Source organism: Manacus vitellinus, unplaced genomic scaffold, assembly GCF_001715985.3.
Source record: "Manacus vitellinus isolate BGI_N305 unplaced genomic scaffold, ASM171598v3 scaffold_7_pilon, whole genome shotgun sequence".
Taxonomy (NCBI): Eukaryota; Metazoa; Chordata; class Aves; order Passeriformes; family Pipridae; genus Manacus; species Manacus vitellinus.
Window position 1 is genome coordinate 21616103 of NW_021940813.1, and position 127449 is coordinate 21743551.

Sequence of the window (127449 nt, forward strand, 5' to 3'; positions counted from 1 at the left end):
GGTGGTTTTCGGCCCTGCCTTTGTGCCCGGGGCTTGACAAGAATGAGTGGCGGCCGCCCTCCCCTGGCTGCGGGCCCGGGGGCGGCGGGGAAGCCGCTGCATGCCCGGACCCGGGGCTGCCTCTGCGGCCTCGTCGCTGTCCGCTGCGCTGCGGTGGCGGCTGCGCCCCGGCCGAGCCTCGCTCCATCGCCGCGGGATGGCTCGGCTTGGGGGAGCGAGAGGACGGAGCGCGCTAGTACCGCGTGGAAGGGCCGCGCTGCTCCTCGGAGAGCGCTGGGCGGGCAGGGCGCACCCCGACCCTCTGTCACTGCAGAGAGCCGGGGGTGGGGTTCACCGGGCCCCGGGGCGGCTGAAACCATTGCTGTTCTGTCCGAGAGAATTCTTGGTGCCTATCAGTTGTGTCCGATAAATTCGTGAGATTGCTTCGGAAGCGCTGCGGTTGGCTTACAAGAAATTAAGTTGATAACAGCCGAACGAAATGCTAATTGAAGAAAATGGCAGGTGCTGTTCCTTCTATTTAAATTTGCGTTACATAAAAGCCTAGCAAACTGCCATCTTTTCCGAACGTGTGTTCGCAGGGTTTCAAATTAGGTACTTGTATATTACCAGTATATTTAGCTGTAGCAAGTACATAGTGTTGTCGAGTTTACTTGATGTTTGTGTGTGGGAGGGAACTGATGCGACTAAAAACAGGTTTCAGCGTCTCTGCGTTGGGAAGTGAGAGGTATTGTATTTTCAGTTATCAGAGACATTTTTTGGGGTGGAAAAAATAGTTTCTGGTGCTTCTGAACTTAAATTAGTGAAATGTTGCCTTAATTAATTCTCAGGGTCTTATGGTATCTCTGGTCCTGCCTGTGATTTTTTCCAGGCAGTAACCAAATATCATTAAAAAAGACTTTGATTGCTTTCCTGCGGCCTCTAAGTATCATTAGTGAAATTAGTCATACTTAGCAGGACTTGCATTTAATCTTAGGTTTCTTCATGGGTAAGGATGGAAATTAAGACAGCTTTTAGCACTGTTCTTGTAGAATATGTCCTTACATTTTTACCTGCCTTCTCTTCTCCCCTCCAAATACATAGAGAATCTCATAGAATTTGATGGGAGAAAAACCAAATTAAGTTCTAAAATACTCACAAACCAGGTCCTGGGGTGAACTGTCCCTGATGCCAAGGGGTTTTTCTTGGTGGTTTGGTTTTTTTTTTCTTTTTCTTTTACTTTGGAGCATCTGTCCCTCCATTTGTCTTTTCTAGAGCCGCGCTGAGTTTTTCACGCTTTGAATGTTCATGTGTGAGAGCTGATCCATATTTCAAGTAGCAGATATGCATGAATTTGAGAGAACTGGGGAGGAAGACACTTCAAATCTCAATGCAGAAATAAATTGAGTATTGCAAATATTAAAGGGGGGAAAATAGCACTAATATCTTCCCTTCCCCTTTACTAATTTCCTGCATCATGTCTTTCACAAAGCTTGGAAGTAATTGCAATTGTGACAAGCTGGGGATGGTTACAGCGTTGCAGTTTGGTCTCTCTTTTGTAGTTGCAGAAAGTTTTTCTCAGCTCTTTTCCTTGGGGTGACGAGAAAATGAAGAAAAATGATTAAAGAAAAGATAATTTTTGTCTTGCTCTCAGAACCTGAATATTTTTGGGCATAGTCAAATTGTTAACCTGGCCTCAGGGTCTTCTCAGCAAGACTGCCGGAAACATCTTTCTTATGTGGAGGTAACTGGCAGCAGTAGCTTCCAGCTCAGCGTGTTGGAACAGGAATTACTCCCAAGCTACCAGAGGAGTTCAGAGGCTTGCAGGAAGGGGCACAAATGCTTGGGCTTATGGAGCCTCCTGTGTGTGTATTTATGGCTTGTATGTTGGCCATTCCCTGTTGTTTTCTCATTAGTCTTTCTAACCCCCTAGCTGTGGCCAAAGATGAGAGGAATGGTAACCTGGATTCAACCAGTGAGTAGCTGGCAGGGGCCTCTTGGCCATCGGCTGCTCCTGGGCTCTTTCTCCTCCCTCCTTTAACAGGGTGTGAGTCAGCCCTCATGGATCTCTGCCTTTTTCGCTGTGTGAACTGGGAAGATGCCATAGCTCCCCTGTGCAGCATCCATGTAATGCTTCCTTAATTGTGATCAGGTTTAGAGATTGCATTGAACGAAGAGTGCGAGGAGCATCTCTGGAAGTGGGATATTTTCAGAGAGAGCAGATTAGCTAGCAAGGAGTTAGTGGTAAGTATAAATATTTGACAGAGAGGTGGATGTGTATGTACTAGCTTGAACAGTAGAAACACTTGGACAATATGGTTGTCAGAGGAAGCTCTGGAATGGTTTAAGATGTGACCTTGTTCTGGGCACTCATGTGGTGCCTTTCTTAACAAGTATTCCACAATGTGGAGTTTTGCATGACCTCTAAGGGTTGCACTTGAGCCTTACGTTGAATCTGAGTTATCTGTAACTGGATCAGGTGATTTCTCAGTGTGTAATTTTGTGAGCATGGTAGAAGCAAGGTGATTAGCCTAAGTTCAGCATTGCACAAGCACTTCTTGCTCCCAGATCTGAATTCCTCTTGGAAGTAATGGTATTGTATTTTTACGAGACCGTGTCAGAGCTCCTTGCCTTGCTGGAGCTCTGTATGGCTCCAGTTTTGGAGACTTTGTCACAACATGCTTAAGAACTTGATAAACTACTGTGGTTAATGGAAAGTTGCACAGTAGTAGGTGACTTCTTAGAGATGCTTTTCTCTGTGGCATCCTCTTATTAGAGGACATGATGACTGTTGTTTTCTTATCTGAAAAGTAAGGGGCAGAGATGAGAAATTGTTGGTTTGGAAGTGTTCTGGTGTCCGAAAGTTGTTCTTATTTTCTTCTTACTTCCCAGTGAGTTTTGGCTGTTAGAAAGATAATAGGATATTCAGAATGGATATTTCAAATTCTAATGAGAAGGATTGCTGTTCCTCAAAGGAAACCAGTGGATCCCTTCCCACATGCCCTAGTATTTTTTGATATTTAAATGTTCCAGAGAAAAGAGAGTACTTTATCTGGAGCTTGCAGCAGTCTTCTGTGAGATGAAATCTGTGTTGGTAAAGCAGAGTAAAATAATCAGAAGAATGTTCTGCAAGTGTTAGGTTTTTTAAAAAATTATTCTTTAACATAGTTCTTTTTTGTTTGTGGATACAAGGAGCTGAGACATTAATGAAAAAATTTTCCTGAGACCTCAACCAGGGACTGAATTTGCAGCTCCATGTTGTTTTTCCTGTCTGAAAACTGTTAGTGTTTGCTTAGAATAATTATAGTGTTGAGTAGTAGTTTATTCTACTTTGAAGCTTCACTGCCAATGGTGAATGCCTGTATAGATGGAAGGGACTGTAGAATAGCTGCTTATGTTGTCAATTCACAACTTATTTTGCAGCTTTTCCTTAGGCATAGGATATTTGCCGTGTGCTATTCTTGGCATTTTTACTTTAAAGGCAGTTTTCCCCTACAGTTTTCATTTTGGGTGGGAAGACATTTAACTGTACTTTCTTCTGAGGAGCATGACATGCTTTTCAAAACAGGGTCCTAGATACTTGTTGTACCTGATGGATTCTGTTCTGGAAGAATATGAGTCAATATGTATGGTTAAGATGGAACTGACTGCAGATGTATCTTCCACAGAAGTTTGACAAAAGAGACAAAAATGAAAAAGTGATGGTCACAGAACATTTGTTTCTACCTGAGCCCTAAGAAGTTTTGCCATCACAATCATCTTGTACCTGTATCATGTTACTCTGGTTTTGTTCTCTTTCAAAGGAGTTTCAGCTTCCTGAATATAATGCAGTCTTTTCTTAGTCTTTGACTAGAGCTGTCTGACAGCTTGCAGGGCCAAAAAGAGGCCATGGAGAAATCACTGTATAGTTCAACAGCAGTGAAATTTGTTTGGGGAGCACTTAAATATAGAATAATAAACAAAAATAATTTAATGGAAAGCCATATTAGTGTCTACGGTTTAAAGGGCAGATTGCTTGATATAACCTGTGAACAATACCAAACTCTACATGATCAAATTCCATAAGTAGTGTCTTGGAGCATTTTTTTTCTGGCTTTCATCAAATAAAAGATTAATGGTTACTTATCTGCAAGTATCTAATGTTAACAGATTTCTTGAGCTCAAAAATATTTTATGTTTTTGACTTTAGTACTGATGGGCAAGATGGCTAATGGAAATGAAAGACAGTCTAAGAACCTTTTCTCTACCTGCCAAGAAACCTGCTTGCCTCTGGGGTTCAGGATGGTCATTTTAATACATTGGCAGCAATGCCGAAACCAGCATTTTATTTCTACAGTAAACTAACCAAAGAAGAAATAAAGCAAACCTGGCAGCCTTATGCAGTCTAAGGAGATCCTGTGTTTGCTTATTATAAAATGCCTTGTACAAGAGGGATTTGCCCTTAAGGTTCAGAACACTGCATGCAAATTTGGGAAATATAATTCATGGCTCTCAAGATTTAATCAAGATATACAAATGCCCATAAATGCCCATAATAGAGCGCTAGTCTTGAGGAAAATTTTGTAAGGGGTGCCAGTGTCATTCTGTTAGACCAGCTAATCTTTTGGGAGCAAGTGTACCTGTCTGTCTTCTTCTCTCACACCCACCCCTACCATAGCAGTTCATCTGTTAGGTAATGCTTCTTTCCTCTGAGCCTTACATACTTCTTTGGATCATTATGGCTACGATCCTACTACCACTGTGGATTTGGAAAGGTATTTTACCAGATGGCTTGCAAAGATGTATTTGCATAAGGAATATATAGGCTCTGCTGCTGGTGTGGATGGATTTGGCTGGCAACTGTTAATGAATTAGGAATAAATAGTTTTCTAGTACTGAAGAGCTTTATACCAGTCGTATGATGATGTTACAGAAATTAAATCATCCACCTATTCCTTTCAGCCCTTGTTCAAACTGTCATCTTTATTTTATCAAGAACAATATTCTTTGAATTTGCTCTTGACTTTATTCCAACAGAATGTCTTTCTAACCTAGAAGGTATGCTGCCAAACACCTTCAGGATTCTTTGTCATAAACATTTGCCAGAATGTTGGTGTTTTAAAGTTACCATTCTTTGCTTACAGACCACACATTGGAAAGTTTTATTTGGAAGCTGAAATCTCACTGGTGTATTTTTCAAAAGGGAAAAGTTGTACCAGAAATTTGTAGCTTTTAATTGAGATATATATTCCTTCCCCCCACTCTCACTCCATTTTCTCCTTGTTCATGAAACTACTCTGAATATATAGTAGATAATACTTACAGTTAAGTGCAGTGTGTCACTGCAACTTATCTTGTACGTACTGACCTCCAAGACATGACTGTTCCCCGCCACCAGTTTCTGTCCTTTTTCTCATGTGTAAATATGATGATTTTGAAAATCAGAAATCAGTGTTTCTTGCAGTTTGTTTTCAGGTCTTTTATTTTTTTTTTTGCAGGGGGGGATGGGGGGTGAAGGGCTGTCTGTTTTGCGCAGCATATACAATAGAGAAGTACAGCCTGAGCTCCATGATTGGAAGTCCATGTTACCATGTCTTGGAACCTAAGGTAGAAAGAGGCTGTTACTTGACTGTTTACATTACTTTAATAAGAATGGCTTTTTGTGATATGAAGGTTTCTTATGATTCACAATCCTTTGTATTCCCATTGAAGAGAAGCCTTTGAATACTACTTTAAGGGTGTCTTACAAATAGAATGGTGGAAAAGTAGTCTTTTTTTCCTGAGGTCAAGCCACTTCCTCATCTTGTATACCATTCATGTGTGGTGTCATGGTAGGTGAGAAGGTGATGCAGAGAGGCAGGAACATACAGCATTGGACAGGGAGGAACGGCAGTACCAGAAGCTGTTAGTTTTGTTCAGTAAAATATAGTCTCAAACACAAATGTACATGATAGCTTTTGAGATCCTCACATGGTTCCCTGTTCACTTAAACCTTAAACCTTCTTTATCTTTCCATGAGAGTTTATTTCTTGTGATTCTGCCAAGCTTGTTGCATCACCAGTAGTGTAGTATTCTGCTATCACCTTTTGACTAAAGTGACTCCAGTGGCTTTCATTAAATAGGAAGAATGTATCTCCTTATTGGGGTTCATGTTCAAAAGCACCTAATATGGAATAGTTTTAAAAAGACTTAAAAAAAAAAAAAGAAAAAGGTAGCAAGTAACAAAAGTGGATTACAAGTGTATGTCTTTGTCACAAATACTGTAACAAGTAGCTGAGGAATGTGCTAGTATTTCTTTGGCTGCTTCAGGTTTATATTCAGTACTTCTCAAGTAAAAAAAAAATTTGAAATTTTGAATTGGACCATGAATATTTTAATTCCTACTAGTTCTTTTGTATTGCATGCTGGTGTGATACTTTGAACACAGAAATATAGGAGAGTGGGCATGTAGACTCTGGCACAATGGCTCTATCATGAGTGCAGATCCCTTTCTTTGCTGCATGGACCATACATGACGATGTATGGTGTCAGCATACATTCGAATTGTTTCAGTCATGTCTTGGTGATTAGCATATACAAAGCAAGTTACAGTGACATTGTAAATATTAACTAGTTCTTCTGGCTTGGGCTGAGATAGAGTTGATTTTCTTCCTAGAAGCTGGTATAGTGCTGGATTTTGTATTTAGGATGAGAATAATGTTGATAACTCGATGGCTTAGTTGTTGCTGAGCAGTGTCTACACTAAGTCAAGGATTTTTTTAGTTTTTTATGCTACCCTACCAAGGAGAAGATGGTGGGGACAGGGAGTTGGGCACCCTGGACAGCTGACCCCAGCTGACCAAAGGGATATTCTATACCATGTGACATTGTGCTCAGCAATAAAACTGGGGGAGTTGGCTAGGGGCTGTCTGCCTGCTCCTTGGGGACTGACTGGGCAATGGTAAACATTGGCTGATGTGCAGTTGCATTGTGCATCACTTCTTTTGTATATTCTTTTATCGTTGTTATTTTCTCTTCCTTTTCTGTCCTATTGAATTGCCTTTACCTCAACCCATGAGTTTAACCCCCCCTTTTTTTTTTTTTTATTCCTTTCACTGTCTCACTTTGGGGAGGAGTGAGTGAATGGCTGTGTGGTGTTTAGCTGCCTGCTGGGTTAAACCACAACACTGGTATGGATCTGTTCAGAGCAGTTTTGTGAATGAGTTGCTCTGTGGTTTGGGAGAGGCTTCTGTGTAACTGCTTTATTTGTGGTGTTCATCTGGATCTTGAGAATGAAATGAACCTTCATCTGACAATTAAAATGTATTGCACTATTAATTGAGAATGCACAGAAGATTTCAGCATTGCACTCATGCTCAAATACACCAAACTGTTTTCACAAGAGGGTTTCAGTGCTTTTTTGATGGGAGTTAATCATGTGAGGGAAAGTGTGGAAACTAGGAAAACCAGGAGAAAAGGGTGGGTAGAGAGGGCTGAAGGGTTTTGAGCAGAGCTTCAGAGTCCTTGAGGCGTAAAATTCTTATTTGTCAGAGGAGTTCTTACCCTCTGATTTCTTTGGTACTCTCCTGCCCTCCAGCTCTTTATTGTGAAGTACAGTGAGGAAGGGCTTATCTGCTGGTTTTCTGAAGGCTGAGAGCTGTGGGAAGGGGGGCACTTCAGATTAGCCCTGAGCAAGGAGCAAGCTGTGCAGGGTTGGTGGGGATGCCAGGTGTGAAGACAACTCTTAGGAGAACAGGTGAGCTGCTCCATCCTCCTCAGCGAGAGAGCAACAACAGGTACAGTAGAGAGAGGAATGGAGATGGCATCAGGACAGTGTTGCACTTGCTGTGAGGCAAGTGCTGAGCAGTGAAGTGCGTTTCAGAAATCAGGTCTGTGTACATGACAGGACCTGCCTGCCATTTTCCTTCCCGGAGGATGGCTACGGTCTTGTTAGTTGCTGTTGCGGTTTTTAGGAATGCCTTGTGAAGTTGGACTTCAGAGGTCTCAGACTCCTTCTCTACACACACACTTCTCTTTAATAGTTTTGAAGACTTGTAAGAGATTTTTTAAGCTGGCAAACACTGAAAATAGAAATGTAGTTAAAACTTGCACTCTACAACTACACTTGTGTATACTGAACACAGTTACCTTGTTATTAGCTCTCAGCTGATTTCCCAAGTCTGTCTGTGTGACAGAGGGAGAACAAAAGATTACCTCTATACAGAATGGCTTATAGATGGTAGTATACTGTGTGAAGAAAACTTGAGTACCTGGAGACCTAATGATGTAGCATTGTGGTTTTTTTAACATATGCATTTGGACTAAGGTCCTTGGAGCTGAAGCACATCCTGCCATAGGGGAAATGGCAGTGCTCAGTCTCTGCAGAAGCTTGGAAAACTTTCTCCTTTTGTGACAATGACTATGTTGCATCATTTTGACAAAGGATGAATTCTGGCAGAATGTTTGCTTTGAAGATTACCTCAGGACTACACAGAAGAGAGTCCAGCCTCACAAAACAGGCTGCTGTTTTTGTTTACTGTCATCCTGCCAGAATGTTTTGATTTTACTTTGAACTTAAGAGTAAGCGTAATCACTCCAGTTATCTGTAAATGATGCAATATCAAATCTAGGTCTTTTGTGACTTGCTCTGATTTGTTAAGTGCTTCCAGGTTTGCAACTGTTTGCAACTTCTGCTTACACGTAAGTATCTTGGCGTGTGTGGGAAAGGTGATGTGCATTCTGCTGTGGAGAGTAGGTTTCACAGGCTTGATTTTGCAAGATGGTGTTGATGAGAGGAGAAAAGTGCCTTGCTCTAATTGAAAGGAAAAGGAATATTAGAATATGGTGATTTTTCCTTTTCCTTAAGGGGAGTTATCTTAGTGTGCTCAGCTGAATACACAAACAGCTCTAGTACTTGCATGTTTCTGCTTGAGCCCTCTATTTTGCTATAGTTAACTGTGTTTAGATGTTTCATCAGATGCTGGGCTGGTCCTGTCACTATTACTGAGTTTGCCTGTGTGGGAAGCACTATGATTTTTTGACACTACTAGCTTTTTCCAGGTCTTTATGTTTTTCAGGAAATACTGAAAAATTCTAGATAATGGAGAAAATTGTAGTGCTGAAAACGTCAGACTCTTGTTACTGAAAATTTTAGGTGCCTTGAGCTCTGTGCCTCAGTACGCCACCTGTCTGATGAAGCCAGCAGGGTTTAGCTGGTTGGCTAACTTGGGGGCAGGTGAGGAGGGAAACTCAGCTATGTGGGAAGATGATGTGATGTTTCAGTAGGTGGCAGTCCTTCTCTGAATCAGTCCAGGGCCAGTGATGAGCCTGGTGTCAGAGGGAGACAGGGAGAGAGGAAAAAAGAGGGAGCAAAGTCTTTCTGTCAGTGCCATCTTGTGGGCCAAGTGCAAATACCCGAGCCTGAGCACTGGTGTTTGGGAAAGAAGAGGAATATTCCTTCTGTTGCAGGGCCATCTGCGTGTGTGGTGTCCTGAGGTGGCTCTGCCCTGCTGGCAGTCTTTGCTGGGGGAGTGAGAAGAGCCTGTCTGGGCAGCCCAGCAGCAGCTGCCCTCTTTGCCTTTGGGGCCAGCAGGGAGAGGGTGAGACATTCTTCAGGTACCCTTCACTTTCTGAAGGGCTGGGGCTAGAAACTTGTGTTTAGTGGATGAAATCCTGCTTGATTCTTCTCCCCCCAAACTTCAGCTGAAGCCATAGAGTTCTAGTTTTTTGACTGTTGTGTGTTTTGTGCCATGGTGGAGTGTTACCCAATTGGCTGTGCTTCTTTGAATGAGGTAGAGTATTTAGAAATTGTTAAGTAGCAGTTGCTTTTGAGTACAGTTTAGAAAAAAAACCCATTAAACACTGAGCCAAGTCCCTGCTCTGATAAAAAATCCTTGATGCTACTTACTTTACCAGCCCTACAAAAGGTAGCATGCAGTAGTGCAGCTGCCTTAGATGGTGAAATAATAAAGGAAAAAATAAAGGTGCCATGTACTTCCTAGTCATGAAGGGTATCTTCACAGATCCTCTCCTGCTAGTGCTGAGTGATTTTTAATATATAGGGGTATTTTTAATCTGTTCCCGTGCTGTCCACTGTCTTGTTTTCTACCCCCTACCTGTGACTTGTTTTCCTTAAGCAGGAGGGCATAAGAGTGGTTATCAGAGAGAGGACTAGTGGTGGTTAGTGAGAACATGGTGATGACATGCTTAATAGTTTTTTCCAGACATATACTTGTTAAATATCTTGCAAAATTCCTGCCCGATCAAGTCTTTTCCATGTGATGTCCGCTCTTGTTTCACAAGAATCCCTAGGCTGTTTTGCATGATGACTTTAGGAGAGTATTAGCTGGAAGTGCCAGCAAAAGGAGTCCTCCTAGGCTAGTTCTGCTGAAAAACAAACAACGGCCATTACTTTAGTTAAATTATCCCTCTCTTTTTTTTTCCCTCTCGTCTCTCATCTCTCCAAGAAGGGGCCTTAGCTGGTTTGATTCTTTCATGCAGCTCACTCAGTAGGTGAATGGAAGGAGTATGTGAGAGGGGCATTTTTCTTCTAATGGCATTTCCAGTATTGGAACAAATTAAATAGTCGTCAGTTTTGAGAGTGACTTAAGTGTGCTGAGATTTGTCTGAATAGGACTTTGGTCTCTAGGCTGAAAGCACTAACGTGCCTTTTTTTTTTGTTTTGTTTTTTTTTTTTTTTAAATTTTAGGGGCCTGTACTCTGGATGTCCCAGGGCAGGGTTTGAGTGCTGGTTAAAATGTTTGCAAATTGCACACCTGCCTGGCAGTGACTGAACATGGTGGAGCAGGACTTCTGTACACTAGGCAACTTCCTCTGCAGCCAGGAAAATGAAGTTCAAGTGAAACAGCAAAAAGATAATTGATGGTGGGATTATTGGTGGTTCAGTGTAGCATTAACTGGTGGTGAATTTGTGTAATGAAGGCTGCCAATTTAACTTGTTGCTGATGCCAAAGGAGGAAGTCTGCTCCCACCTTTGCTTTGCCCTCCCTTCCATAGCCATTTCATTTTGTGCTGGTTCTCATGTGTGCCAGATGGCTGACTAAATCTTTGCAACTCCAGCCTCTTCCCTCACAGCCCTCCCAAAAGAAGCAAAAGGGAAGGGAAAAAAACCACTCCACCATGGGCAACAGAAAATTGTGCTTCCACTAGTCCACTGCTGATGGCATGGTGAGCCGTGTTGCCTCAGGGCATGGTCTCAGTGCCAGAGCTGATGCTAGGAAGGAGTTAGGAACACCTGTTAGCTGCTGAAATATGCATTCCTGCTCTTCTCTGGATGGAATTGGAGTCCTGCTCCAGTCTTTCAAGCAGAAATTATCTTTGAGAGTCCCATCGATGGACAGTTGGTCAAGCATCTGTCTGTGTAAGGGAGGGAGGAGATGGTTTGGTTGGTGGGGGAGTGGGAGGGGATGTTAGGCTGTGGCAGCTCACTGGTTTAGATTAGTGCTATCTGCAGTGGAAACACCCATAGCCAGGCATCTGCTGATTCTGTGTTTGGCTCTCCTTACAACTCTGGCACCAAGCATGTACTGCCTGAGTATTATTTTTATGTCACCTATGTGAGTTTACACCGTGTTTCATGATTATTTCTGAGAAATACAAGCAGAAAGACCTCTTGCATTATTTTTAGATGATCTGCCAGACTCCCAGTTAACTGCTCGTTACTTCCCTGCCATTCTCTGGGTTAGATTTTTGTTCCAGTATAACTGCCCCCCAGAACTGAATCAGGGTGGATCAGTTGAGTGACTGTGGCACATAGGACATAGTGGAGAAGGGAGCAGTCCGGGACCTCCTCTTTTGATAGCAGCAACTCAACCTAAAATAAATAATCCTTTACTTACTTTTTAACTGGATCAGTCTATTCTTCAAATGTTTTGAGTTCATTCAGTCAGTACAAAGCAAGGGGGAAAGAGTGGGTGGAATTTATCACCCTCCCTCCCACGCAGACTTGTTCACTTAATTAATGAATAAAAATGAGGTAAGAAAAATACAGTTCCTGGTTCTGAAGTCTGTTACCAGAAGGTACCTAGAAGCACTTGGTTTTAAGTCAGCAGAGCAGGCACTCCTACTTGTTAAATTAACAGGTTTTCCATTCAAAACATCTTGAAATGCTTTTTTTTGTGTGTGTGTTCTGTATGTTTATTAGATTCATAGAGTGCCTTCAAAATGTACACTTTAAGTGATGACCATGTTTTGTCTAAAAGCAAGCCTCTGCAGAAATGACAGTCCATCATATTTTGTCAGTTGATCAAATTCTTTGTTCTCGTGTCTGTTAAAGCATTTAAGTATGTTGAGATAGGGTAATTACTTTTTTTACCAGAGATTGATACCAAATGTTTAGGAAAGTGTTTGAACTACAAATATGGAACAGGATGTTAATCTATACTAATCTAATCATTATTTGAATAGGCCATTTAAATCCATCCACCCTGTGGGCTTGTGAGCAGCATAAAGTAAATTACAAGAAAATGCATTTTCACACCCTTTGCTTTAGGCTAGTTCTTCACCCTGGTGTCACATGAACATTTTGCAAAAGATAAATTTCATGGATAAATGCAGCTAAAGTATTTTCTGTACTTGGCAATAAAACTGACAGAACAATTCTTCATTGTTAAAATACAAAGTTGTTGTAATTACCTGACTTTGATATTGTAAACTGCTGATAGTTAAATTGACCACATCTAGGTATTATTTATGGCCTAAGTTAATTAGTTGGCTTGAAGGGCTCAGCAGTTTTGAAGATGCCAGTCAGCTAGTTGGTTTCTTTCCTGCCTGTACTTGCTTACTAAGATGGCTTATCTCCTAATTTTTTTTTTATATTTCTTGCTAGGAGTATCTAATTTTCAGATGTCAATATAGCATTCAAAATTAAGTGAATGAATGTAATTTTATTTATAGCTGTTGTCAGGAAATGCAGAGGAAAATGTAGATGTGCCTTTAGAGCACTCCAAAAAATCTCAAGTCTTGGGAAAGAAGTCTTTGAGATAGAAATGGGAGACTATTGTAACTTAAAATGCTGCAGTCTGTTTTTCTTAGTTGACGCACTCAAGAGCATGTAAGTTGGGGTTGTTTGGCATATGTGTAAATAAATCAGGTTTTGTATTAGTTTAGCTTAAAAGTAGATAAGTGGGATACTTATCTTTGTATTGTAAAAACATTTCAAGACCAGAACAGCCATAGACTACCTTTTGCACACCATGTTTTCTTCAAATCCATTTTTGTTGTGGATGCTACTAAGGCTTTGACCAAGAAAATTGTTATACCAAAACCAAAAAGTATTATTGGACCATTCTGTGTGTGCACTGTAGTAATAGGTAATTGCTCATTTTTTATTTTTTTTTTTTTCCCCCGGAACCTTGCCTAGTACTGGCTGGAAGCCTGTCAGTGCTCTTCCTTTGTTCATTGGATGGTCTCAGACTTTTCTTGGATATGATTTAAGTCTTAGTTTGGAGGCAGAATTAATAGCTGCTGTATGGATGTTCTATGGTGCCTTCCACAATACTTTTTTTGGTTTGGTTTATGAAGGAGCGATATTACCCCTGTTTTACAGTGCTTGAGCTGCAGGCTCAAGTGTCCGTGGTTTGACACAACTCCTCTGGGCCTCAGTTAGAGCTGTGAGTGCAAAACATGATGCAGAGCAGACTGAAGCCAGGCTGTGGTCCTGGGGTAGATTAAACCCATTGCAGCAGTGCAGCGGCACAGGCATCACATATTTGTTGCCTGTCCCTCTTCTGGCATGGATGCTTGGCAGAAGCCAAGGTGAGATGGTGCAGGAAGGTGGACCGGTAGAAGTAACCCTACTGATCTTTCTTTCCTACCAAATCGACTTGCTGTGGGGATCAGGAGGGAGCTGGGACTGGCACAAAGTGGGAGGATAGATTATTGTACAGTGACTATGCAGATCATCTTTAGGTGATCCTAGACTTAAAAAAAGGTGGGTGGAAAAAAAAGCACCCTGTGTCAGCTTGATGATGTGTGGGAAGAGATCTGCCTCTCTCTAACTCAGCCTCTGGACCTGAACTGTCATTTTATCTGCCAGTAGTGGTAGGCTCATGTTTCTTCTTTGTGCTGAGCTGGGAAGAGATGGATGTGTTCTCAACTGTTGTGTTTTCTAAGTGTTGATAGCAGAGGGATAACATTACTTGGCTTCTACACCAAGCTCTTGACAACTGTTTGTTTCTCCTCTCCTATTCTGCCTTTCTTGCTGGCTCCATTTTCCCACTTGGGTTTTGAGTTCTGATCTTCTTTTCTTCATGTTTTCCCTGGTGACTTGCCTCTCTGTTTCCTCTTTTCTGTCATTCCTAGCCTAGCATCAGCTGATTTCTGAGGTCTTGGAGGTCAGTGCTGTCTCTGGTCGAAGAGACAAGTGTTTTTCAGTCTGTTCCAGCTGCTCTGGTGCTGGTCAGACCTTGAAACACAGAGAACCACCCCAGGAAAAAGCTGAATTGACTTAGTCTTCAGCCAGTTCAGGTTGTTACAGCAAGGGGAGTGATCGGCTCAAAAACTAGTGGGAAAATGAGAGTGCAACTTTGTAGCTGACAGTATAGTTAAAGTAACTGGGTTTTCCAAGTGTTTGGTCTGCAGGTCTCTGTAATAGTATGCTTCCTTTCACTTGCTTTTAGCACTGTCTCATGAATCCCAGCTAAAGTTAATTATGGAGGCTTCATTTTATAGTCAACAATAGAAACCTCTCCATAGGATGACCTGTGGTGGGTGGGATGGATGTCTCTCTAGGGATACAAAAGGAGACAGCATGGACCCAGACATCTGAAAAACTATTTCCTAAATTTAGGTGAAGCTTAGTATTGGCAGTGTAATTCTTCCTGTCCCCCTCCCCCCCGAGTTCTATGTCAAGACCTCCAGGAAATGTTCTGCTCTGTGCTTTGCAAGTGGACTTCTCTGTGAATCTCTGACGTGCTCAACCAGTCCTAAGCATGTGTACAGACTAGTTTAAAGAAGAAATAAAACAAAGCTGAATAGTTTTAAGATGGTCAAAATTGTTTGTGTTTCTTTTTTCTTGGGAACAATTTCTGGTACAATTTGAAAAGAAATTTTGATAGAGAGAGTATAAAGCCTTTAAAAATTCTACAAAGGGAGTTAAATTGTTTTGAGGTTTTCTTGGTGTCATTTCTGGTAATGACAAGATAGGGAAGTTCTGATTATGATAAAGTGAAGCATGAGATGTGCACTACATGAAAAGTACTAGTCCAAATGTTTGAAGTTTAGGAAAGCTTAGGAGAAAATAAAGATCTGATAATGGAAAATGTTAACACTGACAGAGCTACTTGGTCCTGCACACTGCTGATCTGCAGTAAAGCTTGTCAGACATCTACTAGTGTCTCTTAAGAGATTTGAAGTGTTGGGGTGATGTTGTACTGCAGTGCTCAGCTGGTCAAGTAGGGTCTTAATGGTTTTACTTCGCTACTGAAAGTCCTGAAAGTGGAATTCTACCTAATTGCTGCCTGTAATTTCTCTCAAGTTTGAGTCTGTTCTTGGTAGTAGTTAGGGCAGATCTCATTAAGGAGTCCTTACTACCTACTGAATACTAATGGTTTCACTAGATATGCTACCCAAGGGAAATAATTATATCTTCATGGCAGTGTCTGCCCTCAGGTAACTGGTGATGCTTGAAGTGAGATACACTGAGGTTTGTTTGAAATAATCATGATTTTAATATTAAGGCAACTTTTTCATCTTTGTGCACTTTTTTTGCTTCTGTAGAATAAGGAGGCTTTGTAGTCCAAAAGAGGAAGCCTTGAGTGCCCTTCCTGCAACTTAATGAAGGACGTGAAATCCCATCATGAAACTCTCTCCTCCTTTGTTTTCCTGCCTCTTAGAAAAGTCTCTCTGAGGGAATTTATGCAAGCAGGTGCAGCCTGTGCACAGGCAGTAAGCTGTGGCTTGTTTGACCATTGGAGAACAGAGGGCACAGCTGCTCACCTGCTCTCTTGGCTTGAAAGAGATTTGGACAGAATGCATTGGCCTGTAGTTGGGATGGCAGGTGGCACTGGGAAGGAGACTGTTTTATGTGGGAAGTCACAATGGTTTTTAGGATTGTGGAAGTGAAATTGTTTGGAAAGCACTAGGATCATGGAGCTTTAGGTGGAGAGTTGCCATGAAGCAGAACTTGAATTGCTTTGGTATGATCCAGACATTGAATTATGACTTAACTCCATTTTAAAAGATGTCATGAAGTTAGAGATTATGGTCTGAATGTCTGTCTGGAAGGAACTGCTTCCGTAGCTAGCAGAAGGTTTTATGGAAACTATTGCTGCAGGCTTTAAGCACAGTCTTCATGGCTGGATTTATTATCTGAGTACCCTAAAACTAGTTATGTAACTGGGCACAAATATGAGGATTATGTACAGTATACATGTGTTGCTTTATCGGGTGTGTTGTTTAGGGTAACATGCCAGTCTGTGCAAGGCAGAGTAAAACAAAGTAAAACAAATTTTGAGTAAAACAAATTTTGCTTGACAGACCGATACAAAACAAGCATTTTCAGTCTGTAAGCATTTTCAGTTTGTCCTTAAAAACAAAAGAGAAGTGCTTTTTAGGAGTTACTTTGTGTCAAATTTGTTTAAAAACTGTATGTTTTCAGAGCTACTGTAGTTACTCCTTAGGTGAAAAAGTCTGTTCACTTGGAATTGTTCTCTGAGAGTTGTGATTTGTTGGAAAACTTCAATATTGTCCTAACTTTTGCTTTTTTAGCTTTGCATTGTGTCTTGCAATGTGTCTGAAAAGGTTTCTCACCTGTAGAACAACATTTTTTTTTTTTTAACCGTAGTCACCTTCTCAATGACATCTTCCATCAAGATAACATTCTAGCAGTACCAACATTTTGAGAGAACCCTCCTGGATGTTTTTAAGCAATTCCACTTTGTTGGAACCATATCTTTGTATTTCTAAATGCTTTTAGAGCATGCTATTGGAAATATTTGCTTAACTTTTTAACCTACTTTTAGAATGGCACATTTTACTCCATTATCCATACAGGATATGATGCCTTTGCCATGTGCAGAGCCACCTTGATGGTGGTTTTGCGTGTACTGAACTCCTTGAGGCCAGATCTTGGTGATCACTGCCCTAGTCACTGCTTTTAATACACGACCTCTTACTTTTCTATTTTGCTGCACTGACATTTTCTATGTTAATAAATCAGTATGCTTTGCAGACTACGTCTTGTAGAAGTTAGGATTCCAGTGCAGCATGACTCTGGAAATAACAGGATATCTACTCTGATCTCAGAGGTAAAGGGTTGAGGTCTTGCGACTGAGGTTACATCAGTGACCTCAGAGGAATTTTACATGGGGTTTTTAGGGAATGTTGTAATGTAAATCATAATCTGAAAAGAGTTTAAATATGCTTTTACTTTGGCTGGTTCTGAGACTTGTGCGAAATGCCAGTGTTACAGCCATTTATGCCTTTATAGGGATGTCCATGATGAATTGTCTTTCTGAGGATGCTGTAACTCCATGGGATTTGATTGGTATCCTTTCATCTTAAAGTGTTATGTAAATGATAGTTTCAGTTTTGAATGCTTCCCTGTAGGGGTTTCAGTTATATTTGAAGCCTCATCCTTAGCTCAGCAAACTTGACTTTGTGGGAGGCTCACAATTTTCTAATACACAGAATATCCATTAGTATCAACTGCTTCAGCTCCATAGTATCAACTGTGAAGAGGGGTCAGTATAATAATCCATAACTTGTTCTTCTAGACTGAGGCTGACTTTTCTGTGATATTTAAATAGCAAAGATTAAGTGGGGAGAAAACTCCCACGTGTTAATATACCATATGCAATTTTAAAAACAAAATGTTACTTCACTTCTGTGCCGTAACTTTAACATATTGGTATAATGGTATTTGGAACTGTTTCTTCTTGCTAATCTCCTTGCTATCATAATTGGTAGCTAATTTTGAAGTAGTGCAAAGTTATGTCGGTGTTTTGGTGGTGCATTTAGTGAGATTAACATTACTGTGTCGGCATCTCTTACGGTGAATAGGGTTTGTTGCACATCTTTTGTTGTAGCTGTAGGTTACCCTTGTCAGGAAATCTCTGTAGTCCACAGTCTTAGACACAGTCCTACCACTTCCCTAGACACATCCCTTGATTCCTTGGTTGCCCTGTGACCAAATCCCACACTTAGAGATGTCTGAGGGGTACACCTGTAGGAGGCGTTGAGTCAGCATTGCACATTGGGGTAACAAGGTGCAGTTAAACTGAACTAGGTAAAATATTTTCTCCATCTTCTCACAGGTAACTTCTGTCATTGTAATATTTTTTGTCTTCCAATGTGACTATTCGATTGCTTAGCTCAGCTTTTAAATCCTGTAATAGTTTTGAGGCAAAGTTTGATGCATGGTTTTGAGAATTTTGGTAATAAACGCTAATTATTGTTACTGAAGCAGTGTTTTACGGAGTGGTTTTTTTTTGGTAGTAGCTAAGTTAGCATAACAATATTTTTTTCCTAACTTGGTTTTGGAGATGAAAAATGTAGAAATAGTTTTACTGTCTTCAGTGATGTAAGGATAGCTATGAAAGTTCAGATCAAAGGTTTGTGTACCTTGTTATCTTGTGAGATACGTGTCTGCAATAGTTACCTGGAAGAAAAGGTAAAAAACCCAAAGCAGTGAAAATACAGTGTGATACCTTTTGTTAAATTTTCTCAGCTTCTGACAGTCCATAGCTGAGGAATTTCGTGAGGAGTCATGGATGTACAGCTGTATATTTAACAGCTCAGTGGACCTCCTTCTATGTCTTTTTTTTTGAATATCTTTCTAAAGATACTTTGAGCTCTCTTTACCTTCACATCCTAGGGCAGTAAGTTCCATGTGTAAATTATGCATTTTATAAAAACTTGCTTTTGTTTGTTCAACTGCTGCAGCTGGTGGTAGTGGGTGACTTTGTTTTTGCGTTATGGATTTTCTCCGTGCATAAGTGACTTTGTACGGCACTAGTGTACTGTGTTATATCCCATCTCTCCATGATGAACAATTTTAGTTTATTTGCTCTTTCCTCATATGAAAATCATTGCGTTAATTTAGTTGGTTTAAACAGCTTACATTTTTGTACCCTTTCTTGTTTTATAGTATTATGGTGGACCACAACTGCTCCAAAATACACAGCTACAAAATACTATGGAAATAATAAAAAACATGTGGGTTTTGCCTCTGTCTCATCTAATTTTCCAACATTATTTTTCTTGGACTTCGTGACTTGGCTGATGCTTGCTCTGAAGTTGTTAGCTGCCTGTTGTCTTTTACTTGTCAGTGTGAATAGCTAATTTAGAACTCATTTTTGTGCAAGTTTAATCATGAAGTTTTGGGGGTTTTTTATTATTTTGTCTTAGGGTAGGTTTTGCATTTGTTGGCACTTAAATGTTTGGTCATCCACATACAATGGTATAGTAGCTGTTTTCCGTGACTTCAAGTTTTGACTACTGTGAATATCTTTGTATCCTCAAAAAATTTCTCTCTTCGTGCCCCTTGTGAAATTGCATATACATTGTGTTGAGTAGTGTGGATCCTAAGTTGGATATGTGTAACTTTTGATACTCCCTTCATAGTGAAAACCATCTTAAATTACCTTTGTTTAAACAAAACCATCCCTTGTTGTGTTGTGTTTTCAAAGGATATTCAGTTATGATGTATTAACTGGACTACCCTATGTTTAGCTAATTGCTTCAAGGAGCATAGAATCATTTTGGAAAAGTTACTTCCTTCCACCAAAGCAATGTTAATTCTTTTGTATTTCCCTATTTATGCAGACCCTACCAGTTCTGTCCTTTGCTGCAGCTTTTATCAATTTACTAGGCTTTGGCATTGGCTTTACTAGTCCTTAGATCTCTGGATCGCTTCCCTTCTTTCCTTCTTTCATCTTTACAGGTTTAGTTCGTGTTTTGCTACCTTCCATTCCTCTACTTCCGAGACTGTGCCAAGTACTGTGTTGCATGCTGTAGTTAAAATTTCAGTTTAGTATCTGCATTTTTGCTGACAGGTGTCATGGAGTCCTGGCAAATCACAAAGATGCTGTGCTTGGTCATTCTGACTGTTCTGAGAATTGTAGCATCAAGATGAATTATATTTATAGCAATGCACAGGAGAAATGCTGTATTTAAAGGAAAAGGAATAGTCTGCCATTTCAAGACTTAACAGAAGTTGTTACAAGAAAAACAAGGCATGGAGTCCATGTGAGGTGCAGGTAAAGGTATTGATTCTTCTGTCAACAGAAGAGATGAGTATCTGAGGTTGACAGGGTCTTGATGATGAGCAGCATGGAGAAAGTGGGAAGGTTGTTTTCTGTGTCTTCTTGTACAGGAGTTAAGGGTTACTCAGAATAAAACAAGCAATTGGCAAGGTTATAACAAATGAAAGGAAGTGATTCTTCACCCGGTAACTGAGCTGTGCAAATAATTTCTGTGGGTTTTTCTAAAAGTTGAAATTGCGTAAGTTACAGAATTGACTAGAGAAGTCTGAAAAATCCATTTAAGACCTTTAGATGCAGACAGTTCCTGAGACAAATTGTTGGAAGAACATCTTGGTTAAGTGTTACTATGTAATATTTGCCTTTTATATCCTTCCTTATTGGCAACTCTGAGATACAGGGTTTGGGGCTGGATAGGCTGTCATCGATTTTTCTTAAGTGCTAGTCCTGATGCCACAGATGGCATCCCTAGATGCTGCTTGGAGGAGTGTATGGCCCTCTGCTAGAAATTCTTCTTGAGGAGCAGCAGTTACATTAGCAAAAGCCCTCCCACTGAAACAATCTTTGCCAGTCACTGAACTGTTATAACTTGTAAAAGGATGAGGTAGCATACCTGTGTCTTCAGAAGGTCCCAAGCTGTGCTGCCTGTGGACAGACACATTCCTGATCATAAAGGGCATCAGTTGCCACCGTCCTGGACTCCTCAGCATTGGCTGGCTGCCTTCAGGTGATAGGAATAGGCTCTGTCTGTATGGTTACCGTTGATCAGATGGTGGCCAAGGCTTGCTCTGTTCATGTCTACTGTGGAAACCCAGGACCTGCCTTCTAGATCAGGATGCCAGATTGGGGCCCAGACATCACTGGTGAGGCAGTGTGTGCTGCCAGTGAGAGACTGGGTTTGGGACTGTTCTGTGGAGATTGGAGCATGAGTGGTTGTATTCTGAGAGAGCATTGAAGTTAGGACATTGCAATGGGGAAGGTGATGGCATGAGGCTGGAGGAACCTTGGACAGTGGAGATGAGACCGTTTAGGAGGAATTAAGATAAACTGTTGGGCCTGACTGCTCATAGTATCACCTCTAGCTGCCCTTGTCAGCTTGGCTGCCCAAGCCTATCATATCAGCCGATGAATCAGAACTATAAAATTCTTGCAGTAGCTAGTTTCTTGAAGGATTTATCTTTATTTCTTTCAGATTGAATCCCCAGGCATTATGATGAATAAGCAGAATTGGTGTGGATTGAATTTTTGTTGTTGATTGTAACCTGCTAGAGGCTATCTCTTATTAATATTTGGGATGTGGAAATTTTTGTAGATATTTCCATACACCTTAAGTTTGTATTTCTTACAAAAATTTATTACGGCATGTGAGCATGATGCTAGATGACTGACTGGGGGTGGATTATAGCTAAGTTGGGGAAGGGGGGGAGTGTTATTGTTTTTTTCCCCTGTTGGAAAATATTTGAACTACTGTGAAATGCCAATGCAATTCCCAGTACTCAAGTGATTTTTTTTTTTTTCCTTTGAAAGATAAGATGTTTCTTTCCCATGCATTGGCTCAAGTGCTGGTCTTGTTTGATACTGAATTGGTTTAGCTCATGAAATTTGCAGCAAACTTTCTACTTCTTGCTAGATTAGTCTTCTGCAAGTTCATCTTCTAGAACTGGGTTGCTTGGGGGAGGGAGTTTAATGACTCTCTGAGTGAAAAGAGCGTAAAGGAGTGTGGGAGATTTCCATCCTGAAAGCTTGCACTTATCTGTGGGCTTGCGAATCCTGAGCAGGAATGTTTTACCTAGACCTGTGTTGCATGTCTTGCTCTGAAGTGGCCTGCCTCACCCTTCATAGAGATTACTTGTCTGCTGGCCTGGCAGCTGCTAGATGCCCTCAACTTACAGGCTGTTGTATTAAATTTGCTTCAGTTTTCTGTCTTCCTTGACCAAAGATGCTGGGTCCTCTGGCTACCCCATGGCTGCTCAGGCAGATTCACCAGCTCTGCCGCAGGAGGAGTGATTGGTCACCACAGCAGGCTGTGGTGAGGTTTGTCCCTGTTCCTGGATAAAGTCTTGTGCCTGCTTTGTCAAAATGAATGTTATAAATGGTGGGAGATGCTGGATCATATTATTGCAGGTACCTGGGAGAGAGATCCAGACTCTTTTTTTTAACAGTATTTGCACTGGCTGAAATCAAAATGGTAAGCTCTGGATTAAAAAGGGTTTGCTTGGAAGGAGTTGTAGCTCAGGGATGTGCATGCAGTTTTGTGCTTTTCAATGGATGTTTGAAAGGGAAGTACTGAAATTAATTTACTCTAATTGAAACCTGAAATGTTGGTTTTGGACACTTGTTCATTTCTGCTAACTACTTGAGAATTATTTTTTTTTCCAGTTGGTGGTTCTAAATTAAGTGAAAGTTTCAACAGGCTACATGAAAATTCAGTAAGCCTTTATTTTTAATTTTTGGCATTTGCCACAACATATTAAGGAAGCAATTGAGATTTCTGATTAATCCCTTCTTACCAGAAGATTGTAGCATTTCTTTTCTTTTTTCTTTCATTCTTGCATTTCTATGTTATCTTTTTCCCCTCTCCCACTTTTTTTCCACGTCTAACCATGCTTAGTCAGATTCTGACTGTTGCCAGAATATCAGTTCCCCTTCAGTCTTTCTCCTGCAACTGCTAATACATATTAAATGCTCCAGTCATTTTCCTTCTTCTATTAATATGTCTATTTAAAAAAGTGTGTGTACACAGAGCAAAACAAGACTCCCAAGCTGATGAGCAGTGGGGGAAATAGTGTGTTCGAGGTCAGTGGGACTGTGCTTCTGGCTCGTGCTCTGGCTGTAGTTTGTTCTCCATTGATGCTGAATCTGTGCATCATCTGATCACTTGGCTGCACACATTTGTTCCAGATGAAATGTGAGCATGTGATAGCATTTAAGTTGTGGCTAGAGCACGTGGTAGTGTAGTAAAACAGCCAGCAGGCTATTTTAAGAGGGCAGATGATAACCTCATGTAGTACAAAATCCTTTGCAGTAAGATGCCTCCTTTTGCCCGCCCCCAGCTCTTGGTCTCTGACATGCTCTGGGCTTGCCAGTGTCCATGAACGCTCCTGTTCTGAAACAAGTCTGTCTCAGCAGTATTACCATGTGTCTGTGGTAATTGGATTTGATGATAATGACTTAGACTGGTAATTATCTGCTCTTTTCCGTTTTGCAAATGGAGGCTTGGATTGCAGGTAACACTACCTATTTTGGACCCAGAGAGACAGATTTTCCTAGTTTGTTTTTTTTTTTAATTCCAAAATTTTCGTTGTATAAATTAAGCTTTTTGCTTCATTATATGGGCCTCTTCCCCTTTCTTCACACAGCATGGCTTTTGAAACTAAGCTAATATTTCAGAAATTAGTTGAGAAATGTTGGCAGAACATGCATCTAGGCAGAAGGCATCTGAAATCAGTTATGGCAAGCCATCCTTCCTGTGTCTTTAGGTAAGAATATGGAGATGCTCACAGTTTAGCTGATGTGTCCTTTTTTTGTTTTAGAAAATAAATCTAAAATTCAAGTATTCCAAAAGGAGACATCTCTCTTCCTAGCTGAAAGTTTCCTGATTGTATCAATTTTCTCTTCATTAGAAATTAGTTTAATCTGAGCCTTAAAATATTTAATGTGCCATTACTGACTTCAGCGGTTGGGAAAGAGCAGTTTGTAAAACCTTGCACGGAGGTGATTTCGTTCGGAATGTTTATGTTCAGTAAGTACTTTCAGACCCTGGCCAGGCCAATTGGGCAGCCTGTTTTGGTAGTCTGAACTGCTGTCATTGTTGCTGTCCTCTCATTTTGATTTCTGCTGTCAAGTTTTCATTTTCAGTGCTTGAGTACTTTTAGTTAGCATGAAATGTTAACTAAGGTGTTTGTGCGGAACCATGATTTCTGATTGTCCTTTCATAAAGGCTTTTCCAAAACTTGTTTCTTTTTAACTTACTGGGGAAAAAAAATTCAGGAATAAATTGTTGATGTAGCCGTAATGTGTGTTTCTACTACAAGATGGGAAACAGTTTGCAGATTCTGTTACAGTAACTTCTGCTGTGATTAAAAAAAAAAAAAAAAAAAGAAAGTGCAGCCCCTGGAGTGACCAGTCACTCACTCCCATGACTCACAATCGGTCTAACCGGGGTTGCAGTCTTTAGAAGGTGAGGTGTTGATAGTGTTACAGACATCACATGAATTCGGAAGACCAAAAATCTGCCCTATCGTTTTCCTTTTTTTTTTTTTTTTTTTTTTTGGTAATTGCAAGTTATTGACAAACTGATTCAAATAATTGTCAGCATCTGTCTCATAGACAGACTTAAAAACTGATTTCACAGGCTTTCTCCTGCTACACTGACCTTTAATGAACTATTCATGAGAGAAGACACTAGCTTCACAAAATATAAGTGTCTGCTTTCAGAATCAGCATCACAATCCCAGAGGATATGTTAACTTTGTTCTTGTGGGGGGTGAAGGGTGACAGGAGGGCAGTGAGACTTAGAAGCTGCTTTCCTTCTCTGCAACCTGTTTTATTTGGGAAAATCCTTCACCTTGCTCTTGTTGTTTTCCCCTAGAAAATGACTATTTAACCATGTTCTTGTTTCTAAGATGCACTGGCAGTCTCTGTCTTCTGCAAAACATTAATTTTTGCCATTTCTATCACTGAGTGCTTACTCTGTTTTATAGCAAAGCTGACTGTATTTGTTTCCAAGTGTATATTTTGCGGGTTTTTTTCTTGGTGCAGTGTGTCTTCTTACTTACACACAGTATTCCCTCTGCATTTTGGCCTGGATTTCCACAGCTGCGTTTCCTGATTTATTTTAGGAGAGTAGCTTACATAGTTCTTGTCTGTGTGTATCAGGAAGAGAAGTGGGTTTTACTGGGCTGACTCTTTCTCGGGGTATGTTTCTGGCCGAGTTTGCCTGTTGATGGTGCCTCTCTTTATTGGCACTTGAAGGTGCTTATGCAGTTGCTGTGTTTCAGCCCAGAGAGTAGGTGTAACCTGTTGTGTTGGCGAGCACTGAGGCATTTCAACTTCAGCATCCCGATAAAATTTGATCTTTGGTAATCTAATTCCAACAACTTTTATTTTTACCTGTAGTTCCAGGAGTGTGAGCTTCCTTAAGCCTTAGTACTCAGTCATGTATTAATCCTATATGCCACCGAATGTTTCTCTCAGTGGCTGCTGAGATTATCGCTTTGTAGTCATCAATTTGATAATGATATAGGATGAAGGTGGGATAGATGTGGCTTTTGTTTTGCTGTGCGGGTAGGAAATTTGGAACAGGCTTATGTTTTCTTACTTAATCAAGTGTAGGCAGTGCTAACCTTTCTGTTTCTGTTTTTTAAATTACATCTTCGTTTGCTGCTACTAGGAGTTTATGCTCAGAAATACCAGATTCTATGACTTTCTTACAAAGATTTCATTTGAGGATTCTGACTTGCTGTGTCTCATTCTAAAAACAGATTTGGAAAGCTTAAGAAATTGTACAGTTCATCTTCAAAAAGAAATGTAGTATTTCTTTTGTGTTTCTTTTTTTTAATGCTGTTTTTGCTGGGGTTGATGACAAGTTGTAAATGTTTTGTCGATGTTTAGATGTTTACTTTGAAGCAGTGGCTTAGGTAAAATGTTGCTTAGTATTTGAAATAAATACTCTGTGATGTCCTTAGTGCTTTGATGTGACTGTTTTGGACAAAAATTCTTGGAGCCGGAAATCTTTAGGACTCTAAACCAAGTTTTTTAACCTTTGTCCTCTTTGGATGTGTGTCGTAAATGTATATCTGGATGCACACACACACAGATGTGCAACAGCCACTACAAATGCCTGTATACATTTTTTATGACTGGTTGTGCTTGCTTTTGTGGATGTTACATCTTAACATGCAGGAATTAAATAAAGCTTTCTAAGTTGTGTTCTGGTTTTAGTACAGTTAGGTTTTTACTTTTGAGGAACAGGCTTATATAAGCAGCAAAATTTATTCCAGACCTCCTCTTAAGTTTTATTCATTCTTTACCACTGACTTTTCTCTTGTGAACTGTTACAGAATCGTGCAGAAATCTTACACTGCAGGTTTGTTTTCTCAGTTATTTTTCAAATTGTTCCTTTTGTCTTACTCTTAATTTTTGAAACAGAACCTAATTTTTTTCTTTTAGCTCTCCCTTGTACTGTACATTACTACATTTCGGCAACAACATGCTTCATAGAGATTTCCAGAACATTCGTAATCATCTCTTCTTCCCCCTCCCCTTCTTTTCCTTTCTCAGTTGTCATAGTTCCCTGCTTTTCTTATCTCTCCTTTTACTGCTGCAGCTTTCAGATGATAATGCAGAGCTCGAGGAACAGCTGCTGCTTAATAGCTGAAGGAGACTCAGCACCACTTAGAGCTGACCTAATGTGAGAATAAATGAAGAAATCTATGATTTGCATGTAGGCTTACCTACGGCATCTTTTTTCCTGCTTGGACATATTAGGTGTCATCGCAGGAGGTTGAACCTCCGTGGCTTCACCTTGCCAGCTGCCGCAGGGGTTGTGCCACACTGGGGGTGGTGGCACAACAAAGCAAGATGTTGGGATTCTTAGTGTTTTTCAAGATCATCTGTTTCTAACCACGAATTGCTTTTTTCCCCTACTGCTTCTTTATTTGCGCTCCCGTGGCCAAAAATACTGCAGCGTATGCACTAGGAACAGGTGGAGTGACACGTTGTCCATGTCATGCTGTGCTTTACCAAGCCATCCTGCTCATTTCCTTTCATTTCCTCCGGGTGAGTGAGCCAATGTTCTCCTAATCTTTTGTGCTTGGGGCCCAAGGCCTCGAAACTGAGCTGGAAAGTGTCCTGCTGGTTTAGTACACCCAGCCTGGGGGTTACAGCTTATTTTGGGGCTGGCTGGTGAGCTTAACAGCAGCAGCAGCCCTATCTGTGCTGCACAGATGCCTGAGCTCTGAAGTCAGCTCCTCAGCTGCTGCAGTTTGTGATGCAGTACTGTAAAGAGAGCTGTCATCTATTTTTGTCAGATGCTTAAAGTGTTAATACCCACTGAGAATACTGTACTGGGTATATTCAAGGCAGTAGTCAGGGAAGGAAATACTTATTAGGAAAAACCTTTCTATTTTGCTCTTAATCAGTATGTTAACTTTTCTTACTATGACGGTTAGATACAGCCTCACTGATACTTTAATGATTTAAGGATACAAGCAAGTTAAGCTTGGTAGACTTATTGAAGAAGTGCGTGCCTGGAAGCTTGACTGAACTACCCTCGAGATTTTTTCTTTTTCCCCCCCCGTCTCCAGTTATAAACCTTGCCTTATCAGGTGAAGTACCTTATTTGAAAAATACTTCCTCCATAACTGGTTTCTGACTTTAAGGTCTAGAAAGGGGAAATAAAATAGTATAAAGGTTACCTGAGGCCTTAAAACTGAGTGATTTGAAGAAAAGAATCCTGCTGCAGGCTTAGTGTATGCTGTAGTCTGCTCTCAGCAGGTATATTTTCAACTTTTTCTCATTTCCTTTTGCTTTCATGAATTTCTCAGTTAATATTTTTACCTTTCAGTAGATATTGGTTGTTGCAGGGATATGAGGGATGAGCATTGTTATTTTAGTTTTATTTCCTTATTTGTATTAGATCATAAACACTTTGAACAGAAGTCTCCATCTACTGAGGGTTAGTGATTTAGATGACTTTAAAGTTACCTGAATGTATTATCCTGGCCATTTTGAATGTGAAGGAGTTTAAGCAGATCCATGCATTAGTCTTGTTTAAAATGGGAAGGTGGATTTGGTGTTTGAACAGCCAGTCTGTGGATTAAATGAATCTTAAAGGCATTTTGTTTGGTGTTTAAGAGTTGTCAGTGATGGAAAAACGAATATGGCTGTCATGAAGTGAATTTAAACACTGGCTTATTAATAGGCATTAATATAATTGCAAATGTGGAATGACCATCCAATGTATACCTTGCTATAGGGGTTTTGCTGTTGTTGATACTTCACCATGTTATGTAACATGTAACGAATGATCTGGAAAAGGTCATAAAATTGTTATTCATTGAGTTTGTAGGCAGTTGAAATCCTAGGGGCAAAAATGCATGCGTAATTCTAGGAAGCCAGGCCTGTGTATTTGGAATTAGTATGGGGTGTGGAAAAGAAAGCCAGAATCTGTGGGTCAGGGCAGGCAATTGGCAGGTTTTGGCAGTCAGTGTGCTGTGACCAAAAGGGTCAGAATACTCTTGAATGTATGCATGGTGTTATAGGTCACGTAAGACCTCTTGCTGTTGGACTGTTTGATCTGATCTGGTAGAATACAGTGTCCGTCTGGGACATTGTTGTGGTTTGACCCCATCTGGCAGCTCAGCCCCACGAAGCCACTCGCTCACTCTTCCCTGGTGGGATGGGGGAGAGAATCAGAAGGGTAAAAGTGAGACAGCACGTGGGTTGAAATAAAGGTAGTTTAATGGGTACAGCAAAACCTGTGCACACCAGCAAAGCAGAACAAGGAATTAATCCATCACTTCCATGAGCAGGCAGAGGTCCAACCATCTTCAGGAAGGCTGGGCTGCATCACTCCTGGTGGTGACTTGGAAAGACAAACACCATCACTCTGAACACCATCACCTCCTTTCTCCTTCTTTCATCTTAATGCTTATAGAAGGCATATCTGTGTGTGGTCCTTTCTATGGTATTTAAAAACGAAGTTAGTTAAATAGTTTGGTCAAAAGACTTGGCTTGGCTGGGTCCTCGTCTGATGTGATTTCTGAAGGTTTTATTCTTGTATTCTTCCTAATGTTTTATCTGACTGTCTTGGTCAAAGATAAAGATTGCATCAATAAGAGGGTGAACTTCATCACAGGTAGAGTCTCTGCAGAGTTATAAATGTTGTTTGCCTGGAAAGTAAGGGCATATGGGAAATATTTTTTCCAATAAAGCCTTGTTCAATGTCTATATATGCCTGTTGCCTAATGTTTAAAAGACAAATCTCAATATTTCTAAGGTAATATCTTGCTGTTTGCATTTTTAGATTTAAAGAGCTGTAAGCATGTGCAAGTTTGAATTCATGTGCATGTGACATGATTAGAAAAATGGGTTATGTTAGTATTACAGGAGATGATTCAGCATGCAGACCTTATTATTTGGTAATATATTGCAATATAAAAATAACTTTGCTTGATATTTGAATCTCAAAATTCAGCTTTGATTTTTGCAATTGCAGAATTGGGAGTGCTGTGTGGAGGGGATGTTTGTCATCCAGTGTCTCTGAATAGGGAAATTATTCTTTTTCACATCAAGATAAAATTTGACAGTCAATTCTACAGCTGACTTGTCCATAAATATTGGAATAAAGATCACAGGCCACATACAAGTCAGACTTCTCTTGAAAACCTGGAGTAAACTGTTTTCTGTGGCAATCCCATGGAAGCTCCTTGATGCTCTTACTTGTATCGGAGTTTTCAAATATATTGTGAAATGAGCAAACCTCCTCTATTTCATTTGTTTGTTTTTTTTTGCTTGTTTGTTTTATTTTTGTTGTTGTTGTTGTTTTGTTTTGTGGGTTTTTTTGGATGTAAGATTTTTACAATCAAGAAGTTGGGTTCATAATAAATTAGCTTAAAAATGTTAGAGCACCTAAGTTTTTTCCTCACTTTTTATCTCTCTAGGTTAGTTTATTGTTAACCATTAGTAGAAAATCTCTCTGGAGGGTGTCATGGCTCCCTCCTCCTTTATCAATTGCTGCTGCTGAACATACTGACCATGAGCTGCTGAGTGTGGCTTCCTGTCAGAATTGCTTCATGTAAAATCACGAGGAAGCAAATGCTTCTCGTATCCTCCCATTGTGTTGTTTCCTGTGAAGTAGCAGACTGGATGCATGTCCTGGATACAGGCTTTTTTATGGCACTATACATGTTGGGATGGTCCAATGAAATTGTTTTTGGTATCCCTATAGTCTCAGTATAGCAGGAAATGAGGCTTCCTTCCATCCTGTTGTTCTCAAGTTAGCCTGATATTGGAGAGCTCTTGGCTCTGTCAAAATCCAGAATGAAGGTGAGCTTAAAATGGTTTTAGGGTTGGGTTGTTTTTAAGTTTTTGTAAGTTTAAGCTGTATTTTGTAACCTTTTCCTTAAACATTCCTTTCCTTAATCATTCTTTCTCTCCCTTGTAGTCCCTTTCTGATTCCGTTCTGGTGTCTGCATGAGCACCTGTCTCATGTATTTCCTTGTTTAGTATCAAGGCCAGTCTTTCATAATTCTGTTCACACTTCAAGTTTCCTTTTGTAAAAACTACCACTATAAGCAATAAAAATTTCACACTCCTGAGACTTTTTTGTTCCATAACAGCTTAATTTGTTCCCCTGATTTGCACAGTGCTTAGGCTGATCTCCAGTCTAGTTTTGCATTTATAAATTATGCTGTTAATAAAACCTATCATGTGTTTATTGGTTTCGTGAAGTCAGATTATTTCTTATTTCCTAATGCCTTTTTTGTGTATTGAGTCTTTTAATACTTCTTGTGTTTCAGAAGAAAACTTACCAGATTCATACCTAGGCAATTCCCTGGTCCCTCTTCTTTCTCCTTACAGCTTCAACTAACTAAGAGTAGTCACTTAAATTATCTGTAGCCCAGTGAAACCTGTTGAAATAATTATTTGACTTATTTTATGTGAGTGATAACTGCTTGGAGTAAACTAGTGTGCACCTCTGCTTAATTCTATGTCCGTTCTGTGGCATTGTTCTTCTGAGCTGTGCACACACTGCTCGAGCTTAAGAGATGTCAGTACCTGTGCAACCCAGGTAGAACTGCTGTGCCTGGGACCTGAGATGATCCTCAGTCTGAGCGGGGGAAAAACGTGTATGATAACTGTTCGAGTACCTCAAATACCGTGGATGCACTGGGAGGAGTTTTTGCTTACTAAGTAATACTGTCATTAAATGTTTCCTAAATCTCTTCTACCTTTCTTGGGATATTACATAACCAGTCACAACTGGTCTGGCAGCCCCTTCTGTGATTATTTAGGTAGATTCTGTTAAAATTTTCCCTTCTCTTGGTTCAACTAGCCTTCCTTTGTTTCTTTCTTGCTCTTCTCTTGGGAACAGGGGTTTTTCCTCTCCTGTCTTGGAAGGCTGCTTTCTGGGGTATGGACTTTCTGATAGTGCCTGGGCAATGGATTTGTTATCAGGAAAATGAACATGTTTTTGTTGACTTTTTAGATAAAAAACTCTATGCTGCGGGAAACTAAATCTCTTTCTGTTTCTCAAATCAGTTGGAAGAACTGTAGTAGCTGTCTTTTATTGTCAGCTTTCTAGTCTTGCACAAATAAGTACTGTGACTCCTTCCAACCCTTGCAGAATCTGTTGTAAGAGCTATTTTCATGAGACTTTGGATGAGTGTTTCCATTACCTCAGGCAAATATTATGGGTCTCTTTTTTCTTTTTTTTTTTTTTAATCTTCTCTTTTCCCCCCAAAATTCAGATGTTTAATGTCGTCACCCAGTGTTTGAAAGTTACTAGAGCGTTTTCTACAAGATAGTTTGAGGTTTGGATCTCTTTCCCACAGTTAAAAAATTAAAAATAAATTAAAGCTCACCTTTCATCCCTCTGCTTCCCAAACCTCATTCTCCATCTAACCTATCCAGAAACTGCATTTGTCTTAAAATTCATTAGTGTTCAGGAATGCCATTTTCCTCTTTCTTGTAGAGTAAAGAGATAGCATGTACATTGTAGGACTTCTTAAAGTATTTGTAGTAATTTTAAAATGACTTTGTGAATAATCAGGTACAACATCTGTGGCACTGCTTCAGAAGAAGAAGAGTATGCCAAGAGTAGTGGTACCCAGTAACTTTTTTGGCCAAAATGTCTGAGGAAAGCTTCTATCTTCTGATAATTGTGTCTTTTTCAACTTTGTTGGAGCTTAAATGAATGTTGATATTTTTACTTCCTATGTTCTTAACTTTTTTTCAAGTTCAGCTGTTGCTATATTATCCTTCTATTTAAAAATAACTTGGTTTGTGTTTTTGTTTGTTTGTTTGTTTTGGGGGGTTTTGTTTGTTTGGTTTGTTTTTTTTTCTTTATGGGAAAAAATCCCTCCACAGTTTTGCTGGTCCATAACAGTCACTAAAAGACTGTTACCTTGATTGTGAAATGGCTTCTGCATTCATGGTTTGCATGATAGTATAGAAATGCTTAGTTTAAAGGCTTATTTCTATGACTTATTGCCTTTTTGTTGTTTGTTTTTAGACTTTTGATGCAAATGACCTGTATCAGGGACAGAATTTCAGCAAAGTTCTCAGCTCTCTTGTGGCTTTAAATAAGGTGACTGCAGGTAAGTAGACTACTCTGTCTTGATGTTGACTTACAATTAATTTCAACTTGCATCAGTGTATAGTTATACCTGTTGCTGTACCCGTGATGAAATGAGCATGTCCAGCATTTTAAAAGAGTTTTTGTTGGAGTTCATGTTTTTAACACTTTGGCAGTGATCTCTTTGGGTTCCCCAGTGGTGTCTTCTGCAGAAGGAAGCTTTGCGGTAGAGCTGAGACTAAGCCTTTAAGCTGGCAAGCAATCTTAGAAAAAGGGCCTGTTTTTTTGGTTGTTTTTTCTATTTTTTCATCCCAGTTTGAAATACTAAAGATAACTTTTGCTCTATTCTGTCATTCTCATGTTTGAACAGTTTTGTCAGAATTTTTTGCCCTCCTCACTCTCTATTCCCCAGCACTACCCTTTCTTGCCAGTAACAAAAGAATAGCCAATGTCTTTGATCCCTTAAGCCACATGTTTCATTGAGGTAGCAGCTAGAAGTCATGAACCATTTGCCTCAAGTTCTTTGGTGGGAGGGGAGAGAGCTGTAGAAATAACACACGGGTGAGAGGTGTCCATCCATCCTTGTAGGGTGAGGCTGTGCTAAATGATGCCAACTGGACCCAAGGACAATCAAGAAATGTTAACGTTCGTGACCCTTTTGGCTTCTTGCTGCTCCACCGTCAGCAGCAAGTTTCAGTAGTGACCATCAGGTCAGAATCAGGTGAGAGAGATTTAAAAATGAACCATACTTGTCAGTTTTTATGTGAGGAAGAAAAGTGATAGAAAAGTCAGTGGTGGATCAGTGTTACTTCATTTAATGCTAGTGTGATAAGTATCTTGCCACTTTTATAATACTTCTCTCATCTATTTCAACATAGATTTTGGTTTTTGGTGGTTTTTTTCTTTCCCTTGCATTAGAAAGCACCCCTTGAGTTTTGCAAGCAGATTCTTAGATTTAATGAATGGGCATGAAGTAACAACCATTGACTTCTTTTAAGCTGCTTAGGTCAGTTGGAGATACTGCCTCTTATCTGCAGTGTAAGTGCAAATGCAAACCAGAGTAGTACATCTTTAAAACTGCTGTACACTGTAGCTGCCTTTACTGTCTTTGAAATGGAGAAAAAGGGCATTTATTTTGTCCAGATGTCAATAGATTAATGCCCACAGGAGAAAGCCAGTTGCAGCTGGCTTAGAAAGGACTCGGGTGATCCCTTTCATGGGGGGATGGGGGGTGGTATGGAAACCAAAAATCGAAACCACATGCAGAATATGGTGGTACCTCATTCCTAGGAGTGAGCATAAGTCTTCCTGTTCAGCTCTTCTTCCAAACCATTTTCATTACCTAGGTGATTGTGTAGAAAGTGTTTTAGACTCTATCTCCCTGCTCTAGTGTTGGAAGATGGCTTTCAGATCCCTGTGCAGGTCTGCAAGAATTTCAGGCATACACAGGTTCTTCTGAGATGGGCCTTCCTGCCATATGTGAGTAATGTGAGTAATGAGCATGATTACCGGTGGAAGGCTGCTGTGGATGTTCACTCCACCAAATTTTTAGTCTCAGGAGGGGTGGAATCGAGGAACCAATTGCTGTTTGTAGACAAGTGAGGGGAGAGGAACTGATATAGGGAAGTTGAGATAATGGTAAGAGGGAGAAAGGGTTTTGCAAACTCTGGAAATCTTTATATGGATGGAAGAGTAAAGCTTTTGAGGAAATTACCAAATCAATATTCGTCACACATGCATTCTGCTGCCATTCCAGATTCCTGGTTGTTTTAGGAACAGAGTTGATTTCTTTCTCTGACAATAATTCCATTGAGAAATTCATTGAATGTGTTTGTTAGGATTTTAAGAGAAACTTCAATGGGTACATGGGGTCTGCAAGCCTTTTAAATCTGTCAGAAGTTCAGATTGATTTGAAAGTATTCAGATATTATTGGTAAAAATACTTTCAATTTCTATGTGGTTTGTCTGTAATAATTTTCTTTGTTTTCACCATACGCAGTTCCTAATTCAAGCCATAAAAGTGCTCTTGTGTTGGTGTATTAGCTCTACTGTTAGGAAATAGAAAATTTCAGGAATCAGACCACTTAAACAAATGCAATATGGTGTGTTTTAGGGCTGCCCAGAAACCAGAACATACTGTCATAAGCCAGCCTATTTTTTGAGGTGAACTGTGTTGAGGTGTAATGCTGGATTTGTCTGTTCTACTTGACTGCGGTTAGGAAACACAGCAAACTGGATGTGGAGAGGTATCAGGTTACTTTTAATCCTTAAGTTCTATTAGGTAGTGGTGGTTATGGCAAGTTTAAAGTTTCTGGGAGCATTAGAATTATCCCTATAGTTATGATTTACAAATTAAACCCATGATCTAGTCCTGTTTCTCTACTGGTGGTCTGTGAAAACAAAGATGTATGTCCTTTCCATAAAGGACTGTAATCATCAGTGTTTATCTTAATACTGTGGCCTTTAAATGCTTTTAGGAAAGCAGGTTCACAAAGTGTGATGTCTTTTGTTACTTCAGTGTGTAAGGATACTATTCATACAAAATAAGCAACTTGATATGTATAGTTCTAACATTGCACTATTTGACTAGGGAATGTATATTTATAGGGGTTTTTTTTGAGGATAGTGATTTCTGAATGGTAACAATGACACATTTAAAAAAATGCACCCGAGAAGGTGTTTTCTGCTCAGTTACTGCAGACTTGGAGCATCCTTTGTCAACACTACTGTGTTTGTTGTCATTCTCAAACCCTTTCCCTCTTCCTGCATCTCAGCTGCTGTTGGATGCTGTGCTGAAGTTTAAAGGCTTTCCCGTTAAGATGAATCAAGTTGTCCCTTCAGATTTGATGTGGAACAGCAGAAATGCCTTATTCACTGGTCTCCTCAAGGATCTGAGCCTTTGTGTTATTTCCCTTGGACAAAAAATAACCTGGATTTGCATAATCATGGTCTACTTTAGTCTGAAAGTAACTATTAGGAGACTGTAGTTGTGTGTCAGAGGTCAAGTGTTGGAAGAAGAATAAACTACTAGGAAAGAGAGTAACAGAGACATAAAAACCAGGAGAGCATTTGGGAGGCTTGTGTAGTCTAGTGAAAACATCCAGGTTCGGGACTGAAAAAACTGCATTGCTTTCAGGACTTCTTGAAGCTCAGATGCTTGCTGAGTAATTTACTTGTATGTGGGAAAATGTGAGGAAAAGGAATGACTTGCCATACTTGTGTGGAGGAGCAGTGTTTGTCTGCTGTCCTGTGCAAGTGCCCTGGGAGTTCAGCTGTGAGAACTGGGAACGGTGGTACAGCCAGGAGCAACCCCTGTCCCTCCAAACCGTGGGGAGAGGCTCCCAGCAGGGCTGTGGGAGGCTGCAGCCAGCACTGGCACTGACCCTGGCCCTTATGAGCTGCTTTTGGTGCAGCCCCTGTCTAGCTGTGGCTTGGTAATCCAAATGAGGACTCCTCACCTGGGGGTGGGCAACAGGGCTGGGGCTGCCCCAGGGCCTCCCATTCCTGGCTGGGATGGTGGGATGAGCCCTGCCCTGCTGCTCCCTTGATGACCCCAGCCCACAAGGGAGCCCAGCAGCCCCTTGATGGCACATAACACTGCCCTTCAGAAGAACATATCATGTGGGTGTGCTTCCCAGAGTAGAGACAAATGAAAGAGGGGAGAGGTTTAAGGAGGGTTTTTGTTTATTTGAGCAAGCAGTTTTTCTCCTCTCTATTCCTATTCCTCCCTCCAAAGAAGAAAAAATAGCTTAGTTGGCAAAAAGAGAGATGAGACAAAGAAATTTAGGGAAAAAAACAGTGGAAGGAATGTTTTAATTGAGATGGAGATGGTGAAGGCGTGGGGTGTGGTGCTGCGGGAAGAGCTAAGAAACAGATGTGGCTGGCTTCACTTCAAGCAAGTTTTATGCATTCAAAGTTCTTGGCCACCAGCTAAAAGGTTAATTACCTTTAAATAGACTGGTAGTGAGTAGGAATAGAGAAATAGAACCCTAACCCTCCTCTTTCTAAACAGCCCAAGTTGTTTTCCTGTCTGTGTGGGGAAGAAATTGACAGTGTCTCAGGATTTTAGATTATTTATTACTATAATTTTTTGAATCTTGAATTACCGAGCAACTGCAGATGTATCAAATCTGGTTTAAGCATGTGAATTTTACAGAGGTAAGCAGAAGTTAAATGCAGATTTTTTTCAAATTCTTATATTTACCTTTTTTTCCATTCTTCTACAGACATAGGACTGGGCAGTGACTCTGTGTGTGCACGTCCCTCATCTCATCGGATAAAATCTTTTGATTCTCTGGGATCCCAGTCTTTACACAGTAGAACTTCAAAACTCTTTCAGGGACAGTATCGGAGTTTGGTAAGTTCTGGAAAAATGAGACATGCTGCAGTGTGATTTTTTTTTTTTTTTTTATTTTCCTTTTGCCAAGTTTTATAAGTAACTGATAGCGTAGCAGATTAACTATTTCCTCTCTTTCACCACTGTATTTCTAGCCTGTGACATCATGTTTTTGCAGCTTTTCTTATGATGTTCCAAAATGCATGCAGCTTTCTGTGAACTTCTAATAATTTTTTTCTTTATTTAGCTCTGCATGTTGTCTGCATACACAGTGTCTTAATGGATTTGTGTCTTTCTTTTTCCAAAGGCAAGAATCTCATTTTCTCTCTCACTGAATTTAGGAGTGATATTGAAGGATATTCAAACCTCAGCAAAGGTGGTACTTTTAATGTTGGCAGTAGTAGTAGTTATTCCTGTTGTCTGTTATGTTTTGAGGTTAATCCTTCAACTGGTCTTCAGGTAACTGGTGTGGACAGTTGTTTTATAGTACAGCTGAAATCAGGGTTGAGTACCTCTTAGAAACTAAACTGTGATAAAAGGTGCTTTTAGTGACTGAAGGTTTGCAAGGAGGGTTCAGATCCCTACTGAAACCTGCTTTTTCTGTGCTTGAAAGAGGTTGTCTTGAATGGTGTGATGATTACTATGTGTAACTTGAAAAGCCATGCTCTGCTTGAGCTTTCTTAGGTGCAGTTTGTTTTCTCTGTGCAAGTTTTTGCCCTTGGCCACCAATTCCAGCTCCTGTTCTGCTGTTCACAGCCCACTCAGTTTTGCTGGTGCAGCTGTTTGTGGGACTAGCTGTTAGCTGGATCACTGAAGTGATCAGAGTTTTAAGTATTTCTATCACTTTGTTGATCTGAGTTGCTTTGCACAAAGTTAGAAAGAGCTGAGAAGTGTAAGAAGGAGGGAAAGAGAGCTAGTAGCCAAACCCAGGAAATTCTTAGTTTGGTTTTGTTGCTGTAGATGATCAGTTTGAAGCTGTTCTCACCAAATTTGTACTCAGTTTCCTTTGCTGGAAAGCCATTCTGACAGAGCAGAGGGACTATAGTTGATCTCACTGTGCAGTGTTGCTGCTTGTTTTGTGGCTTTTTACTGTTTACTAAGCCAAAAGATTTTCTCTTGTTGAGCAGTCAGAGTGGATGAAAGCACGTGATGTACCAGCAGAGGACTAAGGCAGAGGTACCTGTTTGAAAATGTGCCAATTTTATTGTCAAACACTGTGACTTACAGTATCTTGGGGCTTTCTGAATGTTTTTGAAGTTGTTTGCCCTCATTTTCCTAAAGTTTCTCAGCTCCTAAGTCTGATGGTTAAATTGAGTTGTGATACAGTAACAAGATTACTGTGGGTATGAATTAAGCTGCTGTGTTACAAGATTCAAGTGACAACATGCAGTACATCTTTTGATCATCTCAACTATATAGGCAGCATGTAGGTGAAAATCTTCTACCTGGGTAGCTGACTAGGATTGCTTACACAGTCATCTTCTCACTAAGTTACTTTTTTAGTTACACAGGTAATCCTCAGTTATAGACAGACATGATTTGTAGTCCTGTTCTCTTAGTTCCAGTGCAATGTATTTAAAACTGTCCAACTATTTAGCTTTTCTAGTATTAAGGTTTTCCCTGACTCTCACGAAATGCTTGAATGGTGCAGATATTCAAAATTGACATCCATGAACAAAATGCTAAATTTGAATGTCATTAATTTGAAACACTTAGTTGTTATGACAGAGCAATAGTCTGTCTTCACATTTGTGATAGGGAATGAGCATGCATAAATATCATTATATGGACAGCTGCAAGTCTGACATGCTGCAGACTTCCAGCTTTACTAAGCTTGAGAGAAATGATTTGTGAGTACTTGTTTGAGGTAAGTTGCATAATTGTTTTGTAGGTTTTGTGAAAGAACACTGTCCTTCTTCATTGTCAGGCCATGGAGACTTGTACATTCAGCTGTGGAACCTTCCAACTTGATCTGTTACAGGAGAAAAAAAAGAAGGTTTTAAGCTGAAAACTCTATTTATATCCAAAACTAAATTAAATCCAACTCATTTTCTCCTCCCAGCCCAGTTTTTTAGAAAAAGACTCTTCAATGTAAAACTCTTGGTTCTTTGTAGATACCAAAGGCAATTTATGATATTTATAAAAAATATATGTGTTTTCTTTATTATTCTCATTTTATTTTCTTTATTACTCTTATTTTAGCTCTGTTAACCCCTTCTGATTTGAAAGGACTCTAATAAGACAATATACTCCCTGGGCTGATGAGAATTCATAGATTAAAAATTAGAGAAATACTACAAATGCCAAATCAGTCCTTATAAAAGCTTTTCAGTAAAAATGTGTGGTGAGTATTGTGTGTGGAGGAGAGGCTATTTCCATTTTCTGTTTTCTTCATGGAATAATGTTTAAATCTCTAATGTGATCATTTTGTTCTTTGTGTTCTCACTTACTAGGACATGACAGATAACGGCAACCATCAGTTGGTGGTGAGAGCAAAATTTAATTTTCAACAGACAAATGAAGATGAACTTTCTTTTTCAAAAGGAGATATTATTCATGTTACAAGAGTGGAAGAAGGAGGCTGGTGGGAAGGAACTTTAAACGGAAAAACAGGGTGGTTTCCGAGTAACTATGTACGAGAAATAAAATCAAATGGTGAGTTTTGAATGGGAGAGCATATTTGCAGAAATTCTTGCTTTGGATAGAGGTTGATAGTTGGTTGATTCATTAAAAATGATAATGATTTTTGTTTAAGCTTGACAGTATTTACTGAACTTCATTCACAGCGATCATTAATCCTCAGGAACTCATACTTCAGCACCCCAGTTCACTATATAGAGTGCTCTGAGGCTTCTGAGTTATCAGTAAGCATGCAGAAAACTTCCCATTTTGTTTGCCTGTCTATCTCTGTCACAGTTGGGCTGCTCTGAGTTCCTTAGTCTGAATTCCTAGAATACGGGATTTTGACTCAGGTGCTGACATATTTTGAATTGGTACTTTGTGTTTAAATAGTGAGAGATTTCCTACAAATCTCTTTAAAAACAACACAACAAAAAAAGTACCAGAAAGAAACCTCAAACCAACCAAAAAAACTGCAGCAAAAAAATTACTCAACACATCCCATTACTTAGAAGCAAATAATTGCAGGAAGGAAACCCAGTTCTACCAAAATCCACTTTTGAAAGATAATGTATTTGTGATTTTTCTTTTTCTTTCATGTTCATGCGCCTTCAGCTTTTCTTCATAGAGGCTTCACCCTTCCACTGAAGTTTTATTTTAACCTTTATACAGTGAAAGTGCCTTCTGTAAATGTCATCTGAATATCAAAACTAACATTACTGTCTCCTTTATTTCCTTTTTTTTTTTTTCCCATATCTTTCCTGTCTCAGCTTACTTTCAGAGATTAGGGATAAACCTGGTATGATAAAACTACCCAGGGACTCTGGGAGGCTTTATCACTCTTTCCCATGTCACAGCTCCAGTGAAAATGCACATCTTTTGAGGCTGTGCTAAAGTCATTGGCATGGCTTTTATCTTTTTTTTTTTAGGCAGCCATACAGATGCCTGCTTGCAAAGTGAGGTTGTAAGGGTGAAACTCCACATTTTAAACTTACTTTTCTCCTCTGGTTGCATCCTCTTATTTTCTTCCCTGATTTACTGTGTAAGGTCTGTTGTTGCAAAATGCTGGTCTTAGATCTGCAACTTCATTGTCCTTTTCAACTAGATTATCTTAGACAATTCTCCTAGTCACAGTGTAAGACTTAGCTTTAATGTTCTTCAGAGATTAATCAGATCTTGACAAACAATTCATGAAGCTTGTTTTTTGTCTGTAGTGTTGTTGTAGCATCAGTCATGATGACCCTCTTGTCCCATCGTTACTCAATTAAATCAGTGTGGCAGAGGTCTTGTTTGGATTTCATCAGTTTTGATCTCTTCCAACACTTGAAACTGGAATCTGGATAGGCAGTTAGGCTCCAGAATAGAAATAGCTTTTAACAGTGAACATGTAAGAACCAGAAGTTTCCAGTAACTGAAATTAAGGTGGTTCTTGTTTTATTAAGAATACTGCACTTAGGTGAGGTACATCTTGAAGTCAGAAGAGACAACAAGCTGTAGTGCCAAGGTTAGTACCAAGTAGAGTTTGATTTTTGCGAGTCCTTGCAACCCTATCTGATCCCTGGGGCTGAGATGAGTTGCCTCTAGTCTTTAATTTCTAACATTCACTTCTGGCCCTCAGAAAAATTTACTCCCAAGTTGTTTTCTCTCTGCTGTATAGGTGTGTTCTCTGTGCTACAGCAGCTTACCTCTTCGGGCTTCTGCAAGACTTCTCGCATTCTTGGAGCGCTCTCTCATATGTTCAGTTGTTTCTATAGAAGGCAATGTGTGCCTGTGCTTTTTTGTTCTCAGAAAGCTTAGTCCATTGCTTATTACAAATTTAAAGTGACTGACCCGTAGCTCACTATCTTTCTCTGTTCTTCTCCATTGTAAAATTGCTGTTTTGCCATCACTTGTCCTCTCTGGTTTCAGATATGGATGTAGGTAGTTCTCTTACTATCAAATCAGCACAATAGGTACTGTGTAGTTTATCAAAACAGTAATTTTAACCTCCTTTTATGCATTTGTAACTATGTGTTTGAATTGTCTGAAGTTGACTTTTTTAATAAGAAAGACGGGAGGGTGGTAGAAGGAAGCATGGCATACTAAGAGCTTCTTGGTGTTTGTTAATAACTGTTGAGTTGCAGATCAGTTTTACCCCTTGATGTATGTATGCTATGGCATGTTTTGTTGCCACCACCCCTTATGTTCATGTTAGTTGTATTTCAACTGGTGACCTGACTTCTAGTTACTTTTGCTTCTTTTTGTATGTTTGTGGTCAGTATATATATTTATGATATGTGATCCATGTCAGTTTTGCATCTACCTTTCCTGTCCTCTCTTTGAGATGCCTGTAATTTTTAAAGGAGTTGTCATTCTTGTGAACCTTTTCTCCTTAGGTTATCATTAGTGGCAGTTCTTTTTTTTAACCCATATTTTTAATTTTACTGAATTCTTCCTACTTTAAGATTATTGCTGTAATTTTGCTACACTTTTTTTTCTTCATTTTATTGTTGGTTCCATGAAATTTGTTATGATTGTTTTTATTCTCAACTGATTTCTGCTCTATGAGTATTGTTGACAATGCTAGAGAGAGGGCTTTTCTGTAACTCTTCTCCCTTCTGTATCCTAGTGCATTGCCACTGTGTCTCTTGAGGTTGGACTTCCTTTGCTCTGCTGTTCTTGTCAGAAAAAGGATGTAGTGCTGTTTACCCTAAAGCTCTGAAGTTATTTGAACAGTGGATGTTCATGAGAAGTTTCATGTAGGTTATATGTGTGGGTTTACAGTCTCTGTTGCCCTCCTGTGTCCCTGCTCTCTTTAGCTTGTCTTTATTAGGAGGTTACATGGTCCATTTTTCTCGACTTCTTGCAACTACAAAATCCTCAGCTCAGGATTTTCCTAATTCAGAAATATTTTAAGTGCCTTCATGCCTTAAGCACAAGGATGAAATATAAAAGTGCTTTTTTCCCTTATGTATTTTAAAACTAGTTAGGAGAATCTGATGTCTTCTTAGTTCAAATTCAAAATATATTTTCTGTCAGTGTTACGATGAATTGATTTAAAAAAAGATCAGCATAGAATTGTTAAAATACTTACTCTTGACTAAGGTCCTGGATATATAATCTGTTTTCAAAATACTTGTAAAATGTTCTGGCATTGACAGTATTACTCTACCCTTCTTTCTTTTCTGAAATGTGGCTTAAAATATTGCAACTAGTTAGAAATTCTGTACAGGTTACACTGCTTTCATTTTTGATGATGCATTATTTGGAATGCTCCCAGGAGATGGTGAGTTTGACTAAATAAATCCCCTCAGTTTGTTGTAACCTTACTTCTGCAAACTAAGTAACAGAAGAAATGAAAGAAGTTCTTTACTCATGTGTGCTTTTATTTTAATTCTCACAAACTTCATAGGCATTAGATGTTTAGATAAATGGATTTTTGTTCTGTGTTAAAATCCTCTAATCAGAAAACTGTATATTTCTAGTCTTAGCTTGTAGGGTGTCTTTTTGAAGTTAGATATTCAAGGAAAGGATGAAACAGCTGCTTAGTAATGGGAACTTTACCCACACTGATTTCTTAAAACTTTTAGAAGAAAAGTAAACTGCATTACATTTGTTTCACAAGCAGAGCATGTTACATGGTAAGGTATCTTAGAATAGCTAAAACCTTGCAAAGTCATACCCACCTTGTACCTTGCTTGTTTAGCTATGCCAGAATGATCAGTATTAGCACAGAATTCTAATACATGCATGAGATGAGCTGTGAGTGGTTGTAGGACAGATACTGAGATTATGGAGCAAAGCACAACATTTAGTTTCCTTAGGCTGTGAATAGTCAGTGACTATTTTGGGGAAAATATATTTGTTCGAGATGGAAAACTGGTTTTATTTTGCTTTTGAGTGTGTGTTTATTCTCTCTGCCTCCCTGACCCAAGGGGAAAAGGAGAATTTGTCTGAAACTGTGATAGCTGTGATCAAACATAAAAGAGAAAAAAAATTTCTATTCAAGTATGTGCCTTTCAAAACAATGGTCCATTTCTCTCTCCCTTCCCCCTTTGTGCACGTTTTCATTTCCATTTTCAAACCCTGTAACATCTTACCGTTTTTAATGTTCTTTGATCACAAGTCAGGAAGTACTTTGAAACGAGAGGACTTTGTTTGCATCCTGCTGTACTGTTATACATGACAGAGGGTAAAAGGTGTGTAAACTTGTTAGATATTTGACAGTGTGGCCTTACTGAGGTTTTTTTTCTTAAAGTGGAGCAGAAGGGGGTGGAGGTGTAGGTGGAGCCTTGTCTCTTACGTTGCTGTTTCTGTCTTGCACAGTAGAGAGATTTGGAGACCTAGTTTTGAGTGTTCCCTTGCAGAATGGGATGCACTTGCTTAGCTACTGTCAGATGTTAATCAGATTTTTAAAAAAATCACATGGTCACTTGATGAATTTTATCCGAGCATAATCCCTTTAAATGGCATGAGGTTATGCAAAAGGGAATACAGCTTTGTAAAAATTACATTTGATATGTCACCAACTTTATCCTAATTCTTCACAGAAATTAAGGTGTCATTACTATCCTAGCCTCTCTTCTGTTATACTTTCTTGACAGTTATATTAGTATTGGCACTGGTGCAAACTACAATGTCAGTGGTTCTTCTGGTTGGATGTTAAAAACAATAAAAAAATCAGTATTGGGAAAAGGTCAGAATATAGTGGAAGTGTAGAACATCAGCTGTTTCCATCCTGTGGTGTGTAAGGGAAGGACAGATGCACTTTTAGCTTTGAGGAAAAGAAAAAAAGAGAAGGAAAAAACAAATAATCCCCCCAAGGAATATTAGTTTTTCTCTCCCCAGCCATGTACACTTGTAGGGGTATTTTGTTCTCTCGTCAAGTATTATTCTACAGGCATAAATAGAATAGAGGTTGGGACCAGTAAATACTCTTGGGGAAGAACTAGTGTGCAGATTGCAGAGTGGACCACTTTGCAGCGATGCTTGAGCCAGCTTGAGAACTGAGAACAAGTTGAGGTCTGCCCTCCTGGTGTTGGACATGAGCCAATTAGTCTAGAAAGACAGGGTTTGCTTGTAGCACTTCACTAATAGAGACCACATAGCTTTTGGTGTTCCAGTTGGCACATCTTTCTTTCCCTAATGTAGGATGAAATAGCTCAAATCAGATCTTTTTATCTGCATTATGCACCATAGCCTAGTGGTCGCAGAAACACACGGTGCTGTTCTTGCAGTAGTAGCGTTGAAGTGCTTTAGTAAAGTATGTTCTGAAGGCAGTGAATACTTTGTGGAGTAGCATGAAGTAGAGCATTGCATGAAAATGAATATGACATAAGCTGGAGACATGACAGAAGGGAGAGAATGTGAGAATCTCAAGTAAATTGAAGGCAAGTGAAAGAAATACTTGTGTGTAAATTAAAATTGAAACAAATCATTGGGAAGGATTGGGTACATTGTCTCTTTGCAGTCAACTAGTAGATGTTTGTAAAGGATAAGAACTTTTTAGAGAGTACATTGCATCTTATGTACTACATAGGGAAAGGTTATAAAAGCATTCGAGTTGTTATAAAAGCTGCTTCAAGTTGTTTTGGTCCTACTGAAGATAATGAATTGCTGGAAGAATAATGTTAAAAAGCCTGTGCCACCCTCCTTCTCCACTCAAAGATGATCTGTTAAGTGAATTCTATCTGGTTTATCAGTAGCCACTAGACACTTCAAAGCATTATCAAGTGTAGCTGAGGGCAGTTGAATGTAATGCTTTGATCACAAAAGAAAGTGATAGTGGTAACTTACCTCCTGGTTTCAGTCATCAACTGGATATAGTCTCTTCCAGTAATTGAGATGCTTGTTTGCTTTGTATCTGATCATACACTGTGCCTGTTCTCATTATGCTTCCAGTGTCAATGTAATGGATTCACATTGTGACTAGGAGAAAAGTGAGGAGAAGGGAAAAATTTGTATGGGAAAACTTGGTGTCTGGCTCAGGTCACTCTCTTCCAGTGCTTTGAGAAACAGAATCTCTGTGTTGTAGTGGGCAAGGTGCCAGGGTTTTGCTAATGTTTCATAAACCTATGGACTTTATAGACATATGGACCTGTAAGATCTGTATATATTTCCACTCTGCTGAACGGGGGTGACACCTCCTTGAAATGTTTAATGAAATATGCTCTGTTTGCAAAGGTACTCTTAATGTTCTATTACAAGAATAATAAATAACACTTAAGTTAGCATAAACAAAGAAAGTGATTTCTTATGTGCAAGATCAGGATTTTCTTCTGTGTAATTCATTGTGCAATAAACTAATTGCAACAAGACTGTTTCTTATTCCTCCTTATGAAGCAATGTACTGCTTGAAGGCAGAATACTAGACATGATAGACAGCTGGACTAATTTGCTGCATCTAATTCTGTGCTTCTACAATAGAAGTGGCCTTTACATTTTAAAAACTAAATGTTGATTATGGCTGTTCAGGCAAAATTATTTGAATGTGATTTATTTTTTTTTCTGTCCTGTTTTTAAATCTGAATTTGGACATATATATGTCTCTGCTGGATAATTGAATCAGCTAAACAGCTGGTAATATAAATGACTGTACATTTCAGCAAAAAAATCTCCCACTTTGTTCAGCAGCTTAAAAGGAGAAATGTATTTTTATACCCTTTACAAGAACCAAAATTCTATGACCAGCCAACTTTCTCCAGATTAACAATGACTAGACATCTGTATAATGACAAAGTCAGTGACAAGTATTTACCTCTATCCTTAAATAACTCTTGTTTCTCCTTTCCAGACATCTGTATTATTATAAATTCAGTGACAAGTACTTACTTTTATGCCTAAATAACTCTGGTTTCTCCTTTCATGCTTTTTGGCACATGATTAATAAAGCTTTAGGTATTTAGTGAACCTGAAAGTCACTGTAAATTGGAGGATAAGTCAAGAGTTTCCACAAAGCATGAAGGCAAAGAACCAAGTTCGTGTAAAGGACATAATTTTCATCATTCAGTACAAAGAAATGAATTGTAATTGTCCCATAAGGAGTAGCATGATAGATGAATATATAAATGGGTAGCCATATATACAACATGATTTTAGGTTCTTCTTTCACACTGAGTATTTGATGGCAAATCTGCTTGAGTTTACGGGTTTTTTTCTGAGGGGATGGGAGGAGTCCTGTCACTTGGAATTACTTGGCTTTGTAGCAGAGCATGTATGTGCTGCAGGGCTGGTGGCTGAGAGCATCAGTGTTCCCAGCTGCATAACAGCCTGATCTAATAGTTTTTGTGCTGTCTATTGGCTTAGATCTGACTTGGGGTGGGTAGGCGGGGGATATTAACCAAAAGGATTTTTTTGTCATCTCTGAATGTGGTAAGGAAAAATTGGTTTTGCCCTTGTGTGGCAGTTTTTAGACAGTATTTTATTTTTAGATTAGCTTTTTTGAGACTTCCAGTGCAATACAGAGAAAAGCCTCTTAAAGATGATAGCACCTGTGTGCTCATGAGGCGTGAGCTGTGCCTTATGGACCATTAGCTAAAGCCTCAGGTCCTGCTGGCCTGCCAGGCACTCCTGGCATTGGAGTTGAAAGGATGGCCTTCATCTGTAGTTAGCTCACCTCAGATGGCATTGTCCATGGGGTTGCAGCTGGGTGGCCTGAAGAAGCACTAAATTTCTCAGGAGAGGATGGTACCATGTGGACTGTTCTGCTTATGATGGCAGTTCCCTGATCAACTTTACTTTCCATGGGAATTTTCCATAGGCAGCCCTTAGAATGGCTGACTGGGCTTCTGGAAAGGCAGGTCTGTATTTGAGACTTGCATAATTTATTCTTAGCCTGAGGTATTAGGTAAACTAGAGTTAAATTATTAATATATCTTTATCAAAATGTGTTTGAAACATGAGCTTGCCTTTAAAATAAAGGTAAAACAGCCAGTAGGTATGTTTTGATGATGGTTTTTTGGTCTGGGGTGGGGGGTGGGGGAAGGGTTGGTTGAGAATTTGCCATTTTATAGTTTGGCTACAAATTACTCAAATGTATATTTGAAAATAGCATATTAGACAAACCTGATAATTAAAAAAAAAAATGAAAAAAAATCCAAAACCACCAAAGCAAACAAACCAAAGCGCCATAATGTCCTGTTAAATATTCTCTCACAAGTTGGTTGAGTGCAGAGTCAAATGATCATGCAGCATCATGCTTTTGATTTTTCTCTCACCTCTTCTTTACTCCTTTGTGATTGACTTAGAGGAGTGGTAGTGGTGGGAGGGGAGGCTTTAGGGGTTTGTTTTCTGTGCCTCTCTGTTCTGGGAGTCAGCACCTGGGTAACTCTCAGGACTGTTGTTTTGATCTTGTAGACCAATCTTGTCCTTCTAGGAAGAGTTTGCATTAGTGAGGAATACATTCCCTATGGGATTATAGGAAGGATTGATGTTATGAAGATGCTATGAAGAACTCTTTTGTGTTACGAAAAACTTTCTTAAGTGCATAAGCATTTTTATTTTTTACTTCATTAATAGCAAAAGACAGTTTGTTTCAAAAGATGATTTTTTGGGATAGACATCAGGTAAGTCACTTCACTAGTGTAGTATTTTGAATCTCTTGTTTCTACCAGAGTGAATGTAATGTCTCACATCTGGTATGGTTCAGCCTTTGATTGGTCACTTGCTTTCACTGAGTTCATTAAAATGATATTAAAACTTAAAACTACTTTTGTTTGAAAGTACCTATGGAGTTTGGAAATGCCTGGGTTTTTTAATTTTTTTTTTTTAATTGCAATCTGTGACATTTTGTTTTTAAAAAATAATTTTTGAAAAGCTTAACTGACTTTCTGGTTCCAGGAAAAAGAATGGGAGGTTTTCAACTTGCCTTCAGTGAGGCTAAAGTTTCATTCATTGTGAACTTATGAACCATTTTGATTCTTTACCAATAATTTGAAGTGCAATTATGTATGTTTCTCAGTGAAGCACTATTTTCACTGTATTGTATGATTAATATTTTAAAGCAGTTTGTTTGACCTCTAGTGTTGAGCTATGAAATTGCACCCTATTGACCTCAAAATATTTTACATTTCAGAAAAACCGGTTTCCCCCAAATCAGGTACATTGAAGAGTCCACCTAAAGGCTTTGATACTTCTGCAATTAACAAAAGCTATTACAATGTGGTGAGTGATCATTTTTCCTCCATGGGAGCTGTTATATACAGTAGAATGTCATTTAACTAAATGCTCTTATCTGCACAGAAAAAAGGCAGTCTTGTCAGAAAGTGCCAAAACTAGATAGGGGTGTTAGTGGATTCTCATGTAAACAAGTTCATCATTAGTTTAATAGAATATCACACAGATTCTTAAGCATGATGCAAAATTATAGTCTAAAGCAAGTGAATAATAGGCATTTATGTAATATTATGCTAATTTTACTTAGTTTGCTAGTCCTTAATTTCCCTGTTCTCCCCATCTCCCAAATATGCAATTAGTGTTCCCCAGTCTCTGTGAATTACTGAAATTCTACTGTGTTAAAATGCTTAAGAATACTGTTGTCCTTTTTGTTGAGTAAGAGATTGAACATTTTGAAACAATTTGCTTCCTTTGTATTCATGCTTATAAATCAACTCTATTATTGACTTTAGGAACCTCTCCCTTACACTGGTGGATAGATTTCATAGCAAAACGGTACAGTCAGAGTCAGCTTTTAACACATCCCCAGGAATTCATAACCTGGTACTCAGACCTCTTTAGTAGATGCATGTGAGAAACATACCCAACTCTGACTTTAAGTGTGTTGTAACCATTTTGAGAATCATTTATTTATTAAAAGCAGATACATTGGGAAGCAAAAAAGTATCTTATTGATTTTGTTAAGCACTGCTCCCTGCTGGTGCAAAACCAAACCACAACGTTTCTTTCCCTTTTCTTTGAAGCAGCTGCCATTGTTTTCATTTTATTTGTCAGTTTTTAGCAACGATCATAAAGAATCGTTTTATGCTTTCATCTTGTGTGGTTGTGGCGTGAATAACACCAACCACCTGGAAGAACAGAGGTGTTTTGTGTATTGTATCCTCATTGAAAACAGTGAGGCAGCCTCCTGCTCCTCCCTCTGACTTTCCTCCTGCCTCTGCTGGTAGCTGCAACTCCATGGAAAAGGGAGGGCTGCAGTTCTTTGGCTATTGTATCCCACACCTGCTAGTCAGAATGGAAGGTACCTGTGCAAGCAAACCCTTCCTTCTGCAGGAAGTAAAGACCTTACTGTGATATATTCAGTGACAAAGTATTGGATTGTTTTCCTTTTTATTTTTGTTTTCACTATCTCTCTTTTTAGTCCTGTTTTTTCCCCCCCAAAGTTGTTATATTGTGTTTGTCTTTGTTGTTTGATATTGAAACCTATGATTTTCAATGCAAGGAAGATGGTGTGACTGTAGTACAGGAGAAAATTTAGTTCCTTCGCTAGGTAGAAGACTGCTCTTATGTTTAATCTGCATTTATATTAAGTTTTTAATCAAAATAAATTGGGAGCTGCCTTGAACATCAGACATTTAGATTTGGGGGTTTGGTTTAATTTATTTGTTTATTTAAAGTAATTGGTAAATACATGCCTCATTTACAATTTTATATTATTTTTTCTGATAGACATCAGTATGATGAAAAGTAAGAGTTGCAGCTGCTTAATTTAGACTTAACTAAAACTTCAGTTTGACTGTGTCCAAAATAAATTGAATCTTGTGGTTGCATATTTTACTTTGTAAGAGTAATGCAAACCATTTTGGGGGGTGATTGTGTAGTTCAGTGAGAATAATAGAAAGTATGTCTGAATTTGTTCAGGAGGCTAAGTTATAATATGCCATACAATTTTGAAATATCACGTTTGGCTTTTGTGAATTTTTCAGTTATTATTCCCTGGATAACTTACTATCATCGTGGAGGCTCAAACTACTCCATACTTTGAGAAATAGAGCTATGGCTGGCTTTTAAAGTAATTTAATTAAAAAAAAAGGGAACTAGTGACCATCAGACACCTACTCTTGGAATTAGGTTATTTTTCATCTTTTTCAGGTACCGCTCTCTTGATACACTTAACTTGGTGTAGTAAGATTCAAGCTGTTTTCACTGCTAGCTATTTACTGACTGTTGACACATTATGGGGGGGTGGAAATGACCAGTTTGTAATTATATATACAGCTGTACATACATACATGTATACATACATACATACATATATGTTGTAAATTAGAGCACTGCCCCTAGAGTGCTGTTCTCAAATCTGTCTGCTGTGAACTGGGTAATTACCTGTTTTCACATTTTTTCACAGTGACAGATACCCCCACCTTTTTTTTTTTAACTTACCATTTTATTCTTTTTGTTTAGAAAATGAGAGGCCGTGCTATAGCATGCACTGTGTTTCAGAGAAAGCAAGACTCCACTGCTGTGTCTAAAACTTAAATTAGACATGTTGACATTTAGATTTTCTTGAAAAATATGAAGTGCTTCTGATGGTGTAGTGGGTTGACCCTGGCTAGATGCCAAGTACCTACTAAAGCCTCTCTGCATCCTCTCTGCAACTGGACAGAAGAGAGAAAAAAAAACCCGCAAAGGATTCATGAGTTAAGAGCTGGGAGAGATCACTTACTGATCACCATCATGGGCAAAACAGACTCAAAGTGGGGATATTACTTAAATTTATTACTAACAGGATCAGAGCAAAAAAGAATGAGAAGTAAAATAATCTCACCCACCCCTCCATCCTTCCGTGTTCTCCCTCCTCCCCCCCAGCGGTGCAGGGGGATGGGGAATGGGGGTTAAGGTCAGTTGTTGTTTCTGCCGCTGCTGAGGGAGAGGAGTCCTTCCCCTGCTCCCATGGGGTCCCTCCCACGGGAGACAGTCCTTCACAAACCTCTGCAGCGTGAGTCCGTCCCATAGGCAGTTTGTCACAAAACTGGTGCCCTGTGGCTCACTTCTCCGTTGGGTGCAGTCCTTCAGGAATGAGCTGTACCAGCTGCACCCCCCTGTGTGGGTCCCACGCAGGGCCACAAGTCCTACCAGGAAAACCTTCTCCAGCGTGGACTCGTTTCTCCATGGGTTGCAGGTCCCTGGCAGGACCCTGCTCCATCTTGGGGCTCTCACAGGGTCACAGCCTCCTTCAGATATCCACCTGCTCCAGCATGGGCTTCTCCATGGGCTGTAGGTGGGTCTCTGCACCCTGATGTTCCTCCATGGGCTGCAGGGGCACAGCTGCTCCACCATGGTCTGCACCACGGGCTGCAGGGGCCTCAGCTCCAGCTCCTGGAGAACCTCCTTCCTTTCCTTCCCTACTGACCTTGGTGTCTACGTTGCTGTTCCCATGTTCTCACTCTGCTCTTCACTGGATGGAATTTTTCAACTGTGCAATAAATTTCCGTTCTTAAATATATTATCACGGAGGTTTTACTGTCATTCCTAATTGACTCAGCCTTGGCCAGCAGCAGGAAGCCCATCCTGGAGCTGGCTGGCATTGGCTCCACCAGACAGGGGAAGCTTCTAGCAGCTGCTAACAGAAGCCACCCCTGTAGTGCCCACCCCCCACTACCAAAACCTAGCCACAGAAACCCAATACAGATACCGATATACATATAAAATAAAAATTTTTCATAATTATTAAATATGTATGATTTTAAATGTAGTGAAGACAAACAGCAAACACATTCTCTGAATTGAAAGTTGTTTAACTTGTGAGTTGAGTTTTTATTCTATCTTAATACGTAAACTGCAGACATGGGACTTCTCTGTTCTAGAAGTCTTATCAGTCTGTACTGATAACAAAGTTAAAGCAGAACAGCTCCATATAAACCTTTGGTAGCTGAAAGGATGTAGCTTGAGTTAGAGTAAGTGTTAAAATCTGTGTTAAAGGCTCTCTTGACAACCAGGCATGTATTGAGGCTGGTACTCTGGGACTGCTTGCTATTTTTGAGTTGTGGCCATCTCCCACCATAAGGGGATGTACTGAGATTCTGTAAGCCCTCTTGATTGATTATTGCTGTTTTTCTTGGGAAGGTTTTGTGCAGGTGCAAGCAGCACCTGTGGGTACATTTGTTGGACTGAGGACAAAATCAAAGAGCAGATCAGAGGAAGTCCAGAAGGCGGTAGGAGAGGCTCCCTTTCTGGGAGGAGGACTGGGATAGGCTAAGGGAAAAGTGCTTAATGTCAAGAGAGGAACTGCTTTCACTGCTTTCCTTTGTTCTTCACACCCTTGTAAATATGTTCTTTATGGATTCACAGAGCTCTGTCTGAAGTTTGTAATACAAACCACATACTTTCTAGTCTCAGTGTGCTTAATTAGTTGCACCTTGCAGTAAGTGTTGCTGAGAAGACAGACATGTGTTATACATGCACATTTTGCCTGGCTGAGGAATGCAGGTTAGTAGAGAATGCCGAGGTCTTGTCCTCCATAAAATGGTACAAGTCTACAGCAGTGTGCAATATGAACCAGACTCATGATCAAGCATCAAGCATTTTTCATGTAGAAGTAATTTAGTAACTACTGAGTAAGTGGGCATTTCGTTGCATGTTATTCTCTGAAAACAGAGCAGGTGTTACTCTGAGTTTTATTTTTACTTGAGATCCCTCGGGAATTTATAACTTAGTGTCCAAAATAAAGCTAGGTTATCTCCACTCACAGTTGCCTTGAGATTAAGTAGCTTTTCTAAAAGCAGGTAAAGAAATGGGCAAATTTCTCCATAGTTATGAGTATTTGGACAACCTCATTTTTCATTTAAGTGTTTGAAAAGTAATGGAAAATAAACATTTCTTTTGGGACCGTTCTGTTAAAGTTGGATCAAGAGTTTGTGTCTACTGAATTTCATAAGAGTTTTTGAGGACCCTTGAGATATGATATACTTGTGCAGTGCTTTACACTGCCCCTCTCAAGGACCTGTTTTAAGGGATTCCTCTTGCAAATTCTGATTTAGGAAAATTAGGTACTGATTGCCATTTCGCTGAAACATGAGATATTTTGGTTGAGTGCCATACTACTATGAAAAAATGGGAATGTGCTAACGGATCATGCCCAAATGTGTCTGTATTCTGCCTTTTTTCCCTCTGATTTGGAAGGCGATCGGCTTCATGTAGGTCATTTTAAATCCATTTTTGGGTGATAGTTATTGCCTTAGGGAGATGCCTGAGGTTTTGTGTGACAGAATTGTTAACCATGCTTGAATTTTCCATGCTGTGTGATTGAGAGAGCTGGTGCTGTATGAGCTCAGTTGTCTGTGCCTGCCATTCATCAGTGTTACAGACTGCAAAAGCTGCCACTTCAACGCTGCTCTTTTGGTACTCGGTCTTATCTGTGCAAATGTTGTGGTGGAGTTGTGGAAACAAGGTCTTCAAGGTCTCATGGGGTCTTGCAGCAGCCAGAATGCACAGAAAGCACGAAAGGGAAGAAAGGTGATTATTAGATCATGCGGGTGAGATGTGGGTATGAGGAATTGTAAGGGTTCTCTGGTGCCAAAATACTGAATTACAATGCTGACTACTTGTCACTTCAAAGCACAGTCCAAGCGTTTAATCCTCATAGCTTCTCAGAGAGGTAGGTAAATCAAGCTGGAAGAATGTGAGATTTCACAGAAATAATGTTTTAAAACCGTGTAAACAAAGTTATTCTTCAAAAAATGTATGCAGTGAAAATTGTACTTTTTAAAAAAAAACTGCAATAGTTTTAGTGTGTCCTGGGAAGTGTTTAAAGCTATGTATATCTGAAGTAGTGTGTAGTAGTGTGAACTACTAAAATAACATAAAGTTTAAGTGCATCTGGTACTCTGCATAGGTTTTGTAGCATAGTTTTATTTACAGTTGCATTTATTTTCCTTTTTCCACTAATTGTCAAAATGCTAATTCTAGTTTTTAAGCTTTCTCGTTATTGCCTCCCCGCCCCACTTAAGTCTTTTTCCTCCAATCCTGTGTTCTCTGTATTGCAAAGAAAATCCTCAAGTAAAAATCCAAACTAGCACAGGAAAATGAGTGTGTCCAACATAAAACTAGTTTTATTTCAAGCTTTTCAGACAGCTGTTTATAGCAGAGAATGAAAATAGCCTTTGAGAAAATGGACCAGTGGTGCAGCCCTTCAAGATCTCTAGCAAATTTGTTGATTTTTATCTTTGAATGTCTTTTAATACTGTTCAGTGCTTCATTGGGACACTGTGTCCTTGGTTTTCAGTCTGCTTTTCCCTACTAATGGCTGTGTAAGAACTTTGGGCTAGGAGGTTTTTGTAGAAAAAGCCGTATTGAAAAAGGTTGGTCTTACATTTAGTTTTGAACCTCACGGATGCTTTTACATAAAGTACTTTTATATTACCATTTTAACAATTTACTTTCTTTGTTTTATATATGTGTAAGAGAATATGGGGGTTAATTAGTACTATGATCGGTGGAAATATTTTATTTCTGTGGTCTAAATGGTCAAAAAAATCCTTAGCTTTTTTAAAGTTTGTGTGTCCATGTTGTACTGTATGCTGTAATTTCTTAGTAGCTGTAACTTTCTGTGTGACATTCTTCTGCCACAGCATTTAGCAGAGAATGGAGACATTTTAATCTTCAGTTCAGGATTCAGTTTTGCAACAAAAGAATGAACTCAAAAATGGTCTCTCTCTCTCTCCAAATGAATAGAAGCATTCAAGGAATAAGCAGAATCAATGACACCAATGAAAAGAGCAGTGAATTCTTCATTGACATACTGATCTATTTAAAGTTATTTCATCAGGTTTGCATTTAGGAATGAATGGCTTTTTTTACTTCTAAGAAAGAGTATTGACTACAACAGTGAATAATGCAGTCAATTACAGTCGTTCTTATAAATGCTGAAATGAGATATTACTGTAGGCTTGACAAATATGGCATGTAGCAAAATGAGAAGGTTTGTGGTGTGGCTTATGACCAGTGAATAGGAATAAGTTTTCAAAGTTCTGTTCTGTTCACTGAACTACATTTAATTCTGTTGATTGTCTTGCTAAACCATTAACTTTTTGGAGAAAAAAATAATTTACCATCTAGAAGCACAGTAGAACCTGATGTGACTATATTGGAGGATATCCTAAAGCAGACTCCCTGGAGGTGGCCCAGTAAAATGTTTTCCTGTACATATTTGGGGGTATTCCAGTTGATGGTTTATATTCAGCCAAAAACCAAGTGTGTACTGTATTTTATAAATTCTTGGCTTTGCATCAGAATCTGTTGTAGTTTTCTCATGGTAGTGTATTCCCAGTGGAAAGTTAGGCAACCCCATTTAAAAATAATGTGATAACGCTAAACATTTTGCTAAGTAAAGTTGGAAACTACTTGTTATTTGTAAATCCATTAATATTCAGATGTTCTAGGTAGAACAGCACATCTGAATAAGTAAACACTTTGCCAGCAAGATTAGTTGTAATGTGTTGTAATTGAGACTGAGAAAACAACATTATTTGTTCTTTTCTCTTACAACTTCTACTGTGCTTTACCAGCCTCTGATGATCTGTGACTGTTCTGAAGAACATAAGAAGAATAATTGCCCTGGGTTTGGAAGAGCACTCTGTATAACATTCAGATTTTGCACTAAAGTTTTTAAGTAGTGAAATTCCTGTTAGCTTCCCACTGTTTTTGTTTATGGCTGAAGGATGGCTCATCATGTGTATAGTGGATTTTTTTTCCCTATGAATTTCATAGATGTATAGTATTCAATGCTTTCTTGCTGATACTTGCATTTTTAATGTAGGAACACTCATTTAAGTTTTTCTTATGCTAAGTAAATTTTAGTATGCTTTAAAACTGGTCTTAAAAAATACCAATTAGCAATTGTCATTTATTGTAGGTGCTACAAAATATATTAGAAACAGAAAATGAATATGCTAAGGAGCTACAAACAATGCTTTCAAACTACCTGCGACCATTACAAGCCAGTGAAAAGTATGTGAGTTTGTTCTGTGTTTTAAATTAAGTTTGAGATCTCTCATGTATTGGGGAGGGTTAACGTGGTCAAAATTTCAATGTCAATGTGTATTTTCCTCTGTGGACTATGAGGTTCTTGAGGCAGGACTTGCTTTTATTCAGTTTGCTTGCTGACTGAAACAGTCAGGTCCTTGATCTAAGAACCAGTAAGCACTTTCTTTTAGCACTGTAGATTGTATTAATGCATAGTTAGTCAATAACTGCAAACCTAAGCATGTTGTATTTACTTTGGCTCCAGGTTAACCTTGGCAAATACTTCATACTTAATGGGAAACCTGGAAGAAATAAGTTCTTTCCAGCAAATGCTTGTACAGTCTTTAGAAGAATGCACCAAGTAAGTACTATGCATATGAGATACAGTAAAATTCTAACATGCAAATATTTTTTTATTACTTTATTCATTGCTAATGTTGGGCATAATTTTTTTTCTTCTCACTGTAAGAATTGTTGCCACAGCAGTACAGTAATAGGTGTCTGGAGAATGTATTGATTGCTTGTACAGATAGATATTGGCCCTAGGATGCAGTTGCAGAGGTAGAAATTTTGATTTAGTTCAACAGCAATTTACAAATTTCCATGCTGCAATTGCATACTAGTAGGGAAATGGTGGGTTTTGTTTTGGGAGCATGAATTTTAAGAACTTTCTTAAAAGTAAGAGAAAGAATGAACAGACCTTATGTAATGGTGCAACAGTGGAGAAGGAGGTGACTTGGATGAAGTGCATTCTGAGAATGCCTGTGCTTAGTATTCTTCTGGCCTGAACAATGGTAGTCATGAAAAGATGCTGGGAGAGGTGGCCAGGATAGACAGAAAGAACAACCCGAGTTAAATAAAACCCCTCAGTGCTTGTGCTGCTATAGGAAGCATGAAGCACAGAAAGAAGGGGATGAAGACACTTCTCCTCTTTCTGTAGTTGAGGCTGAATTGGTAACTTGGTATTTTTCAGCTTGTTACCTCAGCACTTGGGGATGCTAGAAAGAAGGTGACCATATGACATTTGCATTGTCCTAACAACTTTCTGGTGTTAAAACTCCACTGAAAGTAAAATTTCTGTTTCTAACCTCAGTTCTGTCATTTTCCTTGTCTACATGGTCACATTCCTACTCCAGATTTTCTTGGTTTTTGCCAAGTTAGTAATTTGAATTGCTAGAATTTAAGGGCTTAGACAAGTTTCAGTCTGCTGAATGAATGAATGAATGTCTTGGATGCAGGAGAAAATACCTCTTTTGGCAACAGTGATCTTAGGTCCCCTTTAGTGTGTCCTGTTTTGACCTCTCCTTCCTCACTTCTGAGCTGCTCTGCATGAAGAAGCAGCTTTGTCACGACAAAGTCTAAGCTGCATCTCCACTGGGCAGTACCATATGCCTGGGACTGTTGCTGACTTCCTTCCTACCACCTGTCTTCTGCCCTTCTCTCCTGCCTCTATACAACTTACACCTGAGAGAAGGGAAGGGAGGATGGTGTAGTTCAGATGACTGTTCAGCAGTGTAATGGAAACATTCTTGAAATGGTCTTTCTTTCATTCTGTGTGTGAGAAAGAAGGATATTCATTCCAGACCTCATCAGTAAAGTGCCTAATCCCTGAAAGTGACCATTTGTCAACAAACTCAAATGTTTCCTTTCTTTTCTTGTCACTGTGCTTTGTTTTCTCATTCTTTTGTTACCTTGATTTTGTTTCTGTGAATCAGAAGTTAGGGAAATAAAGTACCTTGCATGGAACAAACTGTCATCTTTTGAAACATTTTGTTAAGGTGGAGTAGGAGATCATATGCCTTAAATATTAATGCATAATGTCCTTTATTTGTTCTTTCTGCTAAGTGAAATGTTGCTGTGTAATAAACTAGGTACATACTGGGTGCTAGTAGGTGGGCACAGGAAGTGATGCCCTGGAGTTACTGAAGGGTTACTGCAAATATTTTGTATTATTGTCATTCCATAAATATGCTTGTTGTGCCAAGTTGTATTTTCAGTTTAATTTTCATCGTAGTGTCCTTGTGTTTGGAATCTAGTCCATCATGATTCCCATCCTGTAGAAGAATGCTTGCTCTACTGCCTTTTTTCTCTTTGTCATTTTGCCATATTTTTTTGGCTGGTGAATCTGTTCTGTAAACCTAGACTAGCTCCAGGGCTGAAAATAGATTTATAATTTTATTTTATTTTTGGCAGAGAAGCTACATCATTGAGGCACTTCACATTGCAACATCCAGTGGGGTGTTTTTTCTAACTTGGCATGTCAGAATGAACAAATGCCAATGTCCTGCCTGTTGTAGAGCTACCGGCCTACTTTGCTCAAAAAAATTTGTGTTCTTGGGCATGAGTTGAATTTTAAATTCCACACCCACCTTGAGACAGTTTTTCACTTGAATTTTCTTTTTAACACATCTTGGCATGTACTTCAGCAGCAGAAACTTTCCCGTACCGTACTTCTTCTTGCTTGCACCGCTTTGGCTTATTTAATCCTCGTGTTGTTAAACATTGGGTTGTGGGGTTTTTTTTGGAACATAATATGCTGTAGTGGGTACTTTGTGTGTTTTAGGGGGAAACAGTTATTTGAATTTTGGGTTGATTTTAGTTGTGTGCCACTCTTCCACCCTGCTCACAGTCTTGAAGCTTTTCTGGTTCGTTGCTAGAGGTTTGTCCTCCTTGAACTTGTCCACATTGTGGGGTTATTTCTGCCTTTGTAATCTCTGGCTGAAATGATCACACTGAAAGTATTGCTCTATGGGTATTTTTGTAGCTGGAGATTGAACCTAATTTGAACCCCTGCTCCAAAAAAAAATTCTTCCCTTTACCTGGGAACAGAAGCTGTCAGTCTATGGCTGTACTTCTCAATAAGGACAGGCACATGACACACAGGTCTGAGTGGTGTGACACCAGCCTGCATGAACTGCTTAGGTATAATCTTCTCTGTAGGAAATTGAAGTCTTTTAGATAGTATCACAGACTTATCCCCTTGCCCTGTAGCAACCATAGCTCGATTTTTGTCCCCTCTTCCTCATGCCCCTTCTGTTGCAGTCACAGTAACTCTGTCATCGTGTTCTGTGTTTAAGTGCAAGCAGATACTTCTATTCCTGAAGTGGAATGGAATTAAAAAAAAAAAAGGAAGGGAGAAGCCAGGGTGTGAGAGGGAGACTATTTAAATGTAATCCAAAACTAATTAGTGTTTCAGGTTTAGTTTTGGAGTGCAGATACAAATTAAGTCTGTTAAAGGTTTATCCAAGTATCATCCTTTACTTTTGGTTATCGTGGGTATCAACAGAAACAAGACTATCACTATTAAGTAAATATGAACACAAACGAGTTTAGATATCCTGAAACAAACATGCATAGTAACTGATGTCTGATAGGTAAGGCAAATAGACAATTAGTGAAAGGTGTGGTTTTGAAGAGAGCATTGAAAATTAGACTGAAGTGTTGTAAATGAGTTGAATACTGCCTTGTTTTGTGCAAACAGTAGCTCAGAAAGTTGAGAAGTGGCCCCTTATTTCAGTAACCTTGTTAACTGTGAAGCATCTGGAGATGACATCCAATCCTGTGTTTCTTCACAAACTGCACCTCTTGGAGTCATTAATTGCAATTATCCTGTAATAATTTTTACAGACCTTCACTTCTCTGCTATCAGCTTTTAACTTCAAGGCATTCTCTGTACTGACCTTCTGCAAGCATGGCAAACTTACTATTGATGCTCCAGCTACTTCAAGAGGCTGGGAGAGTGGAAGTAAATTCTGCTGTTTATCTTTGTGGGAGGAAGTGGAGAAGATCATATATTCTGTATTGTCACCTTTTTTCTGTCAGCTGTCAGGCCAGCTTTAGTTCAGTTCTCATTGCTGGTTTTGATCTGTCTTAAAACTAACCTTGTTGTTCAATCACACTTACTTTTTTATTTCTTTCCTTAAATTACCAGGCAGTGGGAGCCCATTTTAAATCTGGAGAAACAGAAGTGATAGCCATTGGATATAACTCCAACAAGCAGATAATGTCAGGTAGTTTAGATATAGTCATATGATGATTCCTCTAGCATGTCTACAACAGCAGAGCCTTTGTTTTGGTTCTCTTACATCTGTAAATAGAATTAAAAGATACCTTTGGGTTTTTAGAACTGAAGTTGTTATAGTTTATATATATATATGTATAAATATTTATGTGATTCCTTTTTAATTAAAGTACCAAATATGAGAAGAATATTTGGATGACAACTTCAGAATGAACTGTGAAATAACTGTGCTTTTTATTGAACACATTAATTACCAAAGGGTTTGTATGATGTGGTGATACACATTAAATTGTTAGTTTTTCAGCAGTTAAAGGAGGTATAGATAAGTTATCTACTGAAAATTGTAGAACACCTGCAACTAGTGCATGGATTAGAAAAGTTAAAGGGGATAAGTTGCCACCCACTTATAAAGTCTTTTAATTAGCTTAATTCAACAAAGAATGTGCAGTATAAAGTGGCAATGCATATGCAACACATGAAAGAGAATAATGTCAGTCTTTGATTCTGCTAAAAGAAAGCAGACGGAGAAGACACAGATGTCTGCTTGGTGCAAACAGCCATAATTCACCCTCCACCCACATCACTACAGTATGAAATGGGAATTTAACCATTTTTAGCAACTGTATATTGGAGCCTCCTGCTCTTTAATACTGAGTGATATGCCTTGAATATGTCTTCAGAGTTTGCAACTTTGGCTGCATCTATTACTCGAAGAATGTATTATTAGCTCATGCTTAGATTTATTTAAAGGGGACCAGCTGCTAGGCAGGAAATGCTGCTAGGCAGGCTGTAAGAATAGCATTCTCTCAGTATGCTGGGATTTTCCCCTAAAAACCTGCAAAACCAGACAATCAATGCTGCTCAGAATTTAAACTTTTTTTTTTTTCCAAGAGAAATAAAGATGCAGACAGTAAAATATGAGCCATGCTGATAATGTGGTCAGAGTGTATCTGTCATGATGTGTGTGCTGGGGATTCAGCTGTTGTTTTCTGGGTGTGTGTAATGAATATTGCTTTCAAATCAGGAAGCGTGTTTCCCCTGCCTCGCATTTTGAACGTCTCTGCAGTCAATTTTGACTTCATTTGGGGTAGGTCTTCCCACGCTGTGCAGAGGGACTGAACAGCTTAGTAGGAGATAGACTTAGTGTTTTGAAATTTGGGGGAGTATTTCTTGGCATGAACTCTGAATTCTGATTACTATGAGCAGACCTAAGGAGTGGGATAAGATGACTCTGTTCGAGCGGGATGGGAACATCCCCTGCCTGGAGGAGTGGTTGTCCTGGAAAACTGAATGTTTTCTCTTCTGCTGAGGTTCACTGGAGCATCTCTCACTTTTTTCCAGAGGGAATATACTAAATATTGATATCTAGGAACTTTATGTACATGTTCAGGACAACTACAGAAAATCTTGACTTTTAAAATTATTTTTTTTTCAGAAAAACAATATTCTTCAAGAGAGAATTGTTGGAACTGATCTTTGCGTGGAGCCCTTTGACTGTACAAACACTATATCTATTGAGTACTTACTGAGGACTCATTTAGCTTTATAGCAGAGTGAAATACTGGGTTTAAGAGTAGTAAAATAGATAACAAGAACAACAACAACAAAATCCACTGTCTCATCTTGCAAAGAAGCAAAGACTCTGCATACTTTTGTTAGGAAATGCAGTCTTTATGCAAGGAGAGCAAGTGCATGGAGAAATTGAAACATTTTGTTGTGCACATGTTGTACAGTGGGTTTAGGCAAGGTGTCAGAAACAAGTTTGTAGTCTAAGACTGATGAAAGTTTAGTGTCCCATCTTCTGCTTAGCTTCAGTGTGGGTTATACAATTGGCTATTAGCCATACCCGACAGCCTACAGGTGAAGAGGCTTAGTCCTTCAAGTGGGAGTTGCTCTGTCGAAAAGAAGTTTCATCCCTTCTGACACTCTTACAATATTGCTCTTTTGTTTGTCCAATTTATTTGTTCTCACATAGGAAGCAGCCCTGTATAGGTATTCCTGTGTGGTTCTGAGAATGGGGGCATAGTAGCAGTTAGGATGCATGGCTGGTTAGAGTATGTGCTTTTTTCTGTCAGTTGGTGTATAACTTGAAAATTATTTGAGATTATAAAAAAGTATGTGAGTGTGCTTTTTTACATCTCACCTGTATGGCTTAAGGAGTTAATAGGAATAAGACTGGAAGAGCTGCGCTCTTCTTTCACCCCCACCCTGCTTATATTGATGCAGAAATCAGAAGTCAGACTTGTACTCTCTGCTGATTGTACCAGTTCTAAGCTGGAGTTATGCAGCCAATTTCAGATATTTATACTCCAGATATTTTCTTGCTGCAATGTGCAATAACAGTTTCTGCTAAAAACTTTTGAAAATTACATTGTGTATATTCATACTGTCTTCCTTCATATCCTGTCCTTCTTTACTTATATGAATATGTGTATATTTCTTTGGAAAACTTGATCAAAACTGATTAGGTTTACTAAGAGTGTGTGAAAGTAAGCTTTTCTTCTAAGTCATCTTTTTTTGAAGTCACTGAGGCTGCTATTATTTAAGCACCATTTTATGCTAGACAAAATAAACTCTTCTGAACAGACTTGTAAAATTTTCCTTCACTGTTTAGCAAATGTGGTGTATCTGAACATGAAAGATATAGAAAGTGTTTCTGCACTGATGGTGGTAAAGCAGCATTCTTGCCCTGGTTACAATCCAACATAAAAGTGCTTTATGGTCCTTAAAAACTAAGATGAGTGACAATTGTGTAAAAACAGCCTGTTACTGCACTGTAACTGGTTTCTATTTGTGTTATTAGAGCTTAAGAGGGTACTTGGATCTTTTAATGAATATTTAAATCCTATCATCTCTGCTTGTGTAAGGTAAAGGAAGAGAATCCTGTTGCTACGCCATCCAGTTTTTGTCTTAATTGATGAAATAGTGCTTTTAAGATTTGTCATGGCATATATAAGTGGATCATAAACTGTTCTAACAGATGGGTATATTCACTGAAAATTTAATTCCTTAAAGAAGGTGCTAATTACCATTAATTTTTGAAAATATTTTACTGAATGACAGTTCTACAGGTATGTATTATATTCTACCTATACTATGGTGGCGTAAGCAGAAGGAGGAGAAAACTGTTGGATGCTGGTCAGTAACCATAGAAATCTATCTGTTATTTTTATAAAAAAAAACCAAACAAAAATAACAACAAAACAAAAATCACAAAACGAAACCAAACAGACACTGTGTCCTGGTTCTACCCCAGCCAGCTGCCAAGCCTCACGCAGCCACTTGCTCACTCCCCCACAGTGGGAACGGGGTAGAAGCTAGAAAACTCGTGGGTTGAGATAAAGACAGTTTAATAGGAAAAGCAAAAGCTTCTCACACAAGCAGAGCAAAACAAGGAATTAATTCGCCACTTCCCATGGGCAGGCAGGTGTTCAGCCATCTTTGGGAAAGCAAGGCCCCCTCAGGTGCAACAGCTACTTGGGAAGACAAACACCATCAGTCTAAACATCCCCCCTTCTTTCTTCTTCCCCCAGTGTTATACAGAGCAAGATGTCCTATGGTATGGAATATCCCTTTGGTCAGTTGGGGTCAGCTGTACTGGCTGTCTCTCCTCCCAGCTTCCCTTTTTTCCCCTACCTTCTTGCTGGCATGGCAGTACAAAAATCAGAAGAGGCCTTGGCTCTGTGTAAGCCCTGCTCAGCAATAGCAGAAACATCTCAATATTAGCAACCCCGTGTTCAACACATAGCCAAAACACAGCCCCATACCAGCCACTGTGAAGAAAATTAACTCTACCACAGCCAAAACCAGCACACAATATACACTGCTTTTCTAGGCTTTAATTTATTTCTGTCTGGTTGGTATTACAGTATTTTCATATTCATTATTCTGTTTTTAGGTTGCCTGAAGCTCAGCAGAGGGTTGGAGGATGTTTTCTAAATTTGATGCCTCAAATGAAAAGCTTATACCTTACGTACTGTGCCAACCATCCATCAGCAGTAAATGTTCTCACAGAACACAGGTATGTTTACTTTGTGGTCTTTTAAGTCTGATACCAAAAGGTGTGCAACATACTTGCATTGTGAAGCTATGATGTCTCTTTTGACATGTGTTTAGTATGGTAAACCTTGTTTAAGGAAAAAAAATTATTAAAAAAAAAGACAAAAAGCCCCATGACACAAAGCTGTTTCGTATGATCAGGACCAGCTTGTCACTTTTGGCAGTGTTATCGACTATTTGAAAGAATTTTTTCATTGAAAGAGCACATGCTGGACTCTGAATATGTAAAAGAAATGTTACTGGTTGTCATCTTTGTTTTAAAAATGTTGAGATCAAAACAAGTTTGTAAAATCATGGCATAATTGACATGACTACTAGTAGGCTTTCTAGACAGTTGGTGCACTGTAACTTAGCCCTGTAAAATCCTGTGTGTCTGTATGTACTGAACTTCATAATTGTATCCCCTTAGCTTTACTTTTGAGTGATAAGAGTATGAGCTTTTTAAGTTTACAAAATTACTGTTTTCTGTGTGTAAGAAGTAGGATGCCAAGTTAACATGATGTAGGGTTGCTCAGCTTTTGAACAGGCCTTCAATTTGCATAGTGGATGGCCTGTATCACTTTGAGGGAAAAGTATTGAGGCCAGAATTTGATTCAAGAAATCTGCTTTCACAAACTTTTGCTATGTATTTGTATTCTCCTGATGACCCACAAGCTGAATCATGTTATTTTGGGGCTTTTTATGTTTGCTTGTGTGGTGCAGGACAGAACCATGACCTCCTCTTGAAGGTTAGCCATAGGACAAATTCTAGCAAGATATATATTCTTTTTTGATTCATCCCCCCTTCCTTTTCTGTCTTTTTGTGATGGACAGAAATCCATCCTCAAGAATTTTGAGTATTCTTAGCACTTTGTAAATGAAGAGGAGCAGAATTGATTTTTTTACTATATTGTTAGCTTCTTTCAGGAACTCAAATTTCATTTTAACAGCAACATCATGTGGCGTATTTGTGAGCTTTACTCGTAATATTATGAAGATAAACCCCCTAGTTTTAGACAAAAAACTGAAGTATCATTTGTTAGTAATACATGCAACTATGTTTCAACCCTGGTTTACAAAATCAAGATGCAAATTGACATTACACTATAGGCAGAAAGAAGATAAGTTTTTGTTATTAAAATTCAGTAGGACAAAAAAATGTTTAAAACTCCCTGATGAAATCCTTTAGTGTTTGCTTTCTTTCAGATGGCCCTCTTCTAGTACCATTTTTGATAAATGGTTAAAATACTTGGGTGATCTGTGCCTGTGGGGTATTTAATACTCTTGGGCTTAGATTTTTGTTTGTTCGTGCCCTTATGCTCTTTCCATACAGAGGTCTGGGATTTAAACTATAGGTGGAAGATGATGTGTGACAGCGAAGTGATCATCTTCATTTCTTTAGATTTGGAGATTCTTGTAAAGGATTATCTTAACTTTCTGAACTCTGAGAAGTGGTGATAGAAATGTGAGAAGTGGTGATAGAAACCTGTTTATTTTGTAAATGGAGAAGAGAAGCATTTCTTCTCCTTCATGTTTCTTTGTACATAGATTGTCCTAAGAAAAATTCAGCTTCAGGTCTGTGAAGTCAGCTTGATATCAAATCCTGGCAGAGCCAATATAAGTATCATAGAGGAGTTAAATAATTTGGATGTGGAAGCAGGTTCAAAGCAATTGTGTTGTTTGTATGAGATAGCTTAAGAGAGAGAAGTTGTGATAGACAGTTCTCTGTTTAATTCTGTTGTGTTGCCAAACGTGACTCAACAGAATTAAATCCTGTTGTTTTTAATTACCCTTATTTTATTATTCTAATACCTTAATTTTTGTTGTCCAACACTGCTGTAGTTAGCAAGTGGCTTGACTAAGTATTCAGCTTGAGACAGCTGCCATGAAGAAATCAGAAAGTGGCTTTAAGCAGTTCTGAACCTTTTCCTCTTGGAATGCCAGAAAACTTTTAATTACATTGTTTTAAAAGTATGGAGAAAGAGGGGAATAACAGACTGATTGGAAAATAGTCAGAACTGTCTCCTTGTCTGTTTAGCTGAGATGTTTTTAATGTGTAAAAGCATCTGTTATAAAACTTAATGTAAAAATTACCATGAGGTTTGAGGATAGTCATGATTGTAATAATGATGAAACAGCTGCACTGCACTTAATACTGGATAAAAGACCCAGATTTAGGTCTTTTCTTAAAAGATGATGTTTTGTTGGTGTTTTTTAGGAGTACAATTTTAGCAGAGGGTTCAAAACCATTCTATGTGTTTTAATACCAGCAAAAAATAAGAGAGAGAAATGGGTGTTTGTGGAATACTTGGATTTCAATATCATGTTTGTAACAGCTGTGCTATGCAGTGGCATTTTAGAGAGAGGAAAAAGGAGCAATCTGGAGTGGTTTGATATTGAACATATTTGATTTGTAACAATCTTACTGTCTACAGAAAATTATTTCTTACCATGAACTCTGTGCACTTCATAAAATGAACAGGTATGTATTAACTGTGCCTCTGAAAGCCTTTTTACAAAAAACCTAGCAAATAATTTAAAGTCAAATTCTTATATCAGAAAATTAGTATTTTCTGCAGTTTATTAGGCTCACTTGTTTTTGCTGGGAACCATACCAACAAAAAAGAAATCAAAAACATCTCCTAGCTAGGTGCCCTAGACGAAACTTCAGAAACTTTTATTTTGGTTTTGGTTTTCTTTATTCTATAAAATATAATACTGTTGTTTTTTTACTGTCACTGACTAAAAATAAATTGAAGAAAATTGTCTGTCATTAACTGAAGCATTAACGGTGTTTTTTCTTTAACCAGTTGGATCACTGTAACATCAAAATTGTAAGCAGTTGTCTGGTTTGGTGGAATATTACACATATGAGGTTTTTATATGTCATTTGCTGAGATATTAAGCATGCTCTTCAAGCAGTGTTGTAATACCTGTTAAAATGTTGTTGACACCTGGTAGAGTCTGTGTCTATGCATATTTATATATACGTTAAAAAAACCCCAGGATGTTAAGTTACTCAGAATCATTGTGGACTTCTAGACAAAAAATTGAATAGCATTTTTGTGAAGCCAGTTCTAAATAGCAGTACTTTGGGTGGAATTAGAGATTTAAAAGGGGTATTCAGTTGGAATGTGACCATCTTTTTTTTTGCCTTTTTTTCCCTCCTTTTTTTTTAACTGGCATCCAATATGAATGCCTGTCTGTTTCCTCTTTCTCTTCTTTGCCATTGCAGCAGCAACGTGGAGGCTTTTATTCAGTTAATACATAATAAGGGGATGTGTGTGCATATATGTTCACATATGTGCACGTTTATGTAAATATGTAGTGAGGTGTGAAGGCGATTAGTTATATTATTTAAAGAATAAGAGATTTTTGATGTTCAAATCTTCAAAGCCACAAACATATTTCATTTAATAAGTTAAATTATTAATAAACTATTAAAATAAGTATTATTAGGGACCTAAGTGTATATGACCATGAAGAAATGGGAATAAAACCTAATGGAACCCCAAACAGGAATTCAGGTTCCAGAGCTATCTGTTTCTGAGGTTGTATTTTCCTCTGATAATCACTACAACAACAAAAGCTTTCTATTAAATTTGGAGACAGGTTCTCTTGGTTCCAGTTGTGGCTTTATAAGTTTTATCTGTGTGTTAAAGTTGGTACACAACATAATTTCTCAAATTTTAAACTGTCTTGTTTGGTAGGGGCATTTTGTCTCAGAAATTGTTTTGGATCTATTGCATACTTTTTTTCCCCTGAATTTAACTTTTTTCTGTGTAATAAATCATTTTGAAGGATTCAGTAATTTTTCTTCAAATCTGTCATTGTATCTTGTAATTGTGTCTTAAGCCACTGGCTAGAGCTGAAGAGGTGGAGTTTGGCAGGTACAGTTGGGTAGTGGCTCTGGCAGAGCACAGTATTTTGCATATATCCTCCACAGTTCCCTTCTTATAGTGGCTATAGTGCCAGTGTACAGGATCCCTGTTTTGTTTACTTTATTCTGTAACAATCATACCCGTGTGACTCCATTGTGTCAGGTTTGTTTCTAGTATCTCAAAATTTTGCTTTGAAGATCCCAGTTCAAGTGCAAGGGTAGGTGATCCAATATATGGTATTATTTTAGGAGAGAATTTTGCTAGCTGGTGTTACGACCCGCTCCAAAAAAAGGGGAGAGGGGTAACCCAGGTTCTTATCAATAATTCCCTTGGGGTGGATTAGAGTGAAACGACACTGAATAATCGGTGTCTGAAAACATATATTGGTAAGGTTTATTTTAACAATTTTGTATCAACAGGTATGCTAGCATTTTGGGTGTTGTCATATAACAACGTGGCATAGAGATAACCTTTGGGGGGGGGAAATGCATAGAGGAGAAAGACAGGATAAGAGTAAGGGAGAGTAAGGAAAAAGAAAAGAGAACAGTGGAAAAAAACGTATATAGTCACCGCCCACGGGGTCCAGCGATGACACTTGGTAGTTGCCTCTTCCATGTCTGTCAGTTGAAGTGGTGGCCTTGATCTGCTGGGGGTGAAGGAGAGAAGCCCCCACACGCCAAGAAGTTATGAGTTGTTCTATCCATGGTCAGTGTCACGGGCCGTGCCTCGAGCCTCCAAACTCTCCCTGGCCTGCGCAGAGTTTCTGTGTCTGGCCTGGTTCCCACCTTTCAAGATTGGGGGGGGGGGGTATGGGCTTTAATGGGCCATCAGAGTTATAAACTCGGCTCTTTCTGCCTTTTCAGGGCTTGACACCTTCAGCATTGGAGGGAGGGATGGGCCCAACTGTCCATCAGAGGTCAAAAGCCTGCAGAAAAGTCTCCTAGAATGCATAAATCATTAACCGTTTCAGTCTCTGACAGCTGGTGAGAGCAGTACTGCCTTGATAACGTGGTGTTTAGTCAAAGTAGCTCTGGTTCCTCTGTGTGCTTCTGATCATAGACATATGCTTGCCTTCCAGTAAGAGAAGGAACAGAATGAGCAACTGAAGGTGTAAAAGAATGAGTTTCCCTCAGATTAAGAAACCCAGTTGGATACAAAGTACAGAAATGAGTAATTACAACAGAGTAAGGAGTGCCAGGAACATGAAGTGTTACCTACCTGGGGAAGATCACAAGCCATAAAGTTCAGTACAAGGAGAAAGTCCAGTAAAGAAAAAGAGGGGGCAGAAGCTAGGACTGGCACCTTGTGTGGACTGCATCCAAAAATGACAAGAGGAAAGGTATTTAAATATAGAAATTACTGAAGGGTGGATAGCGTAATTAAAAAAAAAAAAAGTTTAACAACTCCCGCTGATCAGTGGACATGACTCTTCTGAAGAAATATGGACAGTGCAGACCCAATGTAACCAGCATTAGGTATGTAATTTTTGGAGGAGTGGAGTGTGGTGTTAAGTTTTCTTTACTTTGTTTAAACAGCACTGTGTTTATTTTAAAACAAACAAAAGAAAAATGTTCCCAAAAGAAAATTAAGTTGATGAAAAAGCAGCCAAAAATTACTGACAAACACCTGCCTCTTTTATTTTGCTAAGTGGCAAGTATTGAGCCAGTTCTCAGCACCAAGAAGGCTATTCACAAATCTTTGCTTGTTCAAATATTAATTTTGCTAGATTCTTGTGTTCTCTTAGATAACATGTCCCAAGCATATTCTACACTTGCATCACAGACGTACCAGTCTGGATAAAATTTGTGGAGCTGAAACATCACAATTACTCTGAGTAACTGGAGCATGGAATACAGATCAGCTTGAGTCAGAAAACTCTTTGTGCCTCCCCCACTTTGGAGGATCCCTGAGCCTGCAAGTGTGCAGGCTGATGTCATACGCCAAGCAGCAGTCCCTGGGAGAGGAGCTTGACTGGGAAGTTTAGCCCTAGGAAATTAAAAGCTGCAGTAGAGGGGTTGCTGAGCCAAGCTGTGTCACAACGCTCTCAAAATGCGGTGCCTGTGTTCAGTCCTCAGACCCCTCAGCAGTGATAGCTCGTGCTCCATCTCTTACAAACAGAGACCTACTTCAGAAGTGTAAGTTGTGGTTTTAAATGATTTTTCTGGATCTGCTTTCCTCAAGTTTAAATGGCCTTTTTTTTCTTTGCCTTCTGTTACTTGTAGGCACATCTGAACTTGTTTTCTTCCCTCCCCCAGTCTGATTTGCAGCTTTTGAGGCAGATATACTATGAAAGATTTGAATATATTAATAAGGCTTAAAGACACTTTTCATGGTGACCTTTAAAATATCTCAAGTTTGAACTAAAACTAGTCTGGAATAGGAAGAACTCTTCAACTTGGGATTTCAGAATAAATGAAGCACAGCACTTGAGTATACTTCTCTGCATTTTATTGTGTAAAATAATGTAAGTAGTGAATTAAGGTCTCATCTACCTCTTTCTGAAAAGCTACTTAGGCAGTTGTGACTGAGTTGATGATTTCACCATTCAAAAGTTTTTCCTGTTCAGCTAAATGATACCTTTTTTTTTTTTTAAATGTACTGCGTAGCTGTGGGCTGGAGTTTCGTTTAGTGCATGCTGCCTAGGAGACTGTGGTGCTTGCAGTCATCAATTGAAATTGTGACATGAAAGAGCCATTGTCTTTGGCAAAGCAGCTGACACTGACTTTTTTTAAGCTGCAATTAATTAAAAGTCAGTTGTGAACTGTTGTCATGTTTGAACAGGATTTTAAGCCACTCATAGGTTATTGAAAGTAAACTCTTCCATTATATCCTGTATTGTATTTATCTTTTGTGACTAAATGAAAGACATTCACTTTGAGCTAAAGTAACATCCACATTTTGATGGATATTTTATGTCAACAAAGCTGCAGAGGTGGCAGATTGGTATAGCATAAGTAGAATGATAACGGGGTCTGCATGATGGAACTGTTCAGACAAAATTTTGGGAACTCTTGTATTAGTGGAGTGTGTGCACGTGTTCAGACTGGAGCTTGAGCAAGCTGGCATGTCAGAACTTGTCAGAGGGAAGTGCAGAATTGTATGAAAGAAAATATTGTCCTCTTGGGAATGTTGGGAGGAAAACTACATCATTCAGTTTTAATTACACCTATTAACACTTCTCAGTATAAAAGGCTTGCTGATGATGCCATTGCTAAGCCTGTTTTTCAGGACTTTGTGTACATTTCCAAGTGAGCTGAGGTTTAAACTTGCTCCATGGGTTCCTATACTGTGATTAAGTAAAAAGATGATGATAAACAAACAAGTATCACTTGAGCAGTGAATGGCATAACCAAAGAGTGTGTTTAGTTTAAGGGGTTGCAGAGCAGATAGCAAAAGCAAGTTAATACCAGGTTTTTATTTCAGGTTTTAACTCAGGCTACAGTGAGTTTTTTTGTACTTTCTCATGTCTGTTTTATAATGCTGTAGTAAAGATGAAATGGAACAACAATAGTGAAAATTAGAGATGTGAATGTGGGTGAAATGGTAACCAATGTTCCTTCTGCTGTAGAAGCGCTAAATTTAAAAAAAAAAAAAGGGAGAAGGAAGTGCCTGCCTTGTGTTAGTGGGTAGCTTAGCAAATATAATTTATATAATGTGTTTGTATACACCTGACAGCATGGAGATGGCCGAAGTAATTAGGAATGGGGGTTTTCACCTTTTTGCAACCTAAGGGCAAAAACTAGCACCGATCAGAACAGTGTTAAATTGAATGGCCTGTGGTATTTGAGATTGGCTGCTGTGTGGGGGTGAAAAGAGAAGCTGCATAATACTTGTATGAATTGTGCTGCCTGAAATGCAGAAGAATAGTAGATAATGTAAAGGGGCAGAGCTGGTAAAATTAAGCAGCAGGGGCTGTGTGTCTGACTGAAGTAATCAAAATGTAGTGAATGAGTATAAATAGCTACTCTCCCTTGGTTCTCATAGCAAATGTCTTTCACTTCAAAAAGATGAAATATGATGAAATACTGTATGTAACCTAACTTTATGATGCTGACATGGATGGGGGTGCTTACAGGTAGAATTAGTGGATAAAACAAAAAAAGCAGTGGTGTGCACTTGATCAGAGTCATACACAGAGTGAATTGAAATTTAAAACCACTGGGTGTCTCCTGACAGAATGACTTTCACAGGTGAACTTTGGTAAAGCTTCCTGTGAAAACTGAGTGTCACGTCTTCATTACTTACTGGAAACGGGTTCTTTCCTTTAATCTGAGTCAGGAGGAGAGGACATGCCACCGCAGCATAGCCATGCAGCTTGGTGTTTCAGCGAATTTCCCGGAATATTTGACCAAGAAGTAGCTGGTAACACTGTAAAACCAAGACATAGTTATCAGACAAAATCTTTAGTCTTGTTTAGAGTGCCACTGGAATCAGTTGTCAGGTTCTGAAGTTTATGTGATTTTCTGCTGAGCAAGGGCTGGGACTAAGAAAGCATTAGGCAAAGTAGGTCTTCAGACTCTAGGTATTCAAAGTTGGCCAGCTTTACCTAATTTTAAATTTAAGTTCAGAAAGTACTCAGGCTTATCTGTGTTCCATTATTATGACTCTTCCTGCAAGGTATTGTAGGAGGTTGTTCAATGAGTTTTAATTTTGGCTAAAACCTGATTATGTCACGAGCTGATTTTAGGAGGCCTGGAATTGCTGATACATCTTGCTTAAAAGGGATGTAGCAGATTCTTTCTTAAGTGTGCCTAGCCCTTCTCTTTGCATCTTTAAAATGCACAGCAGGTGTTGGGAAATCCCCTCACCCTTTTTCTGGACTGAGCAGTTGAATGCAGCAGAAATTGCACAAATACATGCACGAAGGAGTGCCTGGGCCTTGTTAGAATGGGGGTGGTGAGCTCTAAAAAGAGGTGATGTAAAGTGATGTTGGACCTGACAATTCAGAAACAGTGCTGGATATACATAAGCAAGGTAGTGTAAGTAAATACTGATTAACTAATCTGAAGACAAGTAAACTTGGAGTAAACTGTATGGAAAAGTACCTTCTCTTCTGTGAACATCTGAGAGATGAACGATCCATGTGAGATAGTGGGTAAAGCACTTACATTGGGGTGGGAATGTCACGGTTTGTAGAACTATAGAATCATTTAGGTTGGAAAAGACCTTTAAGATCAAATCCAACGGCCAAGTCTGCCACTAAACCATGTCCCTAAGCACCATGTTGATGTCTTGTTCTACTGTCTTCATCTATTTGGACAAATTACATTAATAAGCAGTGTCACTTGTTCTGAAATGAGGGGGAGTATGTGTGTGTGTCTTGGGGGAAGTACAATGGTCTGTTTTGTGTTAATGTACATAATACTTTTAAATACCATGACTCACTGATAATTGAGTGCATGTATTATGTCAGTGTCTTGTCAGTGTTTTTTCCCTATGGAATTCGAGCAGGTCAAGATTTGCTTTCATTTCTGCATGGAAACACTGTGCCCTAGGTTTGGAGATCTTTGCCCTTTCCTTTTGTTAATGTGACCATAATGTAACAAGTGTACATGTCCTTTATTGCTGTTTGATATTTGACACTGTTTTCTTTTTTACACTTTCTGAAAGTACTAAATATGGTATCTGGCTAAGGCTTCCTTTGAAAAATGAGACAATGCCAATGACTAGGGAGGGGGAAAAAATTAAGTAGTAGTTCTGATTTATGAGAGCATAATGCTATCGAGCAGTAGGAAGTAAAGACTTTCAGAATATCTTAGAGTGGAATTTACTCGACTGTCACATGAGAATAGCATTTTTTTCTTGTGTGTTTTTTTTTTGAGAACTAGTTAATTTACTATAACAAGGGCTTAAAACATGAGCAACTTCATCTGCAGATGACTAGAATACTTGAATGTAAGATGCTATCTTTTTAATAAGCAACTTTCTGAATTTCTTTTATTTAGATTTTGTCTTTAGAATCCTGTGTTCTTCTGCAACTTGTATTTTGTGAAGCCTGGCAATCAGCCCAAGTGCTGCTGTATCTTCCTTTCCCAATAGAGAGGGCTCATTTTGTTCCTGGTAACTTAAACTCTTGAAAAGCTAGTTCTCTTCCACCATAGTCCTCTGAAACCTCTGATTTATAAGGAAGCAGAAGATGTAATTATTTTGTCTCCTTGATAGCAAAGTGAGCTGAAATTCTCAGATGCACTGCTTTTTCAACTGAGTTAATGTAAAAAGCTGAGTGGCTGGACCAGTTCTTGTAAAAGATTCAAATATGAAAAAACATCTGGAGAAGGGGAGGTAGCCATCCTTGATACTTGGAGAGCAAGTATTTCTTACAACAACTTTGCTGTCCAAACAAGTTGTGTTGTGTTAAGCACACCCTTAGTGAAACCCTAACTCAATTTAAGAATAGATTACACAGTAATTACTTCTACCATTTGTATGGATGTTCGTTACTTTTTTGCAGTAAAATTTTGGATGTGTGAGATGAGGTCATTAAACATGTAAGTGTGGGAGGGAAGAAAGTCCTGAAACATTCTGTGTCTTCTCATTAGTGCCTGACACCTAAAAAATAGTAATTTTTGTTTAAATATGAAACCATTGACTTGTATATTACCTGTGTAAACCACCTCTAAGGTCAGCTGTTATTTTACTAGAATAAAGAGCTAAGCAATAGAATATAGTGCAAATGGTTTTGTTCTTTAATCATTGCTTGGATGGGGTAGCATTTAGGAATTGCCTTTGAGCAATGGTTGCTTAGAATGATGGATTGGATCCTGTGTCTGTTTTTCCCTGGAAGGACTCCAAATCTACAAATGCCTTTGTTCCTGCAGTTTATTTAATGCATAAACCGATCACGACACTTAAGTTGTATTGAATTACTTTTTTATTTATTTGACCCCTTGTTTTATTGGCATATTTTGTTGTAGATGAGAATCCAATGTAATTTTAGTTGTCTTGATAATTTAATCTTAATTTGCTTAAATATCTTGTGTACACAGTGAGGAGCTAGGAGAATTCATGGAGATGAAAGGTGCCAACAGCCCTGGGATCCTTGTACTGACCACGGGCCTCAGCAAACCTTTTATGCGTCTGGATAAATACCCCACGTTACTCAAAGAACTTGAAAGGCACATGGAGGTATATCTTATCAGCATTTATGTTCCAGCTTAATGATGATTTGACAACAATTATTTTAAAGGTACATGTCAAACATGATGGGACCCAAAACTACATTTGTTTGCTCTTCCGTCAGCCTTCTAAAGTACAGGCTGCAATGGTTTATTTAAGACTCAGTGCAGTGAAACTTCCTGTAAAAACTAAACATTTAAAGTGAAACTGTCCAGAGAAGCTAATCATCGCTCTTAGAACAGTCTTATAGGGGTCTTTAGTTGGCTTAGAATCGAATGTGTCTCCTGCATACTACCTGAGGCCACTTTATCTTGTAGAAGGAGTGCTGTTTCTCACCTCAGCATGTTGAACACATCACCAAAATAGTCCCTTTGACTCCTCCTCACCACTGTTCAAAAGTGATTGTTACAATACGGGAAGATGTTCAAGGAGCTACTGTTTTCACCTTTGCATTTTGTAGGTTAGATGTTTGGAGTGTGAACAAAGGAGAGAAACAGAAGGCATATGGGTCTTGTCACACAACTTGGTTTGTCAGTCAGTGACAACGGAACATGCTAGTTGGTCTGTAAGGAATCATGTTTGTGACAAAGCTAACATGCCAAATAAAACTCTCCTCTTAGGATTTCAAAATCTCTTATCCACTAGGTCTTGTAAAACTTCTGTGGCTCTATTTAAAGTGTAAGTAGGAATGTGACAAATAACTGCAGTTTTACTAGAAGCAACACCCACCAGTCTTTGATATAAAGCGGCCACGAAAAGAGAGCAGATCAGTCTACAAATTCAATTTTGCAGAATTGTTTATTTGTTTGTAGTTCAACCTCTAACATTTTTTTAATTAATTGTACTGGAACTAAACTTTTTATGTATGTTTTCTCCATTGGTTTTAGGATTATCATCCGGATCGTCCAGATATTCAAAAATCCATGACTGCCTTCAAAAATCTTTCTGTAAGAGTCATAAAAGACTAGATTATCTATTTAAAGTAGAATATTTTCTAATTTTATCTCCCTCTATTGCTTAAAAATGTGACCTTTTTTGTAACTGTTTGTATAGTAAATTTTTGAAAGCCTGGAGGTTGATGCTGTTTGTAGCAGAGCTAAGAATGGTAATTTAGGATGGGGAGTTGCAGCAAATAGATTGTTGATGTCAGAGTTGCACAAAGGATTCTGCACCTCTGTCTGCCCTCTCATCATGCTTCATTTCCCTTTCTACCGGTGCTAACATAAGTAGTGTCCTGAAGAAGGGCTCTGTTAAACAAAGGAGTACGTTTTCTGATGTTTTTAAAGTGCATTCCTTCTCAGGTAATGGTGTTGGAGCTGGGGGAGAGAGGATGAAGAGGAAAGTGCTAGTGAAGTTCAGAAGATGCAAGACTTTCAGTAATAATTGGAACATTGGAAGCTTAGTTTGAACAGATGAGCTGTCTGTTACTGCCTTTACAAAAGAAACCAAAACCCACACCTCAACTGCAACAAGTATATAATTAATGCAGTCTGAGTTACAATAAACTTAATGTTTTATGCTTCCTGTTAGGAATGTGTGCCGGTGGTAACCTGGCATTTTTTTTTTTTTATTTTTTTAAATCAGAAATTTAGTGTTGTCAGTGTTCAGAAGAGGTTTGTGGATTCCATCCTGTTGGGTGCTATACAAACAAGAGGAAACAATTCTTGTTGAGAAAAATTCAAATTAATAGAAGCAGGTTGGGGACAATAAAAATAGGAACACCGGGTTATATGTACTCACTATTTGCACAGATGGCATGTGTCTTTTTACTGAAGAAAGAGGCTTTCTTGTATAGACATGTATTTCTGATAGCTGTGTTACTCTTTTCTGCTGAGCACATTTGGACATACGAAAATTTGAAATATAAAGAAAGGAGAAATTTGAGAAACAGCTATGACTGAATTTGGAACGGCAATTGGAGTCAGTGTATTGAAAAGTAAAATATTTAAGTTAGCAAAACTAGTTTATAAAAAATATTAGTCATAGTCATCTAAATGAAAATGCTTCAAGTAAGGTGCTGTCTTCTGTGTACCAGAAGCACAACAATAAATACAACTGTAGTGATATTTCTATCCTTAACCCATTCCAAATTGATGGAGTTAATAGAAGTGGTATTTTTCCCTATGTTTGTTAGGCACAATGTCAAGAAGTACGGAAACGGAAAGAACTTGAACTACAAATACTGACAGAAGCTATCCGTTGTTGGGAGGGAGAGGATATTAAAACACTTGGCAATGTGATTTACATGTCCCAGGTCATGATTCAGTGTGCTGGAAGTGAGGTAACATCCTTCTCATCTTCACTGCTGGTCTTTCCATTTTGAATAAAGTTCATTATAATCATTATGCAACAGAAATAAACAGAATGCTTCAGAGATGCTAATCTAAGTTAAAATCTGTCTCTGTTGATTTAAAGCCTTTTTTCAAAACCTGGAAAAAAAAATTTCCTCAAAGATGGATGCTTTCATCTGTAAAATTTATTGAAAAGTGACCGAATACAGCAGTTATAAATATTGTAAGATTATTTTTGCAGGACTGTTTTGAATGTGCATAATTAAACAGGATTTTTCATGTGTAGTTATGTTACAGGATCATTTTGCATAGTAGTTATCACAGTGTGTTTTAAATAGCAAATGCGTTCAAGTTTTATGTTGTAAAGTGTCTGGGGCATACGTTTCTTCCTGTTTTGGGCACATTGCTCAAGTAGTCAATTTTGAAATGCACGCTTGAGATATTCTGTTATTCTGTGATTCAGAAATGGAATAAGATGATAAATTAGAAAGTTGAAAGTGTCAAAGTCTGGGATCTTTTTTTTTTTTTAACCAAAGAAACAAACAAACCACACAAAGAAAAGCTTGTACTACTATTTTACCTATGTTAAAATAATCTTAAAAGCAAGTGTTAACAGAAAGGAAATGTTATACGAGTTACTGACATATTTTTACTGCTTGTTGTTACCCTGAAAAATTAATGAAGCTTTGAACCTGGTGGGGGCTTTTGAATTGCAACCTCATTCAGTCAGCTTCCTGCCTTGGAACAAAGATGTCCATAAATATAAAGAAAAAGAAAAATGTTTATGCAACTGAATATTTAAAAGTTAGTCACTTGATATTTTTCTCTCAGATATTTAGTCAGGTGCTAAAGTAAATAAGATTCAGTAGAGTTAATAGTGCATCTTCTGCAGTCATGTCTCTTTTTGAAGTCTTCAAAACAAATCATCACCCCCCACTCTCATTATGAGATAAAATGTCAAATGGAAGGGACTTCTAGAAGTTTCTGCATAGCACTACATCTTTTTGACTAGATACAGAACAGTTTCATTTGTGCACCAGCAGTGGGGTTTGGTTTTCTCTTTTTGAAAATGATACAGACCTTTGTAAATGTTTACTGAAGAACAGGAACATTAAAACTTACTAAGGACTTATATTTTTGCAAAGATACTGGAAATTAAGACAGTGGCTTTGTCAATGGATGTATTTGTTTTGTCATAATGTTTTAATTTAGTGCTTCTCTGTTTTGTTGTCTGTAGAAGTAGATTAAGAGTACACTTACTGCTCCTTCCCTAAAAATACCCCAAAACAAGACCACAATGGACAATTCCATACATGAAACCATCAAATTAAAATCAGACCAAAATAATGAGTGCTTTTCTTCTGACTACAGAATTATTGATTTGTTTTTAGTACTTTGGGGCATAATCCAATATTTAAAAATCTGATCTCTCCAATTTGAGAGACCACAGTCTTGATACTATTGTAACAGCATCCATCTAAATTATATTAAGAAATATACCCAATATGTAATTTTGTTTTTGCTGAAATTGGCCAAACAGTGGTTGTCATATATTAGACAAGGTCAGTATTTCACCCAGACTGTAAAATTTTTCTTCTAAAAGCAGAGTAATCATGGAGTTGTAATGTTGATAGTTTTTAATAATGTAAAATGGAAAAAGGGGGGAGGGGACTTGTGATGTTGTATTTACTTTTTCATTTTCTTCTTTTAACAAGGAAAAGAATGAAAGGTATCTTCTTCTCTTCCCTAACATTTTGCTAATGTTGTCTGCCAGCCCAAGAATGAGTGGGTTTATCTATCAGGTAAAGTAATGCATGTACCTATGTGTATAAATGTGCTGGGGGTGTGTGTTTTTTCCAAATCATATTTCATAGAAAACTTGGAAATATTATTAAACTTCTGCATTTATAAAGGTAAAAGGTAAAATTCTGGCCTATGAGGCCAGGTTGTTTTGTTGTTTTTGTTTTTTTTTTTTTCTTTTTTGCAGCTGTGACTATCAGCAAGGAGGGGTTTTTTACCTTGTTAGTAGTTGCTAATGAGAGGAAGTATCGGTAGCTTTTTAGATCTACACAGAAAAAGTGTGTTGTTGCATAGGTTTGTTAGTGCTCTTTGACTGCTGCTTGAGTCTTAAAAAATTACACAGTCCTTTTAAGCTTTCCTTGATAGGCGTTGGGCTTTTACCATCAGTTTGTTTATATGGAGCTACATCAGTGTTTTATCTCTGAATCAGCAGAACGCTTTTAAAATTAATCTTTTAGTTTTTTTATTTAATGATTGCTGAGATACAGTGTAGAAGTCGTTCTGGGGCTCGCAGACTAGGTTCCCTCTGGATGAAGCTGAACTGGAAGACACACTCCAAAAATGCACTTGCTCTGCTCTGACTGTTGGAGAAGATCAAGTACATGGGCTGACATTCAGTCCTTAGCCCCAGCCTAGGGCTACCCCCATGTAACACCACCAGAAATGCATATAATGTGGCCTTTGGGACCTTAGCACTAGGCGTTTCCCTCCACAAATCCTCTGCTCACTGCTGGTAGACACAGTCTTGGAGCTCTTCTACCAAGTTCCTTTTCTGAACACTTGTGGCTGTTACCCCACAGGCCTATTCCAGAGATAGAACAACTCTGCTTTAGTGCAGGAAGATGACTAGTGTTTGGGTTGGCTCCCCTGTGGCTCTAGGGCATGTTTTGCAGAAGCACTTTACATTTTGGATGTGTAGTTCCAAAGACTCCCGACAGGCAAATGCACAGTCCATGCATGACTTTTTGAAATCTGTATAAATGTTCTTCAAGTATTGCCACGCAGGTTTGAGGCATCACAGTAAAGCACCAAAAGCAAGGGAAAAACCACAACAAAGTTCTAAAGAGATTTCACCTGCTAGAAGTGCTTCTGTAAATCAGGCACTTGAGCAGTTTATTCCTTTCTCCTGATTTACCTGCTTTGAAGGAATGCTGAAACTTAGTCATTCGGTGTTCCTGTTTTATCAACCAGAGTCAGTCACAAAATGTGACTTTTTTTTTTTTCTATTAAGAGGTAATAAACTCCAAAATTTATGTTTGGATTCATACCTTACCTGCCACGATAATAGCTGTATTTGTCAGAAATGGTGTTGCCTTAGGTAGTTCAAGTGGACTGTTGAGTTTCTTAGCTTTGTGCTCCTTCTGATTGTTCCAATGTTGATGGAGGTCCTAGAAAAGGCAGGTTCCAAGTGGCACGTTCAGAATTTCTTATATAGGTAGATTCTCGTGTACTGATTAAAAAGGCAACTGACTGGGAGTTTAATGTGTTAAAAAGCAGTATGAAATTAAACAATCTGTGAGGTTTTATTTTGCCTCTCCTACTGTATGTCACATTTCTTCATCCTCCCTCCCACTTCATCCCCTAGGTGCACATCATTGTTCAGGAAATAAGAAAATAAGCAATTTTCTGTGCATTTGTCTTCAGCTTCTACTCAGAATGGCCACAGCCCCTTCTTAGAGTTCACCATCCAACCCTCCATTGAATGCAAATCTCTTAATTTCCTCATAACTTCTTGTATGATTTTCTTATCACTGAGCATGTCTCAAATTTGAATGACTACATATTAACAGCAAGGTAAAATTATTTTCAGCACTGTTTGTGTCTGAGACGGTGGCTCAGAGCCACGTCTGGATTGTGTAATGTGGGCCTCCTGGACATTTTTTTGAGGTTCATGCTTCAGAACTCAGATGGATATGGACAGAAGATGATGCAGTTCCCTCAGTCATTCCCACAGAAATTATGCCACTGGGGGCTGCATCCTTCATTACACCCTCCTTGCATTTCTGAATAGTCCAGTTGTCAACAGGCTTCAAATTATCTGGTTGATAGTGCTGATATCTGCCACATGAGCAAATGAGGAGAACTTTTAGCAGTGGTAAACTGAAGTCACAAGGAGCACAGACCATACTTCACAGGGGGACTACATGATTGTTTGTTGAAGGAAGGGGAATATGAATGTTTTACAAGTTCAGTTCCATTTTTCTCTGTGTTTGCTGGCTGTACCTTTTCCTGCCATGTGGTTCAGGTCATCTTTGTCACCAGTCTTTTGCTTAGTGTACCCCCATATTCCCTTCCCGCCTATGTCAGAAGTTCTTGTACATCTCTCTGTTGTGGTTGTATGCTGTGTTATTCATGAACCAACAAACAGGGAAAAACAGGGAAAAGAGCAAATTTTAGCTGCATTGTAAGTGCACATGTCCACCACATTTCCTTCGGTGGGGAAGCTGCTGCAAGAGAACTCTTCCTTTCTCTTTGGTATCTTGGGCTTGAGCATGTTCTGTGCATACAGAATACCAAGTGATTTTTCATTTCCAAGCTTGTAAGAAACCTTTGTCCATTCTACAGTTGTTAGGAAAGAAGAACAAATAAAGTCGGTTTTTATTCTTTTCTCTCATTGGAGCCAAAATTCCACAGTATATAGTATTTGCTCTTTTGCCAGCGTGTGTTGAATAGTGTTTCTGTGCAGGAGAATACAGGATTTGTCTTAAAGAACTTTTATTAAAGTTGCAGTTTTGGTAAAGCCTTTTATCCTGAAAATATTCGATCTTATTTATTGTTCTGTGTTTTTAAAGGGTCAAAAAGTTATCCTAAACTGACTTTTTTTTCCTGCTTGACTGGGTTTATAATGAGATCTTCTGCAAATTAGTATGTTCTTCTAAACAAAGATTACAAATTTAAAGGCATTTACTGCTTTCCCCTCCACCCCCAATATTTCTGTGAGTGCATTTAGTAATGGCATTATTAGAGAAATAAATATTCAGTAAATAATTGATGCATTTGTTTAGTGGAATCTTTCTTTATAAATATACTTGTTCCACAGACCTTATTTTGAGAGCTAATCAAACAGTTTACAAACAAATATGCTTAAAGAAAGTCACCATTGCCTCTAATCATGTAACATGGATGACCCTGAAGGTCTCAGTTTCAAGAACCTGAGGGTGTGAGGAGTGATCACTATTAAGTTTGTATGGATTTCACAGCCTGCATAGGTACCAACTATTCTTATTGAAGTCACAGATGTCCTTTTCAGAAATTGGACATAGGAAAAACTTCTGAGATGTTTGTGTTGTTTTAAATGTTTTTAAACCCATCAATGTGTGTGCATTTGTCAATTTACTATGAATGTTTTTGTTCAGAGCTTAAAGTTAGTATTTTCTTTACTTTTAATGTTTTTGTGTGGTTTGGATTTAACTTCAGTGTTACTGCCCTTTTCTTTAAGGGAAAACTGCCCATGACTGGAATGACTATTACAAAGCTAGAAGACAGTGAAAACCATAAAAATGCATTTGAAATATCAGGTATTGCCCATTAATATTTTTATTTACTACTTATTCTAGGATATACTATTTCAGAAATCAGATACTCTGTCTGGACAGAGGAAAAAACTTTTTTGCTGTGAGGGTGACCAAGCACTGGCACAGGGTGCCTGGAGAGATCTCCATCCTTGGCGTACTCTGAAGTTCACTGGCCATGATCCCAGGCAACCACCTCTAGGTGTCTGTGCTTGAGCAGAGGGGTGGATGACCTACAGAGGTCCCTTACAGCCCCAGCCATCCTGTGATTATACAGATTTTGTAAGGCTGCTACCCAGAGTCTCACTTGAAGACTGCTTTTTACTGCTTGTCTTAAGCAGTTAGGGAGCTACCTATGCATGGGATTCATCCAGGAATTTCTGTATCTTAATGAATGGAGGCAGTGGCCTTGGAGAAGGTCCTTTATAACAAAGCAGTTTACAGTATGCTGTTCACTGGAAGAACAGGAGTTCTAGAGACTCTAGAAAAGCTTTGAGCAAGAACTTTCTTTTAGAAATGGTCCACCTCTTTTCTGAGAGACCTTTAGCATCTCTGATACTAATGATGATTGCTGTTGTGCTTATTTTGGATAATTTCTGTCTCTTAAGTCATCTGTTTCATCATATATCATATGTCCTTAGGCAATTTAAAGGACAGTGGGAGCAGGGTCCACAGAGTGGAGCTTCATACCTTCATTTATTTCCTGGATTAGTTCTGCTCCAAGCAGGTTGCATTAAAGTAAAATGATTTTGACCCTCTCAAGTGGTTGACAGTATCATATCAATGCCATGAGGCACAGGGGAAAAAAACCTGTTGATGGTGTGTGTTTTTTGAGATGATGCTATGGAGCTGACCTCAAGAAGAATGTGATGGGTTAAATGGAGTTAATTGCAGAAATTAATTTTTGGTTGAGATTGCATTCCCAAATGACTTTTCCTCAACTTTAATACTGGATTCAGACCAGTTTTATGTTGCCTTCTGAGAGACCAGTGAACTCTGTTTTATAACGTTTCCTGTATTGTCGCATACGGACTCAAGAATGATTTTTTGGGATCTTTGCTGGCTTTCCTGTTAAGAGTGTAAGGCTACTAGATGAGCCTGACTCCTACATCTATTTCTTGATATTAAGGTTGTGCCTAATTACTAGATCTATGGAAGAAAATAGGACTTCTGTACTTGGCTAAGAATAACTACATGGAGGCAATGTCTGTGATGCCTGTCTTAAGGCAACATCTGTTACAACCTGGAAAAGTGGGATGCTGTTGTACTGAAAATAGGAGTTAAAATTTTTTGCTTACTACTTAGAGGATATAAAGTTTTAGGAAATGAATGTCTTTCATAATTATGTCGCATTGACTAAGTTGTTCTTCTGTGATTTCCGATATGTTCTGGTATCTTTTCACCTAGGAAATATGATTGAAAGGATACTAGTTTCTTGTAACAACCAACAAGATTTGCATGAATGGGTGGATCACCTGCAGAGGCAAACCAAAGTCACAACTGTTGGGAATCCCACCATTAAACCTCACTCTGTGCCGTCTCACACGGTAAGGAAGAGCTTCTGGATTGAAGTGAATGAGCAGAATTAAGTTGTCTGGCAAATATACCACAAAGGAAAGCATTATTTCTTTTAGCCATTAGTAACAAGAACTGAATGTTGTGACTGTAGTTTAATGGGTCAAAAGACCATTCTGTTTTTAATTGTGGGAACAAAAAATGGTTAGATCTTGGTGTAATAGTTTAACTGGATAAAAGAAAATTAGTTATCATTACTTTTTCTGTTTTGACCAAGTAATACATCACCGTCTTTTAAGTATACTTAGAATAGTAGGTTTTAATTGGTGATGTATTTGACAGGCTGTGGAGAAACAATTTACTAAAGTAATTTCTTTTGAGTTCTGCATTTGAATTGTTGGATATGAATGGATCTAAATTTAGCTCTGTCTCAGTAGAGAGAGAAGTGGGAGCAGGGCTGCTTGTAGCTATTCTTTCTTTAGTGTTTGCTCTGTGGTAGACAATGAAAATTGTTTAAGCTCCATTTTTTCAAAAAATTTAGTGTAAAAAATTTTCAGAGACCAGCTGCAATAAACAGAAGTACTAGATAGCAAGTGAGATTATTTCACCGGTCCTTGATGATACTGTGTCTTCGTTAAGATAATATGCTTTCTTTCCTTTCCCATCATGTTTGACAGCTTCCTTCTCATCCAGTAACACCCTCCAGTAAGCATTCAGACAGCAAGCCAATACCACTGACTCCTGCGTACCACACTCTCCCCCATCCGTCACATCACGGGACTCCACATACCACGATAAACTGGGGACCGCTGGAACCTCCGAAAACCCCCAAGCCTTGGAGTCTGAGCTGCTTGCGGCCCGCGCCGCCACTGCGGCCTTCAGCAGCTCTTTGTTACAAAGAGGTGAGATGCAGCGGCCAAGGGTTCTGTAGCAGGCCTACAACAGGAAGTTTTAACTTTTTTCACACACCACCATTTTACGATTTTGTGCATGTTTTTGTCTAATATAAAGGTGATTTGACAGCCAATGCTGAATCAAAGGTAACGTACCAGTGCTGTTTGTTTCAAAGAGGAATTTAGTCTTACGGTTCAGAAGATACGAAGGCTTATTTTGTTTTGTTAAGTAGCATGTGGTATGAGATAGGAAACCGTTCCAAAAGCTATGAGTGTGTTTAGCCACATGGTAGGTTAATTTGGTCCTTCCGCTACATTTTGCGTAGTTTTGTCAAGAATAAGAAAACTTCAGATTTATGTAAGAAGTTTGCATGTATGTAAGAGTATTGCATGCTCTCTAGCCTGGTGGTATCTCCTCTTTCAGTATTTTTATCATGCATTCTAATTATACTAGTGTAGTGTAGAGCTACAGGGCCCAGAAAGTATCATGCACTTATACCTAAGAACATTTTATTCTGCAAGTATGAGATGCTGACAGCAAAATTTTATTTTGCAGATATCTGAATTTCAGATTCATAGAAACTGTAGCCTAAACACTGTGTCCCAGCAAGGCCTGGCTGTGTTTTTGTTATTGTGGGGTTTGGTTCTTTTGTTTTGTTTGTTTGTGGCTTTTTGTTTTGTTTGTTTGTTTGCTTTTGTTTTGTGATGGCTGTGTGTGACACTTTTCTTTTGTAAATCCCCTAAACAACAAGGAAAAAGTGATAAAGTGCTCTGCATTGCAAGATTAGTATTGTAGTTTGGTTGCTACAAGAGGTTCGTCTGTTTGACTGTATTACTTTGGCTGTACTGTATGCTCTTTTTGTTATTTAACTTAAAATACTTTCATGCTTTCATGTGTAGGCTACTAAATTATCTGATATATTAAAATTTTATCATCTTTACAATATTTAGCATACAATGATGCTCAAAACCTATCCTCATTTTCTTTGATCTGTCCTGATCATTCACCTTTTACTTTCCTGTTCTTTATTTTCATAGAAGATGTCTTGGGTCCTTAGGGTAAGGGGTAGACCAGCATATTTGAGCAGAAATGCTGCTGGGGTTTTTTTGGTTGGTTGGATGGTTTGGGTTTTCATTCTTTTGCTTTTTGGTTTTTTTTTTGCTGTAGGGCTTTGTAAGAACAGACCTAAACTTTTACAAATTTTGGCTTTGAAGAGTATACTACCTGCCAAGCTTCCTTGTTAGGTCAATTTTTACCTGCTTCTAAGTAGACAAGTGAAATGGATCACGTCTCTTCAATAGTTCAGGAAAAAAACCTGTATTAATGTATTCCTACCTCTTCCCTTCACTCTAGCTCCCAAACAGTCTGTGTGCTTTTGCAGCAGCTTTTCTATATATTTCTGTTATTAGAACATATAAAATACCTGACTTCGTGTATAGTTGGAGGAAGGGTAGAGTGGAAATCAACCAATTCAGGCAACTTGAAGGTGGCAAAAAATATTAAAAAACTTAGCTTTGGTGCTGTTAAAAGGTTTTTAGTTAGTAGCTTCGGTATGCATCTTAGAAGTTCAACTTTTGAAATATTGTATAGAAGCTCTACTCTTTTTATTTTCCCCATACAGGATCTCAGTAAAAGCCCTAAAACCATGAAAAAGCTGCTTCCCAAACGCAAGCCAGAACGGAAGCCATCAGATGAAGAGTTTGCTCTGAGAAAAAGTAAGAGAGATTTGAACAAATGTCTGCATAATACAAGTGCTGGAATTAACATAAGTTCAAATTCTGTGAAAGTTAGGTGTACAGTGGAAGCAAATCTAATTTCCTCTCTCATGTCAGGGGAGAGGGGTACGTATCTCCAGAGGATAGTTTGTTTTATTCATTTTAGGTGCTTATGCTACAATGGCATTAGTTATTTTCTAGTGCTTTACTGATTAGGATCCACTGATACAGTGGATGTATGCTTGTGAAGTGCCTATTTCTACCTGTTTATTAGCAGGAAGTGAGGTTGAAGGTAGAGTCATGTAAAGTTCAGTAAGGTAAACCTGACTTTTAATACTGTAAACAACAGTTTGAAGATTCTGTACCACTCTTGCAGAATACTTTGTAGCTATGTTCTTAAATTGATTATGGTAGGAGCTTCTGCTGAGCTTGGTTTTGGAAGGCTGGTTATTGCTGCTGAGTCAGAGATGAGTTACTTCCATGGTCATTTCTGAGATCCAACAGTCTTTTCTAACCTTCTATAAATAAGGTAATTTGCTCATCTGTAGCTAAAGAAATTGCAGAGCTTTAGACTGCTTGAAGTCAGAAGAACAACACTAAACTGAGAGACTCTAGTGAATGTACAGGAAAAGAGAAGGGTCAAGATCTGGATGCTTGGATATTTTGGAGTGGAGAGAACATTGCAGGACTGGAAGAGATACTGAGCAAGTTTGCAGGCAACAGAAAACTCAGAGCTGTTGACTCCCTCAAAGGCGTGGAGGTCCTGCAGAGAGACCTCAACAAATTAGAGGACTCTGCAATCACCAACCAGATGAAGTTCAACAAGGGGAGGTGCCAGATTCTGCACCTGGGGTGGGGCAACCTCAGATGTAGGTACAGACTGGGGAGTGAGATGCTGGAAAGCAGTGCCATGGAAAGGGACCTGGGAGTCCTGGTCAATGACAAGTTGAATATAAGTCAGCAGTGTCCTGGCAGCCAGAAGGGCCAGCCCTGTCTGGGGGGGGCATCAGGCAAAGCATCGCCAGCCAGTCGAGGGAGGGGATTGTCCCACTCTGCTCTGCACTGGGGCAGCCTCACCTTGAACATTGTGTGCACTGTAATACAGGAAAGATGTTAAGCTGTTAGAGAGTGTCCGAAGGAAGGCAACGAAGATGGTGAAGGGCCTTGAGGGGAAGCCGTGTGAGGAGCAGCTGAGGTCACTTGGTCTGTTCAACCTGGAGAAGAGGAGACTGAGGGGAGACCTCATTGCAGTCTGCAATTTCCTCATGAGAGGAAGAGAGGGGCAGGCACTGATCTTTTCTCTCTGGTGACCAGTGACAAGACCTGACAGAATGGCCTGAAGTTGTGTCAGGGCAGGTTTATGTTGGATATTAGAAAAAGATTCTTCACCCAGAGGGTGGTTGGGCACTGGAAGAGGTTCCCCAGGGAAGTGGTCGCAGCACCAAGCCTGACAGAGTTCAAGAAGTGTTTGGATAATGTTCTTACATATGTGGTGACTCTTGGGAATGGTCCTGTGCAGGGCTAGGAGTTGGACTTGATGATCCTGATGGGTTCGTTCCAACTTGGTATATTCTGGGATTAATGTTATCAAGCAAACACGGTGTCCACTTAGTTGTCAGTGACACCACTGTAATTCTTGTGTAGAAATTTGTGTGATTGAATAATCCAATTACTTGCATCAAAGACAGGGTATTTTGTTGGCCAGATCTTTACTGTAGCTTTTGCTTCTTTGTCCTTTGCTCATGTGCTTTTTAAGACAGAGTTGTGCCTTGAGTATGGGGTGCATAAAGTGTCTTATGGTGACAATTGTCTCTTATTGGCTTATGGAGGGTTGGAGAGTGAAAGGTTTTCCTCAGGACACTGTTGGTTTGTCTAAGGTGTTAGTCTTTCTGAATGTGCTTTGAATTTCATATGGTAAAGGTTATGGTACTGAATAGAATGATCCTCTTCATGGATGTGCAAGTGGCTATTTTATTTTGGGATGTTTTATCCTTAAAGGAAAGTATCTGTTGAGGAAAAAATGAAAGTACTATAGTACAGTATCATTTCAGATGTTGGAGAATGGAGATTCAGTAGTTGTAATGATAGTGGTAAAGCTGTCAACTTGCTGACTTAGCAATTATTAAAGAACACAGTGGGAGGAGTTAGGAGTTCTTATTTGGGGGAAGGAGGGAATCTGTGGCTTGCAAATATATTGTTCTACTCCTAATTAAATTAATACAGTATTTTGTATGTAGGAGATAACTTTCAATAAAAGGTATTCTTTGACTTAAAGGTAACTTTAACTCCAAGAGTGTTACTTACAAAAATCCTTACAGATTCCTAGTAATTAGAAGCTTCTGCTAGTGCTCATTCAGCTTTTTCAGCTTTTTTGTGGAGCTGTAAAAGTTTTCCATGGAGGAACTTCCATTGAACTTAAAGCATACTGATAGAGAGGTTTGGGTTTTATTACTTATCTTTTCTGGAATCTGAGGGATTTATGGCCTATGTTTTGAGAACTGCTGTGTCAAATTAGCATTATAACAGACAAAACAAAAGAAGTAAGGTGTTCTAATTGAGTGCCTCACAATACTCATTTCAGAAGTGAAATATTTGTCCTGCTACTGTAATAATCATAATAATGCTGCTGCATTCTAACTACAAAATCCAATTATTCTTCTTGCCTGAAAGAGGAATAGCCTACACTTTGGACTACCTGCAACTCTTAAACTCTAGGAGAATTATATCAGGTCAAGATAATTTCTTCAGAAGTTTGCTTGACAGCTAATCCTGACAAATGTTTGGACAGTTGACTTTGTTCTGGTGATAACAAATCACAAAAACTAACAGGATGCATTGGCTGACAGAGAACGCAACTACACATTTTGATGTTGAAAGTCGTTCAGATTCATGTAGCAGAAAATGTTCAAACCTATTTTTTTTCAAGAAGGTAAACAGGAAAAATGCTTTTGAAACAACAGATTGTCTTGCCTTGCTTGTAGACTTCTGGTTCCATCTAAACTAATGGCAGAGGTACCTCTAGATTCAGATTGATTGGAATTTCACTCTGTTGCAAGTATTTTTACTGACTTGCCCCAGGAGAAGATTTGATGTGGAGCTCTACCTTTAGGAAAATTTTGCCATGTTAAGCTTGAATAGTTAGATATTTTTCAGTAGTGCTGATTCTATGTTGAAGTGTGATAAGTTTAATTACTTTACACAGATATATGATAGTGGCATCTTTCCTACTGCACACTGGACTGAAATTGTACTGAAATTATGCTGTTAATTCTGAGTTTCATTTTCAATAGTGTGAACTGTTGAAAGGGATATATATATATATATATATGTACACACGCAAACACCAGAAGTTTTCAGTGTCTTCTTTGAATTAATACTCTGTTCCTTGATTTCTTTGATTAAATAATAAAGTAATATGCAGATGAAATTGTATGCATAAATAATAACTAGACCATACAGGTTTTTTTCAGTGTAGTGACTGTTTTAGAGGCAGAGTGTTTATACTTCAAAACCCATTCTGTGCAATTTCAGATGCTCAGAAAATTTCCTGAATGTGAGGGTGATTACTCTGACTTTTTTCTAAGCATTTCAAAATAGTATTTATCTTTTAAAACTGTTACTTTAGTTTGTTGAGGTTCAGTTAAAATAGTGTGATTAAGAGAATTTTCAAGGGTTGATTAGGCTGAACTTTGGAAATGTAGTGATTTGCAAAGACTTCTCTGTATTAGGAAATATGACCATGTTTAAAATTCTGCTTTTTCCCATTGATTCTAGGTACAGCTGCTTTAGAAGAAGATGCTCAGATTCTTAAAGTCATTGAAGCATATTGCACAAGTGCCAAAACACGTCAAACACTAAATTCAAGTAAGTTAGAAAGTAGTCAAATGGGTAGAAATGGCTATCTAAAACACAAATTACATAGTTTGCAAAAAGAGTGTTGTGTGTCCTCAGGCCTTTGCAAATATCAAGCTGGACCTGCAAGAAATAATAACCTGTTTCTGGCTTAACATCAGTGCCAAATGTTTATGTATTGGATGCCAAGGAGCATGGTTAGAGACTGTTATTCTGTCAGTATTTAAAAATAATCCAGAACAACAGAAACCCGAACTTGTCATGGTTTAAAATTGTACTAAACCTTCACTAGTGAATGAGAGGTGTGTGAACTGAATATGACAGTTAAACAGTATGCTTTTGATTAAATTTCAAGAAGCTGGTTAAGTAGAGATGAGGAATGAAGAAGTCATAATAATTTTGGAGGACTGTATCTTTGTTGTGTTCTATTTAACAAAGACTTTCTCTATGGAAAAGTAACCTAGACTTATAAAAATTTCTTTAATTTTACTGCCACTAGTTGTTTTTAGTATTAACTACAAATTTTAACCCCGTCTCATAATTTCAGGAGAAGTTGTTCTCAGCTATGCGTGTTGCTTAAAGCCATTTTTAGTTTCTCAGATCAATACCTAGCATATTGAAAACGTGTAACGTGCCTCTGGGGTCCTACTTCATTTAATCCAAATCAAGGTTGCCATGTGGAGTTCCTCTGTATTGTAAGTAAAACGTTGCACAAAGCAGGGGAGTCCACCAGCATGTGTTCCATTTACACGAGGGAGGAGAAAATGCTGTTGGCTTTGTTCCTTTTTGCACTGTTGAATACTGATTTAATTCAGAGATCCTTGGAACACAGTATAATGATCTTGAAGTACTTGGCTGGTTTTGCTGTAGTCAGGAACTAGGACAGTGGACATCATAACTTCCTGTCCACTAAAGCTGTTTCAACTTGCAGTATTAATCACTCTTACTGCTGTCTACAGTACTCTGGGCCCATTTTGCTTCCAAGCAAAAGCACTTTATGCTGACAGTTGAGAAGCCTCAAAATGCAATTGCAAACTTAGTTCATGGATGAACTAAGATGGATGACACTAATATGTGTCCTCTTACTATTATCACCTTGAAAAGAATGCAACTACTTTGTATTCCTATGTAAGTTAAAGTGGGAATATGACTGTTGTCAGTTTGTACATTTCTACAGACTGTAGAAACTTTTGAAGTAACAGCAAAAGCCTTCCTTTTAATTTTTCTGTCTTGATGAACTGTAGATCTCCAAGGTGATAAAATTAACTACTATTACTATTTTTTTATTAATACTAATCTATTTTATAGCCCTGTAGTCATTACAGTAGTGTTTGTACACTTAATTTGTACAGTTAATTTGGATAAAAGGAAATGAACGTAATCAAAGTTCTGAAGATATACTGTTGTTCCAAACAAAATTAAATAGATGATTGCTGTTTAAATGCCTGAACTATAATCTATTTATTATTTCCAAGGATAATGTGACAAGAAATGGTTGGGAAAACATTTGCACTTGCATAGTAGGGGGTGTGTGCAGATATAAAATGGATATGTTTTTTTTTTGCTTGCCTATTTTTTCCTTTCTATGTATATTTAAGAAATATACATATTGCTGTGGGTATCATTGCATACATCAGAAGTTGACAGTTTTTATTTGCTCTTAGTTGCAGCAAGAAACAAGTTTTTTTTATTGATAAGCACACAGCTGCTTTGTTTGAAAAGAATAGTGTTGTTGTCTAAGACTTTAGGTTTCAGAAAACCGGTTTGTAGACTGGAATTGGAAATGGGGAAAGAACCAATCAACCTGGAATTGCTTCTGTAGGAGCAGTAATCAGTGTAGAATAATAGAATGAGAGAGTTGCCTGTCATCCATGAAGTATGCTGTTGTTTTACACACTCCATTTTTACTTCCATGTTAATATTCTGCCTGTCCCTCACAGCACTCCTGGGCAATTCTCCTACCTGCACCTTAATCCAAAGCCCAAGGGGTGCTGCTTTTGGCAGCGTCAGTTCAGCAGAGCTGTGGCACCAGTGCACGCTAGTAAGGTGTGACATTAGAGGTAGCAGAGCAACTTTTTTTCAGTTCTTTGGGTGGGAAAGATGTGGGGTTTAATTTGGGGAGACAGATGGAAGTGAAAGAGCCAAGTTTTACTTTCTCGTGCTTCTTGAATACTGAGTTTGTTTTGCGTTTCTACTTCAAATGAAGACTTAAAATCTTTTGCAATATCATGTGTATTGCAAAAGCACACCCACTTACATGTTTCAGTCCTTGGATATTGCCAGGCCTTTACAAATTAAAAAAGGGTCCTTAGACTACCCCAGAGATCTAAAGTATTTAATTGGGAAGGTAGATTCAGATAGAGGTGTGTTAGGAAGAGGTGTGTGAGGGGTCGGAACGGGCTAGGCAGTACTGCTGTTAGCCTCTTGGCCCTGTTGTTCTGTGAGTAAATTTATCACATGGTTTAACAAACAACAAGGGGTACAGGCACGGAAAACCTATACTTTGGCAGTCCCCTTCAGTGGGTGCAAGATGTTGCTGCTGATGTAGAAGTCAGCAGCCGTGCTCTGCATGAGAACCTTTGCTTTTTTTTCCCCTGCATTTTCCTCTTCACGGTGGTGACACAAGCACTTCTGTGACTGTGTCGTGAGCTGGTGGAAAAAATTACCTGCTTGAAAAAACTAACCCTACAAAAGATTCTTTCATCAGAAGGTGTTTCCTTACCTGGCTCACGAAGCAACTGTACAAAAGATTGTGTCATTACAAGGGAGGGAAAGGATGGAGGTACAGATATCTGATGGGGAAGGGGCTATTGCTTTTCACATCAGCACTGGATCATGCTGGCTTACTGTGTTTATTGTTCTGTGCCCAGTCACCCCCCCCTCAGACCAGAACTGACACTGTATTTCAAAAGAACCTAACTTCCTCTTCAAAAAATTTTGTTATTCGAAATTCTCAACTGAGAGTAGAAGCTTAAAAGTCACTTCAAAATTGTATTGTAATGGTTCAAACATTATTATATGCTGAGTGTAATTTATACCTAAACCCCAAACAAATTTGAAAAAAAAATAAGAAAAAAACAACAACTTTGGTGCCTTTTTAACAATATTTTCTCTTTTCCTTCTCTTCCCATCACCTTTTTGCTTTTATTTCATGTGTTTGGTTGTGGCTATTCCTTACGTTCTCCTCCTCATCCCACCTCTGCCTATCCACATCCACCATTTCATTTCACCTATACATCCTTAGCATGGCAAGGCACTGACCTGATGCATAATCACGTCTTGGCTGATGATGACCAATCAAGTCTAGACTCCTTGGGTCGTCGCAGTAGTCTTTCTCGTTTGGAGCCTTCAGACCTCTCAGAAGACTCTGACTATGACAGTATATGGACAGCCCATAGTTACAGAATGGGGTCTACATCTCGTAAGAGCTGTTGCTCATATATCTCTCACCAGAACTAATGCACTTCTGAGCTTTTTCTTAACAAATGCTTGTTGTATCACAGCCTGCTTTTCTTAGATGTTTTCTTGCTGTTCCTTGTCTCTTTAATGTGATATTTTAACAACTTCTGAGGGAGCTCCTGAAACTTCAGTTATACCTGGTGGATGGCTCTATTGCCAATTCAATACACATACAAATAAGTCTTTCTAAAAAGTGTATATCCTGTTAAGGATGCTATTTCTTGAGGGCTTTTTTAACTGACAGATGTTAATTTGTAGTTCTGAATGGTCTTTTTTTTCTTTTGACTTGGTCAGTGTAGTAACAGGTCCTTTGTTTCCTTTTTTATTTTAGATACAGCACATTTTTATATTTTGTACTGAAACCATACTGGTTTGTGAGCTGAGTGCCAGCTATATGGAAATACCTTAGTGGTAGTGGTTGGATTTTCTACATATTATTAACAAAATACAAAGCTGGTAGAGTAAGAAAAATGCAGCTTAGAAATAAGCGGTACAAGAGCTGTAAAATCATTCAGATATTCACGTATCTGGCCTATTTGTCTGGAAGAGCATTTGCTAATCCATAAAAAATTCTGGTTTTATGGTGCTGTCTTTTCCTCATTGCTTAAAACGTTTATATGAAGGACCTCACTGCTCTCCCCCCACCCCAGTCTGGCAATTGTCATGAAAACCTGGCAGTCCATGCTCATTACATGCAGTGTTTTGATAATCTCATGTTACCTGTGGTCATACTGTCACTTTACTGTATGCAGTAGCGTGGCAGAAAGCAGGGTTTAGATGTTTACTTGCCTGTTAAAATGCACAGCTGCCAACTCTCAATTGACCATTCTTCTTCAAAAGACGAGATGAAAATGTTTCCCCTGATGGAGGCTCCAGTGTTCAGCATCTGAAACTCTAGGTACAACTGTAATCAAATTGGCTTGTTTGAAGTTCTGAATAATAGAATGCTTGGCTTTTGGGTTGTACTGTTTGGAGCATGTCCATGACAGATTTTATTGTGTCTTGTAACTTCTCTCATGAGCAGGTTTGTTTTCACAGCAGCTCTTCACTTACAGTCGTGTTGGCTTTTCAGAGAACTGTGATATGCTGTGCACAGCTGAAGGTCTCAAACCTGCACCAGGGGCACTGCTGGGGTGAAGTGTGTGTGTATGTGTTCTGTCTTGTTGCTAAAGTAATTGGCATCAAAACAAAAATTACTTGTTTTCTAAATCTTTTTTAGCATTAGGGAAAAGTATGATGAACGTGATGAGAGATCAGAAACAGTTCTCAGTTTCACTAGGGTTCCCAAGTGCAACTCCCTTACCCTTTTCACATAAACATGTTATCCAGAGTTCAGATATTACTCTGTGAACAAGTTCAGAATAATCATAATGCAATTAACTGCAGCCTGGCAACTTGATCACACTGTTTAGAAGATAATCGATACCTTTCTGCAGGTTACACGATCAGAAAGTTAGTAATTGCTAGTAGTTGTTAGTAATTGCTAGTAATTGTTAGTAATAGGCATGCATGGTTCCAGAAGGTGGTCAGTGTGGACAAGATATTTCAAAGCAACTCATGTCTTCAGATCTTCATTCAGTCTTGTTTGATGATGTGTTTTATCCTCTCTTACTATTGTTGGCATTCAGTAATGTGACTGACAAAAGCAGTGGTGCTTACTAAGGAGAGTTTTCAGGGCTATGTTTTACTACTGGTCATGTATTTATGTGTTGACCAGGAACTTCTGTATGTTGAATCTTTTTTTAAATGGAGGAGTGTTGCTTAGAGAAACGAGATAAGTATGTGTGCTCCATGCCATTTCACGCGCATTTGTAACACACTTCACTCCCCTCTTCCTTTCAGTCAGTTTTTGTTTTGTTGGTTTGTGTTGGTTTTGCTGTTTGGTTTTTTTTTTTTAATAACATATATGGAAAGTATGGATTTTTGCCCTGTTTCTTATGCTGTGGTGTTCTAGTTAAATAATGTTTTCTGCACTGGATAAATGATAATTCCTTTATGTCTGTTTCATGTTATATAGTGTAAATATGAGTTTGTAATACACTTGTTGCACTTGAAATTTCCTTATCACACAGAAAGGTTTGCTATCCAGATATGAAGATTTTACTGACTTTATATGCACCAAAGCTTTGACAGTTTACCACCATTAATTATTGTAGCATTTAAGTCATTAAGTATTATCATAATTAGGATCTCTCATATTGTCTATCCTCATATTAACATCATAGCACATTTAAAACCATTCTATGTCTTCAGTGTTACAGGCTGTAAGCTATTGTGAACTGATCAGGAGTATTAATGCAAAATGCTTAAAACAAACAAACAAAAAAGGCAAATGTGGAAATGGTGGTATTCAGTCCGAAGGTTCAGTGTTTCTATTTTTGTGGAACTTCAGTCATGGTAATAACAGTACCTTATGTTTATGCAATTCTGTAAATTGTATGTGTACAGTTACAAATACACTGGAAGGATGGAGAATCTGAATTGGAAGGTAGGTTCAAGCCATTGTCAGCCCCTCTTCACATGGCTTATGCAGTGTTTCCATAAATTAGTATTTACCATAAATTGAAACCAACCAATATTAATTGGGTGTTTTGCATAATCTTGCCAAAACACAGTAATGTGTATATAGTGACGTAAAACATAGAAAAAATAATATATATTGTGCACTTCATTTGTGAATGGGAGAAGCCATCTTTAGTAGGTGACTGCCTTTTGAAAATGCAAAATGGATGTATATCTGAATGTTGCATTGTACTGTACAGTATGCATATTGTTTGTGGTTGCATATATCAATTAAGTGTTTTGTTTTCTATAAAAAGAACATCTGTTATGTACAGTTGAAATAAATTTTCCATTTGCTAGACTGTGACTTTAATATTTAATTATTACACAGGGGAAAGGACAGCATAACTTGTAACTTAACACATTCTCTTCTCCCCATACCTCCTTTCTCTTCCTTCCTTCTTCCCAGAGGAATCAAATGCTGAAGTGAAAGACCTTTTTTGACATAACTGTGTAATCTTTGTTTAATGTAGTTGACACCTACAAGAAATTCAATGTAATGTGAAGTATGTATTCTTCTATATCTTCTCTTTTTTAAATAACATCTATAGAATGTTTCTCTGTTGCCCCCCTTTCCCCTTAAATTGATTTTATTTTCTTCTTTTTTTGATTTGGGTTTTTTGGGTTTTTTTGGGGATTTTTTTTGGATTGGTGTATTCTCAGTAAAAACACTGGCTGAATTACTGAAACAATCTCTGCAGGTCTTGTTACCAGACTAAAATTTTATTAATATGCTAATCGTTTAAATAACTTACATGTTTCCAAGATTTAATATTACAGTGTTTCTCTTTTTAAAGTAAGAGTTATCTTTAGTCTTTCTACTTAAAAGATGCTCATATATGAGTGAATTTAAATAAAATTATAAACTAATATACATACTAAAATGTTTACATCAGTATAAATGAAATGATCGCTTCTTTCTACTAGGAGGTCATAACATTATTTTGCTAGGATTGTGGCAATTCTAGTTTTAGTCCTGCAGCCCTCTGGCTGGAAGTTTTTGTGTTGGTTAGTGAAATACAGGAAGTTTAGTGGGATGACTCTTTATAAATGCTGTCTTTAGAAATATCCCACTTCTTCAGGTGGTGTATTTGTGTCTGTTTAAGCTATGCATTCTGTTCTTATGTGACTAACACTTGCATACCAAGTTGTGTTTTGGTCCACTTTAATTATTTCCATTTCACTCATCAAAGCATATTGCTATAAACTGCCCAGATCAGTCATCTGAGTCATGTGGAGTTTTTTCCTGTTTTTGTGTCACTGTTAGTTAAAACAAACAAAAAACAACTTCATGCCCAAACCTTTTTTATTATTCCCAAGAATTTGGAAACAGTGGTGTATTTTATACAGTGAACTAAAGTTTAGTCTGATATTTGGATTCTGATTTCTTTTTTCTGTACAAAGATATTAAAGGGCACCCTTTTGATTTTGGCAGATCTGTAGCATGAAGGATTGTTTTTTCCAGTAATTAAATCTCAACACACACAGACTCTGGGAGCACCATTTTTAGGATCCTTTTTATTAGGACCTCATGAAAAATTCGTAAAAAAAAGAGAGGATTAATTTGGTAGGTCTGCTCATCCACTTTAACATCCTTAATATAACAAATGCAATGTTGTAAGTGACAGGTAATTTTTTTTTTTGTCTGATGTTTGTTTCAGTAGGAAGTGTACATGACTGTACATGCCAGTGGCTAATGGTAGATCTAAACAGTTTTATATGCACACACTTGATTTTTCAGTAGCAAGTCATGCTTCTGTCTTTGAAACTCAAGCAAATTCAATTTCTGAGAGCTTCTTAGCTTGCAAAGAGAGCCTAATAAAGTAGATGAAAACCAGAATTGTATATTTACAAGTACTGTTGCTAATTTTACCTTTATCCCTACCTTGTTCCCCTTCTTACCTGTCCTAATCATGGTAAAGGTATGAAGAGGTGAAGAAAAGAGCAATACTTAAAAAAGCTGTGCAACAGAGAAGTTGCTGCTGACCTCAGATTATGCTGTGCACTTCTTGAAATTAACAACCATCACCACACATCTAACTTCCATAGCTTAAATTAGGACACTCAGTCTTCTATGACTATGAGCCATCTCCTCCAGCTGACCAGCTGGAGGAAGGAAAACTGTTCTTGATTGACTGGAGAGAGCTGGCTTTTAACTGAGGCCTTGAAATTAGCTGCTTTAAGTAGGTGATGTGAATACCCACCTCCATTTTACTGTTGGCTTCACTGGTTCTTGGACAGACGAGGTCTTGGAACATAGGCAGAGACTTAATATCCGGTTAAAGTGAAAAGGTATCTGAATTCCATCCCCCTTTTCTTATCTCCCTCCTGCAAAATTTCTGGACTCTCTTCACATGTGTCTGCTAAATGATTCAGACAAAGGACCAGACTGTTTACCAGTACAGCTCCTTCTGAAACTTGTTTTCTGTCAGCTTGTTAAGGTCCCTTCCAACCCAAACATTCTGTACTTCTGTATCAACCATTCTTTAAAGTGGTCAAGCTCCTTTAGAGGAGAGGGAATGAAAGGCTGGGATTGTGAGTTATGATTGCAAACAGACATCACTGAGAACCTCTGTGGCATTCAATCTCTGTAGTATCTTCCTGTTTTGGTGTTAAGACCATACTCCAGGGCTAGGAGTGACATTCTACCTGTTTCAGACAGGTATAAAGTGAACTTCTGTCATGAAGTCTTTCAGCCATGTAAATATCAGAACAGGTTTCAGCTTTCCTTTTTTTTTCCAGAAATGGTCAGAACTGCTTGCTTGTTTTTGTCTAATTGATTCGGCTGGAAAGGACATCAGACACTGAAAGCAGGGGGCTGTTATCCACAGGCTTATTCTTGTATTTCAGATGTTGCACCACATTATGCAGAGGGTGTTGCTAAGGTCTGTAGCCCTGATCTGAGTGCTGGGTGGGCTGTGTTGTTACTGGTTTTAATCTGGAGGCTAAATTTGCTAACCTATAATTTAGGGCAGAGTATTGTCAAAAAGCATTGTAATTCTTTATTCTCCATTCTAGGACTGAGAGGTATTGATAAATACCTTTATTTTTGTGATGGAATTTAATTGATGGAAACTTAGTTGAATCTTGATTATAGTGGTCAGTTATTTACCTTAATTATTCAACAGATTTCTAAATAGTGCAGTTGTTCTTCCAAGACCCTGGATTTAGGAGTTCCCCATTGACAAGTTATGGCAACTTACTTGGCCTTAATATTTGTTCATTATTCTTGAAGTAATTGTTTGGGTTTGCCAAACATCTTTTCTTCTCCCATCTACCTTACTTCCCCCAATACCCCTCCAGCCCCCCCCCCCCCCCMMAAAAAAAAAAAAGAAAACCAAATGAAACCCTGTTTTGTACAGCTTGGGGTAGGGGATGCCCATCTTTAAAAAAAAAAACCAAAAAACTGAACAAACCCAAAAACGTTCAACTAGTACTTTTGGTTATTTTGTCTTAAGGTGATTTAGGGACAGAATTGTTGGAAGTCAATTTAAATATAATCATTTGGCCTGTTTGAGTGAGACCTAGTAGTGTCTCTCAATAAAATTCAGAAACTTGGATGCTTAGGCTTGAGGGGTGGCATGACAAACTGAAGTAACTTGATTCTTCTGCCCTACTTCATGAAAATGTGGAGTATGTCTCAAAGGTGTTTGGAATTATCTGAGCTGCAGGAACTTCCTAGACAATGCTTTTAGTACAACCCAATGTGAAATACCCACTGTACTGTAACACAACACTCTCTTCATGTCCTAAAGCTGTAGCTTTTGTGGAGAGAAATGGTTACACAGAGAATAGGCATAAAGGTGGAGGCACAAGGTGCAGTTTAGGGAATATTCCTGAGTACCAGTGATGAGGTAACTCTGCTTGAAGTTACTGCTGGATATGTAATTGCCAGAAAATGCATGTTAAAAAAAGAAAAGCTGCTGACATAAATGGTGCATAAAAGCAGGATATTGAAATAGCTTCTTTCTGTCTTTAGAACTTGACATCTCAAGTCTGTTACTGTGCACATACTCATTTGATTACAGGGTCCCTTGTGACAGGCTAGATGCACTGTGTGTTTGTACCTGTGATACTCAGCAAGCACTTGTGGGGTTTAGGAAGAAAAGGTCAACAACAATAAAGAAAAACCCACTGAAGCTCACAAAAGCAAACCAAGATTAAGAAGCAAGTGTGTGGGTTTTTGCATAAGTACAAACTGTGTGAGCAGCAAAGATCTGAGATACAAGTAAGAGTTGTATGACTGAGGGTATTGGAGCAATGCAGCCAAGAGTGAAAGTTTTGATGTCTTGAGTTCCATGGTAGTTAATGTTTTATGGCACAGGAAGGTCAGTGTTCACAGCAGCAGTTTTCCATTGTGTGTATATGTGTAGCATGGGGTTTCCTTGTGTGTATAATATTGGTGAACTACTTTCTATGTCTCAGTAATATTAGATGTTTGCTATGCTCTGCCATACATACATCAGGATATGCTGATGTAGACGTCTCTTTTACGTGCATGTGTGTGTATAACATGTATGGGACATTTTTTTTTCCAAGCTGTCTACTCCACACTATTTCTACTTTGCAAGGACCCTTGTTACTCTGCCCAGGCAGACAGTTGGATGCAGCTCTGTACAGAGAGAATGATAATGCATGCTCCTTTTGGTTGAAGGGAGTCACGGGTGAGAAACACGTGACAGTTCTGTTCCTTTGGTCTGTGTCTCCCTTGGTGTGTGCTGAGCTGAGGTGCTCCACGTTGATACGGAGACCCAGAATGTAGTGATCTGGTAGCAGCTGCTGCCAAACTAATTCCTAATATAAGGTTTAACTCAGTGTTGTATGTTACCTGTTAGGCTAATAAAGCAGAGCAGTAACTAGTTAACTGAAATAAACATGAGAGAGCTTTTTACAATTAGAGATTGACAGCGCAAACAGGGAAGTGGCCTTGAGTTCCTTGCCGAGTTTGGATATGTTTGTTTTATAGGTTGTTTCTTCCTGGCAAATAAGTGGGAGTGGAAGTGTATTAACCCTTAAAAGATTTCTTCACTCCATAAGAACTTACAGCTTTCAAGGACAAGATTCTTTTTCAAATCTTCAGTTACCTTTATTCTATATAATTTTGGCAATCACATACTGATACATTAGATATTTACTGTAAGCTTAAGGAAACTGTTTTCTTCATTAGACATTTGTCATTGTTTGTTAAAATAGTTAAAATAATTTTAACATATAGAGCTAAGGTACAGTCCCTACAAGATCATTGCTCAAAACTGAAGACTACAGCTGTTTGGGAAGTTAGTATTTTGTAATGACTGTGATTTATTCCATTTTTTATTTGTTTAGATTATGTATTTTATCATGAACCATAAAAGAAAAGAACTGTTATCACAAAGCAGCTGTTCAGCAACTGATTTCTCTGGACAGGCCTGTGCTCTGTAATACCAGATTATCAGTTCAAAGTGGATGAGATGTTCCTCGTTAATGAAAGTTCATTAAAATGAATTGGTAGGCAAATGTACCCTGTTTGTTAAAACTGATATCTTATTTAAAATGTGCAAGAACTTTAATGCCTTATCTGCAGTGTTTGAATTCTGAATAAATGATTAGACACCAATTTATTTACAGACCTTCTTAAAAAAAAAAAACACTTGTAACTTGTTGCAGCCTAATTAAGTAAAGTTTCTAGAATACATACTTTATGTATGAATGAATGCACATATCTGAGATTAGATTTTTCCAATCATAACTAATTTTTTCTAATCTGTGTGTTTTACCTTGATGTTATAAATTGTAATGAGTGTGGAAAATGTTTTGAAGATTTTTGAATGTTCTTAGCTTTTATCATCAAACTGAGATGCTTTTAAAAACATTTATTAAATACAAAGAGTGTATTTCATTTAATAGGAATTTATTATAGGACTAAAACACTATCTGTAAGTGTATTTATGTGTTGTTCACACACACAGAAGTGTAGTGCTTATAGTATTTCAGGGAAAGGGGTTTTAACTTTTGTCCCCTCACTGCTGTGTTGTTTGATACCACTATTCTGCTTCTCAGTGACAGAGTAATAGGTTTAGAGCTGAACTGTTTCTTGGATTTGTATCAGTGTGACATCAGAATCTGTCCTTGAGGCTTAAATCATGGTTATTTAAACACAGCTATCTCTTTCTCAGTCTGCCATTGTGAATTTGTATAGCTTTTACTGATGGTTGAATAGTGCACTGTTTGTTGAATGGTGTAGCACCCCTGTCGATGACATGGGAGTTGTCAGCAGTGCAGTAGGAGTGTCAAACAATTTTTTTGTTGTTTTAAGGCTGTGGTTTCAAATGTAAAAAATGTGTCAGTAACTTTTGTTTGTGGAGGCAAGGGGGAAATGGGAAGTGGTATACCTTGTTTCTGCAGGTGTATCATGCAGCAAATGAAAGAATGATCTTTAAAAGGCCCCAACAATGTTTGTGATTTGCTCATTTTGTAATTTATTTTTACAACAGGTTCCCGTAAAGAATCAGCTCCTCAAGTCCTGCTTCCAGAAGAAGAAAAAATTATTGTAGAAGAAACTAAAAGTAATGGTCAGACTGTTATAGAAGAGAAGTAAGAAAATATTTAATGATTGATAGATTAAAGTAGTGAACTTTTCACTCTTCTTCCTCCTGGCTCCCATTATAATAGTGTGTGGTATGTTCGTAGTAGGGAACAGAGCTGAGTATCCTACCAGTCCTTTAGTTGGCCTTCATTTAAATATCTGGTTTCTTTGTATATGCTGTGCAACTTACTCCACTCATGTCAAGAAGTGAAATGCTTCACTTAAAAATAATTTTTCCAGGTGCTGTCAGATTTCAATATTAAACTGCTGTCATCTTTCTAATTAGTGTGTGGCATCGTTCTACTTTTTTGGTAAGGTGTATGTTGGAAATGAAACTACAGTTTTGTTCTAGAAAGCTGGAATACAGAAACTAGTATTGGTCTGTAAGTGCTGGAGAGGAGTTTCCTGTCACAGAAGGTGGTAACATGTCCTTGCCTTACTGAATATAAATTGGGATAAGAGATAGGGGTTGTTTGTTTGTTTGTTTTTAACACAGGTTTGAAATTAGCAACTAGCTGTGGGGTTTTGGTTTATAGGTTGTTTTTTTTAAATTGCATTTCATTTAGCAGTTTTGTCTAATAATAAATTTAGTCATGTATTTCTGGAAACTGTTATAACAGATCATGTTCCTTTTTCGTTTTAGAAGCCTTGTTGACACAGTATATGCATTAAAGGATGAAGTACAGGAGTTAAGACAGGTTGGTAACTTGCTACATTTATAACAACACAGAAAACGAAAAGATGGAAGGCTTATTGTAAAAACAAATACGGATTGTAAGTTTATTCACTTTGACAGGCATGAACTTGAATTTTGGATTATTTTAAAAGTAAAATATCGTTTGAGGAAAGGTACCCTCTATTGTGGTTGTCATCAGTCCTTTGAGAGTAGTGTTAAGTGTTGTTTCTCTGAGGTGAATTACTAAGCTATTCTTGGATATTGCAAACTGTGAAATAGCAGAAGCATTAAGCAAATTCAGTTCTGCTGTATCACCAGCAAAGTAAGCTTATAGAGGCTGAGAAATAGTATTTGCTCTAGAATGTATCATTTTAGTAGTATAAGTGTCTAGATCTATTTAGGCCTTCATTAACAATCCTACAGTAACCTGAACATCTCTTACAAATCAGTTCTTAAAACCTCTCATTTCTAGAGAGGAGTGTTCTTTTCAGTGCCTATCATGTGACCTTTTTAGATGAGGGTTTCAAGTTAGCTCTGGGTGCTGCTTTGTCACTTGTTTTAAGTGTCTAAAATGAGATGTTAAAAATACCATCTTCTTGTCAGGACACAGCTTGTTTAAACTATGTTAATGCTGCCACATATAGTCTTTGCTTAATGTATAGGTGAAAAAAGCACTGAATTTTCCTCGCTCTCCAGTGTATGAATTTGCCAACTGACCTTAACCAGTCTGACTCAGGAACTTGGATAAAATTCCTGTGTTAATTAAAAAGGATTTGTATTAAAATTTCTTTCGGTTTTGGGCTATAAACATGAATCCAAATTCTTTGCCCATCTGTAAGCATGCCCAGTATTTCTAAGGTTGTCATGCATGTTCTTTGCAATAGACAGTTGATGTCTTGCATACTTAAATTCTGCTGGTTCAGCATAATAAGCATGAGTATCCCAGGTTGGATTCAATTTTGACAGTCTTTTTAAAAATACAATTCATGTGACACAAGCAGCAGTAATAGTCCATGAATACTCCCATGGCCTGACTGATTTTGTACAAAGAATAAATGTGCAGCCTCACTGAGGCTCTGCACATCTCTGTGACCCTTAATGAGAAAGTCACCTTCACCTGAGCTTCAAGCAATAGCTCTCTTTTCCTGTGCCTTTCCAAACAGATGGTCTTGAGTATCTAACATCTTCCAAAGCCAAGACATATTAAAACCTTTAAATTCATTTTCTTGGCTTTTGGGACTCTCAGCTTAGAAGCATTTGTTGGTCCACTGCTGTGATGCTGCCAACCAGAGAAGTGGCAGAAATAACCTCTGAGGTGGCAGGGTCCCAAGTGAGCAAAGCCTTTATGGATAAAGGCTCTCTGGGACTACATAGCACCCTGCTTGGTGTAGACACCAGGCTGCCAAGTGGGATCCCTCCCATAGCACCTTCCAGAGGTTATTCATAGCTCTTGCTCCACAGACACTACACTTGAATAGTACAGACCTGAATTGGCAGACTTAATACATTAAATCTGTACCTACAGGAAAACAATGAAATTTCTGAGTTTCTCAACTTGAAGAGGGAATGGAGTTAATGAAGTGACAGACCCTGGTTGTGTGTATAGACTAGAGAAGGAGAAGCTGGAGAGGAGCCTGAGGGAACTGGTCGATGGCAAGCTGATTATGAGTCCCTGGCAGCCAGGAGGGTCAACCGTGTCCTGGGAGGCATCAGACAAAGCATCGCCAGCTGGTCAAAGGAAGTGATTGTTTCACTCTTCCTCTGTGCTGGTGCAGCCTCACCTTGAGTATCGTGTGCAGTTTTGAGCACCACAATTTAAGAAAGACATTAAGCTATTAGAGGGCATCCAAAAGAGGGCCACGAGTATGGTGAAGGGTCTGGAGGGGAAGCCTTATGAGGTGCAACTGAGTTTGTTCAGCCTGGAGGAGACTGAGGAGAGACCTCATTGTGGTCTTCAGCATCCTCACGAGGGGACTTTGAGGTGCAGGTACTGATCACTCTCGTGACCAGTGACAGGACTCAAGGAAATGGTGTGGAGCTGAGTTGAGAGGTTTAGGTCAGGTATCAGGAAAAGGTTTTTCACCGACAGTGTGGTTAAGGACTGGAACAGGGTCTTAAGGGGAATGGTCACAACACCAAGCCTGACAGAGTTCAGGAAACATTTGGACAGTGCTCTCAGGCACATGGTGTTATGCTTGGGGTATCCTGCACAGGGCCAGGAGTTGGACTCTGTGATCCCAATGAGTTCCTTCTAGCTCAGCATATTCTATGATTCTGTGATCACATCCTATTTCTGGAAATGTCTGTAAATAAGAGCTGATGTTGCCTCCTCAGTGGGACCCCTGAATTGCAGGCCTGCATTTGTTAAACACCAGTAGGCTTGTCTTGGAGCCTTATTTCAGCGTTATGTTCTGGTTGCTTCCTTACTGTTGCCAGCATCACCTTGGCCTGTACAGAATTAAATGGTGTAAGCATTCCTGTGGATTGGTCAGTAACATCCTTACAGTCCTGTTGTTCATTTATTTCAATATTGCCTGATGGCACTAAATAGTGAGAACTCTCTTGTTAATGTACAAACAGAGTGATGGTGTTCCTTGAAATTCAGGCTTCTCTTAGACTGCTGGTAGTCATCAATCTGGTTTAAAATTTAGTCACAGAAACACTTTCCAGAGAGTGTAATGGTTTTCAGGATACTCTTTTCAACTATTTATGTTCTTAATGAAGCAAGTCAATTTGCATTAAGTTTTAAGAAGCTTTTCTGAGATTGTGAAACTAGTTAAAATCACAGGAGGCTCTTAAAGGAGATATTTAGTCTGCTTATTGTTCCATTTCCTTTCTCTATTAGCAACAGATATATTCTACTCCTCATTGATTAGATTTGAACAGATTCAAGATTATTGACCATCTGTGACTAGCACTTTTGTTATAAAGGGCCCCTAAGTATGAATAGGAAGTAGCTCAGTTTCCATTTTGTGGGTTTTGTTCCATTGAGTGAAAATATGTGTATGTAACTTGAGAAGTTTTAATACAAGTTTTGCTTTTGAACAGCTAATATCTGTTTTACTGAGAAGAACCTTCAGAGTTTGTAATTGACAATGTATGTGTACTAAGAAAAGATCTGTCAAAAGCCCTCAAAACAAACTAGTAATATTTTTATCTCTGTTAAACAGGATAACAAAAAGATGAAGAAATCATTAGAAGAGGAACAAAGAGCTCGCAAGGACTTGGAGAAGCTTGTTAGAAAAGTCCTAAAGAACATGAATGATCCATCTTGGGATGAAACCAACTTATAACTAATTTTTTTCTTTTTTGTCCCCCCCTTTTTCTTTCTATTGAAAGACCAGTTGTAAAACTGAGCTGGGAAGCCTTCTGACATTAGTCAGTGTTGCATCAAGAACACTACAAAGCAGGATTTAACTGGATCTAGTGATTTCTTCCTCTGAGCATACAGAAACAGTCAACCATTTTCTGAAGCAATCTGTGCTTTAAGTGTGGAGACCATGGATCCTGAACTCTACTAAACTTAATTTGTTTGCATCTAAATTACCTCATTTGCAGAAAGTGCAGCACCTGACTAAAAGTCCATGTTTTTCAGTGGCTTTTTAATTAAATATATATTTTTCATGTAAATAGCTGTAATTTTGAATGCATATGTGATTGATGTATCAGGGCTGATATGTTTGGGGTTTTTTCTCTCTTGTTACTACAATGGTCACAAGTGTTAGAAATGATGGCAGTACTGTCTTACCTAAGAATGGTATGAATTATGAATTAGTTCCAAATTACCCACTCATCACACATGCAAATTTAAACCCCTGTTTTTCCTATTGACCACTATATTTAAATCCTTGACTGTTACTTGTCTGTCCATACATTTTCAAACAGTTTACAATTCCTTAAGAACAGTATTAAAATACAGAAAATTGTTTATTGACAGTAGAAACAATTTTTAACAAAACTAATGTCCACAACTTACATTCACATACACTTGTTTGGCAGACTAATCTGTTGTGCTTTGGCCACCAGAAGACTGATGTACTTGCCTGCTTTTTATGACTGTGATTTTTAGGTGTTTGTGTACTACATTTTCTATTGTTGTGCTTAAACATACAACTGGCTGATAATTTAATGGATCATACTGTTTGTTAAAAAAAAAAAATCAATCTAATCCAGAATTTTGTGAATAAATCATTGCTATTTATATTTTATGGTCACAGCAGTTAAATTTTAGCTAACCTTTGTGCATAAGACACACAGGCTAGACCAAATTTCATTCAGAGCTTTGTTTTTATACCACTATAAGACTCTCTGGAGTTCCCATACTGTGGAAGCACTCATTTCTTTCCTACCCTATTTTCTCAGCATGTTGCTGGTTTCTGTCCTACTAGGATTCAAATGGAAAGAAATATGAAAATAAGATTTTTTTTTCTTTTAAATCATACTGTAATTTTTACTTTGCACTGCTGACAGATTTGAAAATACGTAAAGGAACATTAATTCCCAAGTCTGATAGGTGCAATTACTGCAGTTTCTTGTATTTGAAATAGGAGATGCTACATCACTGCAAATGGTGAGCTTAAAATGGAGCACTTAAAATAATAATCCCATTAAAGCTCATTTTTTTTCATAGACTTCATCAAACTTTGGGTTCAACTCCAGATGGTGCAGTTTTCTGAGGGGTTTTGATTCAGCTGACGGTCAGAAGTACAGGTATAGCACAGACCTGAGTCGCACCTTTTGCAATCCTGATTTTCTAGTACCCTTTAACTCCTGTTAAATGTAATGCTCAGACTTGAGCAAGTGTTTATATGAACTTTAGTAAGTTGGAGCAAGGGTGATTAGGGTTATAAGAACTGTCATGCACATTTTGAATCTTTTGGAAAATCTATTTTTAAAGCTATCCACTTTTTTCAACCAAGAACAGCTTTTTTAAATAGGAAATTATGTCAGTTATTGCATACTTGTGAAACAATTCTGTGGCAATGGATACTTGATAATCTGAATAGACAAGTTGTCTGTTTTAAAAAGCTGAATATATTTGTAGGTATTTTGTGTTCCTGCAATTTAAAAATGTTTTCCTTTAATCCTAAAGGAGGAGAAAATGAAAAATGTCAACATTATCAGAGTTACATATATTCACAGAACTTTAAACTTATTTTAATTCTCTATACCAAAATCTTTTCTTGATGTTTGCAGTTGCACAAAAGTGTGGATTGGCATTTATATTTATCTTCACATTTAGGAAATACTCTTGCTGAAAGCTAAGTGATACTAAACCATGCAAATTCATAGTATCTTGACCATATTTAGATTTGGGAATGCTGATATAATTAGAATTTTGCTAACATTTTTACTTTCTGACATTCAGGCAAATTTGCAGAGCAAACTTTAATTTTCAGCTGAGCATATGCGAAAGGACATTCCAGAGGAAGATGTATAAAAGGAAAACACTAACCTTACCAGTATTTAGCAAATTTACTCAGGAAAAACTTCCATCATGACAATTTGTTTTACCTTGTATTGTGAAGAGTGGTGTTGCTATGTAAATCTGCTGACTCTTAGTGCCTGTGATTATTATAATTTCTGACAGTACCCCTCTACTGACATCTAATGAACATGCCTTAAACACTGGGATTAAGCAGTTGTAAAATACGCCCAGGACTTAGGGACTGACTTTATTCAAGATGGATTGGGATGACTAATTTTCATTTAAAAAAAAACACACAAAAAAAAAAAAAGGGGGGAGGGGAGGTGGGAAGAAAACCAACCTAATATTGCAGATAGCTTTTGCCTCTAGTGCAGACAGCACCTTCAGGCTTTTGGGAACCAAGGAGTATCTGAAGCTTTTTCCATTGACAATTTGTTACACTGTATATAAATTGTAAATGTCACCATGGACCTTCTGAATTGTTGGAAACTTTATATAAGCATGGATAAATGGGGCACTGTTTATTTAACCTATTAAAGGGTTATTTGTTTGCTCTCATCATTTAGGGATGAGGAGATGAAGCCATTTCTTGTCCTATAGATGTGAAGCACTTTCAGTTCTGAACTGTCCAAAATGTAGCATAACATTTCGCTGTACTATACTGATGTATGTGTGTTTGTCTCACCGTGTCATGACGTCTTAAAGATTGAACAACTGACTGCTTTTGTATAAACCTTCTTAATGTCAATCATTTAGGGAATTTAGAGTGTCTGTTTATGATGTCTGTGGAGAACTCAAATTTAGTTTAGATGTCACAATAATATCCTGGTATCGACTACTAAGGCGTTTATGCTACATTGCTGTAATTAAACCATGATTTTTCCCCCTACCCTATGAAGTGTTACATTTCATCTAATATGTGGGCTGTGAGATTAAGAAGGTAAATTGCTTTAATTTTTTGTCTTTCTTATAAATAATAATCTCTGCAATAGTTCTTATACTGTCTTGAAAGAGCTTTTTCATTGGCCTTTTATAGTAGTAAATTCATGCTTGGAGACAAAATGGGAATGTTTATAGGGCTGAGAAGAAGGATCTTAACTGTTGCACTGAGGAATGTTCACTTCTTTGGTAACCTGACCTGCTCAGGTAATGTAAGAAATGGAAGAGATTGAAGACGGAATATGAAGAGAGCAAAGAAAGAAAGAAACACTAGAAACTGTATAAATTAAGTAAAATATTTTCTACATGCATGATTTATCTGAATAGACTTGAAATTTGTGATAAGTGTGCATCATAGGGACTTTTATGTGGTTGATGCTGCCTGAAATAGGGGAGTGGGATGATTTTTATAGTAGGAAAATGATGGGTATTGCTTTATACTGGAAAATGAGATGGGTTAAGGGAAGTGGAGACAGTCATTTGTTTGAAAAGATGGTTTCAGTCTTTGCACAAGGCACTTAAAGGGATTAGTAACTGAGTTTAGGTGTGTGAAATGATATGTTTATTCCAACTTAGTTTAACAAGGAGGTATACTTAGGAGGAACAGAGGACTGTAAGTAGAGTGGTTTATAACTGTTATCAGAAGTCTCATTTTCCTGCTTTTCTCTGTATTCATCACTGTGCAGACAAGTATTTTCCAGAATTTGAAATCATCATTTACTTGTCACCAGAAGTATTTTGGGGATTTTCTTTTTGTGTCTTTGACTATGGCTGGCTGTCAGACCCTTACCCAGCTGCTCTCTCATTCCTTTCCCTCGGAAGGAGACGGAGGAGGGAGTAAGACGGAAAAGCCTGTGCATTGAGATAAAAGATACTAATTTCTTACCATTTAATAAGAGTTGGATGGTAAGGAACAAACAAAAACTAAGCCACCTTTCTCCTACCACAGTCCTTCTTCCGAGGCTGAACTTTACTCCTTCGTTCCTGATCCCCCTATCTTGCCCTCTTCTCCCACCCAGCAGAGCAGGGATATGGCAATGGGGTTTGTGATCTGTCTGTAACAGTTCCTGTTTCCTGCTCCCTGTTCTTCATGCTTTTCCCTGCTCTAGTGTTTATCCTCTCCATGGCTTGCAGTCCTGGAAGGATAAATCTGTTCCAGTGTGGGTTCATTCCTGTCTACAGTTCCTGTCAGGAGCATGCCCCTGTGTGGGCTCACTGTGGACTGCAGGTTACTTGAGTGGATCTGCTGTAGTATGGAGTTGTCCCTGGGCTGTGGGGGAAATCCTACTTTACCATGGTCTTCTCCACGGGATGTAGGGGAGCCTTCTCCAGCACCTGCAGCACCTTGTTCCCCTCCTTCTCTTACCTGGGTGTTCTTGCAATTTTTCCTCACTGCTGCACTCTAAAATAAGTTTTCCTCGAGGCACTACCATTTTGTCGAAGAGGCTTAGTTGTGTCCTGCTTGTCCAAGGGGTATCTAATTTACATCCTGTTGGAGCTGCTACACCTTGCTGGCTCATAAATTTAGATGCAGAACCTGCTGTTACCCACTTGCAATGATCACCTTTGCTTGCTGTGATAGGTCATGAGAAAGGAAGGAGCATGTAATGCTGTCAATTATAGGAATGAGGGTGAAATGTGTATCTGTATCCACTCCTTGAGTCCCACAGTGCTGATGCTGAAGGGTCCCAGAAATGTGGAGTTTGCACTTTTGAGAAATGGTGAGAGGAAGTTTGAGATGAATTTGCTCTGCTAGGCATGCTTCATCATCTGGAAAAGGGATATAGGCTTGCCATATTTCACCTTGCATGCTCTGCACTTGAACTTTCTCTTTAATTCATGTGAGTCAAATGTTATCTTGGATGGAGAACTGAGCCTGGATTCAGAACTAAATTAACCTCCTGAACTGTCTGTTAATTGAAGTGGCTGCCTTTAAAACCACTGTCCAGGTCCAAATCTAACTCTTGGGTCCTTAGGACGAAATAAAAGCTACAGTTCACTGAGTTACTGTGAACAGTTACAACTGTGGTGTCAGTTACTTAATGGAAGGTCTTTGCAGCCCAAAATTTGTGCAGGTGCTCCTATTAGTTCCTCAACATTCTCACTGATCTCATTCCCTTTCTCTGTTGGACATGCACAGGCTCTCCTTTATGCATGGCAGAGCTCACTTCTATGGTTTTTTTTCCCCTCAAGAACTGTCTTGGGTGGTCATGGATCTGTCCCATCCCCCATTTGTCTGGTTGTGCCATGTACACCTGCAGGGATATCTGCTGTCTTTCCAGTTACCATGGCAGTGCTGAACAGCCTTGGCAAGTAAGGCCCTGTGCACATTTTGCTGTATTCTCCTTGTTCTCCTCCGTGTAAGCAGTGAGTCCGATTTTAGGCTGACATTTTAGGCAGTGGACACTGACACAGTGAGAAAGCTTTTACCTGCTGCTATGCACCCATCCCAGAAGTGTGGCATTACCTATGAGACACTTGGGATATCAGACTCATAGAGTATCTCGAGTTGGAAGAGACACATAAGGATTGAGTCAAACTCTCTGCTTCTTGCAGGACTACCTAAAACTAAACCATATGACTAAGAGCATTGTTCAGATGCTCCTTGAACTCTTGACAGGCTTGGTGCTGAGGGGAGCCTGTTCCACCCACCCTCTCAGTGAAGACTGTTGTGTTTTAACCCCAGCTGGCAACTAAGTGCCATGCAGCTGCTCGCTCCCTACCACCCCCACCCCATGCTGGGGAGGAGAACTGGAAAGAAAAGGTAGACCTCATGGGCTAAGATAAGAACAATTTAATAATTGAAACAAAATATTTTGATAATAATTATAGTGATACTAAATATTGTAATAATAGTCATAATAAAAACAACTGTAATTATAAAAGTGATGGACAATACAACTGCTCATCTCCAGATGCCCCAGCCTGTCCCCAAGCAGCGATTGTCCTCTTCCAGGTGACACCTCCAGTTTATATGCTAGGTATGACATTCCGTGGTATGGAATATCCCTTTGACCAGTTTGGGTCACCTGTCCTGGCCATGCTTCCTCACAGCTTGTGCATCTGCTCACTGGCAGAGTGTGAGACAAAAGTTCCTGACAGGGTAAGCACTACTTAGCATCAACCAAAACATCAGTGTGTTATCAGCATTGTTTTCATACTGAATCCAAAACACAGCACTGTACTAGCTACTAAGAGTAAAACTAACAGACTTTTTCCTAATGTCCATTCTGATGTCATACATAGGCCTGGTGAGATTCCCCAAACAATTTATTTTTTCTTAGCCAGTGTATCACTCAGACTTTGCTAGCCATCTCTTGCCAGTCAAGCAGCCTATGATAGCTGTGTGTTTGCTGTAGACATAAAGGGACAAAACAGAAATAGCATGTTTTTACGGTATTTTTCCAGCAGGGGAGTGTGTTAGCTTCTGCTTTGTCAGAAACTACTCAGTTTCCCTGAATTTGTTAGTATTTGTATTTTTGTATGCTTTTAAAACCAACTGGAGTTAGCTTTTTCTGTATTCTGGAGCTGCTTTTCAAGCTCCAGGAAATACAGTCTATTAACCTTTTGTTCTATACAACAAAAGTAGACAGTCACAGTTGAAAGTGTTCATGTAGCATTTGACCCAGCTGTGTGCATAGGATTTGTATGGTTTTTTTAGCATTTCCCCATGGCACGCATGACTTAGCATAGCATTTGTGCATTCAGCATCACAAGGGCTCTTTCAGCACAATGCAATGTGGAGATAACACAGGATCAAGTTTATTGTGAGGCAAAACTAAGCAAGGGATTTGGCTGTGATCACTAGCTCTTTTAATCTCTGGCCTAAATCTACTGCAGACAGAATTTCAGAGGAACTGAGAAAAATCCAGTGCTACAAGACTGGTTTAATAGTTCCCACTTGAATTCTCCATTCTGAGACTGAGTGGAGAAAACACTGGGATGATGTGTGGTCCTCCATCCACTGTACTCTCTCATCACTGCCTAACAAGTAAGATTTCTACTTAGAGTTTTTGTTACAGGACTGTTAACAGTCCTAAGGGGAAGGAGCAATGCATTGAGGGAGCATGGTGACTACCTTGGTCTTGAAGCTAAGTGTTTGAAAATACAGGTTCAAGAAAGTGCCCCTGCCCTAGCCACCAGTTATTCAGCAAGATTTCTGCCTCAGCATCCAGACCTGGTTCCATGTATCCGAGGACTTTTTCACTGACCATCTTTGTCACTTCAGTGCAAGAAATGACTTATAATTTCAATGCATTTCAATGTATTTCCTGCTAGTAGGGAAGCCCTTGATTAAAAGAAAAAGCATTCTATTATCTGGCTCTTCTGAATGGCTTCCTGCTCATTAAGAGCATCAGATTTTATCAACGTCCACCATGAAATACCTAACATGAAGAGTTCTGCCTTCTGCAAGGCTGTAGATCAGGAGCTCAGATGCATCTGTGTGAGAGGCACTGGTGTATGTCAGGAGGAAAAGTTATTTCTACCTAAATCATTGTACATACCTGTAAGGCTGGATTCATCTGCACAGCCCTGCGTGGTGTGTGCCAGGAAGATTCTTCTGGGCAGAGACTTTTAGAGGCTAGTTCAACCATCCTGTAGAAACAAGTCATCCTTTGTGCTGCACTCCAAACTAAAAGGATGGCATCAGCTGGTTTGCATGCAGGTAAATTAGACAGCCTTATGCAAAGGTGCAGGTTAGCAAAGGCATACAGTGCTTTTGGAAAACTCCACAAAAGAGTATGGCATAATAAACACTTGAAGAAAAGTACCAAGATCAGTGTTTACAGAGCCATAGTGCTGTCTACTCTCTTGTATGGATCCGAATCATGGGTCATCTACCGCCACCACCTGCGGCTCCTAGAACGCTTCCATCAACGCTGCCTCTATACAATCCTAAACATCCACTGGTCAGATTATGTGACCAATACATCTGTTCTAGAACAAGCAGCAGTCACAAGTACTGAGGCCATGTTGTTGAGAACACAGCTGTGTTGGGCAGGGCACGTCTCCAGGATGAAGGACCACCACCTCCCTAAGATCTTGCTTTATGGTGAACTTGCCACTGGCTACTGCAAGAGAGGAGCCCCGAAGAAAAGATACAAGGACTCCCCGAAACAACATCTCAGCCTTGGCCATATTGATCACCATAACTGGTCTACTCTGGCCTCAAATCGGGAGGCCTGGAGACACACCATCTATAACGCAGCTGTTTCCTTTGAGAACACACGCAGGATCACTCTCGAGGAGAAAAGGCAACGCAGAAAGAACCGTGTCTTGCAGAATATACCACTAAGGAGTCTTTCTGCTGTGCCTTTTGCAATCGGATATGTCTGTCTCGTATTGGCCTCATAAGCCACCAGCATGCCTGTAACAAATGTGGATAGAGCCTTCCCAAATCTTCATTCGCGAAGCCCAGCCATGAGTGAGAATGAGTGAGTGCAAAGGTTCACTATGAGGGGGGACATGATGAAGGAAACAGGGAGCTATGACATGGGGCCAAGTTCTGAGGTGAGAAAATCACAGTGAAAACGGTCTTTTCTCACTATACTGGTAGGGGAAGTACTGACATGCTCCTTCAGCAAGGCAGTGTGTCCTGTGTGCTGTGCACACTGCGAGGAACAGTAGTGTGAAAACTTGAGTGGGAAGTGACAGACAAGTTGTTGCTGGCATTACTGAAAACTCTGGCTGTTGGAAGAGGTTGGAGTGACAGGCCTTATTTGAGGGGGAAGCAGGAATGAAAACACAGTGCACCCCACAGGCATTGTCCCAGATGAGGTGGAAATTTTTGAGTGTTTTTTGTCCACAGAGCATAAGCTTCTCATTCTGCTGTTTTCTGCTAGGTTTCTCTGCCTATATTATGCCTCCCACATCCATCTGCTGACAACTACGATGCTATGTGGAACACTGACCTTACCGAGCATCGGCCCACATTGTGGGGAAAGAAGGATGTGATGTAGATCCTGAGCAGCTGGAAAAGCTTCTACCCCTAAATGTGAACCTACTGATCTGGTCTGCATTGAATCCTTTTGTTTTCTTAACCACCTTAGAATCCCTGTGCATTTTTCTACTTCATTTCCAACTGAACCCAAGACTTTCTGGAAGCTCTTCTTCATAGCATGGCAAATAAAGACAGCAGATTGGTACCATGAAGAAGCATTTTCTGTTTAGTCTGATTCCTCCCAGCTTCCAGGCTTGGCCTTCCCCTTTAAGTCACATGTCATCATTGACTGTAAACTCGCTGTTCATGGTCAGGTGAGATCTCCAAGCTGTCCACAACGAAGCTTTCCCAGTAAGAGTAGAAAGTAGAGATGTAGTTTACTCTGTGCATTCATGCATTGTGCAGGCAGTGACTGTGCACACTAATACATTAAACTACTCAGTAAGCTATTACTTGGTTTCTAGGCAAAAACGTGATGCTGTGAGGCTGTTCTTCCTCTTGGCTTGACTGTGTCTTGCACCATTTGGAAGTGCTCCGTGATCACACTTAATAAGGTAGAATCTGTTTTTATATTGATTTAAGGAGAATAATTTAGAGAGGTTTTTGGATCTAATGAGTTTATGGGAAATTCAAGAACTCTGTTCCTTTGTCAAACATGACTGAAGTCTGAACCTCCATCAGGAGGTTCAGATATTGCTCAAATTTGGAGGGAGTATGGGAAGCAAAGGAGCTGGCCAAGTGATTTTGTAGTTTTTGAAGGTACTTCGGGGAAGTTAAGTAAAAACAGTGTGTACAGACTTGTACTGAAACATGTAATTACTTGTCAGTCTTGAAATGACTGAAAATGTGATGGAGCTGGGCTACATCAGACACTGTTATGAGGCACTGGAGCAGGTTGCCCAGAGAAGCTGTGGATGCCCCATCCGTGGAAGTGTTCAAGGCCAAGTTAGATGGGGCTTTGAGCAACCTGGTCTAGTGGAAGGTGTCCCTGCCCTGGGGTTGGGCAGGTGGTTGGAACTAGATGATCTTTAAGATCCCCTCCAACCCAAGCCTTTCTGTGATTTTTATGGGGTGCTGGGATGTGGGTGCCTGTGTGGCAGTGGCTGCTGCCCAGCACAGCTGAAGCCTGCCAGCTGCTGTAGATTGTGCCTGTGGGCAGCCATAAAGTCATGTGGATGTTTGCAGTTCTGCTAAAAACCCCTTTATAAAGCTAGTAATGCTTTGCTTGTTTAGTTGCCAAGTTCAGTTTTAAGAATGGCTGCCCAAAAAGTTTTGGGATGTTGTTGCTGGACTTGTTTCCCCCTATTCAGTGTAAATTAGTGCTGTGGATATTTGAAGAAAAATATATATGTATAAAAAGTTGAGGAATATTGATTGAGGGAAATGCACTGACTCACAGATACTGTCTGCAACTAGAACAAAGGTGACTAGAGCAAAACTAAACCTTTACACCAAAACCCAACTCTGTGAGCTTGTCACAGGTATGCACCCTCTTGTCCCATTGGTGCATTGTCCCTCCTACTCGTGGCTCAGGAAGCTGTTGCTTCCATCCAGCCCTTTCTCCCATTGGCTACTGGCTCTTGACTGCACAGAATTCATATGTTTTGTGCCAGCTGAGGTGGTCCTGGGCAATCTCTTTTATTCAGCTCAATGGCTCTGCAAGGGTTGTTCCTCAGGCAGCTCTGATCAGATCTGCTTTTTGTGAACCTGGCTCTTTTTCACCTCTCCATGAAAGCCCCTGGTCTTATCCAAACACTCCTACTTAGATGCTGTCCGGAGCAGTAACTGCAGGGCATTGTTTGGATGTGTTGCTACACTTGTTTAAAGAAAAATATTTTAAATTAATTTGATGTAGTGGATATCAAACCAACATGACTGTCCACATTAAGCTGAGAAGAACCAAAAAGTTGTGTAAAACAAAACTAAAAAGCCTCCTTGATGACAGGTCTCTTCCTCAGTCCCTGTTTTGTGAGTACTGGTCTCTGGAAGTGCTACTGTACAGGTGAAAACTGCAAAAGGGGAATACTTGAGGGACAGAAGTTGGTAGGCTGAACCTAGTCATTTACTGTAGCTGATACTGTTGGACAGGTAAGTATTTCCCTCTCCTCTGCCAAATTTGAGGTAGTGAGTCTAAGGGGAACCTATTAAAACATACCTGGAACACAATGACTGACAAACCTATGCCAGTAATTTCCTGCTAGGTTTTGGAAATGACTCAAAGTAAGTTATTTCAGAGTATTTGCCCTTGAAATAGTGATAGACAGGACATGCTGTTACTTCATAAGCTGTGGTATAGAAAGCAAACTGCTTTGGGTGAAAATATTTAGTTTGGATTTACATGCTTAGAATATGAAGAGCAAATGATTACTTTCATTATGCAAGGCCACAGAGGAAGCCACAACCTGTCTTCAAGGCACAGAAAAAAGCACATTGGATGAAAGATAATTTTGAAACATAAACAGTCAATATTGTAGTGCTTCACCACAAAATTGTACATATTGTAAATGAGTCATGCCACTACTTTGAACTGTGGTAAAGCAATAGACAGGATTCAAAACTGTAATGGTGTAGTTTGGTCCTGTGCTCATCAGAAAAATAGAAAATAGGGAAAGAATTTTGGCAAAAGCTGAGTGCTTCTGAAATCTGGTGCAATTTACTGGATTTTGTAACATTATGGACATGTAAGGTTCACAGAACAATTCAGCAAAGTCTAATTTGCCTTTGTTCACTATTTTGCACATTGTATTGTAAGGAGATTGTGTGATTTGATGAGTGATCCTCATATAATATAATGCATTTTCAGTATAGAAAAATTTGTAGAAGAAAACCAGATCCAGAGGAGTTTGTCATAAATACTGTATTAAGTTTGGAACAAGCACAATCCTAACAAAAGCCATGATACAGGAGTATAGGTTGGGGGAATTGGAGGTCTGCTAGTCCCTCTTGTCTCTTGTATATTTATCGTGATATTGTGTTGTTTGTGTCTGAATTAGACAATGAAACGTGTTTTGTTCTGATGCTTGGGAGGAATGAGCCTGGATGAGCTCTCTAAATAAAGCTCCTGGATAATGCTCTTGGCTTCCTGGATACCTTGCTCTTGCAGAGAGCTCTTGAATTTGCTCTTGGATACCTGCATGATCTGAAGTGCAACATACCTATGGCTCTGTAAATGCCAGCAGTGAAGAGGTGACTCCAAGCGTGGCCGTCCACTAACCAGTGGAGGAATTACTTTGTTTCACAGAATCACAGAATATGCTGAGTGAGAAGGAGCACCCAAGGATCATAGAGTCCAAGTCCTAGCCCTGCACAGGACCATTCCCAAGAGTCACATCACGTACCTGAGAGTACTGTCCAAACACTTCTTGAACTCTGTTGGGCTTAGTGCTGTGACCACTTCTCTGGGGAGCCTGTTCCAGTGCCCAACCACCCTCTGGGTGAAGAGCCTTTTTCTAGTATCCAACCTAAACCTCCCCTGACACAACTTCAGGCCATTCCCTCGGGTCCTGTCACTGGTCACCAGAGAGAAGAGATCAGTGCCTGCCCCTCATCTTCCTCTCAATACAGTGTCTGGGAGCAGGGGCACATAGAAAGGGTGGAAAGAGAAGAAATGCATGAAGAAGGTGTAAATTAAGGACAGCTTACAGAGTACAGGCGGAACAAGGAAACATCTTGGGAACTCAAGATGAGTCCCCAACGGATGGAGAACAAGCTGGTGTTTGCAGGGTTTTCTGTGCTCGATGTGAGGGGAGTAGGTGCTTGGAGGAATCGCAACATCAATCAGGAACAGTAAAGCAGCATCGTCTGTGGGAAATCCGTACCACTGCCTTCAAATTAAATGCAGAAAGCATTAAGAAACTCTGAGTTCCAGGGAGAACCCCTTTCCATACATCATCTTCTTGCAAATCTGGCAAAATCCCACTGGCTGTGCCACGCCAGTGGCTTTAACACTCTGGGCTGAGGAAACGGCGAGCTCTGCTTTTTTCACTGCAGTTTCCCACATGAATATTTCTACCCCTCCTTGAAAAGAGAGGACAGCCTGTCCTGTGCTGTGGGACTTGCACCGGCTATTTTTTTTTCCTCCTGGCGAAGGGGGATGCGCCGGGAGCCGCGGGGCCGCATCGGCGGTGTAGGGGCTCCTCCTGCTGGCAGCTGCCGGCCGGGCCGGGCAGCGGGGCGCCTTTGGGTTCCCGTTCTACATACGCTCTGATTGCAGCAGCAAGCAAGGAAAAAGAGGTTTGTAAACAGGATCATGCCTAAAATCCTCCTGTCTCTCGGCTGCCGGCTGAGGTTAAACCACAACAACCTCTCGTTGTTGCTCTGGCATTCTCCTCATTGCTCTCTATCTGCCTTCTCGTGGTTCAACCCCAGCCGGCAGGTGAGCCCCGCGCAGCCACTCGCTCACTCCACCTGACTGGGACTGGGGAGAGAATCGAAAGGGAAAAGTGATAAAACTCGTGGGCTGAGATTAAGACGCTCTAATAGGTAAAGCAAAAGCCACGCACAGCTGCAAAGCAGAACAAGGAATTAATTTTCCACTTCCCACGGGCAGGTAGGTGTGTCCCCTCCCAGCTCCTTGTGCACCCCCAGCCACTGTGGTGGTGGGGTGGAATGGAGAGGCAGAAAAAGCCCTAACTCTGGGCAAGCCCAGCTCAGCACTAGGAGTGTATTGACACTGTTTTCATCGCAAATCTGAACATATGAACTGCTATGAAGAAAATGAACTAGATTATGGATGAACCAAGTACATCTCCCAGATGCTCCACAGGCTTCCAGAGACCACATCTGGCTGGATCCAACCTCCTGCATGTTCATTGTCCATTTTCAGTGGAAAATGTTTTTGTTGATTCTCAGCATTTGGCAGATCTGTGGTTTCATATGGTGGTTTCTGTCGTCATAGCTGTCATTTTCCCCAAAAGAGCACCCTAATTACTTCCTGCAGTTATCATCAATCAAGGATAGCTGCAGCCCAACAACTGGTTTTGAAAACTACTGGGAGCTTTTAGTCCGAGTTGGAATTTGGAATCACCTTTCAGTGTTAGTAGTGAGGGGCAGAAAACCTGAACCCGTATTGAAAAGAGAAAAAAGTCCTTCCAGACTGTGAGTCCTATTTCTGCTCAGGGATATTTAAGTATCTAAATCCTGTTGGTTCTTCAGGAAATTTCCCCACTGGCCAAGAGAAAGACTGAACAAGCTGGTCTTTTAATCTTTCAGAGCTCATAGGCCTGTACTGGAATTAGAAATGTGACTGTAGCAGAGAGGAACAAGCCTGAACTTGACTACGTCATCATCTCCACCTGAGCCCTGATGGTAGGATCAGCTAAAGCAGTACAGACTTTGTTGTGGGCTAAGTACATGATTAAATATATTCAGGCTGGGAGATCTTGGAAGGTCTTTAGTCCATCTTTCTTCTCAGAGCAGGGACAACTCTGAGTTCAGATCTGATTGCTCAAGGTTTTGTCCAGTCAGATCTTTGAAACCCTCAGGGATTAAAAACTAACCAGAAAATCCAGTGGGCTTGGACTGCTGATCCTGCTGATGGAACTTTATTCACAACAGCTGGATTACAGGTAGGCTGGGCAGATCTCCAAGGCTGCAGTGTAGCTGCCATTGGTTCTAGCTCAAACAACAGTGTGGTACTGTCTTCACTTTGCATCTTGTTGAGCATCAGGGTATGTGCTCCTATACCACAATGACGCAGAGTACTGAAGCATAAAAGGACCCTGAGATGGTGGCACACTACAATGCTGCTACTTCCATAAAATATATAATTTTTAAAATGCTGTGTGGGACAGAGCTAATGGAAACAGTTGACATAGACCTGTTCTGATGCTGCCTTTGAGAATTGTGGTACTGCTGAAATGGGGAATGGTCTTTCCCGTTCTTCTGGGTGGTTATGATGAGGCAGGTGTACAGCTCATGACTATGGTTCCGGACCACAGACACCTCCAAAGGAGCAGCTCCAAAGGGCTTCTGTTAAGACAGAAAATTTTGACCTATTAATGTTTGTGTTCCTTTAACATTAGCTTTGCATCCTGAAAGTGTCCCTTGTTGTGGGTTCAGTGTGTCCTTTCCTTTTGCAGGCAGTGTCTTGTGTGAGCCCCTTGATGTGCCAGCATATAGCTTTCCCCCACTATTAGTTTTTTCCTAGTTGTAGTCATTTCACAATCCCATTTCCACTTCATATTATAAAAAACTTCCTTGATTAAATGTTGAGCTTTTTGTAAATGTATTGAAATTGGTCAGCGACGGAATTGGTGCTTTTCTTTAATCTTCTGCAGTACATATTCATTATCTTCTTCCTTTTCCTGTCAAAATGGAAGTAAAATTTTCTGTTCTATTACACGGACTTGAAATACTAAAAACCTCTGATGTGAACAATTTAAACTTATAATACAGTAAAATATGGAATAATTATATATTACAAATCGAATCTCAACATTTCTATTGTGTTTAGTCTGTCTTGTGTTCTGCTGGACTATTCAGACTGGCATCAGCAAGTCTTCCACTGAAGGGTATTATGACTTGAAGATTGTGTTGCTATGAATAGTCAATTCTGCCTTTATTTTGTTTGCTTCAAACTTTAATTTATTCTACATATGCACTACGGATTTCACTTTCAGTGATTATGAAGATAATGCAACCACTTGTAGTGAAGTTGAATGAAAAGATAATGTTAAATTCACTGCCTTTTTTTCTCTTCTTTTTTCCTATTTTGTACTTTTTGAACTTTGTGCTTATGAAATACATCACCAAAAAGTGCTAGGACAGGTATGCGTAACCATAGGCTGCTCCTTCTGTGGGCAAGATAGTTAACTGAAAACCATGCCATGTGAATATTTAAAAATATAAGATTGTTTAGATGTCACACTTTGCTTCTAATTTTGGAATTTATGTCTTTTCATGGACCAACTTTGTTGTGCTCCTGTCTCGGGAAGGAAGAGCTGGACCTGTGCCCATGGAAGCTTGCCACAGTCTTTTTGTTCTCATTTTGAGTTACTGATGCCCTTATGCCCCTGCATCCTCCTCTGGTGACTGGCATCACATTGTTTTTACTGAATGAACCAAGAGAACTTTCCTCAATTGTGTGGTTAATGGAGGAGGAGAATTTGCAGGAATAATGCCCAGATTCCAATTAAAAATTATTTAAACATCCATTATAAAAATGTTAGTGCAGGCTACATGTGTTAATGATTGAGAAATCAGCCTGGTTGGAGAGAGCTAAAGACTGACCAGTGTTTCAGTTCTGTCCAAAACTTAAGCTGATGTTCGTAAGTTGGCATTTCAGAGGGTTGGTTTCAGCTTCCTCACATAGAGCCACAGGACAAAAGGAGACATGTTAGAGAAGAGAACAAGATCTTTAGGAGTAAAAGGACAGAAATAAGCATACTCAGAAAAAATTACTGAAGAGATTTCCAAAAATGTAAAGCAGGTGTGTTTTCTCCATGAGGGGAGGAGAAATCCACAGAACAGCCCCTTCAGAGAGAAGTGAGATAGACAATTTTTCTTTACCTTTTCCTATGTGGGTTGTGCACTTATAAGTTACGCAATTCTGTGATTCTTGAAATACTGTTCTCTTAAAAATCTCATTACTGAAAATGTCTGGCTTTCTTATAAAAAGGCTACCCAGACTGATCAAACAGGAGAAAGTTAACCAGATCAGTGTGAGAAGCTTAGACAAATAATAATGAGGAATACATATAAAAAAGGTGTCAAGCCATAGATAGGAAAGGACTGTTTTAAAATTATGCTAAAATAAAGTCAATATCTTGTGTGGTAGTGGTAAGGGGTTAAAAAGAAACTCAAAAAGGGGAAAATTACTGACCTACAACTCTTCAGCCTGGAGTGTCTTGCGAATGAGGAACTCATTTTTTCTTGACTTCAGAGTGAAGAAAAAGGTTTCTGACATACTTTAAGGTAGTCAAGGAACACCAGACAAAGTGAACTGCACAGTCACATTTTCATCTTCGGAGAGGTATCCCTGCCCATGGTAGGGGGATTGGAACTATATGATCTTCAAGGTCCCTTCCAACCCAGCCCATTCTATGATTACAGCATTACGAGGTTTCCAGCCCCAACCTGCCCCTCATATTTTACTTTTTCTCCTCTTAAGTCCTTTCTCTTTGTGAAACAAGTGTGAATCATAGAATCAACCAGGTTGGAAAAGACCTCTGAGATCATCAAGTCCAACCCTTGATCCAACACTGCCATGGTTACTAGACCATGGCACTAAGTGCCACATCCAGTCTCATCTTAAAATCCTCCAGGGAAGGAGGTGAAAGACACACATAAACAGCTGCATGTGCTTCAGTAGCATTTTCTGGGAATTGGGTTATTTCACATTGTGTAAGATTTACTTCTCTGGTTTTCCCCATTTGATTTCACTTACTGTTGAAGTAGCAGGTTCACGCTGAGTGCAGAGAAGATGATGTGTGGTATTGCTTCTTCTGGCATAGAGCACCTTAGACTCAGTATGAGGCTTCATTGAAAGAACTATTGTGCAGGGAGAAAAGGGTATTGTTTTTCATACAAATCTCTGCCAAAAAAGTGCTGCTTCATTGAGGCTGCTCAGAGTTTCACATCCTGATTGAACTGATTGGATAGTTTTGGCCAAAAGAGGGGAAAATATGTGATGTTTTGTAATGCTTGGTTCAAATGACCCAAAATAAAACATTACAGTGCTTCAGGGTGGGTTTGTAGATAAGTGCAGGTGCTGTCTATGCAGGGAGGATGCATTGGTGCTTTTCTTCCTTACTGTGTGATAATCCAGAAACTAGGGAATCTTCTGGCCAGTGGGGACACAGGGTTCAAAGCTTCCTTGTCCTGATGCAAATGAGTTTGTAAGGCAGGCATAGTAATGCCTTGACCCTTTGCCTTGGCTGTGTAAATAGACACAGAACACTGAAATGCTTCCTATTTTAAAGTGCCAGAACAAATATACTCAGGGACTTGGTTCCTTCATGGTAAATGAAATGTGTTTCAAGGTGCCTTCATGACCTTGCCACTGTTTCATCAGTCCAGATCTAGCCTTTTAAAGCTGGGGTTTTTCTGGTGTTTTTTTTTTTTTTTTATGTTATGGCAGTTAAGATAGCAATATTATTACTATTTCTAGAGATACATTTGTTTTTTTTTTTTATTTGGCATCTTACCTTTTAGCATAAATTTTCATGATTTTTTCCTCAATTAGGAAGATTAAAAAGTATGACTTCGTGGAAGGTTTCAAAGGTAAAATTATCTTTCAGATTGCAGGAAAAAATGAAAAATCTTGTAAAATCCTAAATCATGATTTCTCTGCATGTTTGTTTCTGAGTCTGTATCAAAGGAATCAGTCTTTTCTTAATTTCTACTCAAGATAATTCTCTTGTAAGTCAAGGGTATAGACCAGACTCTTCATTTAAGGAAAATTAAAACAAAGTCTCAGTTAAGGGTCTAAACTACCCATATCAGTTCAAACAGCACCCTATGAATGTCTCTAACTTGTAGACAAGTGTCACATGTTGGAAGAGAAAAGCTGTTCCCGTGATACCTAATATTAATCATGCCACAAATGTGTGCTGTCTGTGCCACTCCTGTGTATAATCTGCAGGCTGCTGCCATCATTATTTAAAGGAGGAGGAAGAAATAATGTTGAGGAGTTGTAGATGACAAAGTGTAATTATTTTTCAGCCTATGTGAAAGTGCTCACAAACTTGATAATACTTGTCCTAGGCATCCTCACTGTATTTATGTATACAGCAGGTGAGTGCTTTCACTCTATAAAGAAAATGTAATTTTATTGACTTTGCCAAAATTGAATTAATACCATATATAACTTGATTTTGAGTTTATAGGTGCTTTCACAGATATTGAGTTTTTTTTTTTTTTTTATCTCCAGAAATGTCTGTGCTGCCTGCCTAGGGAATACAGAATGAAGATGGGGTATGTGAATAAGCTGTGTGGTGAGCCATAACAAAGCTACTTTGAGTATCATGTCCTATAAGCTTGGATGGTGATTTGATGCGACTCACTCCTTTCAGCCATGGAAAAAGGATGACAGACTGATTATAACTTTATCTCACTGAAGGAAGGGTTTGAGAAAAATTATTTGTGCCCTTTTGGACAGACCTGAACTGCTTAAGCAGCTGCATCCTGCCCTGACTCTGCAGTTCAGCTGTAATTAAGATGTCTAAATGTGGGCACCTTTTGTGTGCTAGGTGTTCAAGCTCTCCTGATAGTCTGTGGAGCCTAGAGAACCATTCAACCATTTGATGTTGCTTCAAGGAGTCCTTGTATCTCCTCTTCGGGGCTACTCTCTTGCGGCAGAAACTGGTCATTAATTCCTGGTTAAATGACGTAAAGAGACTTAGAACATTTATCCAAATAAATTGTTGTTTTTCAAGTCACTTAAATGATATACAGAAAAGAAAACAATGTGATTGCTGTTAAAACACTGACTTGTATTCATGAGATAATGGCCATGTCATTCACACTGCTTGCTTGCCTGTTGAGTTTCAGGGTTTCCTTCTTTTATTTATCTAGAAACCTCATGTGCCTTAAAGAGCTGATGATATATCGACATAGAAACTATTGTAAAATTTGTGTCTAAAGTCACAAATATTTATTATCACTAGAAATCAGAAAGGGTTTTCTATTTCTTGTGTTTCTAAACTAGATATTGCCCAGTATTTGCACAGAATGATTACTTGTAGAGTCACATCACACCCGGATGAAGTAATTTGTTATCTAGACAAATAAGCCTAAGCCAACCACTTCAAGATTGTAAGACTGGAATCAGCAGTCATCATCATCACGGCCAGTCTTCGCGAACGAAGATTTGGGAAAGGTCTTTACCCTTCGAGCCTGCGCAGTGGATTTTTTAGGTGAGACACAGTGTGCGCTGAACTGAGCCCACCCTTTAATCCTAAGGTTCATCTGCCGGGGCCGAGCGAGCTTGGACAGT

General features: G+C 39.0%; 1 protein-coding gene across 6 annotated transcripts; it reads left to right on the top strand.

The window, feature by feature from the left end:
* Nucleotides 1–2148: 2148 nt before the first annotated feature.
* Nucleotides 2149–110522, top strand: ARHGEF7 (Rho guanine nucleotide exchange factor 7). 6 transcript variants are annotated; one of them, XM_018084135.2, is made up of 21 exons: nt 2154–2220; nt 32395–32479; nt 36684–36814; nt 39247–39448; nt 48465–48553; nt 56199–56293; nt 56574–56669; nt 64228–64350; nt 75235–75373; nt 76252–76311; nt 77499–77645; nt 79371–79457; nt 82895–82973; nt 84375–84514; nt 85160–85384; nt 86998–87091; nt 90866–90955; nt 94188–94364; nt 103438–103537; nt 104173–104227; nt 107376–110522. In XM_018084135.2, the coding sequence occupies exons 4-21, from the start codon at nt 39250–39252 to the stop codon at nt 107496–107498; spliced, it is 2118 nt and encodes a 705-aa protein (XP_017939624.1). In that variant the 5' UTR covers nt 2154–2220; nt 32395–32479; nt 36684–36814; nt 39247–39249; the 3' UTR covers nt 107499–110522. The 6 variants fall into 6 exon arrangements, 5 of the variants coding, with proteins under 5 accessions (XP_017939624.1, XP_017939626.1, XP_017939625.1 ...); XM_018084137.2 differs by lacking the exon at nt 94188–94364 and having other exon boundaries at nt 2158–2220; XM_018084136.2 differs by lacking the exons at nt 2154–2220; nt 32395–32479 and adding an exon at nt 33062–33178.
* The last annotated feature ends 16927 nt before the right edge of the window (nt 110523–127449 follow it).

Coding starts and splice junctions, on each gene's coding strand:
- ARHGEF7 (XM_018084135.2), top strand. CDS start 39,250: ATGACAGATAACGGCAACCATCAGTTGGTGGTGAGAGCAAAATTTAAT. Junction 48,554..56,198: donor ACAAAAGCTATTACAATGTG/GTGAGTGATCAT, acceptor CATTTATTGTAG/GTGCTACAAAATATATTAGA. Junction 85,385..86,997: donor CAGCTCTTTGTTACAAAGAG/GTGAGATGCAGC, acceptor TTCCCCATACAG/GATCTCAGTAAAAGCCCTAA.